Source organism: Prionailurus viverrinus, chromosome F2, assembly GCF_022837055.1.
Source record: "Prionailurus viverrinus isolate Anna chromosome F2, UM_Priviv_1.0, whole genome shotgun sequence".
Lineage (NCBI taxonomy): Eukaryota > Metazoa > Chordata > Mammalia > Carnivora > Felidae > Prionailurus > Prionailurus viverrinus.
Window position 1 is genome coordinate 44,166,318 of NC_062578.1, and position 121,896 is coordinate 44,288,213.

General features: G+C 39.7%; 1 protein-coding gene across 5 annotated transcripts; it reads left to right on the top strand.

Moving 5' to 3' along the window:
- The first annotated feature begins 63,938 nt into the window (after window positions 1-63,938).
- MTDH (metadherin) lies at window positions 63,939-121,094 on the top strand. Of its 5 annotated transcripts, none has more exons than XM_047842233.1 (13): window positions 63,939-64,610; window positions 77,405-77,506; window positions 88,930-89,014; window positions 89,707-89,883; window positions 91,277-91,342; window positions 93,014-93,100; window positions 95,780-95,869; window positions 98,097-98,195; window positions 104,355-104,479; window positions 111,295-111,402; window positions 114,238-114,378; window positions 117,163-117,319; window positions 117,995-121,094. In XM_047842233.1, exons 1-13 carry the CDS (start codon window positions 64,230-64,232, stop codon window positions 118,063-118,065), a joined length of 1,689 nt encoding a protein of 562 aa, XP_047698189.1. In that variant the 5' UTR covers window positions 63,939-64,229; the 3' UTR covers window positions 118,066-121,094. The 5 variants fall into 5 exon arrangements, with proteins under 5 accessions (XP_047698189.1, XP_047698187.1, XP_047698191.1 ...); XM_047842231.1 differs by having other exon boundaries at window positions 63,940-64,610; window positions 93,014-93,250; XM_047842235.1 differs by lacking the exon at window positions 95,780-95,869 and having other exon boundaries at window positions 63,941-64,610.
- Window positions 121,095-121,896: the final 802 nt, after the last annotated feature.

Sequence of the window (121,896 nt, forward strand, 5' to 3'; positions counted from 1 at the left end):
CACAGTGCATGCTATGGTTTCTCGGAATATAAAGGGTGCTTAACAGATATTTAACGAGTCAAAAACTTGCTCTGCAGTGCAGAGAAATCACTTCTGCAAAAAATAAAATGAAGTTGAGCCAATTCCATTGGAGACATCTTTCAGAACTATGAAAGTTATTTTCTTTATTTAGGGAAAGATTATGACACACATACTTAATGCCGAGTCACTGCTAATAACTTGCTAATGGTGCTAATGGAGTTCTTAATTATATGGGAAAGAACCATGAATGACCTATTTTTCAAGTGTTTGAAAATGGAAACATACATTAGGAACCCATTGCATCTTTCTGTGTTTCTTTTCTGCGGTCGTTATGGGTATTTATGGTTTCTATTTGCGGAAGGATTTCACCAGCACACCATTGGACAAGGGAGACTGGAAGCAATATTAAGGGATGACGTTAGAAAACATCAATAGGAAAAGAAAAAAGAAAAAAAAGAAAACATCAATAGGCTTCGTGAAATGAGCCCCTAGTTAGACAACATGCTTACTAATTGATTCAAGGCACTCTTCTAAGCAGTACGAATACAGCCATAAACAAAATGCACAACGTGTCTTACCATCTTGGAGTTTAGGTTTAGTAGGGAAAAACAGACGTGAAAAAATGAACAAGAAATGCGCATAGTAAGATAAAGGGTGATGCATGCTATGGAGAAAAGTAGCACAGGAACAGGGAAGAGGGAGTTCCGGTTGGGGACTGGAGGAGGAGCTTGTGATTTAAAATAGGACGGTTAAGGGTGGCCTCACGGAGTACAGACATGAAGGACGTGAGAGAGCAAATGATAAGGATATCTGGGGAAAGAGCATTCCCGGAAGAGAAAATAGATCTGGTAGGGTTTGGGATGGAGGACTGATGTGACCCACTGAGGTCTGAACAGAATCGCCTGGCCACTGGATTGAGAACAGATTGGAGAGGGGTCAGGGCAAAACAGCCGTGTTGAGAGCTGCTGCCCTCCTGGATGCGAGCCCCTCTTCCCAACAGCCTTCACTTGAAAATGTGTCCAGCCTGCTCTTGCAATGTCACCTTACAGTGATCAGATTTAACCCCTGCTCCGTGAGAAAATCAAAGAGAAGCGGGAAGATGGAGCTGGACATGAGGGTTACAGTTTCCCAGGAAATCAGAAAAAAATACAACTGCAACCTGCGTTTTTGACAGTTAAGGAAATCGAGTGGACTCGTCTCCTTAGGAAGACAAAAGCTAATGTTAGTAAGTTAAAAATAACAATGCGATACAGAGTGTGCTGGAATAATTAGCCTTGGAAAGGGGTCACCCCGGTGATCTTGTTACATTTCCTCAGACGACTTGCCCCAGCAGTGGCAGGTGAGTAATAGGAAACTGCTGGATGGCCAGGCATAATGGTCTAGTTTTAAAAACCTATAATTTAATGTTGAAATAAATGGCAGAGCCCAAAAACATTGAGATCAATTAGATGAGAGTTAAAGAAAATAACAGGCACTAGTGTCCTATAGATAGCTCTCTTAGGATGTACTATCACGCTGTCCTTCGCTGTAAGTCAAGACCCTGAGCTGCCAGTATCCTTGGACACCTGCCAAATGTATACGGGTGGAGTTTCCTGTACATCGAAGTTGTACAACACCGTTCAGTTTACAGGCAGAAGGTTTGTAGAGTTTTTTTTTCTAAACTGCACTTATTGAAACCAAGGCCCGCTGCTTGGAAGGCTAATGCTTTGTTGCAGGTCAGTGCTTTTCTCACCCTGCCTGCTGACTTGCATGAACTGAAACAAAAACCAATTATTCACCAAGATTGAAATCTACAGATGCCTCAAGAGCAGTTTTAATTTAGTTTTAGAATGATGGGCTGGCTTTTCTCCCTCCCCTGTTAGTGTCAGATACAGCCAAATTTAAAACATTGCCAAGTAATGAAAAGTTACTTAAATCTTTCTCTTATGACTATTGCCTATTTACAACCATTATGATCACTTTCTGGCTGGCCACAAACACATTTCTTTTTAAATGGAATGTCCCAGGGCTCATTTTGAGCTATTTTCTCACCCCCTTTATTGACCTCGATCCCTTTCTCACATTCCCTTGGAAGTCCGAACCTTGATTCTATAAATACATTAAAAATAAAAACTGATCCCATTTGGAATGAGGTCACATTGTTGAATTTATTCTCAGATCATATCATGACTTAAACAATTCTTGTTTGCTCTATAATATGCTTAGAGTTCAGGTGTGGCCAGGCTTCAACTTCTTGGCATCCAGAGTGGTCAAAGAGGAGCATTCAGGTTATAGTATGGACTAGAAGGTCTCATCCAGATGATTGGAGCTTCTGCCCTGCCTGTGCCTCAGGATAAACTACCCTGCCATCTCTCAGCAAGTAGGCTAAACACCATGCATTTAGCGGCTATAAGCAGTCACCAGATAGGATACTGTTCCCTGCCCGTAACACCATCTAACTCAATATCTTAACCTCAACGGACACTTCAGTATCACCCAAAAGTCTTTCTAACGTGTCTATTCCTTGATCCAATTTATCTTATTGAACACCTACTATGTGCAAAGCACTGGGCCAGACACAAGAGTCGATGTCTACAGACGGCTCCATCTTCTGTTCCTCCTACAGCTATTTCTAACCTACACTGTTCTTCTGGAGCTTCCACCAAGAACACAGCCCCGCCCACACCATGACTTTAGGACTTCTGACCTCCAAACCCGTAGGAAAATAGATGTGTATGGTTTGGGCCGCGAAAGCTTGTGGTTATTTGTTACGGCAGCAATAGAACACTAATATAGGCCACGTGAACAAGAAGGAATGAAGAGGTGTGGCCCAAGAGCATGTTAAGGGCCCAATTTTGTGGGCCCTTGCAGGTCATAACAGAGCACAGGTTTTGTTCTGGTTGTGATGGGAAGTAGATGAGTGATATTTTCTAACTTATGTTCTGGCTGCTATGTAGACAAAGAGTGAAGGCCAGAAAACGAGTGGAGAGGCTGTTCCAATAGTCTAGGGGTCTTGGACCAAGGTTGCAACATTGGAGAGCATGAAAGGTGGTCAGATTTAGAATCTATTTTAGAGGAAAAGGTGAGAACGCTACTGGATTGACTGTGAATTGTGAGGGAAAAAGCAAATCAAGCTGGCCTGTCTCCCTGCAGGTGCATCCACCTGAACTTGTTTGGGCTCTGACCCCCCCGCCTTGGGTCACTGACATCTCCCCCCTCCCAACAAGATCACTGAGCTGCTCAACCCCACATAATGGCTTTTGAGCTACAGGGAAAAGAATGGGAAACAGATGAGGAAAAATAATAGGACAACATTCTGCTTCTTAAATGCGAAACATTGTTTCAAAGTTGTTTAGAAACGTATTCTGGGAAAAGGTATGTGTCCCTTTTAAGAAGTGCTACTTATAAAAGTTGTAGATTAGGGGGGACAACTCAAACAATGAGTGAAATGCTCTCATACTAAAATTTAGCAATATGTAAGAAGCTCGAGATGCAGTAGTGGCTGAGAACAGAAATGTTTCCCTCTTTTAAAGTAAAGTGGAAATTGAATTCTTGTTGTTCAGGAGAACAAAATGTTGTTGTCATAGTGAACATGAGGTTCATTGTCTACTGTGTCTTTTTCTGCTTTGAAGAGATGTAGGGGAATCAGGAGGCACAGCGAATTTCCAAGGCAATAAGGAAGCTAGAAGGATAAACTGAGGCTTACCTTTAATTACCAGGGTAATGCCACATACAGAGGAGAACACAGGTGATGGAGAAGTAGAGAATCCCCAAACTGGCCTGAGTCCCAGAAGCGTGAACCTTCCTCAGGAGGGATCTGACTCCAAGATAAGCCTTCAGAGTAAATAATAAACATTAAGGGTGGCTATGTTGGGGCGCCTGGGCGGCTCAGTCAAACATCTGACTCTTGATTTCGGCTCAGGTCATGATCTCACAGTTCATGAGATTGAGACTCAAACCAGCTTGGGATTCTTTTTCCTTCTCTCTCTCTCTCTCTCTCTCTCTGCCCCTCCCTCATGTGCATTCTCTCTCTCTCTCTCTCTCTCTCTCTCTCTCTCTCTCTCTCAAAATAAATAAATAAACTTAAAACAAAGTGTCTATGTTACCAGGGTTACTTTAAATCAGAATTCATAGATATCAAAGACTGAACTCTACTATTAGGAAAGTTACCAAAATGCCCAAAGGGCATTTTCTTTTTTATGACAGATATATGATGTGTAAATAGAATATCATTAAGTGTTTCTGTTTTCAGCCATGATGGACTAGATTATACTCAACCAACTCTGTCACCAAGAACAACTAGAAAAGTTGGATAGAATTCACCACATATCTTTTTGAAGGCTTTCAGAAGCTACCAAAACAGTCAGGAATTGAGAGCCCACAATCCTTAGTTTATGTTCCTCTCAGAAGCAGATTCCAAGAGAATGATTTGAGTGTAAGGGATGATTAGAGGAAACATTGGTAGGGTAGTGGGGAAGTGAGACAAGGAAGGGAAGGCAGACAAAAAAGAGCTGGTTTTTGGTTGTGTGTGTGTGTTTTTTGTTTGTTTGTTTGTTTGTTTTTGCCACTGGGATTATCCAAAGCCTGAGTCCACAGGGGAAATCTGCAATACCTCCTGTCTATCACCCAAATTGCAAGAGAGCTGGAGTATTTATACTCCAATTGTACTTTATCAGACCCTCATGACCATAACACCAAAAATAGACAATGATAGTAGCAGAAGGAAAAGGTGCAGACCAATCTCTCTTGTGAACATAAATACCAAAATCCAAAACAAAATATTATCAACCAAGTTTAGCTATAAGAGGATGATCCATCATGTCCAAGCTGGGTTTATTCCAAGAATATAATACTGATTTATACTTGAAAATCAGTGTAATTCATCCCATGAACAGGATAAAGAAGAAAATTATATGACCACTTACATAAAATGTTATTTAATATTCAGTTTGGATATTTATTAGACATTTTTACTTTTTTTAAACAAACAGTGAACAATACATATTAATTTCCACTCAGCTAATCACCTGGCTTATTTTAAATCTTATAGTTAGGCAAAATGACCAGGGTACAAGAGAGGCTTACAGTAATTATAGGATCAAGTTTTAAAGGGCCTGGAGGAACCTCTTGGAAGGGCATATATAGAGAGAGTAATGATGATCATAAAAGAAAATGTGTATGTCTCATAAACCAGTGAAGCAAACCCAATTCTTCAGAAGTGGCAGGCTGGAAATGATTGAGAGAGGGCAAGCCTCAGGCCAAATGTAGGTACACTTTTGATATAGGTTAAAATATGGCTATATGTACATAAAGTCAAGGGATATAACTGTAAGGGCCAGCATATAAAAGCATGAATCAGAAGAAAAGGAAACCAACATATCAGTCCAGAGATGGAAAGATGGCTACCTTAAGTCATGGTCCAGGTAAAGCCTTAGATGTTAATCTAGGTAGAGTACAGAAGTGAAAAGTGAGTTGCTCTTCCAGGAAAGCCAATTACGGGGGTGGAAATTCAAGTGGAATGAAGTAAGTCTAGAAGAACGTCAAGTCTAGTTGGTGGCCTGCAGATAAAGGTCCATTCAGGCAGCCGAGCCTACAGGGAAAAGTCTAAGAGGCAGATACCAGTGTCGGAAAAATCCAGCAGTATTCACACGTTCAACGACATTGAGGGTCTGCTGCGTTGTAAGCACATTCCTTTCCCTCAATGAGGGCGACATCTGGTGAGGAGAGACAAGCAAAGAAAAACAACAAATGTGACATAATAAGGTAAATGCAAAGTGAGAGCAACACAAAATGTATTTTATGAACATGAAAAGAGGCACCCACGTCAGTATAGAGCTGTGCTACCCAATATGGTAGCCATTAAACCACATGTGGCTACTCAAATTTAAATTCATTAAAATTAACTGAAATTTAAAATTCAGTTCCTTAGTGGCAAAAGCCATATGTGGCAAATGGCTACCATGTGAGACAGTGCAAATCCAGAATACTTCCACTGTTGTACAACATTCTACTAGACAGCACTGAATTCTAAAGAATTCAGAGAAGGCTTTTTGACGTCTGAGTTAAGTCTTTAAAAATACATAGAAGTTAGGCAGGCAAAAAAAAAAAAAAAAAGAAGCACATATAGCAAAAAATAAGAAACGAGTCTGGAAACAGGCAGGAGCAGATCAGTTAGCCCCAAATGTCACATACGTGAGCTTAGATTTTATGCCATATGTTGGATGGCCCCAAACCTACTATTAGTTTAACTCAGATATGCAGAGAAATGTAGGCCTTCTATGGAGAATGTTACTTCAGAGACAGGGAAAGAGGGTGTGAAAACAGCATCCGGATCCTTTTTCTTGGTTCTGGATTCTCCCTAGCCTTTGTGGTGATCAGGGTCATGGTCCCTGGTCCCTCTTGTCACTGCTTCCACTAATGATAACAGTGTTCTAGAGCCAGCTCATAGTGGCTATCGAGAACCGAGCATATATAGTTTTCTTTTTTTCTTTTTTTAGTGTTTTTTAAAAAAAATTTTAATGTTTATTCATTTTTGAGAGGGAGACAGAGCATGAGCTGGGGTGGGGGGTGGGGTGCAGAGAGAGAGGGAGACACAGAATCCAAAGCAGGCTCCAGGCTCTAAGCTGTCAGCACAGAGCCCGACGCTGTAGTTCAGAGCCATGAACTACAAGATCATGACCTGAGCCAAAGTTGGGCACCCAACCGACTGAGCCACCCCAGGCACCCCATATATGTCTTTTCTCAGCTCTATGTTCAGTAACATCACATTGATAGCTTGCAATCAACCAGAGTAGGAGTATTTACAGCACAGAAATCAGCAAACACTATGAATTGGGCTTTTTCTTTCCCTCCTGAGAACTAGTTTACCAGCACATCGCTAATTCCTACTTCTGCAAATAGACTCACCCCTAGGCTGGCTCTCTGCTCTGTCAGAGCTGGCTGAGACTCCCTGACTGCTTCAGACTCACCTCTGCCTTCAATGGCACCTGTTGTTGGGGGAGGTCTTCAAGAGGATGTGACCACCAGTTTACCCAGGATCTGGACCCTGGCGATCAGAGCTCCCCACCCCTCCCCCTGTCCTTGGAATGTGCATTCCACTTGCCCTTCCACTCCCAGAAGCTGCCCTAAAGACATAGCCTTGAGATAATGACTTGTTGTTCAGACCGTCTGTACAGTATATGTGACTGAACCCAGTTAAGTCGTCTATATAAATCTTTAAGATTCTGGCAGGCAGATACACAGATGTACTCACCGTATGGCATCTGAGACAAGCCTTGTATATAAGTTCTTTTGCTTATTGAATCTGCCACCTACCAATCTGGTGTGGCCTGCCTCTTTCTTCAGTCTCTCCCTGAACTCCACATACAGGGGTTGGTTCCAGATTGCCCCTGAGAAGCTCCTGAGATTGCAAACCAACACCTGTAGATCTCCTGAGTTTCTGCCCCATCTTCCAAACGCTTCTCAAGCCAAGACTCAGAGTCCCCTGGCCTCTTGCTGTGGCGGGTCCTAGGGCAACTCTCCTAGCTATCTGGTTAGCAGACAATGTGAAGGTGGGGCTACCCTGGTGGGAAACAGTAGGACTTACACCAGACCCTCAGCTCAGGGGACATGGGTCTCAATCAGTAGTTATTTCAAAGTTGGCCTGGTTTTTCCTTTGGATGGTAGCTTTGTGGTGTAATTCACTACTTAATGATGTCTAACTTTCCCTTTTAGCCCAAAATGTGTTCTCGTCTCCTTTTGAAAAAAATTTTAATGTTTATTTTATTTTTGAGAGAGAGAGACAGAGCATGAGTGGGTCAGGAGCAGAGAGACAGGGAGACACAGAATCCAAAGCAGGCTCCAGGCTCCAAGCTGTCAGCACAGAGCCCAACATAGGGCTCAAACCCATGAACAACCATAAGATTGTGACTTGAGCTGAAGTCAGACGCTTAATTGACTGAACTACCCAGGAGCCCCTCTAGTCTCCTTTTTAATTGGTGTATACACAGGTATACTCCCAGCTGAGAGGTTTAAGATTTATGAAATTTTTGGTTTCTTGGACTTAAGATTTATGAGGTTCAAAGTGATGTTTTGGTCTCAAGATCCATCTGAGGAATTTTCTAGATGCTAGTTACCACAGAATATAGAGAACCCAGAGGAAAAGAAAGTCACCACTGGAACCACTGAGGATGAGGCTTGCAAATGGTGGCAAAGGTACAATGTACCAACCCTCTGAGTCTACTTGAATACGCCCCCCTTGCAACAGGGGGCCATTATTATACTATGGGGAGGGGGTCCCAGCAGAGGAGCAAGCTGATGCTGGATCAAGAGGCGGTACCATTTTGTGTCTTTCTCCAACAATTTCCAACAAGAAGTCTTTAGGAAGACAGGAGACAGATCAGGTTAGGGTTTGAATTATATGGCCGAGAGATGGAGGGGTCTGTGGGCAGAGGAGTTGATAGAGCAGTTCAGGTGAAGACGCACAAAATAGCCAGTAGGGGATGAAGAGCCTAAAGGGTTGAAAGGCTGGAAGAAGGTGAGCAGGATCAGAGAAGCGGAGAGGAGGTGGAGGAGTCCAAGAAAGAGTAAGTCCATGGGAAAGAGAAAATGACCAATGTTTGGGGTGAACCGGTCGCAAATTAAGGCTACATCTGCTAGTTGTTTCCAGTGACAAACAATTGAAGATGTGGCCCATGAAGCAGGTAACTATAAAGGACTAGAAGTGAAAGTCAAGGGGAAGTTCAAGAGCAAGGCCAAGGTTGGGACAAGAAAGCTACAAGACAACAGAATATCCTAGATTGTGGTAGGATTCTTCTTTAGTGGGGAGAGTCAGCTCCACTTCAGTCTTTAGTGAGGGAGGTGGGCAGGCTCCAGATTACCAGCGGGAGACTCCAAGAAGGAGAGGGAGGTCCCCGTGGATACCTGAGTGAGCCTCGACGGCAAATGTCCTCTTATGTGAGACCAGGGAATCGGCAACCAAGGGATGGCAGAGGGGAGCCGGAAGGAAGCCAGCAGTCCTCCTGCCCCTCCTCCAGCAGTGCTCCTGGGGTGGGAGGCTGTGAGGATTGCAGACGTGGCGTCTCAGGGCATTGAGTCAGATTCTCATGAGGACCAGGACTGAAAAAAGCGAGTCTGAAGACATGTGAGATGTTGAGGAATTTGCAAACGATGAGATAAATGCTGTGGTGTGTGTACCAGGAAGGAGGACGAATGTGGGGACCCAGAGGTGAGCAGGTGCAGAGCAAGGCAGAGAAAACAAGACAGCAGAGGTGCGAGGGGAGGGGAGGAGGTGCATTTGGCTTTTATGGTGATAAAGGACCACAGAGAAGAGAGGACCGGCTGCAAGTGATGGACAGGGCTGGGGGGAGGATGAAGAAACTGAGGCACCTGCCTAAAACACAAAGTTTAGAGGGGTGCCAAAAAACCCTCATTAACCGACATAAATAAAACTTTAATGCAAAATTTTAAAAATCAAAATTAATGTCAAAAATCCATGGCGGGCAAAATAGCAAATTTTTTAATGAAGACAGACTGTTTTATGTCTCCATGTTGTACAATAATGATCGTCATTTCCAATCAGCCCACTGTTCCCAGGCCCTGCCTGTCAAGTCTCCCACGGGACAAGTTTATGAGAGTTGACGATGGCAGGCCATCGAATGACACAGAACTTCATATACAGCCATGTTAGGGGACTATTCAAAATATGGGAGGTCATTGGCTAAGTGTACATGGGGGCCCACATTTCTCCTTATGTGGCTCAGCAGGGAGCTGGAGACTGACCTCGGCTGCACTTACTTGAGCCCAGGTTGCTCTGTGCTAGGAGTGATCAGAGGGCCAGACAGAATGGGCCTGCTCCAAGACAGGCAGGGAGGATTTCCCAAGACCATGGGAACTCTGTGCTAAGAAGGGGGCTGAGACACAAAGTCCAGCGCGGTGGCAGAGTGATGGTTAGTACCAAGGGCATTTTACCTTTGTGGAGCAGGTGTGAGGCATGCATAGACCCTGGAGAAGGGATTCTGAGCAGCTGCAGTGAAGGCAAGGACCTGAGAAACAGAAAACCCCTAAATCCAGACAGATCCATCTACCGGGAACACAGATCAGCCACAAAGAAGGTGAGTAACTAACAAGAGATGAACCCAGTTGCTAAAACGCAATGTCCCAAGACTGGGTTACCTAGGACAGAAACCTGCCCTCAAACATGGGGCCACCAGGGTGAGGGCAGTGCCGACAGCACGGCAACTTGATGATGAGGCCGGGAACTCAGACCCTGAGAGCCCTCATCCCTACTTCCCAGAGTGGCATCTGGTCTTAGGCGAGGCAGAGAGGCTGAGACCTGCGCATGGAGTGAGAAGGACCAGAGGCTTCTAGTGGGAAGAGATTTGGGCCACACCTGATCTCATATGGGAGGCCATCTTGTGTTTTGTGAGCCCATCTCACTTGAGTTGGAACCTCAGAATCTGAGTGTCGGTGTGTCGATTTCATAAAGCAGCTCATGCTGGCGGCAGCACATCCCACGAGGATTCGGGGACTCACCACCTTCTCAGAGTTTGACCTTGGGCAGGTGATTGGGTTTCAGCTGTGTCTTCTGTAAAATGCAGTTGAGGACACCCATCTGGCCACTCACTACATAGGGGTCAGGATGGCAGGGTGTAATGTCAATGATAGAACTTGGGGAAAAAAGCATCCTGCGCTGAACGATAAGTGCCATTATTTTTCTGTAGAGCGTATTTCTATCTGCCCCTGCCTGACTCGGCCCTCAGACTCACTCAGTCACTCATGTAAGTAAGTGCAGACTATGTGCAAACAAAACGTGCCAGGGGCTGTATTTGTTGGCTGATATGTTGGTTTATAGAAGTAAGAAATGAGGAGCTTTGCAGCTCTGGGCCTCTGGTAAAAAAAAAAATCTTCCTCTTTCCCCTCCCTTATTTCCTCGTTAGCCCTGTGAAGAGTAGCCAGGCTGTGGGGAGATCCTATCTGGCTGTACACAACTATGTCTTTCAAAGATGGTAATAGAACAATCGAATGTCCATCGTAAGCTATATTTATCTAAACTAATATTTATAAACTCCCACACCTCTTTGCCAAAGAGATCAACAGATAATTCCCTAAGCTATCAAATCCAGAAATTTGAACCCTTCGAAACAATACCAGCAGAAAGCTCAAAGCACAACAGATGAAAGGAATACTGTGTGGCATGCATTCATTTTCAACTGATAATATGAATTGCATGTTTTTTCCACTGCCCTTCCATACCCCACATTTACTTGAATCCCAATGAAAACATAAATCAGTTCTCATTTCAGAAGCTGCTCTTATTTTACCATATAGACATCCATCAACGGGCAAGAAGTTTAACTGTTCAACCGATAAAATTCCAACCAAAAAATTATAATTAGGAAATATAGTTGTCCTTTAGGCACCAAATAAAATCTATGCCAGAGATTGCTAATGTGTGATGGTGCTGAATATTGGCTAGCATTTATTATGTCCCAGGTGCTGTGCTAAGTGCTTTGCATGCTTTATTTTATTTATTCAGTATAGAAACCCATTATAAAGACTATTAGTATCTACTTAGACAGATGAGGACAAGAGTCGTAAGGACACCCTGGAAGCCGTTGAGATGGTACAAGGCTTATGAAGGTGTATGATGGCTGCCTGTTTTTCTGCCTTCCTCACCCCACCCTCTGGACTATCAGCTGCTTGAAGGCAGGGACTGGGCTCCACTCACTGTTGTCTCCCGGAGGTTTAACTCTGGCCGGCCATAAAGTAGACACCCACAAAATAACTGCCCCCATCTTTCACGTTGCTCAAGTCAAAAACCTTGAAATCATCCTCGGTTCCTGTCTTCCTAGCACACCTCACATCCCATCTATTAGCAAATCCCGTCAGCTTGACCTTCAAACATATGCAGAATCTGACCATTTCTTGCCCCTGCCACCATCACCATCCCGGTCTGAGCTACCATCACCTCTCCTGAATGAGTGCAACAGCCTTCTACTGGTCTCTGCACTTTCAGACCTTGTCCTCCTGCTGATCCTGCAAAAACTGAAAGCAGATATTTTCCTTAGCTACTCGAAACCCTCCAACAGCTTCTGATCTCTCCTAAGATAAAAACCCAGTGCTCTGAAGGACCCTCTAGGAGCTGACTCCTATAACCAGTCTGTCGTCTCTACCTGTCTCAGCTCCAGCCACACTGGCCTCCTTGGTGTTTCTTAAACATGTCATGTGTGCTCCTGCCTCAGGACCTTTGCACTTCTCCCTTTGCCTGGTATATCTGGCCTCAAATGTCTGCGCTCTCACTCTCCCAACCGCATTCAAGCCTTTAATCAAATGTCACCTTCTCAGTAACACCCTCCCTGGACACCGTAGCAACTATTACAACCCAGCCCACCTCCCAGAGCACTGTATCATTTCCCAAAATGTATCATTACTATATGCTATTTTATTTCTTTATGTTTATTTATTTTGGGGAGAGTACAAGCAGGGGAGGGGCAGGGAGAGGGGGGCAGAGGATCCAAAGCGGGCTCCATGCTGTGCTGACAGGCTGACAGCAGCGAGCCCAAAGGGGGCTCAAACTCCTGAACCGCGAGGTCTTGATGTGAGCCGAAGTCGGACATTCAACTGACTGGGCCACCCAGTTGCCCCTGATGCACTTTTAAATTTTGGTTATTGCCTGTGCCTTCCCTCCTCTAGAATGTGAGCTCCACGAGGGCAAAACTTTTGTCCTTTTTCTTCATTGAAGTAATCCTGACACATAAGTAGGCACTCAGTAAAAATGTATTACATGGCTAAACAAATGAATAAAGCGAATGAATGGATACTTCCCCAACTATACCAAATGTCTGATACCACTTGGTGGATAAGTCCTACCGGCCAGCTAACAGGGTCCATCCTGAGCGTGCCCCCAAGGGGGAGCAGACCTCCTCCTGGTCTCTGGGTCCCTGGCCTGATTCTGAGCCCCAGGAGTGAAGCACTGTCCCCTTCCTGACCGTGGCATTCACAGGCGGCTCTCAGAGAGAGGGCCTGTGCTGCGTGATCCCAGGTCCTGGGTCTCCAGGGAGCCTTCAACATGCCAAAGTCTTGCCAAGAACGTCAATGCCGCGCTGAAGGACACTCAGCGCCTGCCTTCCGTATTCCACAACACTTAACGCAAAGCTTGTCAAGTGGCCATCTCAAAGGCTAGGTCTCGAGCAGAGAAATATTATAATCCCCATTTGTTAAAAGAAAGTTTGATTGGTTTAGAATCATGTAATCACAGAATGTTAAAAGTGGAAAGACTTTATAAATAAGGACTTCTTAATCTTTATGGGTCCCAGAGCCCTTTAGAAGTCTGATGAAGCATGTAACCTGTTCTGAGACTAATGCTTTTAATATAATATAAACAAGGGGAAACCCATTACATTAAAATATAGCTATCAAAATATCGTTCAAACCCGGGGATGGTTGTACAACCATCAATGTAATTAATGCCACTGAATTGTACACTTCAAAATGGTTCAAATGGCAACTTCTGTGCTATATATCTTTACCACAAGAATAAAATGCTCAGAAGTTTGTGATGTAGTACTATGCAGTCAGTAACAAGATCTAGCCATGGGTCTCATAACTACTATACTTTCAAAGCAGTGAAGGGAGTAAGTGATATTCAGAAATCTCTACAACTCCCGTAATGTAAAATGAAAATATACGTGATTTCTGCTGACGAGAAAGTCACAGATCCTGGGGTGCCTGGGTGGCTCAGTCGGTTAAGCATCCAACTGCCGTTCAGGTCATGATCTTGTGGTCTGTGAGTTCGAGCCCCACGTTGGGCTCTGTGCTGACAGCTCAGACCCTGGAGCCTGCTTCAGATTCTGTATCTCCCTCTCTTTCTCCCCCTCTTCTGCTCATTCTCTCTCTTTCTGTTTCTTTCTTTCTTTCTTTTTTCTTTCTCTCTCTCTCTCTCAAAAATAAATAATAACATTAAAAAAAAAAAAAAAAGAAGGAAGTCTCAGATCCTGCAAACAAGGATCCTGCAAACTGTGGTTCACTGCCTATGTTCATAATTGAAGGAAATACTACATTTCAGTTAGAGGTTAGTGACAACAAAGGTGTAATAAACAACTCTGCTGTTATAGACCATGTCTCTCTGACTGGTCCTTTAGAGATGAGAAGTCTAAGATGGGGGCAAGGGGAGAATCTAAGAAATCTAAGATAAGAAGACTGAGAAGTCTAAGCCCCAAGCCCCCAACTCCAGACATTTAGTGTTGGAGGAAACTCAGTGGACAGAGGAGGACCTTGAAGACTCAAATAAGTCATTTTTTTTTTCCAACGTTTATTTATTTTTGGGACAGAGAGAGACAGAACATGAACGGGGGAGGGGCAGAGAGAGAGGGAGACACAGAATCGGAAACAGGCTCCAGGCTCCGAGCCATCAGCCCAGAGCCCGACGCGGGGCTCGAACTCCCGGACCGCGAGATCGTGACCTGGCTGAAGTCGGACACTCAACCGACTGCGCCACCCAGGCTCCCCACAAATAAGTCATTTTGTTTACATCTAGGAATGACTACATGGGACATCAGTCATCCCCATATTCCCTTAAAGACCGCCTTCACCACCCTCACAAACCTCTCTGCATATTGATTCCACTACAGAGACCTAAGATGTATTTTTATTCTCTGTATTTGAGTTTCCTCATCTGCAAACTGAGACCAATAACTGGGCTTAACCACCCTGGGATGTTGTGAACATTAGATGAAATAATATATTTAAAGCGCCTATCACAGTGCCTGGCATGTTGTTTAAGATGGATAAATATGTATTAAATTCCCTCCTGGTAACTTAGCCCTCAATTCTGTCTAATGGCAACAGGTAATCTGTCAACTCAGCTGTGTGAGTTCATCGTCCAGGATTCTGTTATAGACAACTGCTTACACTTAGTGATTATGTTGGATTTCTTTCTAGGCCAACTTTCACTTCTAGACTCCTGTTGCCTGACCTCTGCGGCCTCTGCAAAGGATGATCTGCCACAAACTCTTCAAAGAATGTCTTTAGATTCTCGTGGCTGTTTTGTGCCTGGGAAGACAAAGGAATGCCTGAGCAGGGTGAGGGTGGCCACTCACGGCCCTCACCCACGGTGCACACACTGGACAGATGTTCTCTAACCCTGTTATTCTGCAGGCCTCTGCAAACACAAGCCAGCGCCTAAAAATACTGTGTATTAAGGTGAAAGTTCTGCCAAATTCACAGGGAAAAAAAAAAAACTAGTCTAAAAGAGGGCTCCTAGGGCACCTGGGTGGCTCAGTCGGGTGGGCATCTGACTTTGGCTCAGGTCATGATCTCACGACTCATGGATTCGAGCCCCGTGTCGGACTGTGTGCTGACAGCTCAGAGCCTGGAGCCTGCTTCAGATTCTGTGTCTCCCTCTCTCTCTGCCCCTCCCCTGCTCGCACTCTCTCTCTCTCTCTCAAAAATAAATAAACATTAAAAAAAAAATTAAAAGAGGGTTCCTGACACAATACTTGTCTGTGAACAGTAAACACCAGAAAGTTTGTCTTCTTGGGGGCTGTGGGCTATGCAAAGGAAGCTGACGGGGACCCCAGGATTCAGGCAATGGGGGGAGCATTTGGTGTGGGCTTGGGGGCCCAACAGCACGGGTCAGGAGAGGGACCGGGCCCCCTTCTCTGCATACCCTGCACTTTCTTCCATCCGTGCCACATCTCTGCTGTCCTCCCACCTCCATTCTGTTCCCTACCCAGGACTACCTAATAATTTGTGGGACCCAGTGCAAAGTGAAAATGTGAGGACCCTTGTTCAAAGCTTATTGAAAATGTTCAGGATGGTGAAAACAGAACACTAACCAAAGCTCTGGCCATTCTGCGTGCATTGGGGCCACCTATCACTTCACAGGTCCCCTTCAGCCAGCCCGCCTCTCCCTTTCTCTGCTGGTGTCTCCTTTCTCACACATCTGCCTCTCCGTGGTTCGTGGTTCGAGATGACACTTACCCCGGCCCTGCCCCATAGAGATATCAGGATTCCAAACTCCCAGATGATTGGAGCTGCAAAAGCCCCTAGAGGCATTCCTGGTATTTTCTACACGAGGAAACCAAAGGGTTGGCTAGGAGATGACCACAGGGATATATTGATTGAACCTTGTTTTTCTGTCCAGGAGCCCCTGGCTCGCCCCACTGAATCACCTGCCTGATTATTTCTCTCCTCTCTTACAGTAAGTTTTCTTTTTTTTTTTTAATGCTTATTTATTTATTTTGAGAGAGACAGAGCACAAGCCAGAGAGAAGCAGAGGGAGAGAGAGAAAATCTGAACCAGGCTCCAAGCTCAGTTCAATGGCTCAACACAGAGCCCAACTCGGAGCTCAGTCCCATGACTGTGAGATCATGACCCGAGCTGAAATCAAGAGTCAGACGCTTAACTGACTGAGCCACCCAGGCACCCCCCCATGACTTATTTTAAAACTGGAAGTTCATATTTCTTGATACCCTTCACCCATTTTGCACCCCCCCAAACTCCCCTACTCTCTGGCAATCACTATTCCCTGTATCTGTAAGTCTGGGTTTTTGCTTTGTTCTGTTTGGGTTTTTTTGTTTGTTTGTTTGTTTGATTCAAGATATAAGTGAAATTCTATGATAGACAAAAAAAAAAAATATGTTTATACCTTGTGATGATGTAAAGAACTGTTAATGACTCTATTCACTAAAACAGTGATCTCAAATATGAGTAACTTGGATAATTACAGTATTATTTACAATAGTGAAAACTGAACAACATTTTGCTCAAAATCCTTCCTGGAGTGTTCATTCTTGAATGATCTCAAAATGCTGCTACTACAATTTAGAGATAGTATCACTAGGTGGCACTAGGGAACCTCTGGCTTGGAAGTCCAACTCCAAGATTAGCTGTCAAGCCTTCAAAGCCCGCTGCTGGTAGAATGCTCATTGAGAATCTTTCTCACAGTGAGTTCACAATGAGTTCACAATGCCTTCCCCTGCAAAAAAAATCCCGTTTTTAGAAGTATATTATTTCAAAAAGTAAATGAACAAAGATGTATGTACACAGTAGCAAAAAAACGTGAAACAACCCATATGCCCATCAGAAGAGGATTGAGTACATACATGTGATATTAATGGTGAAGATCTATACTGACATGAAAAGATGTCCCTTATACATTATTTTTAAGTGAAAAGAAAGCAGACTGCAGAGCACTAACATGAAAGATGGTTATAAGGGTTAGAAACACATCCAGAATCAAATGGTCTGGAATCACACCCCAACTATTAGCTATGTGATCTTGAGCAAGTTTCTTAACCTCTCTGGGCTTCATTTCTAAAGTGGGAATGAAAGTACTACCTTACTGGGGTTTTGTGAGGATTCAATGCAGTATTACAGGGAAAGCCCTGAGAACAGGGCCCAGCATATCCTAAGCTCCTGGCAAGTGCTTGCTACCATGATTACATACAGTGTGATCCCACTGCCTGATTACATATCCATTCTATCTGTAGGTGGACACATGCATTTTCCAGAAGGGTAAGTATCAAAATGTTTCTTATATCTGGGTGGTGAACTTACAGGCGATATTTTAATTAAAGCTCTTTATCGCTTGGGGGAAAATTTTTGATGGTAGCCCTATACGCTCAAATAGAAGAGACCTCAAATGACAGCCTTCCATAACAGATTTCTAAAAAACCTAAAAGATTTTTAAATTTTTAAATTTAGTAACAAAAAAATAATTGTCTTAAAATAGATTCTACAACGCAAGCTGGTGCGGCCACTCTGGAAAACAGTATGGAGGTTCCTCAAAAAACTAAAAATAGAACTACCCTACGACCCAGCCATTGCACCACGAGGCATTTATCCACGGGATACAGGTGTGCTGTTTCAAAGGGACACATGCACCCCCCCCCCATGTTTAAAGCAGCACTATCAACCAACAATAGCCAAAAGATGGAAAGAGCCCAAATGTCCATCGATGGATGATTGGATAAAGAAAATGTGGTATATATGTATAATGGAGTATTACACGGCAATCAAAACGAGTGAAATCTTGCCATTTGCAACTATGTGGATGGAACTGGAGGGTATTATGCTAAGTGAAATTAGTCAGAGAAAGACAAAAATCATGACTTCACTCATATGAGGACTTTAAGAGACAAAACACATGAACATAAGGGAAGGGAAACAAAAATAATATAAAAACAGGGAGGGGGACAAAACAGAAGAGACTCATAAATATGGAAAACAAACAGAGGGTTGCTGGAGGGGTTGTGGGCGGGGGGATGGGCTAAATGGGTAAGGGGCACTAAGGAATCTACTCCTGAAATCATTGTTTCACTATATGCTAACTAATTTGGATGTAAATTTTAAAAAATAAAACATAAAAAATAAAATTAAGTATATATATACATATATAATGCCAAAATAGGCTGAAGAAAATACAAATTAACAACCATTTAAGAATTTGAAATGGTGAAAAAAGAACAGATTCACGGGGCAAGATGGCGGCTTAGGAGGACGCCGGGCTCACCGCACGTCCTGCTGATCACTTAGATTCCATCTACACCTGCCTAAATAACCCAGAAAACCGCCAGAGGATTAGCAGAACGGAGTCGCCGGAGCCAAACGCAGACGAGAGGCCCACGGAAGAGGGTAGGAAGGGCGGCGAGGCGGTGCGCGCTCCACGGACTGGCGGGAGGGAGCCGGGGCGGAGGGGCGGCTCGCCGGCCAAGCAGAGCCCCCGAGTCTGGCTTGCAAAAGCGGAGGGGCCGGGCGGACTATGTTCCGACAGCAAGCGCGACTTAGCGTCTGGGAGGTCATAAGTTAACAGCTCTGCTCGGAAAGCGGGAAGGCTGGAGGACAAAGGGAGGGAGAGCTGCTGAGCCCCCTGACAACAGAGCTCAGTTTGGTGGGGAACAAAGGCGCTCGCCAGCGCCATCTCCCCCGCCCATCCCCCAGCCGAAATCCCAAAGGGAATCGGTTCCTGCCAGGGAACTTGCTCGCTCCGCGCAAACACCCAACTCTGCGCTTCGGCGGAGCCAAACCTCCGGCAGCGGATCTGACTCCCTCCCGCTGCCACAGGGCCCCTCCTGAAGTGGATCACCTAAGGAGAAGCGATCTAAGCCTGCCCCTCCTGCCCCCGAGCACCTTGCCGACCCACCCCAGCTAATACGCCAGATCCCCAGCATCACAAGCCTGGCAGGGTGCAAGTAGCCCAGACGAGCCACGCCACCCCACAGTGAATCCCGCCCCTAGGAGAGGGGAAGAGAAGGCACACACCAGTCTGACTGTGGCCCCAGCGGTGGGCTGGGGGCAGACATCAGGTCTGACTGCGGCCCCGCCCACCAACTCCAGTTATACACCACAGCACAGGGGAAGTGCCCTGCAGGTCCTCACCACGCCAGGGACTATCCAAAATGACCAAGCGGAAGAACTCCCCTCAGAAGACTCTCCAGGAAATAACAACAGCTAATGAGCTGATCAAAAAGGATTTAAATAATATAACAGAAAGTGAATTTAGAATAATAGTCATAAAATTAATCGCTGGGCTTGAAAACAGTATACAGGACAGCAGAGAATCTCTTGCTACAGAGATCAAGGGACTAAGGAACAGTCACGAGGAGCTGAAAAACGCTTTAAACGAAATGCATAACAAAATGGAAACCACCACAGCTCGGCTTGAAGAGGCAGAGGAGAGAATAGGTGAACTAGAAGATAAAGTTATGGAAAAAGAGGAAGCTGAGAAAAAGAGAGATAAAAAAAATCCAGGAGTATGAGGGGAAAATTAGAGAACTAAGTGATACACTAAAAAGAAATAATATACGCATAATTGGTATCCCAGAGGAGGAAGAGAGAGGGAAAGGTGCTGAAGGGGTACTTGAAGAAATAATAGCTGAGAACTTCCCTGAACTGGGGAAGGAAAAAGGCATTGAAATCCAAGAGGCACAGAGAACTCCCTTCAGACGTAACTTGAATCGATCTTCTGCACGACATACCATAGTGAAACTGGCAAAATACAAGGATAAAGAGAAAATTCTGAAAGCAGCAAGGGGTAAATGTGCCCTCACATATAAAGGGAGACCTATAAGACTCGTGACTGATCTCTCTTTTGAAACTTGGCAGGCCAGAAAGAATTGGCACGAGATTTTCAGGGTGCTAGACAGAAAAAATATGCAGCCAAGAATCCTTTATCCAGCAAGTCTGTCATTTAGAATAGAAGGAGAGATAAAGGTCTTCCCAAACAAACAAAAACTGAAGGAATTTGTCACCACTAAACCAGCCCTACAAGAGATCCTAAGGGGGACCCTGTGAGACAAAGTCCCAGAGACATCACTACAAGCATAAAACATACAGACATCACAATGACTCTAAACCCGTATCTTTCTATAATAACACTGAATGTAAATGGATTAAATGCGCCAACCAAAAGACATAGGGTATCAGAATGGATAAAAAAACAAGACCCATCTATTTGCTGTCTACAAGAGACTCATTTTAGACCTGAGGACACCTTTAGATTGAGAGTGAGGGGATGGAGAACTATTTATCATGCGACTGGAAGCCAAAAGAAAGCTGGAGTAGCCATACTTATATCAGACAAACTAGACTTTAAATTAAAGGCTGTAACAAGAGATGAAGAAGGACATTATATAATAGTTACAGGGTCTATCCATCAGGAAGAGCTAACAATTATAAATGTCTATGCACCGAATACCGGAGCCCCCAAATATATAAAACAATTACTCATAAACATAAGCAACCTTATTGATAAGAATGTGGTAATTGCAGGGGACTTTAATACACCACGTACAGAAATGGATAGATCATCTAGACACACGGTCAATAAAGAAACAAGGGCCCTGAATGAGACATTGGATCAGATGGACTTGACAGATATATTTAGAACTCTGCATCCCAAAGCAACAGAATATACTTTCTTCTCGAGTGCACATGGAACATTCTCCAAGATAGATCATATACTGGGTCACAAAACAGCCCTTCATAAGTTTACAAGAATTGAAATTATACCATGCTTACTTTCAGACCACAATGCTATGAAGCTTGAAATCAACCACAGAAAAAAGTCTGGAAAACCTCCAAAAGCATGGAGGTTAAAGAACACCCTACTAACGAATGAGTGGGTCAACCAGGCAATTAGAGAAGAAATTAAAAAATATATGGAAACAAACGAAAATGAAAATACAACAATCCAAACGCTTTGGGACGCAGCAAAGGCAGTCCTGAGAGGAAAATACATTGCAATCCAGGCCTATCTCAAGAAATAAGAAAAATCCCAAATACAAAATCTAACAGCACACCTAAAGGAACTAGAAGCAGAACAGCAAAGGCAGCCTAAGCCCAGCAGAAGAAGAGAAATAATAAAGATCAGAGCAGAAATAAACAATATAGAAACTAAAAAAACTGTAGAGCAGATCAACGAAACCAAGAGTTGGTTTTTTGAAAAAATAAACAAAATTGACAAACCTCTAGCCAGGCTTCTCAAAAAGAAAAGGGAGATGACCCAAATAGATAAAATCATGAATGAAAATGGAATTATTACAACCAATCCCTCAGAGATACAAACAATTATCAGGGAATACTATGAAAACTTATATGCCAACAAATTGGACAACCTGGAAGAAATGGACAAATTCCTGAACACCCACACTCTTCCAAAACTCAATCAGGAGGAAATAGAAAGCTTGAACAGACCCATAACCAGCGAAGAAATTGAATCGGTTATCAAAAATCTCCCAACAAATAAGAGTCCAGGACCAGATGGCTTCCCAGGGGAGTTCTACCAGACGTTTAAAGCAGAGATAATACCTATCCTTCTCAAGCTATTCCAAGAAATAGAAAGGGAAGAAAAACTTCCAGACTCATTCTATGAAGCCAGTATTACTCTGATTCCTAAACCAGACAGAGACCCAGTAAAAAAAGAGAACTACAGGCCAATATCCCTGATGAATATGGATGCAAAAATTCTCAATAAGATACTAGCAAATCGAATTCAACAGCATATAAACAGAATTATTCACCATGATCAAGTGGGATTCATTCCTGGGATGCAGGGCTGGTTCAACATTCGCAAATCAATCAACGTGATACATCACATTAACAAAAAAAGAGAGAAGAACCATATGATCCTGTCAATCGATGCAGAAAAGGCCTTCGACAAAATCCAGCACCCTTTCTTAATAAAAACCCTTGAGAAAGTCGGGATAGAAGGAACATACTTAAAGATCATAAAAGCCATTTATGAAAAGCCCACAGCTAACATCATCCTCAACGGGGAAAAACTGAGAGCTTTTTCCCTGAGATCAGGAACACGACAAGGATGCCCACTCTCACCACTGCTGTTTAACATAGTGCTGGAAGTTCTAGCATCAGCAATCAGACAACAAAAGGAAATCAAAGGCATCAAAATTGGCAAAGATGAAGTCAAGCTTTCGCTTTTTGCAGATGACATGATATTATACATGGAAAATCCGATAGACTCCACCAAAAGTCTGCTAGAACTGATACAGGAATTCAGCAAAGTTGCAGGATACAAAATCAATGTACAGAAATCAGTTGCATTCTTATACACTAACAATGAAGCAACAGAAAGACAAATAAAGAAACTGATCCCATTCACAATTGCACCAAGAAGCATAAAATACCTAGGAATAAATCTAACCAAAGATGTAAAGGATCTGTATGCTGAAAACTATAGAAATCTTATGAAGGAAATTGAAGAAGATTTAAAGAAATGGAAAGACATTCCCTGCTCATGGATTGGAAAAATAAATATTGTCAAAATGTCAATACTACCCAAAGCTATCTACACATTCAATGCAATCCCAATCAAAATTGCACCAGCATTCTTCTTGAAACTAGAACAAGCAATCCTAAAATTCATATGGAACCACAAAAGGCCCCGAATAGCCAAAGGAATTTTGAAGAAGAAGACCAAAGCAGGAGGCATCACAATCCCAGACTTTAGCCTCTACTACAAAGCTGTCATCATCAAGACAGCATGGTATTGGCACAAAAACAGACACATAGACCAATGGAATAGAATAGAAACCCCAGAACTAGACCCACAAACGTATGGCCAACTCATCTTTGACAAAGCAGGAAAGAACATCCAATGGAAAAAAGACAGCCTCTTTAACAAATGGTGCTGGGAGAACTGGACAGCAACATGCAGAAGGTTGAAACTAGACCACTTTCTCACACCATTCACAAAAATAAACTCAAAATGGATAAAGGACCTAAATGTGAGACAGGAAACCATCAAAACCTTAGAGGAGAAAGCAGGAGAAGACCTCTCTGACCTCAGCCGTAGCAATCTCTTACTCGACACATCCCCAAAGGCAAGGGAATTAAAAGCAAAAGTGAATTACTGGGACCTTATGAAGATAAAAAGCTTCTGCACAGCAAAGGAAACAACCAACAAAACTAAAAGACAACCAACGGAATGGGAAAAGATATTCGCAAATGACATATCGGACAAAGGGCTAGTATCCAAAATCTATAAAGAGCTCACCAAACTCCACACCCAAAAAACAAATAACCCAGTGAAGTAATGGGCAGAAAACATGAATAGACACTTCTCTAAAGAAGACATCCGGATGGCCAACAGGCACATGAAAAGATGTTCAGCGTCGCTCCTTATCAGGGAAATACAAATCAAAACCACACTCAGGTATCACCTCACGCCAGTCAGAGTGGCCAAAATGAACAAATCAGGAGACTATAGATGCTGGAGAGGATGTGGAGAAACGGGAACCCTCTTGCACTGTTGGTGGGAATGCAAATTGGTGCAGCCGCTCTGGAAAGCAGTGTGGAGGTTCCTCAGAAAATTAAAAATAGACCTACCCTATGACCCAGCAATAGCATTGCTAGGAATTTATCCAAGGGATACAGGAGCACTGATGCATAGGGCCACTTGTACCCCAATGTTCATAGCAGCACTCTCAACAATAGCCAAATTATGGAAAGAGCCTAAATGTCCATCAACTGATGAATGGATAAAGAAATTGTGGTTTATATACACAATGGAATATTACGTGGCAATGAGATAAAATGAAATATGGCCTTTTGTAGCAACGTGGATGGAACTGGAGAGTGTGATGCTAAGTGAAATAAGCCATACAGAGAAAGACAGATACCATATGGTTTCACTCTTATGTGGATCCTGAGAAACTTAACAGGAACCCATGGGGGAGGGGAAGGAAAAAAAAAAAAAAAGAGGTTAGAATGGGAGAGAGCCAAAGCATAAGAGACTGTTAAAAACTGAGAACAAACTGAGGGTTGATGGGGGGTGGGAGGGAGGAGAGGGTGGGTGATGGGTATTGAGGAGGGCACCTTTTGGGATGAGCACTGGGTGTTGTATGGAAACCAATTTGTCAATAAATTTCAGAAAAAAAAAATAAAAAAATAAAGAAAAGAACAAAACACAAAGAAAAAAAAAAGAATTTGAAATGGTAATTAAAAATGTTCCTCCCTGAAATAAATTAAATTAAATTAAATTAAATTAAAATAAAATAGATTCTACAATGTAACTCTCTAATAATTTCCCTTTTGGGGCACCTGGGTGGCTCAGTTGGTTAAGCATCCCACTTCCACCAGGTCATGATCTCACAGTTTGTGAGTTCAAGCCCCACATGAGGCTCTGTGCTGACAGCTCAGAGCCTGGAGCCTGCTTCAGATTCAGTGTCTCCCTCTCTCTCGGACCCTCCCCCACTCATGCTCACTAGCTCTCTCTCTCACTCTCTCTCTCTCAAAAAATGAATAAACATTAAAAAAATTTTTTAAATAAAATAATTTCCCTTTTTTCTCTTTTTTCAAACTGAGTCCATCTCTCCTCTTACCAGAGCTTTTTTCGACAGTTTTCTTTATACCTACCCTTAATTCCAGCTTGTCCTGGTCAGGACCCTCCTTTCTAGCTCACAATGACTTCAGAAGCAGCAGCTACCGCTGCTTTCTCTTCCAGTGCCCCTTCCAGCCTTCCAAGTGGGCTAAAAAGGGTTCCTCTTACTGTGTTCCTACTTCCTTTCTTCCTACCACAGGCCCCAAACTACTCTTTGCTTGAGAATTCCTCTGATTAGGTTCACCAGACACACCATTTCTCCCCATTTTTACCACTACTTCCCTTTTTGTTCCTTTTAGATAAAAAGAACAGCTCCTCCTCCTCCTTCTCCTCCCCCTCCTCCTCCTGTGCCCACCCCACCCTTCAAACCACCTTCCTTTTTTTTTTTTTTTTTGGTCTGTTTGCCTCTCGCGACTGTCCCAGGGACGAAACACTCCTCAGCCATTGCCCCTTCCTTCTGTTTTTTCTTTGCAATCTTGTCAGTTCTTTCAAAAACCAAGATTAAAATGTCAAAACCCTGACGTACACCAGAACATTTTGTGCAGAGAATTAGCAGCAAATTAAACTGCTTTCATAACCGCAATCCGTGGTACTAGCTTTAATCGCGCCCCACTCCATTGTTAACGTAAAACCTGATACTGGTTATTGAATTCGTTAGCGTCTTACCTCTAGGCCCACATTGTCAATCCTAAGAACAAATAAATGGCCTTCAAATAGTCGCCTCTACATTTGAACTTTTAGAAGTCAGCTAATTCTTAAACCGCAGAGAGAAGTCAAAACTGAAGTTGGCTCCCTCTGCTGATTCAAAAGGGCCAGAGTTTTACCAACACAGATTATGACGTGGCAGATAGTGAATCTGGTATAAGGCAGTCGTTTGCGGTGGCTTAGTGATTAAAGCCATGGAAAGCAACTGCTGCTACAATTTTTTTTTTAAGTGAAGCAAGAAGCAGCTACAAAATGTAATAAAAATGTGTATCACAGATGAGATAATGGGGTAATTTTGTGAGAAGAAAATACGGTAATAACTTCTGACTGTACTCTAATCAGCCTTAGAAATTTAGATTGGTTCTAAAAATAATTTTTACTCAGCTTTACAGTATTTTATGTTTCAGTCAAAGATTTCTCTCAAGGATGCAGGTTGTTTTCTCTTTAACCCAAAACAAAGCTCCCTGGATGTATTCATTCATCATCAAACATGAGCTCAAAACTGATGATCAGCATTGTGTGGGGAGCACGGTGGGGAGGAGGAGGCTACAAAAACAAAAGACAGTTTCCACTTTCAAGGAGTTTATAATCTACTTAGAAAGCAAAATATACACATAAAATAACTCATGGAAAAATGTGAAAGCAACATAATAAAGTGTAACAAGGTTGGGAGGTTACTTTTTTTCCAAGATCTTTAAACTTGAGTCACCAGATAAAATACAAGACCCCCAGTAATATCTGAATTTCATAAACAACAAATAATTTTTAGTATAAGCATGTCTCATGCTAAAAAGAAGAGAACCGGGTATTTGTTATTTATCTGAAATTCAAATTAACTGGGCATCCTGTATTATTGCTTGCTAAATCTGGCAACACTGAACTGGAGGCAAGTAGAATAGAGAAAGGATCCTAAGAGAGTGGAGTTGGTCAGATAAGCTTCCTACAGAATCTGAGTTTTTAGCCAACTGCTGACAGAAGCAGTGGATAGAAACAGAAGACATTCCAAATGTAGGAAGTGCGTGTTCATGGCACTGAAATAGAGATGAGCAAGTAATTCCTGCTTAGGATGGAAACCAGATGAGCTTGGCAGAAAAAAGATTTTCAAGATGGACAAGAGAACTGAAAACCACCGATGTGAGTGGATCCATTCTTAACTGGGTTTCTTTCTACAGAATTCATTTAAAGAACAATATTCCTACTTCCCAACCAACAATCTTCTTTTACATGGATATTCCAAATTGTGTTTTGCAGTTACACATCCCAAAGATCAAAAATGTCTTAACATTTTTAAGAATTTGTTAACATTTCCAGTTAAGAATGGATCCACTCACACCAATAGTTTTCAGTTCTCTTGTCCATCTTGAAAACTTTTTCTGCTAAGCTAATATATATAATACATATATATATATATACACATATATACACATATATATACATATATATGTATTATATATAGTCTGTTAAAACTAAATTCAACTGAGTAAATTTTAAAGATCAGTGATTGATGAATCAGGCAGCATGAAATCTAGCAGATAGAAAGGACCTCTGAAATGCTATACAAAAGACTTATACGGCTAGAAAGAAGAAAAATAAGGAAGTTATACCAGGTGAGAAGTTAGTTCTTGCAAGATGACTTTCCTTTAGGGGATGGCAGAGATTTATCCATCGGACAGATTACCTGACTAGTGCTGATGAAGCCATTCCTGATTGACTGGTTGAAGATTCCATTTCTGGGAGAGCCGAAACTATAGTTAAGTCTGTGTTTGCTAACATGGAGCTTAGCATATATGACTCCATTGTGGGCCTGTTGTGGGGTTTTTTTTGTTTTTTTTGTTTTTTGTTTTTTTCAAAATGATCCCAGTGGCTTCCAACAGTAGGATCCTGGTACCTGGAGTTTTTGCTGGGTGTGGGTTGGCAGGGGAGGAAACAGGAGGGGGTGAGTCCTAAAGAGATCTGCATAATAAAAAGAGCAAGCTAGAAAGTCGGGAGCCTGGAGGCTACAGTGTACTTGTTGGTGTAGGGAAAAAGGCCGGGGAAAAGAGAAACACTGGGAAAAAAATCTCTTGTCCGCCTGCCTTTAAGTCTACATTTCCTGCATCTATCAACTCATTAATAAAAATCTATTAAAAGCTGCAGAATATATGGTTAAGTGAAGAAAGCAAGATTTAGGTAATTTGTATACTATGCTACAGCTCATATGAGAACATAGCATACAAATATATTTGCTTATATTTAATAAATATATATGATTATATTTTTTAAACAACAAAAGACAACCATAAAGTAAAAACAACAATACCTATCTGGGAAAGTAGAGAGGAAATAAGGTAGAGAAGAAACAAACAGAAATTAGACTTCTTAAGATGGGTCTTGTTTGGGAGATTTAACTTGGGGATCATGTAGATGTTTAAATAATTCCTAAGGAAAAGCAATCCTTAAAATCAAAAAATGAAAGGAAACAAATGTGTATCTAGTTGGTGATATAACCATCAGAAAGAAGCCATTCTAAGTGACTTTAAAACAAAGTGATTTGAGTGGCATCCTCTGTGAGATATAGCCCAAGGATGAGAGGAGCTATTTAAAACAAACAAACAAAAACATTAATAAGGAGGTGTTGAAGTTTATACTGTTTGTATCTGCGACTGTCATGTATATAACCTGGGATAAAGCAAATGAGTTATTATGTGATGTTCCAACTCTCTTATTTCCAACATTATTGAGAAATGAGATTCTTGGTATGAAAAGAAGGAAATAAATTTAATAAAAGAGGTTGAGTAAAAATCCTATAGTCATGAATTTGAAAATGATGCATTTTCTCTTTGTCTGATGAAAAGTTCTGGAAAGAATGGCCAAAAATGTAGCAATGAGCACCCTCGTACCCAAATTGTGACCTTGAAATATTCTTTCCACTAAAAGGAATAAGGGCTTCTTATAAAGAACTAATTCTAGGGGCAGAGGAATGCAAGGTGAGCTTGGAACATCTAGTCATTCCAGACAACGCAGAATGTCAGAGACTACAGAGTCCTGAGTAAAGGGCTCTGGAGACAATTTAAAGGGGCTCCCACTGACCAAAGGTGAGACCACTGAGCATCAGTATGAATTCTAACACCAAAGGATTTAAATACATCAAAGACATTTATTTCATTAGTTTATAAAGAGAATAAAGCAAATTAAAACCTATTGGTCACTGTTGGCGATACTAGTGAGACAGCTTATTTTTTCGAAAACTGATAAAAGGAAATAGCCAAGCATTTATCCTGCCTTTCCTATATAAACTGTACACTGTGTAACCAAATAGTATTCCAGCTAAGAAATGAAGAATAAATAACAGAATTAGAACATCACCATTCTGCAATCCCAAATGAATGAAAGGATCTGGGCACGAACCATCAATGGCCGGCCGCTGGCATTACAAGGAGACACGGCCAGATGGAAGGATCACATGACCCATGAAAACCGGTCCCGCTGAAAACTCAAAGCTGAATCTGACAAAGCCTGGAGATCTAACTACCAGTTCACAAGAACCATAGGAGACAAAGGAAAAAAGCTACACACTATGGGTAAGCAATTAGCAAAATTCAGATGACCAGTTTTTTCCATAATTGCAATAGGGAAAAAACAAAGGTAGGGTAAGAAAAACTATGGATTAAAAAGGATTCAAGACATATTGAGAATCGCAGTGTATGGACCTTAATTGGATCCAGATTCAAACAAGTAAACGGATTTTTTTTAAATTATTATCTTTATGAGAAAGTTAGGAAATTAAACAGTGGTTTGATAGTTGATATTAAAGAATTTTTCTTAGGTTTAATGCGTGATAATGGTATTATGGTTATTTTTTAAAAAGGATGCTTTTCTTAATCTTTTAGAAATCTATACTTAAATATTTACAGGTAAGGGGCGCCTGGGTGGCGCAGTTGGTTAAGCGTCCGACTTCAGCCAGGTCACGATCTCGCGGTCCGTGAGTTCGAGCCCTGCGTCAGGCTCTGGGCTGATGGCTCGGAGCCTGGAGCCTGTTTCCGATTCTGTGTCTCCCTCTCTCTCTGCCCCTCCCCCGTTCATGCTCTGTCTCTGTCTGTCCCAAAAATAAAATAAAAAACGTTGAAAAAAAAATTTTTTTTTAAATATTTACAAGTAAAAAGACACAAAATCTGAGATTTGTTTCAAATGAATCCTGGGGAGAAGAGTAAGAAATAAGATGAATCAGACTGGCCATAAAGCTATCATCACTGAAGCTAGGAAATGAGTACAGGGGGTTTCATTGTACTTTCCTCTCTACTTTTACACGTGTTTGAAATATTCCTTAATAAAAAGTTTTTTAAGGGGCTCCTGGGTGGTTCAGTCGGTTAAGCGTCTGACTTCAGCTCAGGTCATGATCTCAAGTCTGTGAGTTTGAGCCCCGCATCAGGCTCTGAGCTGTCAGCTCAGAGCCTGGAGCCTGCTTCAGATTCTGTGTCTCTCTCTCTCTCTGCCCCTCCCCTGCTCATGCTCTGTCTCTCTCTGTCTCAAAAATAAATAAAAACATTTAAAAAAAACTTAAAAATAAAAAGTTTTTAAATCTATATGGCCCACTAATAACAGTTGCAATTTATTGAACACTTAATATGAATTTTTCTCTTTGACCCAGACAACTCTGTGAGGTAGGTATTATTTTATCATGTCCATTTTAGAGATAAGGAAATTGAGGCAGAGAGGTTAATGAAGATAGTAAAGATTCCACATCCAGAACAAAGATTCAAATTCATTATATTAACCACCATCCTTCAAGTGGGTTTTGTGAAGACTTCATAATGGTGCTGAATCCCGTGTATAGGTTTACATGAAGTGAAAACAGAAGCTGTCCTGGGGGACAGTTGACATCTGGGGTTCAGTCATTTAAAAAATGTTAAATCTCCAAAATATATAACAAAAATTATTAGGGATAACAACAGCTTGTCCAAGCCATGCCAGGGAAAAATGCATCTCTACTTCTATTCATAATAAAAGCCTATTTAAGCCAACTCATTATTCCCCACCCCCCACCCCTCCAAAAAATTATTTACTGAGCTTTTCAAGGAATGAAAAGGCCAGCATAATACTTATAAACAGGCAAAAAGACAAATGGTCCTTAAGGGAATATGAATTTGAATGTAAAAATTTAAACAATGGAAATCAGTCTGCTTCTTAGATCCCCTGATGGATGAAGTTTGGTCCATTTCCAGTAGCCATCAGAAGATGCCAGAAGTGGCCAGCTGGCCCACCTGTAAGACCATCTGGAAGGCGGGGAAGTGCTGGCCACACGCTGGTCAGGCTGACCCCAGCGCTGGCTTGTTTGTTCATTTCTGCAGTACCTGTGGAACCACGAGGGGTAATTATACAAGAGTGATAGCAACTCCAAAATCATCCACAGCTTCAAAGAAATTAAAGTGTCTCATCGAGATAGTAAAGGGGACTTTCCAGCAACGGAATGAGTCAAACTTAGAATGACCTATTACCAAGTTTTTAAAAATTCGCCTGGAGAGCATCCCTGGTCTAATTTAAGGCCAGTATCCTCTTTTCCTCTGAATGTAACTCAGGGAAGCTATCTTTATCATTCTGCTTGTATCTAACAACCCAGACATTAAGTCCCTGACATGAATATATAGCTTTGAGGTTGAAAACCGTTATCTCCCCTAAACATTCTGTTCTGGGAGGAAATCGCTTTTTATACAGCAAGAGACCAGCCTAATTCTTCACTCTTTTCTGAGAAACAAAGATACAATATTCACAAGGATCCTTCAGACACTAGAGATAAAATACTTGATCATAAAAAAGGTGGGTTTTAAATCTTACCAGATTCACGGGGGAAGTGAGTGTGGAATAGATTTTCAATAACCCTTTCCCTATCTTTTTTTTTTTTTAATTTTTTTTCAATGTTTATTTATTTTTGGGACAGAGAGAGACAGAGCATGAACGGGGGAGGGGCAGACAGAGAGGGAGACACAGAATCAGAAACAGGCTCCAGGCTCTGAGCCATCAGCCCAGAGCCTGACGCGGGGCTCGAACTCCCGGACCTCGAGATCGTGACCTGGCTGAAGTCGGACGCTTAACCGACTGTGCCACCCAGGCGCCCCACCCTTTCCCTATCTTGATAGATAAACAACCAGAGTTGTTTTATCACAGTGTTACTGAATTCCAAGCCCGTCACATGGTAATAAGAGGTTAAAAAAAGAGAGAGAGAGAGAGTACAGAAAATTCAGAATCTATCACTGTTTAATGCAAATGCTCTCATAAACAATAAAAAAACCTTAGGGGGAAAAACCCACATGGATGCTCAAGGGAATTATAAAAAGAAAGAATAATGAAATTGTTGAGAAATTGAAAAAATATGTAGTAATATAAATATAAGTAAATTAGTAAATCAAAAAATATTGCAGTAGATTTTCTATTTTAATCATTTTTTTCCATTAAAGAAAATGTGTCAATATTTTGTACACAATCAGAGGAATAATAGATGTTGAAGTGCTCAAGGAAAAAAACCAAACTCATAGATACAGAGAACAGATTGGTGGTTGTCAGAGGTGGGCAGTGTTGTTGAGCAAAATGGGCGAAGAGGGTCAAAAGGTACAAACCCACTTATAAAGGAATAAGTCATTGGGGTGCCTGAGTCACTCAGTCGGTTAAGCATCTGACTCCAGCTCAGGTCATGATCTCAGGTCATGAGTTCGTGGGTTTGAGCCCTGCGTCAAGCTCTGTGCTGACAGCTCAGAGCCTAGAGCCTGCTTTGGGTTCTGTGTCTCCCTCTCTCTGCCCCTCCCCTGCTTGCTCCCTCTCTCTCTCCCTCTCTCTCTCTCTCAAAAATAAATAAAACATTTTTAGGAATGAGTCATGGTATATAATACACAGAATGGAGACTATAATTAACAATACTGTATTGCACATTTTAAAGTTTCTTTTTTTGTTGTTTATTATTTATTTTTGAGAGAGGGAGAGAGACAGAGCATGAGCGTGGGAGGGGCAGAGAGAGAGGGAGACACAGAATCTGAAGGAGGCTCCAGGCTCCGAGCTATCAGCACAGAACCCGATGCGGGGCTCAGACCCACAAACTGTGAGATCATGACCTGAGCCAGAGCCAAAGTCGGATGCTTAACCAACTGAGCCACCCAGATGCCCCTGAAAGTTTCTAATAGAATAAATCTTAATAGTTCTTATCACAAGAAAAAAAATCACAACTCTGTATGGTGACAGATGTTAAGGAGACTTACTATGGTGATCATTTCACAATACATACAAACATGGAATCATTATGTGGTCACCTGAAACTAATATAATGTTATGTCAATTATACCTCGTAAAAGACTGAAAATGTGTTCAGGTAACACAGTGATGGAAACAGTCCACAGTAGGGATAAACACGCAGCATGGTGATAAACATTAAGTGACATACCAGATCCTTTCTCCTTTGATGGCCTGCAGAGAACACTTAGGAACATGAAGGCTACTGAAGAGGGACAGAAAGTCAACTTCAAAGAGCTAACGCTGGCCTTCTTTACCAACCTACCCGGACAAAGAGATGTTGTTAGGGTGCTCTTGGTCTCCATAGCTGTGCACATTTACACCACGGCTTGAGACAGCACAATGACAATGTTGTGCAACGTGAGCCTTGATTTATGAACATAATCCATCCTAATAAAAGAGTTTTCCCCTCAGAAGATCTGTGAAGCACCAAACGGGTTATTCACAGTAGTTATGACAAATCACCACTTCACCAAAAAAACGTATGTGCACAGATTGTTATTACTTTTTCTCACATTACATTGTAATTATTTGTATATATGTGTGTGTCACCAAGAGATTCTATTTTGTTTCTTTATGTGACACGTAGAAGTACCCACACAGAGAAGGCATTTGAAAGAACAACCTTGGGATAATAGGGAAATGTACATTGTATCTTTTTTGTGAGGTTCTCAGACCCTCACTCAGGCTTGACGCCCCTTTCTGTAGCCCCAAGGATCCTTCTATTCTCTTGTTCGTAGGAATCCATCTCGCCTGGCAAACGACTCAAGAGAAATGTTCAAGAAGCTTTCCTGTCCTCATTTACTCAATACTTTAATATCTGCTATCCACCAGATTCACTGTTTCCTGATCCATAGCCTTTCAAAAGCGGCTATATTCCATCCAGTGGTGTGCTGGTAAATGTTTAACAACCAGTTCTCAGAGCAGGAAATGGAGGGACAGATGTGACGTGTAGCAATTGCCAACTTCTGTGGTGTAAATACTCTTACTGGGGCTGATTTCAAGCTACCTATGTGACTTCACTGAGCTCAGAGTTGAGAAGAGATGCATGTAATAGGCTCTCACAATCAGCTTACCATTAGTTTACATCTTACCAATAGGCAGGCTATTGTCATCAACACGACCTTGGAGTTGGACAGAGTTGGAATCTAGCCCCAACTCTAGCACTGGGTGACTTTGGACAACTTATTTAATTTCTTTAAGCTCCCATTTCTTTATCCATAAACTGGAGATAATAGTAGCTACTTTACAGTTCTTGAGTGTTGGAAATGAAGCAATGCCTTCACCGTAGCAACTAGCACATAGTAGGTACTTAAGAAATATTAGGTTCTAGGGGCTCCTGGGTGGCTCAGTCAGTTAAGTGTCCAACTTCAGCTCAGCTCATGATCTCACAGTCCATGAGTTCGAGCCCCGTGTCAGGCTCTGTGCTGACAGCTCAGAGCCTGGAGCCTGCTTCAGATTCTGTGTCTCCCTCTCTCTATGCCCTTCCCCTGCTCATGCTCTGTCTCAAAAATAAATTAAAAACATTTAAAAAAAATTTTTTTAATAAAAGGGAATTATTAAGTTCTGGGGTGCCTGGGTGGCATGGTAGTTTGTGTCCAAATTCGGCTCAGGTCATGAACTCATTGTTCATGGGTTCGAGCCCTGCATCAGGCTGTGTGCTGGCAGCTGGGAGCCTGGAGTCTGCTTCGGATTCTGAGTCTCCCCCTCTCTCTGCCCCTCCCCTGCTCATGCTCTGTCTCTCTCTTTCAAAAATGAATAAACGTTTAAAAATGTTAAAAAAAAAAAAAAGAAATACTACCTTCTATCATCATCATCATCTTTATTACTATCCTACCCTTCAAAGTGGTCACCATTCGGTGCTTCAGTAGGTGATCAGTATCCCACCTTTCCCATCTGTGCAGACTGCCAGTTGTCATCGGCAACCCTACCCTACCTGGCTTATTGTACAAATATCTGCCTAGGCATTAGCTTACCAAAATCCTGTTACATTTTTGTTTTCAGCTTCAAACTAGTGAGAGATACGTCTCGAATATTTGCCATTGAGAACAAATAGAACTAATTTTCTTTTGTAACAGGAAAAGAGAAATGGAGCCTGCATTTGTTGAATACATATTTTGACCCACATGACATTGTGCTAGGGGGTTTGTCTGTTACCTCTTCCTTTTTTTTCTTTTTTCTTTCTTTCTTTCTTTTTTTTTTTTTTTTTTTTTGAGAGAGAGAGAGAGAGAGAGAGAGAGAGATAGAGAGAGAGAGAGAATCTTAAGCAGGCTCCATGCCCAGCATGGAGCCCTATGCAAGGTTCTGTCTCACGACCCTGAGATCATGACCTGAGCCAAAATCAAGAATTGGACACTTAACTGACTGAGCCACCCACATGTCCCTGTCTGTTACCTCTTTTAATCCTCACAATAACCGGGAGATATTAAATCATAGTCTCGATTCAATGGATGAGAAAACTAAGGCTCAAAGAGATTAAGGAACATGCCCGAGGTCACATAGCTAGTGATACAAAGCCAGGGGTTTGTTTTGTTGTTGTTTTTTTTTTACACTGTACCATGGTATTAACCTTGTCAAGAATGCTCAAGTGGTCAGATGACAGACTAAGGCACTAGCTGCCACAACTAGTGAATGTATTGGACAACTGAGATTAAATGTAGCCTGCCTGTAACAGGAACTCGATTACAGTGCCTTATAAAAGGATTCTTTTACTCCTGTATCAAGAAGTCAAGAAGGAGGCAGACCAGGCTTCACACATTTTCTTGAGAAAGTTCTCAAGGCCTCAGCTTCCTTTGGCTTCCTGCTCATCAGTCGTCAGCATGTGGTTTTCTTCTTTATGGGCATAAGAGAGCCCCTGCCCCAACACTACCTTCAGGTATTACATCTATGTTCCAGACAGGCAGAAGTAAAAAGACACTTATTTCCTAAGTGTGCTTCTTTTTTATAAGGGGAATAATCACTCTCTCAGAACCACCATCATGTGGCCTTTTGCTTAAATCTCATTTTGTATATTCCATTCTGGAGTCTTTGGATCATTTGCAACTAGGAGTGGCCTGAACTAGGTCACAAGACCATCCCTGGTTGCAAAGAATCCAGAGAATTATGTCTTTTTAACTGGACACAGTAATGCTCTAACACAACTGAGTCTCTTCAACGAAGGACAAAGAAGAGACTGAACGTGAAAAAAGCAAGCAGAGGTCATGACCTCCAGTGTTCCTCAGAGCAGCCCGCATTTTTCAGGGTTGCAAGGAGAAAGCAAAAGTAGCATAGAATCTTCAAATGGAAAGAACTTTGAGATCATTGATCTAGCCCAATTTCCCGCCTAGTGAAGGAGCCTCTTCGACAATTTCTCTAACAAGGGGTCATCCAGCTTCTGTGAAAACAAACAACGTTAAGTGGTGTCCAGATGCTTGACTATTACATGCAAGAAAACTGGGCTCAGGGCCCTAGTAACAAATTGCCTAAAGAATTGCGGTCAACTGGCAGAAAAGAAAAATATAAAAAATAATGTACAGTCTAACTAGAAAACAAAGGGGATTATTAAGATCTAGGTGAAATAGTGCAGAGTTCAGTAAGTCCCAATCATTCAGTAAAAAGCTTTCCATCTTCCTAGATCAGGTGATTAAAAGTTGAAAAAAATTAAGTAAGGATGAAATCTAAAAGTTGCCTAGGGGACATGTGATGAAAGGCATAGACTTGCCCCTCACCCCTCACTGACACAGCGGGCAAGTCAACTGTGAGAGAAACCTCGGCAAGTTAACCCGTGGCTTTGGGCGAATTATCCTGGTGTATAACACTCAGGTCCTGGCTTGGTCATCTAACTCATTATTATCTAACATAACGGTTCTCAAAGTGTGGTTCAGAGACTCCTGAGAGTGACCCTTTCAAGCAGCTCTAGTAGGTCAACTTATTTTCATAATAATACTAACAAATTATTGGCCTTTTTCTCTCTCATTCTCTCACTAGTATCCAGTGGAATTTGCCAGGAAAAGATTTGCAACATTGTAAAGTAATGCCACTTTAATTTTCTTTTGCTTTGGAAAAAAACAGGGTCTTTTCCCATAAAAATGTATTGAGTTTAATACATTTAAAATGTATTAAATGTAACGCGTTTAATATTGGTTATTTATTTATTTATTTTAATTTTTTTTTTTTAATGTTTATTATTGAGAGATAGAGAGACACAGAGTGTGAGCAGGGGAGGGATAGAGAGAGGGGGAGACACAGAATCTGAAGTAGGCTCCAGGCTCTGAGCTGTCAGCACAGAGCCCGACACGGGCTCAAACTCACAAACTGCGATATCATGATTGAGCCGAAGTCGGTCGCTTAACCAACTGAGCCACCCAGGCGCCCCTAATATTGGTTTTTTAAATGAATCAATAAAAATATTGTTTAAATTTCTTAGGTTTAACTTCTGTTATAGTAAATATTAACAGTTATAACCACATAAGCAAAAGCTTTCTGTGGTTCTCAATAATTTTTAGAAGTATAAAAGGATCCTGACACCAAAAAGTTTGAGAACCACTGATCTAATTCATAACCCAATTGCAGGGTGGGGGTTAAGAACCGGTAACCCCAACCCAACTGAGTTGGTAAATCTGTTCATTGGACAAATGACTCTATAACACTAAGAAGACAGTGAAATAAGAACAAGGATGGTAAGGTAACCAAATCCATTATTCATTCTTTTGTGTTGTTTGGGAATAAGCTTTACAAATATCAAGAAAATCTTTGTGTGTTTTAATTTGTTTGAAAATGTTGAAGACAATCTGGCATATTATAGAAATTAGCATATTAACCCTATTATTTATTGAAATTTTCATTGTTTCCCCTTATTTTAGAATGTGTAACTGAATTTAATTACATTTATAAAGAGTATTTAAAGACTTAAGATATACTACACTTAGAAATCTGTATTGTCTGGGATACCTGGGTGGCTCAGTCAGTTAAGCATCTGATTTCAGCTCAGGTCATGATCTCCCAGTTAGTGAGTTCGAGCCCTGTATCAGGTTCTGTGCTGACAGTTTGGAGCCTGTTTCAGATTTTGTGTCTCCTCTCTCTACCCCTCCTCCACTCATGTTCCGTCTCTCTCTGTCTCTCAAAAATGAGTAAGTGTTAAAAAAAAAAAAATGTTGGGGCGCCTGGGTGGCGCAGTCGGTTAAGCATCCGACTTCAGCCAGGTCACGATCTCGCGGTCCGTGAGTTCGAGCCCCGCATCAGGCTCAGGGCTGATGGCTCAGAGCCTGGAGCCTGTTTCCGATTCTGTGTCGCCCTCTCTCTCTGCCCCTCCCCCGTTCATGCTCTGTCTCTCTCTGTCCCAAAAATAAATAAATGTTAAAAAAAAAAAATGTTTAAAAAAAAAAGAAATCTGTATTGTCTTAGTGCATTCAGCCTGCTGACACAAAAAATATCATATATTGGATAGCTTATAAACAGCAGAAACCTATTTTTTTAATGTTTATTTATTTATTTATTTATTTATTTATTTATTTATTTTGAGAGACAGAGAGAGAGTGGGGGAGGGGCAGAGAGAGAGAGGAAGAGAGAGAACCCCAAGCACAGAGACCAACTTGGGACTCCGTCCCACAAACCACGAGATCATGACCTGAGCTGAAATCAAGAGTCAGACGCTGAACTGACTGAGCCACCCAGACACCCCCAGAAATGTATTTCTCACAGTTCTGGAGACTGGAAAGTCCAAGATCAAGTCACCAACAAATTCACTGTCTGGTGACAGCCCACTTCCTGGCTCATAGATAGCTGTCTTTTTGCTGTGTCCTCACATGGCGGAAAGGGTGACAGCTCTATATACCTGAATATTTTAGTAGCAAGCAATTTACCTTTCTCAGTGCTGAGCTTTGAAGTCAACCAATAGGTTAATGGTGATCAGCTTTACACACATTCATGAACCTTTTTCCGTGAGAAAAATGCGATGTACAAGGGGTCTGTCTGTACTTGGTAATCTGTCCGGGGCTTACAGAGGTTATCCTAAGAGAGTTGTCGTTGTAAGCACTGCTAAGACAGAGAAATGTCTTCTTACTAAAGGAGATGCTCTGCCCAAAACGGTATTCCCTACCAAAGCAGTACATGTGCAAGTGAGAACGCTTTGTGTTAAGTGTAAAAACCCTCAACCTGTCCATGGTTCATGTTACCTGTTGTTCAAGTTACGGAGCTTGATTCCTTCTCTGTTCCCACATCCAGTCAGGAAACAAACTCTGAGTCTTCCTTTCCTGTGGCCTGTGTGATGGCAGCCATGAGAATAGGGTGGGGGAGCAGGTCAGTATGAAACCCCCCCCCCTCCCATTCTCACTGCTACCATTAAACGGTCCAGCCTTTATTCTCTCCTATGGAACACCTTCCAAATATGGAAATATTTATAAATTAGAAACCTGAGAGTGAGAGGCATCTCTCTCTTGATTAGTGCAGGATTTAATTTAAATAAAAGGCTAGTTTCGCCTTTCTAAGGTAGTGTCTTTTGCCATCGCAAATGGCTGAAGATCTGATGAAGTACCTGGAAGTGGAAATACTACCTTATGGGGCGCCTGGGTGGCTCAGTCCGTGGAGTGTCTGACTTCGGCTCAGGTCATGATCACTCAGTTCGTGAGTTTGAACCCCGCGTCAGGCTCTGTGCTGACAGTTTCTGGCCTGGAGCCTGCTTTGGATTCTGTGTGTCTCCCTCTCTCTCTGCCCCTCCCCTGCTTGCACTCTATCTCTTTCTCAAAAATAAATAAACATAAAAAAAAAGAAAAGAAAAGAAATACTAACTTAAGAATTGTGCAGTTCTTTTTGCAGTGCCGGCTCTCTAGTCTCCTGCTGGAGGACTAGTCCTTCCAGTGCCCATCAGATGCCAGTTCTAAAGCCATCAGAGTAGCCCCTGGGGCCACCCACGTAGTTTTTCTTAGAATGACCAGCTCAGCCTCTAAGGCGGGTGTCAGATCCTCCCCACGGGGCCTTCACAGCCAATCAGCTGTTCCTTCTGGCTCCTTTTCAGTCCCAATCCGTACTCTATTTAAAGGGCTGAAAGTTAAAACTGACCCAAAGAAATAGCTGGCGGGTGACAACAGCTAAGCCCTAAGGCTTTAAATAGCATAAGAAAGACACCACCTAAGGAGAAGCTTCCCAGGAGTGTTCCTATGTGGTAAAAGGGATCTTTCAGGAAAGTTACTCTGTATCACTTCTGATTGCCACTGGAGTCAAGGCCTGGTGGCAGCCAGGTTAAGGAAACAGTGATTTGCCAAGAGACAGATTTATGTCATTCTAACATATGGGAAAATGTCATTTGTTGTGCCAGAGAAAAATACCTTGTTTTACAAAACAAATGAGAGGAATATATCTATTGATCAATTACTATTTCATCTTACACTAGGAATGATTGAAGTTCAGACACATAATTCTTCACAAGAGATTTTAGTTCCTAAAGAGTCCCCCACAGGCAAAGCCAGGCAGATCCCTAAAAGGGTGAAGTACGATGGAAATTGGGGTTAACTGGCAAGTTCACCCCCCACCTAAAAACATTCATATTTTAAAATAGTTAAAAATGCTGAACTGACCTTACAAAACCAAAACATAGCTGCAGGTGAACCTGGCACACATAGGCTGCCTTGCCTTGCTGGCTCTTAGGTTAAGCACAGAGATTATAAAAATCAAAGTTTTGGAAATGCTGCTGCTGTTTCGTTGTTTGTTTGTTTGTTTCTAAACTATGTGGTTTAATTTGAGACAGCATGAATTGACTGTGCTCTGAAAGATGAAGTGATACACTTTGGTTAGTCCTCCCACCTACACTTTTCCCTGTTCTATTGTTCATTGCTTATATTTTTACTTGGCCAGGTTATAAACCATCACATTGTGTGCTGTAACTGCAATACTCCTCATTATTTCGTCTTTGTTCTTTTTAAAAATGGGCCGTGTCCATATCTGATTCTTTTACCAGTCCTAAATTCTTGATCTTCATTCATTTCTTTGGCAGAATTTCAATGTCAAATGTATTGTGTTTTGTTTTGTTTTGTTTTCCCAAGAAAGTCTCTCAAATTCTGTATCTTTCATACCAGATTCTAAACACCACTTTCTGTGTATTTTTCCATGTTTGAGACAGCCTGCTTGCTGACTTTATAACCAAACAGTTTTTGAGTGGGTCCCACTTTCTTGTCCTCAGAAGTTTGTAAATATTATTCCATCATGTTCTGGCTTTGAATATTGCTGAGAAGTCTAAGGCAATCCTCATTTTCCTCCTTATAGGTGACTTACTTTTTCTTTCTGAATAGCTAAAGATTTCTTTTCTTTTCCTTTAATTTCAGTAACTTAACCAAAGGTGTCTGCATGTTTATTGTGCTGTATCAATTTTTTCTAGCATACAGAGTGACCTTCTAGCTTAAGATTTCATTTGTTAATTCCAGGGAAAGTTTCTTTTATTACCTATCTAACTACCTTTCCTATTCCATTTTGTTGTCTCTGTTGGCTGGTCTCTGTCCTCCATACTGACTGCCTTCTACATATTTTAATTTCTTTGTCCCTTTTCTCTGCATTCACTGATTATGTCATGCATTTCTCCCATTCCACTAATTTTATTTTCAACCACTGTCTCTCTTGTTCCTTGCTCTTCCTAAATAATTTTTTAGATCTATCATGGTGCTCTTTGGAGTTGCAACTAGTTTTCTTAGCTCTGAAATGTCCCTGTTGAGTTCATTCTGCTATTTTATTATCTTATTTTAAGGCCTTAGTTTTATAGAATAATAGGGTCATAAAGCAATTCTGTACCTTAAAGCTCTCTCGGGGAATCTTATTTGAAAAAGCTGTACTTTTATTATGTTAAAAGCCATTCTCCCCCTTAAAGCATGTCTTTTTGTACCATGTTCTTCCTTTTTTTTCTTTTTTCTTTTCCTTCTCTTTCATCTTCTTATTCTAAGGTGTTTACTCATTGCCATGCCATTTTTGGTTTTTCATTTTCATTAGCTAGCTCTGTTGTGACTTTTATTTGGTCTGATATAATGCTTCCACTTTATTTAGGACCAGTCTGTCTGCCCCATAGGAAGCTAATTCATTGTATTGGAATTGCTTTCAATACACTTATCTTTAGCCCAGGGCATGTTGGGAGGCATGTGAGTGAGGTCAAACCCATACTAGGTAGGGGGGAGCCTCTAATTTCTCCTTTGGAGGCCAGTTAAACATCTTGCACCAGTGCCCACTCCACCCAGCTGTGGAGATAAGCCTCTCATTCATCCTACCCATCCTCGGGGGCCTGAAGGATCAGAAGCTATGGAGGCCCTTCTTGGCCCCCTCCACCTCACCCACCCCACCCACCTCAAGGCCCCATCGAGAGAAGTTGGGTCAACTACACTTGAGACATTTCCCTTTACTTATCCAGGGCTACCTACTTACTCCCTCAGGCTGCTTCCGTCCACAGTGGATGACATTAATAAAAACGCTCAGAGTTCTCAGTACTGCTCCTGGTGAGTGGGTATGAAGAAAGGAGCCACAGCACAACTCGTCACTTGCCTTAGCCGTCACTCTGAAGTTTACACTGAAGTTCACACTGCAAAGGTGTTCTCCTTTGTTCGTTCATGAATTGTTGCCTTGTTTTCTTCACCACTTCTGTTCATTTCATTAGATTTGAAGGAAGATGATTTAATCCAACGTTATTTTGCTATTTGTATCAGAGGTCACTTTGCCCTTTCAGTTTTCAAATCGTATAAACTTATAATAATAGACATATAGAAAATATGTAGAGAAATATTGCTGCTACATCATTTGTTATAGAGTAAAAACTTGTTGATCAGACTGTTTATTGCTCTTGGGTAGTTAAACATTCCTCAAAACTGCTACTAAATAACAGTTAAGAAGCGTAGTCCCTGGATAGCTCAGTATCTTAGGCATCCGACTTTGGCTCAGGTCATGATCTCACAGCTTGTGAGTTTGAGTCCCGCGTCAGGCTCTGTGCTGACAGCTCAGAGCCTGGAGCCTGGTTCAGATTCAGTGTCTCCCCCTCTCTCTCTGCTCCTCTTCCTGCTCGTGCTTTGTCTCTCTCTCATTCAAAAATAAATAAACATTAAAACAAATTAAAATAAAATAAAATAAAGCACAGTCTTCATCCCCAAAACTCTGGAGTCCCACATACATACGTTCGAAATCTCAACTCTACCTCTCACTAGCTGTAGGATATTGAGCAAGTTCCTTAACAGCTTTAATTCTCAGTTTCTTCACCTATAAAAATGGGATAACAATACCTACCTCATGAATTGTGAAGATTAAACAAATAATGCACAGTGAGAGTTTACCGCAGTGCCTGGCACTGAACCCATCTACATTCCAAGTTCTGTGTGGGGCTTCCCTTTCCCATGATGCAGACCATGCAATACGAATTTTTAGAATTGAAAGGAACTTTAAAGGCTATCTTATCCAAACCTCTAATATTATAAAATATGAATTAAGATCATGAGAAATTACATCAGAAGTAATACTATACCTATTTCCCAATACCCTAATACTGGGATTAGACCCGTAGTCAATAGATATGACTGTTCTGATCATGGGGAAGGTGTATTTCTCATTGTAAGTTTTTAACTAGGTATCCAGTTGATTAAAAATACAACAAAATCATTTCAGCAGGACCCATGACAACAACCTAGGTCCTCTGAATCTAGGTGCAGTGCATTTTCCATTGATCGATAGTTTCTCATCCATTATTAAAGGAACTAACTCTCTTTAATCCCATAAAGACTTATAAAAATATTTATACATAAAGAAATGTGGTTATTTTTTCAAACTTGTTTGAGTTAGATAAAGAGACATATCATTAAAGATCTGTACTATTCATAAGATACAGGCCTCTCACAGAGACATGCTAATCTCATCAAAGGCTATAGCAAAAAAGCTCTAACCCAAATTCATAATTCATCATAATATAACTATTTAAAGATCAAAGTATTGAAAATGCAGTGGTATGAGTAGCAAAAAAATTATGAATATATTATGAAAAAAATTAAGATGAAAAAATATTCCATTTACCGAACCACAGTGAATTGGACAATCACAATAACGTTGCTTCCAACCCAGACGTTCTAAGCCTAGAAGAAGTCAGAGCAGGAGCAGCCTTGGAGAATATGTTTCACTGGATGACGCTTATGTGCCACTCCTACTTTTCTGCTCCACACTCACAACCTGCCTCTGTACAACGTAATTCCCAGGCCCTGCCCTCCTTAGCTTATCCCCTGCAAAACAGCCCCTACTCAGTCAGACTGTATAGTTGCTGGCATACTTATTCACACTTCTCTGACTCCCAATGTGGCAAACAGTTGATCAAATAAATATGTCAGTTATAAATGATTATGAGCTAAAGAAAGAACTAGAGATACAACATCCCACTCCCTTGCCCTCCCAAAGCCAGACTGTGGCTTTCAGAGACAATGTCTTCACTTTTATTGCTTAACCTGAAAGATTGCCTTCAGTGGTAGAAAATTCATGCCACTAGAGCCAAAGGAAGCTATAGCATCTCATATTTGTCAGAGTCCCTAAGGGCTGTAGTAGGCTAATAGATGAAATACAAAATGGCTGGGGGTGGGGGGGGGGGAGACTTGGGGGACTCCTCAAAGAACCCCAAGCATGTGGCTATTTAGTTCTGGTCTGGTATTAAACACTTCAAGCCATAGTGGCTCTGGTGTTGAACAAGATGGCCACCCCAGTCATTCACTCACCAGCTGCTGAGGTTCTGAGGCGCTCAAATGGACCAGAGCAGAAGAGTACCATGTGACTCTTCCCCCTTCTAAAGTGAGATCCCAGACTTTTCCACTCATCTTGTTCTCCGGTCTACCGGAACCCAGGCTGGGCTTTGGCACTCCATGCTTCCTAACACTTCACTTGCTCTCAGGCTGTGCTCTTGTTCCCTTCTCCAGGCAGACTGACAGTGCCACACAAGAGCAGGATATTAGAAAATGCTGCTTCCCTCAAGAGCAGCTCTGGTTAAAGTGGACACTGATGATGCCTGATGACCAAGTCTTCCTTGTACACAAACTCAAAAGCATGTTCTAAGGTTCAGTAGAGAAGCTTTGTCTAGAAAGTACTAACACCCACCACATTATATTCTTCACTGAAAACTTGGCTACTCAAAGCATCTAGCTTTCTCTGTAACACTGATTCTGCCATAAAATTTCAAAACAAAAGACAGCCAGAAATTTTCATGCAGATATGTTTTTCATTGTTTTCACACAAAGCGTGTTACTCTAAATAAATTCAAAGGCCAGATCTTTGAAAATCAAACCATAAACTTGCAAGTTATAAGGAGAACTTCAGTTACCGGGACCCATAAGTTTTGTATATCTTTTAGACTTGGTTTTTGACAACATACTTTCAACATTTTGCTAATGGTGCGTGCTCTTGCCTCTGTTTTTTTCCTTCACGGTTGAATCCACAGCCAACCGGCTTAATCCAATGAGCATTCATCAGAGACTGAAGAGTCACAACTTTTGGCATATCATATCCATCTTTCTATATTCCCTTAAGGGATAGAATCCTAAGTTCCAGCTGGGCATATGTCCCACCCTCCATTGTGTCTATGTGTGGCTATATGACTAATTTCTGACCAACAGAATGTGAGCAGAAGTGACAATGTCTGAGTTGTGCTCCTTGAATGGAAAATGTATCTCTTCTTTTGCCATCCTGGTGCCTAGAACTTGGACATGGTGGCAAGCCACCTAAGAACAAGCAGACAGGGCTAATATTTAAGGGACACTGGTGTGGTACTGCAGGATGGAAGGAGCCAACGTCTCAACATTATGTGAGAAATAAATCAGACTGTTAAGTAAGAAATAAAATTATATATTGTTTAAACCTCTGTCTTTGTTAAAGCAGATTAATCTTGATCCTAATTGAAACACCTTACAATTTCAATTTTATTGTTTATTTTTTTAAGTTTTTTTAATGTTTATTTATTACTTTGAGAGAGAGACAGAGAGAGTGAGCACCAATCAGGGAGGGGCAGAAAGAGGGAGACACAGAATCCGAAGCAGGCTCCAGGCTCCAAGCTGTCAACACAGAGCCCATTGCGGGGCTCAAATCCACAGACAGTAGACTGCGAGATCATGACCTGAGCCGAAGTTGGACGCTCAACCAACTGAGCCACCCAGGTACTCCTCAATTTTATTACATTTAGCATGTTTGCTTTTGGTGACTCATTGCTATTTCATGTTCACTAGATGTTGCAGAGTACTTAAGTCAAGGAGCAATAAAACGTTCAACGAATTGTAAAAATGTCTATACAAAGAGGATGATAAGGTCACTAAAATTGATGGGCATTGCATCATCTAGTAGTTCAAAGTGGTCATTTTAGTGCTCACTTCAGCAGCACATATACAAAGTGGTCATTTTATTGGCTAATTATAAAAGTCCACATCCAGTGAACAAACTCTATTCTAAAAGTTATGCACAATGCTGTTGACTCATAAAGAAAATGAACATAAACTTTTAAGGGAGTACACGGAAACATTTTACTTTTGGTGCAATTAGAGGAAAAGCTATAAGAATGAGTTTCAATTATTCGAGATAAACAATTAACTTCCTGTTGCTAAATCCTCTTAGCAGATGTAAACAAATTACTTTAATTCTATATTTAACAACCTGTTGAGTTTCAGTTAAAGTTGGCTAAGAATAGTTTGTTCGGAAGAGGTAATGGAGATGTTAAAAAAGCTTCTGGTACAAGCTGAGGCTGTTGTAACTACCAGCAATTTCAGAAAGTAGATTACTATTCAATGCAAATTTCCACTCACAAATTACTCAGCTAGAGAACAAAGTGAGAAAGAAAGTTATGAGTCATTGCTCTTAGAATTATGAAGACAAGGAAGCAGTCAGGAAAAGAGGAACCATCTTAAAATAAAGAATACTCATGATTAGAAATTTTATTTCACTGTGATGCCCAGTATGACTATAATTTCTATTTCTATGGTGGTTACCATAAATAAAAGGCAGTAAAGCTAGAAGTAGTATTATTAAAAGAGGAGGAGAAATGTGTGTCTCCAGTCTTCCTGATTCTCTTTGGGCTACACCAAAATTGGGTGAGAGTGCTAAGTCAGAAAAGAGAAGCTGTAAATGTTGCTTGAAGAGAAAGGAATCACACGGCCTTCAGGGAAACCTTAGGGGACATCTGGGAGAAGCTATGAGAACTTTCAGTTTCACAAACTGTGGAGCAAGTCCTAAGAGGCATCTCATTTCAACATGAGGATTCACCGTAATAAAATCTCTCAATGTCTCTATCTGATAGGATAGTGATCATCATGTCACTTAATCACATCTATGATTCTTCCCTCCACTCCCTTTTATCCCATCTTCTTATTTTTACTCATTGTCACCCTTTCACTTTATTTCCACCACCACTAAGTTCAGGCACTTGGTACTTCACTTATCAGATCACTGAAACATCCTTCCTTCCACCCTACTCTCCAGTCACCACATTCATTAATTCATCAGTGGAACAAATACTTGTACTAACAGGCACTGCAGTAAGTGCTAGGGGTACCATAGTACACAGGTCAGACACTCTTCCTGTCCCCAAGGGACTTACGGTCTAGCAAGGGATGATAGCAAGTCAATTTTATGGTATCTTGTCCTCAAAGACTCTATAGAACAATCCCAGATCTCTTGTGTTATGAACTGAATGTTTGTGTCCCCACCCTGCCAACTCCAAATTCATATCGAAACCCTAACCCCCAGTGTGACTGCCTTTGGAGACAGGGCCTTTATGGAGGTAACCAAGGTTAAATGCTATCATAAGGGTGACCACAATCCTGTAGAACTGGTGTCCTTTTAATAAAAGGAAGAGGGGTGCCTGGCTGTCTCAGTTGGTAGAGCATGCAACCCTTGATCTCAAGCCCTACATTGGGCATACAGCTTACAGGAAAGAAAGAAAGAAAGAAAGAAAGAAAGAAAGAAAGAAAGAAAGAAAGAAAAAGAGGAAGAGACACCAGAGCTCTCTCTCCCTCCACTCGCACACAAACAAAAGGTCATGTGGAGACACAAGAAGGCAGCCATCTATAAGCCAAGGAGAAAGGCCTCAAGACAAACCAACTCTGCTGACACCTTAATCATAGACCTCCAGTCACCAGAACTGTAAGGAAATTAATGTCTTTTGTTTAATCTACCCAGTCTGTGGATTAGTCTGTGATATTCCTTTATGGCAGCCTGAGCTGACTAAGACATCCTGCTATTCTTGTTCCCACCACACAGGCACTATTCTCAGATGCCAATCCTCAGCTCCAGTTAAGTGAGATTCTCCAAAGACACACCAGCTCTCTATTCCAAACCTTTGTCCATGTAACTCCTCGTCATCACTCTACCCAACTGTTGTAATAAGAAACGTCATTATTTCTTAAGGCATAATTTGGGCAAAGTTTGTTAATCTCTCTCTTTGTTCTTCCTGCCAGTGATGGAAGTCTATTTGGAAGAGGAGACTATAACTAAAGCACTAATGGGGTTTTTCTTACTCTAATTGCAGACAAAGTGCATGTAGGGAACTAAAGAACCTCTTAAGGGCAAGAATCACAAAGTAATTGCCTGCTTGGGTATACATCCCTTTCACAAACAGATTTCATGTGACACTCACAGAAGAGTAAGAAGACGCTCGCAGGCCAAGATAATTGTCTCAGCCAAACCAGATGCAACTATCAAATAGTATCTTAAAGTAATAAGGTATGCCACACTGCAACTTTTTGTTTCCGTTTTTCCAAGAAAATAATGTCATAACATACCTATCTGAAAAAGATGTTATTTATCAAAAATATTCCTTTTTAGAAGGTGAAGACAACAAATTTGTACTGACGTGGTTAAAGCTGTCACATAGCTTCACAATATGGTTCATCAAGATTAAGGGTCACAGCATGGATAAAGGAATTTCTCCAAATAGCAACCATAGTTCATATTTGCAATTCACTTGTACCATACTCTAAGCTTTAACAACACACACACACACACACACACACACACACACACACACACACACACACAAATTGACTTCAAGTAATTCATCAAATTTAGAACTTATTAGATGTAGTAAGGCCACATTGGAGTAATAAACTCGCTAACTGCCTAGTTTATTTTTTTAGATTACAATATTGGTTCCCTTTCAGTATCTGAGGTTACTAATTTTCATAAACTTTCGTCTTTCCCAGCAAGTGCACCTGTGTCTTTCCTTTCTACTCAGCCACCAGAAGAGCTACTCATCTTTATGGACATGAGGTCTCAATAAGGCTTGAGGTATTATTTTTTCCCCTCTCTTTCAGCAGAGGCTACTTATCACCTTCTAAAGAAGTTTTCCTTGAGGAAATAAATGTTTCACAGGCAAAGAAATAAATCTTAAAATTTAACTGGAACTTTAGAAGCCACTGGTTATATTAATAAATGACATGGGTTGGCATATCTCAAAATTTAGTACTGGCATGATTCAGCAAAGTGAGCCTCAATGAAACACAATACTTAACTAAATATTATAACTCTTAGGAAGCATTTCCCAAGAAGGCATTTTAAATCTAAATTATACTAACTAATACATATTACCCAGAAAATGATTATCCTCTTGGTCCTCTTGGGAGAAATTTTTCTATGGGTCAATAATAAGCTTCTTTCCAATTTTTAAAAGGTAAATGAAAAATTCTTTTAGGAAGAAGGAAGAAAAGAATGATTCAGAAGACAGAGGTTAGCCTCTCTGAACAGATTCCTTCCATGGCCTGGCTCACGTGTGAGGCCGAAACACGTACCATACAAAACAGTGCCCACTGCTTTAGTTGTACCTGGTAGACAATGAATGATTTCTGTATGATTCAGAGTTTGTTTTCATTCTTAGTCACTGTTCAAATTTTAAATGTCACCAAAACTCAATGGCTTCTCTGAGCATATAGACATAGCTGTGCCATTCTCCTTCTATGATTTTTAAGGTTGTTTATATGATGTGGTGCACAATTATTCTGTAGGTTAAGCTTCAGCAAGGCAAAAAGAACCCTTATTTTATTCTGATTAAAAGGATAATACAGGGGTGCCTGGGTGGCTCAGTTGGTTGAGCGTCCGACTTCAGCTCAGGTCACGATCTCATAGTCTGTGAGTTCGAGCCCCGCGGTCGGGCTCTGTGCTGACAGCTCAGAGCCTGGAGCCTGCTTCAGATTCTGTGTCTCCCTCTCTCTCTGCCCCTTCCCCACTCATGCTCTGTCTCTTTCTGTCTCAAAAATTTAAAAAAAAACATTAAAAAAATAATAAAATAAAAGGATAATACATGTTCATATAAAATATTCAAACAGTTCTAAAGTTGTATAGAAACAATAAAAACCATCGAAAAACTCTAGTTCCTACATATGGCTGCTATACATTATTATAAAGATTTGAGGGGGGCTCCTGGGTGGCCCAGTTAGTTAGGCATCTGACTCTTGATTTCGGCTCAGGTCATGATCTCATGGTTCATGAGTTCAAGCCTCTTGTTGGACTCTGTGCTGACAGCACAGAGCCTGCTTGGGATTCTCTCTCTCCTTCTCTCTTGCCCCTGCCCTGTTCATGCTCTCAAAATAAATAAATGAAAACTTTAAAAAAAAAATTGGGGGGAATATCTTTCCAGATGTCTATTCATGGATATATAAAAATACATTCTAAAATATTAATGAGTTACTACTAAACATGTTATTTTGTAACTAAGTTTTTTCACTTAGCAGTGTGGCTTTCCAGGTCAGTGAATAACTGACATACCTAAATACACATCATATTCTTTAATGGCTGCATAATATCCTATCCCTGCATGTGTCACAATGTATTCAAAGAATCACCACTTTGGATTGCATATAATTTTTTGAGAGAATAAACTACAGTGTAATGACTATATGATTTTACTTTTGTACATTTGTCCAATTATTTCTTTCGGACAATTTCCTAGCAGTGAACTTTGCTGGATCAAAAATATCCACCTTTGAGCTTTTGAATTTTCTTTTGTTTTTCCAAAGTTCTTATTTTTATTTTGAGAGAGACAGATACAGCGCAAGTGGGGGGAGTGGCAGAGAGACAGGGAGAGAGAGAGAATCCCAAGCAGATTCCACAATGTCAGAACAGAGTCCTACACGGGGCTTGAACTCACAAACCCTGAGATCATAACCTGAGCCGAAATCAAGAGTTGGACGGTCAACTGGCTGAGCTACCCAGGTGCTCCTGAATTTTCTTAAATTTATATTGCCAAATTGCCTTCAGAAATTTTGTACTCTCACCAAAACTACATGAGAATGTCTGTTCCCCTGCAGCCTTGCAAACACTGAGGTTTGTCCATCTTTTCCAACTTTGGCAATATAATAGGTGTATCAGTTCTATTTCTGTGTAACAAATTACCACAAACTTAGCAACTGAAACCATATTTAATTACCTCACGGGGTCTGAGAATCAGGCATTCAGGCACAGTTGAACTGGGTCCCTCTAAATTCTCTCAAAATTTTCACTGCAATCAAACCATAAGCCGGGGCCGGGGACTTATCTGAAGGTTTAATTAAGGGAGGATTTGCTTCTAAGCTGACTTACATGGCTGTTGGCAGGATTCAGTTTCTTTTGGGTTGTTGGATTGAGGGCTTCAGTTTGCAGCTGGCTACTGGCCAGAGGCTGTCCCTCAGTTCCCTGCCACGTGTGCCTCTCCAACACGGCAACTTGCTTCATCAAAACCATCAAGGAAGTAAGTCTGCTGGCCAGATGGAACTCAGAATCTTTTGCAATCTGATCATAGAAATGACATTCCCTCAATGTTGAAGTAGTCTATTGTTTCTTAGAAGCAAGTTATTTAAGGAGATGGGATGATACAAAGCCATAAACACCAGAAGAAGAGATCATTAGGGTCGATGTTGGAAAATGCCTCCCAAAATCCCCTCTCTGGTCCTCAATGATTCACATCACTTCCACATGCAAAACACATCATCCTCTCCTAAGGCCCTCAGGGGTTTCATCCCATTATAGCATCTGCTCAAAGTTCAGAATCTCATCATCTAAATCAGGTCCTGCTACAAAGGAAGCTACTTAGGTGTAGTTTTGGTAGGTATATCTCCTGGAGCACAGTTCTTTTCAATTTAGGGGGACTGTGAAACTAAAGAGATAGATTTTCTTCCTCCTAGACACCTAATAGACAGTGGTGTGACAGGCAAAGGAAAACAGCTAAGTCATTGCCAATCACATTGGGGGAAATGGTAGATACAAAAGCATCAGTGATCCACAGCAACTCAGAAATACTCCTCAGCAAATGTTGGACATTCTTTGGTTAGGCTTCAAGGTCTAGGTATAGTTCTCTGTGGTCCTTGACTCCACCCCCTAGAATCTTGGTCCCATATCCTGAATCTCTGTTCCTTTTCGCGAAAGTAGCAGAAGTTGGCAGTGTACGTGGTTTTCTCAGCCTGACTCTTGCCAGTAGAATTTGGAAAGCCCAACACCTTCTTTTCATTTTTGTACTGTCTCTGTCCCATTCAGTCCAAAGTGGCAGTGTTTTGGTGATGCAATTTTCTCATAAACTTTGTGGGTCAACTATGAATTTCACTGGGGTTCACTCCACTGCACAAAAGCCAATCCAAAATCTCTTCTGGGTAAGACCTTCTCTACTTTGGGCCCCTCTTGATTTTGCTAAGAAAAAAAAATGCTCTTAAACTTCCTAGAAGATCTATGGGTTAATTGAGAGGTTCCTTGAAGCATACCCTTAAACTCTCTCAAGATCCTTCATGTGACTGTATAGTATGATCCTTCGATCTTTCTGAGGTTTTAACAAAAGGTTCTTAAGTCACACTCTCAGCTTTTTCTCCATGCTACTTTCTCAGTCAGTGCTTAGAAGCCAGTCCCCCAGGGGGGCCTGGCTTGCTCAGGCAGTTAAGCTTCTGACTTTGGCTTGGGCCATGATCTCACTGTTCATGGGTTCATGCCCTACATTGGGCTCTGTGCTGACAACTTGGAGCCTGCTTCCGATTCTGTCTCTCCCTCTCTCTCTGCCCCTCCCCCACTTGCAGTCTGCCTCTCTCTCAAAAATAAATAAACATTAAAAAAAAAAAAAAAAGCCAGTCCTCCATTTTAGCATCTTTTCCCATCTGAAGAGGCTAAAAAATTCCAGAATTATGAAGTCCTGGCTTCTTTTGTTTAATAGTTATTCTCTTATTTCTCTCCTCTTGCATTTTACTATAAATATCAAGAAGAAACCCAGTGGCACCTTCAACACTTTTGCTTGAAAATTTTCATGATTGCATGTCTACGTTCATCACTTAGAGGTCTTGCTTTCCACATAATTGCAGAAAACACCTGGCTAAATTTTCTGCTATTACAAAAAAAAAAAAAAATGTTCCTGGGGCACCTGGGTGACTCGGTTAAGCATCCGACTTCAGCTCAGGTCATGATCTCACAGTTCGTGAGTTCGAGCCCCGCGTGTGGCTCTCTGCTAACAGCTCGGAGCCTGGAGCCTGCTTCTGATTCTGTGCCTCCCTCTCTCTCTCTGTCCCTCGGCCACTTGTGCTCTGTCTCTCTCTGTCTCAAATACAAATAAACATTAAAAATATTCAAAAACATGTTCCTCATGTCCTTTTAAGCCTCCTGGGCACTGTCTTTAAAGTCCATTATTTCTTCTCACAAACCGTTCAAGACAATTTGGCTTTCCTTTTCGTGCTCCTCAAAATTTTTCCAGCCTTCGACCACTGCTTGGTTTCAAACCCACTCCCACATTTTCAGGTATTTGTTACAGCACCCCCTATTAGGCACCAAAATCCCACAATTAGTTAGCTGTTGCTACAAAACAATATTCCCACAAATTTACCAACTGAAAAACAGCACCTATTTATTATCTCACAGTTTCTGTGAATCATGAATATGGATACAGCTTAACTGGCTGCTCTGCTTTGGTGCCCCTCAGAAGGACGTTAGCCAGCACTGGAGTCTTATCAGGGAAGATTCCGTTTCCAAATTCATGTGGTTGTTGGCAGGATTTAGTTCTTTCTGGATCATCCGACTGAGCATCTTGCTTTCTTGCTGGCTGCTGGTAGGAGGCCACCCTCAAATTTCTTGCCCCATGTGCCTCTCCTCAGGGAAGCTCACTTTACCAAACAAGCAAGAGACGAGAAAGTAGGATTTTCCAGCAAGACGGCAGCTACAGTCTTATGTAATGTAATCACCCTTTGCCATATCCTATGGTTAGAAATAAGTCATGGGCTTCTCCCATGCTCCAGGGGAGGAAATTACACAAGGATGTGAATACCAGGAGTCAGGATAACTGGGCGGCATCTTAAGAGTCTTTCATCCACAAAATACTGGTGCCTTCAGTTAGGGACCTATCTTCGTGTGTAAATGGCCATTGGGTTTTTATTCCATTAATATCAACATCAACCATTCTTTTAAATATGTCCTGAACATTTACATGTGCTAGGCATTATGTTAGGTACAGGGTATAATGATGAACAAAGCCATACACAGGTCTTGTTCTCATGGAAATTATAGTCAGAGAGAGAGAGAAAATAATTCTGTGAATAAATGTGAAATTACAATTTTGACAAATACTATGAAAATTTGTGGTGCTATGAAAATATGTAATATGAGGAAGTGACTGGATCTGGTGGTTGAGCACAGCCTGTGGGAGGATGTTTCATTTGAGATATGAAGAATGAGTAGGAATTAACCTGGGAAAGCCCAAGGAAGAGAAATACAAGGGGCTTATAAGAGCAGAAATCATTGAGTGATTGAGGAATGAAAAATGTGATTAGAGCAAAGAAACCAAGAGTCACCTCCAGATTCTCATCTGTGCTTTGGAGTCTACACCTATGTATTCACCTGCCTATCTTCATCTGGATATTTTGTACTCCTCATAATCAATGCATATAAAACCATACCACTAATCTTGGCTTGCCAAACTTAGTTCTTTCCCAATATTCCCTATCTCAGTGAATGGCACCACCATCTGTGCAACTGGAAGTGAGAAGCATAGGAATCATTCTTGAAAATTCCATCTTCCTCAATCCCTTGCCAAAATCTTAAGGACTTTATCACCAGTTACAGAAATGCTCACCACAATCCAGATACACCAAATTTTCTCATGTCCCAAGCCTTTACTTTTGCTGGTCTCCATGCTTAGAATTAATCTCCACCCCCTTCCTTCTCTTCTTGGCAACATCCTACTCATCCTTCAAGACTTAACCTAAACAGAAGGAAAATAATCAACAAAATTAAAGGCAGACTAGAGAATGGGAGAAGATATTTGCAAATGACATATCTGATAAAGGGTTAGTATCCAACATTTATAAAGAACTTATCAAACTCAACACTAAAAAACAAATAACCCAATTAAGAAATGGGCAGTAGGCACGAATAGACACTTTTCCGAAGAAGATGTCCAGATGGCCAACAGACACATGAAAATATTCTCAATATCACTCACCATCAGGGAACTACAAATCAAAACCACAGTGAGATACCACCTCACATCTGTCAGAATGACTAAAATTAACAACATAAGAAACAACAGGTGTTGGCGAGGATGAGGAGAAACGGGAACTCTCTTGCACTGTTGATGGGAATACAAACTGGTGCAGCCACTCTGAAGAACAGTATGGAGGTTCCTCAATAAAATGCAAATAGAACTACCCTACAATCCAAGAATTGCACTATTAGGTATTTACCCAAAGGATACAGGGGCGCCTGGGTGGCGCAGTTGGTTAAGCGTCCGACTTCAGCCAGGTCACGATCTTGCGGCCCGTGAGTTCGAGCCCCGCGTCGGGCTCTGGGCTGATGGCTCAGAGCCTGGAGCCTGTTTCCGATTCTGTGTCTCCCTCTCTCTCTGCCCCTCCCCCATTCATGCTCTGTCTCTCTCTGTCCCAAAAATAAATAAACGTTGAAAAAAAAAAATTAAAAAAAAAAAAAGATACAAAAATACAGATTTGAAGGGGTACATGCACCCCAATGTTTATAGCAGCATTATCAACAATGGCCAAACTATGGAGAGAGCCCAAATGTCCATCAACTGATAAATGGTTAAAGAAAATGTGGCATATATATTATATAAAATATATATATATATATACATATATATATATATATGTATATACACAATGGAATATTACTCAGCCATCAAAAAGCATGAAGTATTCATAATGACATGGATGGAGCTAGAATATATTATACTCAGCAAAATAAGTCAATCAGAGAAAGAAAAAACCATATGATTTCACTCATATGTATAATTTAAGAAACAAGACAAATGTACATATGGGAAGTGGGGGGGGGGAGAGAAGAGAGGGAAACAAACCACAAGAGACTCTTAATGATAGAGAACAAACTATGGGCTGATGGAGGGAGATGGGTGGGAGATGGGATAGATAGGTGATGGGTAACTAAGGAGGGCACTTATTGTGATAAGCACTGGAAGTTGTATATAAGTGATGAATCACTGAATTCTGGAAATAATCTCTCCCACCTTAGTGATGCCAAATATTTTGTATATTTCTTATCATCCCTGTTACAGGTTGTGTTCTCTGGGAAGCAGACTTCAAGATAGATCAGCATATTAGGAAGTGCTCTCAGAAACGGTGCCTGTAGAAGGAAGGGAAGGAAGTAGGACTGGGCAGAGGGAAAACTGAGCTATGATACAGTGCTAACAATCCTCAGCCAAGCCCATGGAGTGCTCTGGGGCTGGGATGGTCTTTTAAAATTGTCCCAAGTTAGGGGGGTGCCTGGGTGGCTCAGGCAGTTGAGCCTCAGACTTTTGATTTTGTCTCAGGTAATGATCTGAGGGTCATGGGATCGAACCCCGTGTTGTGTTCTGGGCTGAGCGTGGAGTTTGCTTGGGATTCTCTCTCTCTCTCCCTCTGTTCCTTTCCCCTGCTTGTACTCTCTCTCTCTTTCTTTCTCAAATAAAATAAGATAAGGTCGCCTAGGTGGCTCAGTCAGTTAAGTGTCCAACTCTTCATTTGGGCTCAGGTCAAGATCTCATAGTTTGTGAGATCGAGCCCTGTGTCAGGCTCCATGCCATCATCACAGAGCCTGCTTGGGATTCTCTCTCCCCCTCTCTCTCTGGTCCTCCCCTGAGCACATGCTCTTTCTCTCAAAATAAAAATTAAAACTTAAAAAAAAAAACTTTAAGTAGAAAATTAAAAATAGACCTACCCTATGACCCAGCAATAGCACTGTTAGGAATTTATCCAAGGGATACAGGAGTATTGATGCATAGGGGCACTTGTACCCCAATGTTTATAGCAGCACTCTCAACAATAGCCAAATTATGGAAAGAGCCTAAATGTCCATCAACTGATGAATGGATAAAGAAATTGTGGTTTATATACACAATGGAATACTACGTGGCAATGAGAAAGAATGAAATATGGCCTTTTGTAGCAACGTGGATGAAACTGGAGAGTGTGATGCTAAGTGAAATAAGCCATACAGAGAAAGACAGATACCATATGGTTTCACTCTTATGTGGATCCTAAGAAACTTAAAAAAAAGAGGTTAGAGTGGGAGAGAGCCAAAGCATAAGAGACTGTTAAAAACTGAGAACAAACTGAGGGTTGATGGGGGGTGGGAGGGAGGGGTGGGTGGGTGATGGGTATTGAGGAGGGCACCTTTTGGGATGAGCACTGGGTGTTGTATGGAAACCAATTTGACAATAAATTTCATATATTAAAAAAAAAACTTTAAGAAGTAAAATAAAATAAGTCCCAAGTTAGGACAAGGTGGCCAAGATTTTATACTCCCAGGCTATTGGGTGACTCGATGTGGGCTATTCCTGGAAGGAGACATGACTTTGGCTGAGGAGGTTTTCCTCAGTAATCTTCCCAAAAGTCTGACACCTACCTCAGGGATGCCTTCTAGTAATACTCCCAGAGTTGGGGATAAGTTCCTCATTATTGAAGGGGCATCTGGGAAGCACATCACAGCATCCACTATAATCCCCATGTTCAAATCAACTTACTATAGCAATACTATCTTGCATTAAGGCTATTTTTAGAAGGGTCCATTATACTCACTAGGTTCTGAGATTTCTGAGGACAATATGCATTTAAATCAGAGTTGCAATTTAATAACAGTACAGTGAAGAAATGACTAAATGACCCAAGGAGACTAATTAACCAAAAACATGGGAGCCTAACTGATGAAACCAAATGTCAATTTCTTCCTTTACACCAGTATTTTTCAACCATATTTTCATTATCACCCCGCTAAGTGCCTTTTTAGTTATTTTTTCCCTAATTACCCCCTGTGAACTAGTAATGCCACAGATATATTGCATATCTTTGCATCTAGTATATTTTATTTGTGTGTTATACGTTTCTTAAAGTATTTTTTGCCCCAAGAACCAGTTATTTGTACCCCCATGGGAGCAACATTGGTTCATCAAGAATGCATGATTTATGCCAATAAATGTAACTGCTAAGAGAATCAGAGTACTTAAGCCAACTCTTCAACCCATTCTCTGTTATGTGATAGAGTCTATATGAGATGCCACATGGGTGTGGTGTGCTGAGCATGAAATCAGTGCAAAGGGGGTTAAATGACCTTAGCAGTCACCTGTTGAGCCAAAATGGTCTGATACCCTTTTCCCCACCGCAAGATAATAGTGACACAATAGTTGAGTAGTCAAGGAGGGCCTCCATTATTTTGTTTAGCCTCTGTACAAACTATTTCTTTTGTCATTTACTTTTTGTTGCTTATTTTTAATTATAAAGTATGTCTGGCATATAAAAAGTAGAGATAATATAAGGAGGCGCTTGTACCCACAACCTAGTTTGAGATAAAACATGACAGATACATTTGCAGTCCCCTGTGTACTCACTCCAGTCTCATTTCTGTCTCACTCTGCCTAGAAATAACCACTATCCTCAATTTGGTGTTCATTATTCCCATGCATGGTTTTGCATTTTTATTTATAAATCTGTCTTTTAAACTTTATACGCATGATATCAGAATGTACATCTCCTTTGCTAAGTTTATTGTGGCATGGCATTCCACCAAATGAATTTGCTGTAACTTTTGCTTTTATTATCACATTCAGTCTTCTCTTCTTCCCTTGGCCCCTACCTTCATGCCCCAACCAGTTTTTACTTCCATGCAGGTTCTTAGCATATCTTCTGATCTTTTAAAGAGACTGGGAAATATCCTGGCCCTTTCAGCAACATATTTATAAATTGTCTTTCAGCTTAGGATATTTCTGCAGATAATTTCATTATTTATTAATTCTTACTAATTTATTCTGAGGATAACCCTTTCCTGACCATAGTTCCAAAGTCTTGGCACACTCAAACTGTAGTTTCCTGCTTTACTGTAAAATCACTCTCTTGGTGTATAATCCTGTGGCCCAGGAGTTTACAATGGCAGCAGACTACATTTTGAAGACCCAAGTCAACATTTTCCTTCCATGAGCCCTCAGAGATAAGCTACTTGAGTGGAAGCTTCCTACACAGTTATGGACTGAAGGTTTGTGTTCCCCTGCCCCCCAAATTCATCTGTTCAAGCCCTAACCCCCAGTGTGACTGTATTTGGAGATAGGGCCTTTAAGGAAATAATTAAGGTTAAATGAAGTCATAGGGTAGGGCTTTGATCTGAAAGGACCAGTATCTTTAATACAGGAGTGCTGGTGCATAGGGGTACATGTACCCCTATGTTTATAGCAGCACTTTCAATAAGAGCCAAATTATGGAAACAGCCTAAATGTCCATCAACTGGTGAATGGATAAAGAAGATGTGGTCTATATATACAATGGCATACTACTTCGCAATGAGAAAGAATGAAATCATGCCATTTGCAGCAACGTGGATGGAACTGGAGGGTATTGTGCTAAGTGAAATAAGTCAGTCAGAGAAAGACAGATATCATATGGTTTCACTCACCTGTGTGGATCTTAAGAAACTTAACAGAAGACCATGTAGGAAGGAAAAGGGGAGAAAAAGATAGTAACAGAGAGGGAGAGAGGCAAACCATAAGAGACTCTTAAATACAGGGAACAAACTAAGGGTTGATGGGGGAATGAGGGAGAGGGGAAAGTGGGTGATGGGCACTGAGGAGGGCACTTGTTGGGATGAGCACTGGGTGTTGTACATAAACCAATTCAACAATAAATTATATTAAAAAATAGTAATTAAAATTTAAAAATTTAAAAAACGATACTTATATATATATAAAAAAGGATTAGTATCCTTATGTGACACCAGAGTTCACTGGCCTTCTATCTACCTTGTGAGAACACAGCAGGAAAACGTCCATCTACAAGCCAGGAAGAGAGTCCTTACCAGAAACTGACCATACTGACACCTTGATCCTGGATTTCCAGCTTCCAGAACCACGAGAAAATAAATCTTTTGTTTTAGCTACCCTGTCTAGGGAATTTTATTATGGCAGCCTGAACATACAGATACACACTCTATTCCCAAGAACTGATCACACAGGATACTGAAAAAGAGGAGCAGCCAAGGGGTCAAAGGCAAGGAGAAGGCTGGCTTCTACTCTGACTCTAGGGTATGACAACACTTTGAAGCTCTCTTTTTTCTTCAGTGAAATGAGAGGCTTTAAGTAGAACTTCTTCAGGTCCCTTAAAACTTCCTAATTAAAAGGGTTAGATTACATTTGTGGGCTATGACTCAGGCAATTACACTGCTAGGATTCTATCTTTAAGAAGTAATTATGGATAGTCACAAAGATTTAGTTCATGCCAGAACTGCATTCAATGGCAAGACAAAAACAAAAACCCCTGTAATCTAACTATCCAACAATAAAGTACGTTAAATTACAGTAGAGCCAGACAGTAGAATAAGTGAATATTTATTGTGTAAATACTATAAAAACTATATAAACTATAAAAACTGCTTTTGTTAAGAAACATCAAGGATACAGCATTGAGAAACCTTGTTTTTTAAAGTCGTAGATTGGCAAAAATGTTGTTAGAAATCTCCTCAGTGAGACTGGAACAACATCGCACTGTTGTAAGGATCTGAGCCATGCAGTTCACTTTCTAAAAATTTCCTTGAACTGTTTTTTCGGGTTTTTTTTGAGGTGTAGCAACATAAACTCTAATATTTAAAGTATACAACTTGATAAGTTTTGACCTGTATGTATGTAAACATCATAGAACCATCACAACAATAAAGATAATGAACATATCCATGACTCCCTGGTTTTCTGGTACCCCTTTGTAATCGCTCCCTCCTACTTCTTGCTCCCACCCCTCCCTGCAAGTAACTATTTTATCTGCTTTCTGTCTCTATACTTTGCATTTCCTAGTTTTATATAAATGGAATCATATTCTATGTACTCTTTTTGCCTGGCTTCTTTCACTCAGCATAATTATGTGGAGATTCATCCATGTTGTTGCATGTATTTATAATTCATTCCTTTTTACTCCCAAGTGGTATTCCACTGTATGAGTCACTTTGACACTTAGAAAATGCAGGGGTTTTTTGAGGGGGGGGGGGGCGGTGCCTGGGTGGCTCAGTCAGTTAAGCGACCGACTAGATTTTGTTTCAGGTCGTGATCTCAGGGCCCCACATCAGGTTCCACACTGGTGACATTGGGCCTGGTTGGGATTCTCTTTCTCTCTCCCTCTTTCTCCCCCTCCCAGCTCTCTCTCTCTCTCTTTCAAAAATAAACTTTAAAAAAAAAAAAAAAAAAAAGGATAAAGCAGTGTTTTAATTCCAACCCACATTTCAGGCTTCAGAAACATTTTACATTTATCTTAATTTTGCCATTTCCAAGGAATTAGGATTCTGAGTCTACTTGGGTCAGGCCTGATAACTCCTTTATACACAACCAGTTTTGCTTTGAGTCTTTCAAAGCATTGCTTCATTTAAACTTTACCTAAACTTCATTCTGCTACAAGTTAACAAGCCCAACTTTGTGGAACTACAGGTGTGTTTCTGGTTTTAGATAGGCTTTATCCACTGACATGAATGTTCATGACCACATTAAGTGCAAAACAGTAAATAGTGTACAACCTTATTTATGTTTTTAAAATATAGATACTTGAGGGGTACCTGAGCGTCTCAGGTGGTTAAGCAGCCGACTTCAGCTCAGGTCCTGATCTCGCTGTTCTTGGGTCCGAGCCCCACATCTTGTGCTGACAGCTCAGAGCCTGGAGCCTGCTTCAGATTCTGTCTCCCTCTCTTTCTTTGCCCCTTCCTTTCTTTCTCAAAAATAAATAAATAAATTTTAAAATAAATGTGTAAAACATATATACATAGATAATATATACATACATTACAAAACCTGGAAAAATGACTATAAAGTTATATATGAAAATGATGTTGTCTGTATTACTAAACAAAGTAAAATTTTAAATTTATTTTAAAGTTTTTTTTAAAGGTATTTTTAGGGACAGTCACAGAAAAAAGAAAGGTGAAATGATTTTACATAATCAATACTTGCTAGGCTGCCCAAGGAACAGGGAAATCCTGCTACTCTTATTCTATAATCTGCCCAATTCCTAAATCCACAGGTGTTAACCTAGAATGGGCAGTGGAACCTCTTAGGAAAATCATCACATTTCCCGTCTCTGGAAACAAAATGTTAAGAATGGGATTATAAATCTAACTTCAAAAACATAAATGGAATTTGGAACCTTGTAGAGTTAAAGCAGATCCCAATGATATCTTCAAAGTTTTAGGCCTTATAATTTACACTGTCTTTAATTATAAGTCTATAAAAGCTTAGCAAGAGTGGTTTATTTTTATTATTATTTACAAAACTCCCTTCCACCCATTAATCACAACATGCATTTACAATACTGTTGCAAAGTAGGTCAAAATACTCCTTAATACAGTTTTGGCATTAGGTGCTTATTAATCTTATCCCATTTATATTCTTTGAGAAAGTCTGCACAGTTGACCCTTGAAAAACACAAAGTTGAACTGCCTGGGTCCACTTATACAAGCATTTCTTTCAAGAAATAAACAGCACAGTACTGTAAACGTATTTTCCTTATGATTTTCTTAACATTTTTTTTTCTCTAGCTTACTTTAAGACTTACTTAAGACGATAGTATGTAATACATATAACATACAAAATATGCGTTAGGTGACTGTTCCTGTTCCTGGTAAGGCTTCCAGTCAACAGGAGGCTATTACAAGTTTTGGGGGAGGCAAAAGTTATACTCCACTGCCCAGGAGTCAGTGCCCTTAACCCCTGAGTTGTTCAAGGGTCAACTGTAATTAGTCCAGTCAAGACACCTGCTTACATGTTTGCTATCATTTAATGATTAAAGTTTCCATATAGCAAAAAGGAAAAAACTGAAGGCATCCAGGAAACATTATCTTTGTAATTAAAATCTGAAAAGGCAATTCATTTCTTCCTAACTCTACCCAGAGATGGTCAACACAGATTATAAACACAGAATTTTTTCAAACTCCTTTTGTGGTCTTGTATAAAAGCTTAAAATAAAACACAAGGGGGGAGCTACCTCTACGTGTAAACACAGTTCAATGTGCTTCTCTTGTTATTTCTTATTAAAGCTACAAATTACTAGGAAAATAGTGCCGCCCACGGGCTTTCCAAGTTTTGATTTCTGGGGAACACCCAGATCAACAGTGAATGAGCCAGGCTAGCGAATGATAGGCACGCAGTATGTTAGTTGGCCCTGAAGAGAAATAGCCAGTTTGTGAATGAAACCTAGGCCTTGCAAGAAGAGTGCCGGCTTCATACTCAGTTAAGCCTACTCTGGAAGCATCTAGCTGTGTGACCCAGGGAGAAAATGCTCGTTCCACCTCAACACCACTCCCAGGAAAAGAATGTAGAAAACCTACACCCTACTTGAGCGACTTTGACCTAGACCCCCTTACCCGCTTCCACACTCTTCACCCACTCCTCCCTACCCCACCCCATCCCCGACTTCCTCGAGAGCCCCTCCCCCGGACCCATTCAAAGCGCCACGTCTCCTAGCCCCGGGGCACCAGCCACCCGGCGGAGGCTTCCTGCAGTTAACCCCTCCCAGACTCCCGTCCAAGGTCAGCGATCCCCAGGCTCGGAGCCTCCACTAGGCCAGGACTGGTCACCACCAACCGCGAGAGCCGCGCCCTCGACCCAACGGCTCCCGCCCCGCCCCGCCCTGCCCACGTGACACCCACGTCCCGCCCAGGTTGCCCACGTGACCCGCGGCCATCTCCCCCGCCCCCCCCCCCCCCCGCCGCGCGCGCGGCGTGGATCGCGGCCGGAGCCGCCATTGTTCCGCCAAGGGACGACAGCGGGGCCTGGCCCTGGCGCCGAGACGCCGCTTAGCGGCCGCCACTGGAGACACTCCCTCCCGCCGCCCCCCTCCTCCTGGCGGCGGCGGAGTGAGGCTGACTAGGGGGAACTGGGAGCCCCCTCTCCTGGCGGCGGCAGCTGCCGATCCCCGGCTCCGGCGCGAGGGGCGGCCGCGATGCGCTCGGCTTGAGGCAGTCCGGCCCGTCCCTTCCTCGCCTCCCTTGACTCTTCTACGGCGTCTGTGCGCCCCAGCGTCACCCTGAGAGTCTCTTTGACGGAGGGAAGATGGCTGCACAGAGCTGGCAGGACGACCTGGCCCAGCAGGCCGAGGAGGGCTCGGCTCGGCTGCGGGAAATGCTGTCGGTTGGCCTAGGCTTTCTGCGCACCGAGCTGGGCCTCGACCTGGGGCTGGAGCCGAAGCGGTACCCGGGCTGGGTGATCCTGGTGGGCACCGGCGCGCTGGGACTGCTGCTGCTCCTCCTGCTCTGCTACGGCTGGGCCGCGGCTTGTGCCGGCGCCCGAAAAAAGCGGAGGAGCCCGCCCCGCAAGCGGGAGGAGGCGGCGGCCCTGCCGGCCCCGGCCACCGACGATGTAGCCCTGTTGAAGAATCTCAGGAGCGAGGAGCAGAAGAAGAAGAACCGGAAGAAATTGCCCGAGAAGCCCAAAGTGAGTAGGGGTGGAGCGGCGGTAGAATAGGGGCCAGGGCCCGGCGTGGAAACCCTCGAGCGAGCGGAAGGCCGAGTCCCAGTCCCCCCAGCGGGGAATGGAAGGGGAAAAGAGTGAGGTTAGTCAAGAGCTGGGACTGAGCTCTCCCCAGGTGGAGGAGGTGATCGGTGGACACGTTACTTGGGGAATCGTGGAAACTCGGGAAGTGTAGGACGAGTGGGGAAGACTAGTTTCGAGGAAGGAAGTTAGACGGCGGCGTGGGGTACGTTTAAATAAAAGCGCCGGGAGGTCAGGCCATTTTCGGGAACCTTGACCGCCGGAATAACATGCCAACCCTTCTTGAGGCCTACCGGGTAGGCTGTGTGTGGAGAGTGATGGGACCTTACGGTGGTGCTGGGAAGTTGTGGAAAGACTGCGCCTGGAAGGCAGATGTCTACTTCAAGTTACATTGAGACGGTAGCCGGGGGAGGAAATACGATGACCTAAAAAATCTGGGGTTTACGGAGGATTAAAGGTACCCAGGTCTAGACGCGCTTCCATTTTAGTTAAACTGTTTAAGGGAAATGGTTGCCCACTCTTACTCTTGTGAATGCAGCCAATGGAGGCCTGAACAGGAGCAAGGCAAGAGGGAGTCGCTGCTTAATATACTTCGGGGTACATAGCCCCATGAGGGAGAGCTAAGTCAAGTTAAGCGGTGTGCGAGGTTTTGAAATAGTAAAAGGGAATGACAGAGCAGAATGGTGCTGTCTGAAAGAGATTTAGGCACCGTTTTACCGGGCCACGTGTGGAAATGCAGAGAGCATCACATCCATTTTATCATGCTTTCCCGTTTTATTTGTACATTCTTTATTACCCGTGGATCTCCCATTATATCTTTTAAAGTTTTGTTTTTTACGATACTTTACAAGTGGAGGGTGTGTAGAATTAGAAACAGCTAGGCTATTTTTATATACATTGAATTAAGCTCCTTACCTTTCACTGCAACAAAGTAAATGTAACCCAGTCGTAGCATGTGAAATGCACTCTGGTGTGTGTTGCCGGGTGGGAGGTATACACATAGGAATGAGAATCAGGCATGGAGACTAATGTAGGAGACGGATTCATCAGTTATGCTAATAGAGCACAGACAGGTGAGGTTTGGAGGGTGGGAGACTAATTCCATTGAAGGGATTTAGGAAAGTTACTGGAGGAAGTGGGGTTTGAGTTCAAACTAAAGCAATGAGAGTATTGTTGGAATAAGTCAGTATTAGAGAAGTGACAGGTCACAGTTGGTGCATTATTAGGCCTAGATAAGTGTTCACATTTAGTCTGCTGATTAAGATAACATACAAAACTTAGAAAAGCATATGACTTTGTCAGTATGAATTCTACCTTAAGTTGGAAGAGGAAATAGAACTGATTTCGAATATATATAATTACATTTTTTGAGCAGAGGTTACTGGAAAGTCATGTTACGGTGGATATAGAGAACCTGGCTCCAAAATTAGCGAAGAAGGTGATCTTGAAAAAACCACGCACATTAATAACCCTAAACCCTGTGTGGATGAAGCAGATTGTGAACATTTCAAAGCCCTGTCTGGGACATCTAGAATTTCAGATAGACTTGAGTCGAGAGACAGGTGCTCTAGGAGTCCATCCGAAGTGCATCGTAACACTCAGACGACCTATCTGAAGAAGGAACAGGTTCCTGTGAAAAATACTCATCAGACTTAGGACTTACTCCTCTTTTTCATCTTAGTTGAGGAATGGGGCAGTGAATGAGTAAATAAATCTTAGTATTAAGCTTTGGGGAGTGAAGAATGGGATGACTAATCAAATTGTTCAGTGTTGATTGGGTGAGAAAATATCTTTGCCTACCTCATGGTATACAGGTGTTGGAGAAGTTTATCAACATTAACAAAATTGTGGCATTCTAGCTTTTTGACTGCAACTTACAATAAAAAACACATTTTCCATTACAGTACCTCCCAACTTCCACCCCCTTATCGAGAACACACACATATCAAACCATACGGTTTGTTTTTCTTTAATGATAGTTGTGACCCATCAAATTGGTTTCACATTTCACTGTGAGGCATGACCCACAGAAAAACACTGCTTTATGAGACTGAGAAATAGAAGCACCCATTTATGTAGTACTCCTGTGCTTTGCACTGTGCTAAGTATTTACTTGGAGAAAGGCAGCATACAGCTTGCAATTTGAAGGCAGTGAAAAGGAATACAATATTCATATGTCTCATTGTGAAGGGGATACAAAAGTAGAAGCTCAGTTGCTCCCCAGGGAGATTTTTATTCCAGTTGTGGAAAAGGATACGCTAAAAAAAATTAACAGTGCAAACCCATTGTGGGCCCAGGAGGCCGTGAAAGACCTTATCACGGAATCTGGCTTTGAAAGTGGGTAGGAGCAAGATAGTGGAAAAGGCTGAAGAAACAGGAAAGGCCCAGGAGAGGAAGACTTAACTCTGTCAGCCTGGCAGGAACTAAACTTGAATAAGGCATTTAACCTTGCTCTGTTTAGCTTATCTTGTTTATAAATTGAAGATTTTAGTTGAGTTAAAATATTGGAGGATTCCTCTAAATGTTATCTCTGACTATTTGCAGTGGAGTTGCTTTGAATGCTTATTAAAATTTATAGATTCCTGAACACCAGCACAGATCTTATAAATTCAGAATAAAAAATCTCTGGAACTGAGTCCAGGAAATCTGCATTTTTAACAAGCTCCCTTGGTAAATCCTTGCTATTAGTTTAAAAATCACTCACTGGCATAGAGCCATAAGATCCATAGTAAAGGAGAGATTTCTAAGGGGTGTCATGTTTAATCTTACAATCTGTCTCTTCATTACTATATCATTCTGATACACATTTTAGTATATACTTACTCTGATCCAACTAACTAGTTTTGTGAAGGGATATTACATATTAAATGTTTTGTTTTCATCTTTTTATCCCATTATTTTTAGTTCTCTCTTAAATCATTGCAAGTTTTGCAACTCAGATTTTTAAAATTTGTTTCTAGTAGTTTATTTCTATCTATAGAGTAGGTGGTATTTAGCTTTTTTAAACCAACGCATAAGCACTTTTTAAAATCTTTATATCATTTTGATTTTTATCCCCTAATATCTTGGCAAAGGTCTTTCAGGGTATGAATTGCAGTTTGTTTTCCTACTAAAAGTGAAGGGGGTGGCACTTTTCACTGGGCTTATTTCTTGGCATTTTTGGAAATCATTATGTATTTTCCCATGACAGCTAGTACAATGTAAGTATTAAATAGGAACTCAGTAAATATTTTTTTAACTTGACTTAATCTGAGCCATAATTTAGATGGATGTGAGATATCATATAACTAACTGGTGTTTAACAGTTGTTGCCTTGAATTTCAACTAGAAGCCTACCTATAACCAGGGTCAACTTCAGTGAAAATTTGTATTAGTGAAAAGGTTATTTTTATATTAGTGTAGGACTTCTCATAAAGATTTGCCATAATGCAATTGTTGATATCTATAAGCTCACTGAATAAGTAGTGTTTTTGTCTTGTTTGCTCTTGTATAACCTTGCATAGTGCTTAGTACTCAGTAAAAAATTACTGAATGCATAAAGTAGTAAGATGCCCTACCAAAGTATTTATACCACTCATTCCCATTCTTCATGCCTGGTAAACAGCCATGTGAGCCACCTTTTTATTTTTACAGTGGAAGATGGCTGTGTTTGCCTCTTCTGGCTAAAATTTTATAAGGTCCGTCATTCTATAGCCAATAAATCATTCTAATAGTATGCAGCATCTTTTGTAGTCATTATTTCTGTTCCAGTTTCATTGCCACTGCCCTACTTTTGGACTTTATTACCTTTTGCTTAGACTGTACTAATACCATCCTAACTGGTTTTCCTGCTTCCAGTCTCTTTGTTGCCAATCCTTTCTACCCACTCATGCCAGTTAAATCTTTTAAAGCCCAGCTCTGACCATGACTTTCATGTTTTCGTCTTGTCAGTAGTTTTCTCATCACATGTTGAATAAAACCCAGTCTACAACATGGCACTCAAACCTCTTTATAATGTAACCCCCATCTTAGATTTATCTCTTAACTATTATCTCAAACACGTTACCATTGGCTAGACTTTAGTGTCTCTTATTCAAACTATTTTGTTCTATTAAAAGCCCTTTATTTCTTTCTCTCTATGATTTCTACTTATCCTTGAAGGCCCAGCTATGGTGCTGTCTCTACTCTGAAGCCTTCCCTAGTTCTGCAGCTAGGGTTAGTCTCTCTCTTTTATATTTTTATTTTATATTTTTTATGATATCTGAAACAAAACTGAACATTGCCTGGGAAGGTACCTGAAGGGCAATTCGGATTTTTTCCCCAGCCCTGTGCATGTCTGTGAGTGATGAGGAGAGCACCTCAGGTATTAATTTCGGGATTAGAAATTAATTTTAGTGAGCAGGTGAACTTGCCAATATGGAATCCCTGAATAATGGGATCAACTTCATATTAGTCTGTAACTGTAACTGGACCATTCCTCTCATCTCCAGAACCTCATGTCTAGGTATATACTTGATTTCTTCTATTGGAAATCTGACATTTGTCTCAAATTTTAACATCTCCAAAACAATTCATGATTCCCTTTTCTCTCCTGGTCTTCCCCATTTCTGTAAATGGTAAATGACTGCCACCCATTCAGTTATTCAGTCCAAAAATCTAAGAGTCGTTCTTGATTCTTCCCTTTTTCTCATTCCCTTATATCTTCCGTACCTCATATCTAATCCGTCAGCAGGTACCATCAATTTTATCTCCAAGATGTGTATTCAGTCTGACTACTCTCATTCTAATGTCTGTCTGGCCCCTTAGCTCACTTACAGAGTAGTAACCTCTGCACGTTGCCCCCCAGTCCTAAAGCCAACACTTGTCTAAAACCAACACTTCAGTAGCTTTTGCATTTAAAATCTGTTTAGATTTTCCTGTGTGGCCCAGTACCTGCTTTTCTTTCTAGGCTGCTTTTGAGTTCAGTTCCTCTCTTTATTACCTCCAACTATAGTGATCTCTTTTCAGTTCTTCACTCTTTTACAACCCAGTTCCTTTGCATGAACTATTATTAGCACTTCTGGGATAAACTTTTGCCTACTGTTCAAATCAGCCTGTAGGTCTCACCTTAAAACTCACCTTCCTAGGGATGCCTGGGTGGCTCAATCAATTAAGCATCCCACTTTGGCTCAGGTCATGATCTTAGTGTTCATGAATTTGAGCCCCACACCAGGCTATGTGCTGACAGTCAGAGCCTAGAGCCTGCTTTAGATTCTTTGTCTCCCTCGCTCTCTGCCCCTTCCCCACTCGTGCTCTGTCTCTCTCTCTCTGTCAAAAATAAATAAACATTAAAAAAAAACAAAAACCTCACCTTCCTAGAAAACTATTTACTGATCACCCTAGTTGAAATAGGCATCCCCTTCTGTCTTCTGCGTCAACTCTTTGTATGTATTTATTATAATTATCACAGTTTGTAAATTACTTACCCATTTACTTTTCAGAGGCCTTTTCCCTCCACTAGGTTGTAAGTCTTTTTTTTTTTTTTATGTTTATTTTTGAGAGAGCAAGAGAGTGTGAGCGCATGTGCACTAGTGAGCAGGGGAGGGGCAGAGAGAGAGGGAGACACGGAATCCGAAGCAGGCTCCAGGCTCTGAGCTCTCAGCACAAAGCCCAACATAGGGCTGGAACTCATGAATCATCAGATCATGACCTGAGCAGAAGTCAGACACTTGACCAACTGAGCCATCCAGGCGCCCCTAGGTTGTATGTCTTGATATATATACAATGGCAGACAGTGCCTGGTATGTAAAGTGCCTTTGATGATTATTTGTCGAACTCAGTTCTGAACAAAGTATAATGATACCTCATAGTTTAATTGGATAATTTATTTGGCTAAGTAAATTTAGCTGTTAAGATATTCCAATAGAAGTATGTCTTTTAGGGGTGCCTGGGTGGCTCAGGTGGTTAAGCGTCCGACTTCAGCTCAGGTCATGATCTCACGTTCCGTGAGTTCGAGCCCCGTGTCGGGCTCTGTGCTGACAGTGCAGAGCCTGGAGCCTGTTTCAGATTCTGTGTCTCCCTCTTCTCTGACCCTCCCCCATTCATGCTCTGACTCTCTCTGTCTCAAAAATAAATAAACGTTAAAAAAATTAAAAAAAAAAAAAAGAAGTATAGTCTTTTATTCTAGGTAGTAATTTTGCTGTATTATCCCAGGTATTAGTAAAGGTAAATTATATCACTTGCTACCTACAAACAGGATTTTCTTTTTACCTTTAAATCACTATTCCCCATGTTATAAGTATAAAAAGAAAAATCATTTGATTAAAAACTCCTGAGTTCTAGATAAACATTGCTGATTTTACAGAAATGGAATCTTGAGATTTATAGATTATAATAACTTATTTGAGGTCATAGAGCAAAGGAGTTTCAAAGGCTAAATGGTATGATAATTTGTAGTCTACAAATTCTGCTGTGATGTCCGTGTACCTCTCTGGTTTTCATAGCATGTTCAAGGATATTACATTGCATTCAGAGAACAATTCCAATTTTCCCAGTAAGTTACAGCTGTCTTTCTTCTTTTTTTTTTTTTTAATTTGCTTTAAGGTTTATTCATTTTTGAGAGAGGGAAAGAGAACACGAGCAGGAGAGGGACAGAGCGAGAGGGAGACACAGTCCAACGCAGGCTCCAGGTTCTGAGCTGTCAGCACAGGGCCCCACGTGGGGCTCGAACTCACAAACCAGGAGATCGTGAACTAGCTGATGGGCACTTAACCCACTGAGCCACCCAGGCGCCCCTCTCTTTATTTCTTTCAAAATTTACTTTTAGAATCAAAAGTTTGGGGGCACCCAAGTGGCTCATTCGGTTGAGCGTCCATCTCTTGATTTCGGCTCAGGTCATGATCTCACGGTTCGTGAGCTCAAGCCCCACATTGGGCTCTGCGCTGAGCATGGAGCCTGCTTGGAATTCTCTCTCTCTCCCTACCCCCCCCCACCCCCCCGCTCACTTGCTCACTGTCTCCCTCTCTCTCTCAAAAATAAGTAAATAATCATTAAAAAAATAGAATCAAAAGTTTGTGCTGAAAATTGTAATGACTCTTACCAAAGCTCCAGAAATTTGGCTCTGTTTGGTTAAATGACAGGACTTTTTCATCTTGTCATTGTATTCTGCCAAAGTCCTAACAGAGAAGACCTTTAATAATTATGCTTATCTTAGATATTAAGAGCAGCAATAAACCCTCTTAACACTTGAGGTTTCTTTTGCACTTTGACATTATTGGTTAATGTACTACTTCTCAAGGTTATGAAAGCTTTGAGAGTATTTTTTTAATTTTTTAATTTTTTTTAATGTTTATTTCTGAGAGTGAGCACGTGAGTGGGGGAGGGGCACAGAGCATCCGAAGTGGGCTCCATGCTGACAGCATGAGGATTCCTGGTGCAGTTAACAAGTTGATAGTTCGGAATCCCTGAAGAGAGTTGAGTCTTTGGCTAGCTGCTTGGAAGGCACAGGATCTTTACACTAAAGGAAATAGCTCAGGATATATATAGCATGATTTTGCAAATTTGAATCATAGGCCATATTTGTAAGATTGTACTCTCAGTTATTAAGAGTTTAAAATTGGGGTTGGATTTAAAAATAAGTTAGTAAATTACTATAATTAAAGCTGTAGTATATTTATATTTGACATATTCACATTTGGCAGAAAAAAAGACACTTTCAAATAAATGGCAAGAAATTGTTCTATCTTGAATTTATATCAGAACTCTTCAAACTAAAAATACACTGACCAAGGCAAGGTCTTGTTCACTAAATGAGATGATGCATGTAAAGCATCTAGCAAGGTGCTTGGCCCACGGCAGATACTTGGGAATTACGTGTCAGGCCGTCTTCACTCTGTCAGCTAAAGATGATGCACCTTGAATTTCCATAACATTTTGCCCTTGATCTTTTTTTATGATGGGTGTAATATGTCTACTTATGCCTCCTGTATGTTCAGATTAACTTTAAGCTAAGAAAATTGAAACTCTAGTGAAATAGTAACTTCTCCGGGATTACACACATTGGGGAATTCAACCCTGGTTTCAGCTTGCCTTTAAAACCCATACTCTTTTCCTTTACGAGTAGGGTTGGAGGGGTTATGTTCACTTACTGGATAGTAAGTGAATGAACATAAGTGAGTATGATGTAATTTTCTTTTATTAGAAAATGGTGAAACTATAAGCAGTTTTTTAAAAAAGAAAGATACTACATTGCTGTCTTTGACAGCAAGCCTGGACTATTTCTAGCCTCTGAGAGGCTGTGTTTACTTACCATTTGTATTCTGTTAACTCCCCAAAAGAATGTGTGTCTGGAGCACTGGGCCTGATGGATGCATGTAGTGTCTGTTGACCCTCTTGACCACCAGGACTTAACGCTGGTTGTAGGCTTGCTAGTTGTGACCTGAAAGCTGGACAAGGAGATGAGGATTTGAGCCATTATAGCCATGTTCTCTCATTTATTGTTGTTTTAACAAGAAACTTGTATGAGTACATATTTTCTTTATATTTACAAATGATGAAATAAAGGGTTAAGTCAAGGAAAATGCTTATAATCACAGTGATTAAATATAGAAGTCGAGTCTTAATCCCAGGTTTGTTCAGTTCCAGTGTCCATGGTCTCTTCATCTTCCATTTTTTTGGTAGTTGGTAGGCTGCCCTTCTAGTTTCTTAAGGTGTTTCCAAGTAACTTGAAGTCATGGTTTTTATATTTTCTATCTAGAAATAAAATTCACATAACTAAGTGAAAATGGGATTCTAAATGGTTTCGTTTTAGAAGTCAAATGTTAAACTTTACATATGGTTATCTTAGATGTAGATTCCTTTGGAGTAGATGTCCGTTATTAAGCATATCTGCTTATTCTGAACCTCAAAACTCCTCAAGGGCAAATTCCTTTCATTTGTCCTTGTTCCTGAGGTCCCTAGCCCAGTGCCTGAAGTACCTAATAAACATTTATGAAATTAATAATTTAAGGGTTGACTAACATGAAAATTATATTTCCTTTTGGGGTGCCTGGGTGGCGCAGTCGGTTAAGCGTCCGACTTCAGCCAGGTCACGATCTCACGGTCCGTGAGTTTGAGCCCCGCGTCAGGCTCTGGGCTGATGGCTCGGAGCCTGGAGCCTGTTTCCGATTCTGTGTCTCCCTCTCTGTCTGCCCCTCCCCCGTTCATGCTCTGTCTCTCTCTGTCCCAAAAATAAATAAACGTTGAAAAAAAATTAAAAAAAAAAAAAAAGAAAATTATATTTCCTTTAAATCAGGCATTTTTTAAAGTTTGTTCATTTTGAGAGAGAGAGGTGAGTCAGAGAGGGAGAGAATCCTAAACAGGCTCCACACTGGCAGTGTGGAGCTCAATGCGGGTCTCGAACCCAGGGACAGTGTGATCACGCCCTGAACTGAAACCAAGAGTCAGAAGCTCAACTGACTGAGCCACCCAGATGCTCCAAAATCAGGTATTATTCAATAAGAGACCCTGCTCCCCTGCTGTGTGTCTCCTTTTTGCATTTTATTTTCTTGATTGTCAGCTAGGTATCTTCATTTTGGTTTATCACCACCCCTCCCAACACACACACACACACACACACACACACACACACACACACGCATGTGCGCACACACACTCAATGTTCATTCATGAATATGTTTTTCAAAGGATGTGGCGTAGGAGTTGGGCAATGTATAACAATAAAGCAGACATAGCATTGCCTATAAGGAGTTTATCCATCTAAGAAATGATTGTCATTTTTCTGTTTCTGGTTGATTTTCACCAAATTCGGAGGATGTTCTTGTCTAATTTAAAATATAGCTTATATTCTATATGTGAAATTAACTTTGGTTGTTCCTGGAAGGAAACACCTCAAAGTTTTCCAGAAAATTTTATACTAGGTTACGATGAGAGGCCCGCATAATTGCTAATCTATGGAAACGTGTATATTAAGGCTTCATGATGAGAAAAGATAATACCTTTTGTATAAGATACAAAAGATAAAACCCTGTTGGCAGTCAGGTTGGATTTGAAGTGTTGGTTTGCAGTTAGTTGCTTTTTCTTTTTCTCTTCCTCTTTTTCTCCTTTTCCTTTTTTTTTTAGAGAGTGGAAGCACAAGTTGGGGGGAGGTGGAGCGGGGAGAGAGAGAAGGAGAGAGACAGTCCCAAGCAGGCTCCATGCTCAGCATGGAGCCCAACTTGGGGCTCAGTCTCATAACCCTGGGATCATGACCTGAGCTGAAATCAAGAGTCAGAGGCTCAAGTGACTGAGCCACTCAGGCGCCCCTTTATTTAATTAATTAACTTACTTACATTTAGTTACTTTCATGTGAGCAGATCTACATAATATGCCTCCATTTCTGGATTTGCTGATTTAAATGTGGTTAATGATTTTCCAGGACAAGACCTTCTTGACCAGCTAGTGGCAGGACAGATGAGTGTTGCTGGTGGGTAGGAAAGGCACAGCTGCCATTGTGTATCCTTTATTCATAGGGCCCAATAGTTCTGTTGGGATAGGAGGCATATTGTTTCATGTTATCTGGCATTTTGAGGAAGGGTTGTTGCTGACTCCCAAATGTTAGTGGAACATTGAGAAATCTGCATAGACCGAAGGAACAGCTACAGTTACAGTAATGGCATAAATTCATCTTGCGAAGAAGGAAGTAAAAATGGCACAGGTTGGAGTGTGGGACCACCTGTGGCTTGCCGGTCATTTCAGAGTCTGTGAAATGGAAACTGAGTGTTCCTGCTGTAGCTCACGGGATTGAGGACTTCAGAGTTTATATTTGTTCAAAAGGAGATTGTTTCATCTTTCATTTGGGAGGCTGTATCACCAGTGTCTGCGTTTGGCCTCAAAGGAATTGCATTGAATTTTTTGTAGTTTTTGACCAATTAATTCCTCACCTTTTAGCAGTTAATAAATTAAGATGACTCCATGTAGTCATTTACATGAATAAAATGGAAGTGCTATAGTAGTGACTGTGATGGAAAGTTTCCTGAAGGGATTAGTTAAGTGAAGTTTCAGAAATGTAAGCCTGTGAGCTTCCAGTTAGAGACTGGAAACTGAAAATTGAAGCTGCAAGATCGTTCAGGGGGCATAAGGCTTGTATAGAGAGGGTGAAGCTGAAGCAGACCACAGGAAATCAGAAAAGGTTTGGCTGAAGAGGATAATAAGAACTAACATATGAGAACTGACAATTGAGATGCTGATCTTGGAAGTAGAATTAAACGGTTTTATATTCCTGATGTGGTTATTGCTCTAAGTCCAGATTCCTTTCAGGGTTTTCTTACCCTTCTTTGTGTACCACCCCCCCACCCCCCCCACCCCCCCGCAACATGTACATACACAGGGAAGCTGGTGAGAGGAAGCAGCATGAAAGTGACACAACGGCACAGGAGAAAGAAAACCAAATCAAGAGGAAGGAGACCTGGTTTTGGCATCTGAGTTTAACAAATTGCTTAAGACCCAGCAGATTAAATTGGGGTTAATTAGGATTTTTGTCAGCTAAAAGACAGCTTTTGTTTTGGCTTTTCTGCCATAAATCTTTGAAAAGCCTACAAATCGGGTTTTAGAATATTAATGGTCTGTTTCTCTAACTGTATATCCCTGATAATTTCGAACAAACTCTGGCAAAGTCACATTATAGAAACTTGAGCATTGCTATTGTTTTCTGGAGTATGGTTCTGCTATAATGAGTAATCTGGTGGAAGTCTCTTCTGCAAGAACTGGAAATAAGGCAACTGAAACTAGTAGATTGATTTACTAACTCATTGAATTATTGGAGTATGAGAATAAGCAAGTGAAAAGAAATAGTAGGACCCAGAGAGAAGAGGTTAGAATACCAGATACCTGGACTCCATTCTTCAAACTCTTGAATCTAAATATATTTCTGGTGATAGAACATAGAAATGTGGTTTTTTTTTTGGGTGGGGGGAGGATTAACCCCCAAAACTAGTGATTCTAATTAAAACCCAGACTTGGAATTCACAAACTTAATTTTACTCATATCTTTTTATTTTCGGAGTGTTGAAGCTGAGGTAACCTTTTTAAGCTGTAGCACTGGCTTGGTAAATTTCTTAATCCCAGAACAATAGAACCATTAGATGATAGAATTATGAGAGGCATTAGAGATAATCTAATATAGAGGCCAACAGATTATGGACCAGGGACCAAATCTGGCCCTCTACTAGTGTTTTGCAAATCAAGATTCATTGGAATACAGCCACTCTCAATTTATTCATCTGTGGCTGCTTTTGTACAAAATTGCACTGTTTCGTAGTTGCAGCAGAGATGATATGGCCCACAAAGCCTAAAATATTTCCTGTCCCTTTATCGAAAAAGTTTACTGACTTTTGAATAGACCAGATCTATAATTTTATATATGTGGAAATAAGACTTAAAAGATAATGAGTGAAACGTTTTGAGATTACACTACTAATTGGTGGTGAGAGTGCACATACAGTTTAGTTCCCCATATTCCTGCTTTCATTCCATGAGTTTTTGTTGGAGGAACTGATACCCTGGGTGAGATCAGAAAATTTATTTGTGGTACAGGCTTTTGTTTATAGGTTCATTATCATATTACAAAACACAGTTATTAGAGATAGTAGCACATCAAGTCTTACAACATGGCTGTACAGAAACCTATTAAAGTTGGGTCGGGGGTAGCATTTGATTGTAGTATATGCTGTTTCTTGAGTATAAATCTTTGATTTGACCCTCCAAGCAGTTTGATAACAAGATTCTTTTTGTTACCCGTGCAGCCTAATGGACGGACGGTTGAAGTGGCTGACGAGGAAGTTGTCCGAACTCCTCGAAGTATAACAGCAAAGCAGCCCTTAGAGACAGATAAAAAAAATGAAAAGGTAAGTTTGGGAACATATGAAATTATATGCAAGTCTCTTAATAAAGAGAGTGACATATATAAAAATGATGTTTTTCTGTTTCACAAAATTGTATGTATACTTCCCCATTTAAGGACAACTGAAAATATGAATTTATCATAGCAGATGGGTGGTAAAGGCGTAAGTAAGTTGTTTTGTTTTTTTGCTTTTAAAAGGAAGGATGTATCACCAAATATTTTTAAACATGCTGTGGCAGTATTAAATATTCACTTTACCAAAACAGTTTTATTTATGACTTGAACGTCTTTTATAGGAGTAAGGTTGCAGGTATGTAACACCCTCTTATTTGAAAACAGGATTGTATTATCTTTGTTAATAGTACACTTCTGACATAAAAAGCTTACCAACTTGTTCGATGGTATTAAGTGTTGAAATAGATTTCTCTTCTGATGGAGACATAATTGTCTACTTATTAGACATTTTGAGTTTGTTGAACAAAAGAGAATGTTCTGTGCACTCTTAAGTTTTCAAATAAGACAATCTGTCATACCCCATAAATGGTACATTCCTGGGGTTTTATTCAGTTTTCAGTGTTAGAACTGACCCATTTTTTATTTGATTTAGGCAGAATGTAAAAAGGAACTGTTAACAGTGGGTTGTCCTGCTGTGGGAGAGAAACTTCTCATTTAAGTCCTTTCGATACATTTAATACTTGTGCTCTTCCACTCCCTTTTTAAAACCCTGTGCATGCATAACTCCTTTTTAACAAAGAAAGACAAACCAAAAAATAACCAAAGGTAGATAAGTGGTTTCTAGAAACCAGAATGCGACAATTCCAGTCCTACAGAATAATAGTATGAAATGGTTGCTACACTTTCTTAACGCTTACAATTTTTAAAGTGTCTTTAAAGAATTGGTAAGATCAGTTCTCCTCCGTAACCCAGTAAAATTGGTCTAGGTTCAAGATAGCTGCAGGTAGGATGGCGTAAAATGAAGGATAGTTGTGGGCAAAAGTTAAATGTATGCCTGATTTTGCCTTTGGCAGAAAAATAAATAGGAAATAACTTGTATTAACAAGTAAGCATACAATTTCAGGATTGTAAATTTAAAGTGTGAATAGTTTATATGTCTAATACGTATTTGTACTCCTTCCCTATAATATTTCCTTGTTTCTGGATTTTCTTCCTACTAGTGATTATTTTATGCTTGTTCCTTTTTCCACTCCCTGAATTATCCTGAAATATTTGTAGTTGGAATAATTGATGAACTGCCATTCATCTCTGATTGGTTAATCATATATAGATCGGGTGTAGGAAGATGAAAAAACCACAGTTTAGAGTTTATAATTATTCTGAAATTTCTTATGTTAGGAAATAATTACAATAATTGACATTTTAAATATCTGTAAAATGGCAGGCACTATGCAAAGTGGGGTGTGTGTATAATGTATGAATGTATGTACATATATTTTGTAGGGACAAAGTACATATCGGGTGTGCTTTTAAGACTTTATAGAATATTTATCCATGTTATTTTATTTATCCTCATAAGAGCACACAGGAGGTGATATTATACCTATCTTACAAATAAGAAACCTGAGGCATAAGTTATCTAAGCTATTAGATATAGTCAGTTCTAACCCAGACCCATCTGACTTCAAAGTCTGTGCTTTTTACTGCTGTGTATTATTTCTGATCCTTTCATAAACTCTAGCAGGCAGGTAGTAACCGCCCCATTGTACAAATAAGGACTCTCAGCATGGAGGGATTTTGCAGTTTTACTCAGCGCACAGTTTCTGAGCTAGGATTTGAATCCAGCTCATTCCGGTGCCAAAGCCCATGCGTTTTTCAGTCACTTGACAGTACTGCCTCCTTTCAGTTGCTGTTGCTTTTTCAGAACAAAACTTCTGCCTTTGGTTTGCTGTCTACTTGGTTAGGCTTTTTGCATAATAGTAAATGCTACAGCTCATGGCTAGTGTTTCTTTTTGCTGTCTGCATCTTGAATTTATGCTTTTTAACTTGGTTTAGCCCAAAAGACTTTATTTCAGTTCATTTTTTATGCTATTGCACTGTTTTTGCATGTTGTAAATATGTGTTTTAAGGCTTTTTATTACTTTCTTTCTAAAGAGGCTTCTCTTAGATCTACTTATGTACCTTAATATGCATCATTGTATGTTTTTCTCTCAGAGCCACATCTAAGCACTCTAAGCTGTGATATTGAATACCTTGCCCTGTCACTTGAGTAATAAGCCTTAGAAGTAAAACATTGTCTAAAAACCACGTATGACAAGAGTTATAGATCTTGTGTCTATAAAGCAAGTTAAACTACCATAGTTTTCTAGGTCTTTATTTGGCTGTGAAGGTCAATACTTCATTGGTACTGGTCTCTAGTAGAGTAGACCTAGGACCATTAGCTGGCTGAATGCATTGTGCTATTGGATGCTGAAGAGAATAAGAATAGAAGAAGTACTTACTCTCAGAAAGACTGCAGTCTAGTTAAGGAAAGGCAAGCACAGGAGAAGATACCAGGTAACAAGACTTTGGGTGCCAGATATTCACAGGAATAAGATTATCCAATTTGGGTGGCCAGAAAGAATTGACAATTGGACTCTTAAGGCTAGGGGTGGTATTTTAGTGAGGAGTGCCAGCTTTGGCAAGTGAGAGAGAAACAAACGGACACAATCAGACATTATTCAGCTGAAACAAAAGAAGATATTCTTAATGGAAAGCTCTCGATAAGTTTGACTGGTCAAGGTGGGGGTGGGGTATGATAAAAATAGATATGTTTAGCTGGCAGCAACGTTTATGATTAACAGGTCAGGCTTGTGAGTGATTATGAGGATTTGAATTAAGATAGAAGTGTAAAGATTGTTAGAGAAACAACAGAAACCAAAATGTATAAAATTTGGTCACAATCAAATTTGTTTATGTTCAGAATGAAGTCAATGGTGTCCTACTGAAATATCATTCATTTTAAGTATTAATAAGCTCTTACATTTTTATGTTGCTACATAGTACAAAATATTTTCACCTCTTTTGACCCTGTTGACTAAGTCTTGGTTGAGGAAGGAGAGGGGTACTATCATTTTTTTTTTTTTAATACAGCTCATTAAAAAGAGTTTAGTGGATTGCCCAGCATCACATACCTAGTAAATAATGCTCCCTCAATTTCACGGAGGCAGCTGTTCTCCAAGTGTGGTTTGTGGACCCCTGGGATGGGGTCCCAGGGACCCTTTTGTTGGGCCCTGGGGGATGAAACTGTTTTCATAATAATTAGGACATTTGCCTTCTTCACCATGTTGATAGTTGCACTAATGGTGCAGAAGCAATAGCAAGTAAAACTGCTGGCTTCCGAGCACAAATCGTGACGGTGACACCAAACTACTAGTAACTGTATTCTTTATGCAATCCACTCATAGTTAAAAAAAAAAAAAAAAAAAAAAAAAATGCTAGTTTCACTTAAGAGTATTCTTAATGAAGCTATAAAAATGATCATTATTAATTTCATTAAATCTTGACCTCTGAACACATGCTTTTTAATTATTTTTCATGATGAAATAGGAAGTATACCTACAGTATGCTGTGTACTGAAGAACAGTGGTTGTCTTGAGGAAGAACATTTGTACAATTGAGTTGCAACCTAGACTAGTTACTGTTTTTACGTGAAAGAACAGCTGATAGATACCAATGGTTATTTAGACCTGGGTACTTGCAGACATTTTCTCAAAAATAATTAAAATGATCCTGTCACTTCAAGGAAAAGAATACTTAGTATTTGTTGCAAATGATACAATGATTTGTTTCTGAGTGAAAATTAGAAATCTGGAAAATTTATATCTGCCACCATTAGCTTGACAGCATCCCTGTGCTTAAAGAATATCTGATGAGATCAGTTGTGATATTAACAAATGTGATTTTTAAAACTGTATACAATGGAATGTTTTAACATTTTAGAAGATGCGTGTAACTCACTGAACCAGTATTTTCCAGGTGACCAGTACTTGCATGTTACAAAATCAGACAACTGTGAAAGTTTCATTAAATGCACAAGGTAGACCCAATAGAGTGTGGAAAGTTCATTGATGCACTTTCAGATTCCATGTTGCAACAATTTTTAAGAAACTACCACTTGACAAGTTTCAGCATAATACTTTCCCCTACCTCTACCTTAAGTTCCTTGTGACTTCCCATTGCTCTTACTCTACAACCTTGAACATAACCTAAAGGTCCTGCCTGTGATACAGGTCTCTGTTCCTACCCCTCACCCTGTTTAAGTCTACGCTCATTGGTTTTCTTTCTTTTTTGTTAAGCAGCTTTATTTTGAGATATACCACAAAATTTATTTCATATAAGTGTATGATTTTAGTTTTATTGCAGAGTTGTACGGCTCTCACCATAGTCTAGTTTTTGAACATTTTCCTCTGCCCACTACCAGTAACGCCCCATTTTCTCCTTTTCTTCTTAGTCCCAGCCCCTGTCAACCACTAACCTTTGGTGTAATGTCAAAGGATATCACAATTATCTGAAAAAGCAAAAAACAACAACAACAAAACTATTAAAACAATCCTTTTAAGGGCGCCTAGGTGGCTCAGTCGGTTAAGTGTCCGACTTTGGCTCAGGTCATGATCTCGCAGTTTGTGAGTTTGAGCCCTGCATTGGTCTCTGTGCTGGAAGCTCAGAGCCTGGAGCCTGTTTCAGATTCTGTGTCTCCCTGTCTCTCTGACCCTCCTCAGAGCTCTCTCAGAGCTCTCTCTCTCGCTCTGTCTCTCTCTCTCTCAAAAATAAATAAACATTAAAAAAAATAAAAACCAATCCTTTTACCTGGGGCACCTCGGTGGCTGAGTCAGTTGATTATCCAACTCTTGATTTTGGCTCAGGTTATGATCCCAGGGTCGTGGTATCCATGCTGGGTGTGGAGCCTGCTTGAGATTCATTCTCTCTCTCTCTTCCTCTTCCTCCCTCTCTCTCCCTCTCTCCCTCCCATCCCCCCCACCCCCCACCTACCCCTCTGCCACTCTCCCTGCTCTCATGCACACTCTGTCTCTCAAAAAAAAAAAAAAAAAAATCCAGGGCACCTGGGTGGCTCAGTTGGTTCGAGTGTCCAACTTCAGCTCAGGTCATGGTCTCATGGTTCGTGAGTTCGAACCCCCACATCAGGCTCACTGCTGTCACCCTGTCAGCGAGGAGCTGGCTTCAGATCCTCTGTCCCCTCTCTCTGCCCCTCCCCCATTTGCACTCTCCCACAATTAGTAAATATTCTTAAAAAGTCTTAAAGATCCTTTTTCCAATTATATATCTGTGTGTATATAGTCAGATTTTCATCACATGCTTTAAATAACATATCACAGTAAAATTAAATGCAAAAGGAGGTATGTGAATCTTGCTATCTTTTATGAAGCCAGACATTAAAGATATTTGCAAACTGTAGAACATACCAACCGTGCTGCTCACTAAAATGTTTATTTGTTTGTTTTGGAAAATGCAGTTATTTATATAGGTGTAATTAAACAGTATGTAATTAGTCTATTATTATTTTGAAATAAATTAATATATTAAATAATATCTTAGTTTAAATTTATAGTATGTTAGATACCAGTAGAAACAACCCATGTAAACAAAGGCTCTTTGATATCTTTGGTCTGTTTTAAGAGTATCCTATAACCAAGAAGTTTGAGAACCACTATTCTAGGAGTGATCAGTGTTTAGAAGACCATAGACAAACTTATTCCAAGGCATCATAGATTTTAAACAACTGTAAGGTATAGTAGCTCTTAGCAAAACAGAGAACACTGCATGCCCAGTGAATTTACATGCATTTGTGTTTTACCTTCCATAATACGTCTTAGAAACAATAGTCTAAAATTGGGGATTGGCAAACCATGACCATTGGCCATATGTAGCTCTCTGCCTATTTTTTGAAAGTTTATTGGAATGCAGCCACACTTATTTATTGTCTGTGGCTGCATTTATATTACAACAGCAAAGTTGAGTGGTTGCAATAGAGACCTTATAGTCTGCAAAGCATAAAATATTTATTGTCTGGCTTTTTTTTGCTGAACACCTCTTTTAAACTTCTAATACAATCTTTTGGATTCATTAAAATATTTCATTATCTGGAATGCTTTGAATCTGATTATGTAGGTCTTGGACTCTTGACCTTTTGGGCTCCTTGTGCCATAGAATCTATAGCTTCATGATTCTTGGGTTCCATCCAAGAATTAGTAGTTTCAGTGCCCCCTTTGAAGGTAAACACAGTAGTTTCCATCAAAGAGGGAGTATCTTACGAGAGAAACCTCATTTTTGCCCCCTAGACTTTTCTGTCTAAACTCCTGACAAATAGCAGAAAGGAGACCAGAACCAGGACTTCTCCTCTAGCCCATCATTTTCCCATGATGCTGTAGTTGAATGAGGCAAGTGGGAGTGGCAAGAGGAGATTGAAATAGAGTGAGAAAATGAATTTGGTTTTAAACATGCTAAGATTGAGGTAATAAATGGAGTCTCCAAGTGGAATTAATTTATTAAACTGTTGGAAATTTGAGAACCATGTCTGGGAAAGAGTTTGGGGCTAGATAAAGTTCTTAAGAAAGGTTTCTTGTAAATTTTTTCTAAGATTCTGGGTTGGTAGTCATGCCGCTTGTGTGGTGTACCATAATTCGTGAGCTCACACCAAATGTATTTAAATAATTTAATGGCTTGCATAAGTGTTCAAGTATACAAATAGAGTAGCTCAGAGGTTTTATTTTGGGGGCAATGAGAGTTGGGCAGACAGGACCATATATAACGCAATTTATTTTTAGGCTCTTTTACTGATTAACCAAATAACTGCTGTCTGCAAGGTGTATTATTCTAGGAACTAGGAATATAACGATTGATAAAACAGGATAAAATGGGGAAAGGGATGACTAAAATAAAGCAAATATATTCTCTAATGGTAGGTGGTGGTAAGTGCAGTGAAAGAAAATCTAACTAACGAGGGTAAGGAGGAAGGTAAAGTACAGGTTGTGGGTACTTCCCTTCATCTACAATCCTACTCCTTCCTTGCATTCAGGGAAATGTATCAGACTAGTAGTGGGTGGAAAAATCTTGGCTGTAGTTTAAATTATACCACCACCACCACCACCCCGAAAAGCAGGAAAATCTGCTGGAACTCTCTCTACTTTTAAAAAGGTTTGTGACACTTTTTGTAATTAATCTCATCCTTACATCATGTCACCAAGTTACCAAGATTAAGAACTGTTGGTATAGATAGTTCAGAGAAATGTAAATAATATGTTCTTTGGACCATCCATCCTTTGCCATTTATGCCTTGTTCATCTATATGTTTGAGACAAGTGAGAAAAATAAATAGTGCTGAATGTGGAGCAGTATAAAATAGGGACTTACCATATTTGTTTAGGCAAAAGGTGGATGAAATTGATCCTAAAGCAGTAGTTTTCAGACTTTTCAAGAGGCAGTTGCTTAGTTTTCAAAATGATGAACTTCACTGACCGCTTTTAATTTTGTCAGGTATGTACATTTTTAAAATCACTGTCACCATTACAAAAAAGAAAAATTTTGACCCAATGGAAATAGAACAAAAGTCTCAGAAAACAGAATAGTTACTGCCATGAGTTAGGGGGAAATCTTACACACTAGCCACTTACCTGCAGACTAAAGTATCATAGCATCCATTTCTAACCTTTAGGTTAGATCCCAGGGTTGTGGGATGAAGCCCCACGTTGAGCTCCACACTGAGCCTGGAGCCTGCTTGAGACTCTCCCTCTCTCTGTGCCCCTCTCCCTCACTCATGCTCTCCCTGTTTCTAAAATAAAATAAATTATTTGTCTGTTACTTGTGAAAATTCTCATATCTGCACAATTTAACAGCTTGGGAGCAGTTTCCTAACAGAAGCATAGCAGCCCAGATTTTGGAGCATGCTTATCAAATCCCAGTTCTGACACTTAATAATTAGGTGATCTTGGGGTTGGTTAGTTAATCATTCTGTGCCTTCTTTTCTCATCTGTAAAGTGGAAGTAATAACATCTGCCTCATAGAATTCTTTTGAAACCTGACTGGGTTAATTAGGAAGATCTATATAAGTGATAGTGATATAACCAGTTAAAACAAAAACAAACTTTTTAAAAGTCTTTTTAGTGGATCCATTTGTTAAAAATACCAAAGTAAAAAACCATCAGATTTGATTGCAGGAACCGCTGGTGTTGAGGAAGATTAACTTTTACTAGTTAGATGTCCACAAAAACCTTTGCATACTTAGAGGATGAGGTTGAAAAATTAGTGTCATGTTTTGACAAGCATGGCCTTCGTTTAAGTGAATCTCTATACTTTTGTCAAGTATGATAGTTATTAAAAGTATTGAAGTATTAAAATACATGAATTGAGAAGCTTATTCAAAAATAATGAAGCATGTTCGGTCATATTGCTGTCACTAAAAAATAGTTGTTTTACAAATGTATATACACTGTCAGGAGGGTGTGTATAAAATTTACAAAGAAACAATCTTGGGAGTGTATGTCTAGCACATCGTAGGGATTTAATAAATCTTGATTGCATGACAGCCATTAGGAGAGGTTAACTAGCTCCATGGTAGAGGCTGACAAAGAATAGGAGGGAAGAACGTGGTAACAAAGGAGCTGGCACTTTGTATTTGCATTTTCCTTCAAAAGCGTTCACTGTAGTGGAGCTGCCCACAAGTAAGATGTTTACGTCAGTAGGACGGCTAAGGCAAATAGTAGCATGAATGCATATTTGTGTTAAAGCTTTTTATAAATACGTTATTAAGTCTTGTCTGGGTAAGCATTATTCTTTGGTTAGTTACTTAACTAAAATCAAACAAGACCTAAGCCTAAATCAAGGTAGTCTGTCTTATTTTTCTGCAGATTTCATTTTAGTGACGAATCACAGTATATTTCAGTGTGAATATAACTTCTCCCCTTTTTTCATACTTTCTCTCCTTTAAAGTCTTATATATGCTTATGTATACTATTTTGTAGTTAGTCTGCTTTCACATCTTCTTTAATCTTTAAAAGAACCTTATGTGGGGGTGCCTGGGTGGCTCTCGTTTGGGCGGCTGACTTTGGCTCAGGTCACGATCTTACTGCTCGTGGGTGGGTTTGAGCCCCGCATCGGGCTCTGTGCTTACATCTCAGAGCCTGGAGCCTGCTTCAGATTCTGTGTCTCCTTCTCTCTCTGCCCCTCACATGCTCATGCTCTGTCTCTCTCTCCTTCAAAAATAAATAAACATTAAAAAAAAAAAAAAAGGAACCTCATATGAAGTTAGGAATTTTTGTCCCAAATGGCAGTTGGGGAAAGGGGTTTAGAGGCACTTAGCCCAAAATCGCATAAGTAATACATGATTAAATTTGTAGAGTTCAATGTAGAGTGACAGGATAGCAGAGTATTTGTGAGGGCAGGATCTAGAGTCAGAACTGAATTTTAGTTCTGGATTTACCACTTAATAACCCTCTTGTCTTAAGCTATTTATATAATCTCTTATGGCCTCAGTTTTCTTATCTGTAAAATGGAGGTACTTAACTTTAGTTAGTTCCTGTAGGTCTGTACGGTCCAATGTGATAGCTACTTAATGGCTATTTAGCGTTCCTTCTCATACTATTAATAACTTTTTATATTCATTACCTTTTGAAATGTATTTGGGTTATGTTGAGTTAACGTATATTAAAATTAATGTGACCTCTTTCATCTTTTTGACATCTGTATGCTAGAAAACTTTAAATTACAAACATGGCTTGTATTATATTCTATTGTACAGTGCTGTTCTAGACCAGGGATGGGCAAACTCTGGTCCCCCAGATCAGCCAGAGGCCTATTTTGGTAAATAAAATTGTGTGGAAACACAGTCACAGCCATTCAGTTACATATTGTATATGGCTACTTTCATGCTACAGCAGCAGGGTTGTAAGATCACTATGTATAGAACTATATGTGCCTTGGAAAGCCTAAAATATTTATTATTTGATACCTTATAGAAAAAGTTTGCTGACCTCTATTTCAGGCTATAACTGAAAAATGCTCAATGTGTAATCTTGAGTGGGTGTGAGAGACAGTCGATAGAAAGTAGATTGGTCGTAGATGCTAGTGGGAAAAAGGTGGTGGGGACACCGACTGGTCATTGGTACCACGTTTCTTCTTCGGGATGATGAGAGTGTTCTGGAATTAGAAAATGGTGACAGTTGTACGACCTTGAATCTACTAAAATCCACCGAACTGTACAGTTTAAAGAGGATAAATATTATGGTATGTAGATGATACGTCAATTTTTGTGAAGTAGATATGAGCCTGGTTTGGTAGATGTCATAAAGCAGTACATGAAACATGATACATGTTAATGAGAACATGGAAAAAAACAAGTACAGATCAACTACAGGGAACATAAAAAGTTTGTTATGAATAGTTGCTTATATACTCCTGTTGTCAAAGAATTTTTAATCACTCTTAAGAGCTGTCATTTATTGCTTACTCAAACTATCATTTACTGCTTTACCCATAAAGAAAAAAAAACTTAGTATCAAGATATGATCTTTTTCCTGGTGGTAAACTTAACTTGAAGATAATAAGATATACATAGCCAGTCTCAGTTAAAAGAGTGAATATAGATTATAAGTAAAATCAATATTTGATGAATATTAGTACTTTCCTGGAAGCACTAATCTAAATATAGAAATCGTGGCTTTTCCAAGTTTTAATGAGCAGCTTCTGAGAGGAGAAAATAATATTAACAGAATGGAATTGGAAGGCTGTTTCAAAATAACCCACATCTTGTATGTGTGTAGGTATTTTTTTTTAATGAATTACTAAATACCTACCATATGCAAATCCTAGGTATTTTCGCATTGCTTTGAAACTGACAAAATATTAACTGCTTTGTCTGGTTGACTCTCTGATTTGTTATACAGCAGGGTATTCCAGCAATCTGCTTTATAAAATCCAAAAGCCACTAATCAGTGCATCATTTTCTTTCTCAACGCTAGCAATATTTTTTTAATTTTATTGCTCTGAAAACACCATATTATACTGCCTTGTTTGTGATGGAAGTTAGGATAGCGTGTTTTTAAGGGCACAGACTTTGAAGCCAGATAGACCCATTTCCTAATTTGACTCTACCACTTACTAACTTAATGTGACCCTAGATAGCCAATTTCATATTTAACATCTCTAAGTCTGCGTTTCCTCATCTCTAAAATGGGAATAATACCTTCCCTAGTGAGTTTTTTTACGGAATAAAGAAGAAAATCAGTGCAAAGTACTTAGCATGTAGTAACCACTCAATAAATTGTACCCTCCTATTATTATTGCCATTTAATGTTAAGTTCTTTTATCAGACATTAAATTTTTTTGGTTGTCAGCATCATACATTTCATTATGTATTTTACTGACTCCTACCTTTTCAAAAACAATGAAATATTAAGTAACATTCTATTTTGCTTTCAGTCAAAGAAAAATAAGAAGAAATCAAAGTCAGATGCTAAAGCAGTGCAAAACAGTTCACGCCATGATGGAAAGGAAGTTGATGAAGGTACTTGAGCAAGTGAAAGGACTATAGAAACATTCTTAATCCTTTTTTACCAAGGTGGATTATATAAAAGCTGCATTTGTGTTGCTTAATCTTGTATCTAGCTTTTCTTTTTAGTAACTACAGATTTTAATGTACAGATTTGTGACATTGTTAGAAAACACTTTTTTTTTATTTAAGTGCGTTTCCTGAAGGGAACCATCTTCAAATTGAGGGTCTAGCTCAATATGTTGAGCAATTGTTTTGTCTTTTTTCTTAGAACTATGGTTTTAATTTTTTCCCTATTCTTAAATACACTATCCCTAAAAGGTTATGTACAAAATTCTTGAGTAAGCCCTTTATTGTCATCACCAAATAAATCCATTTATTAGTACTTATTTATAATACTCTCCTATCCCTTCTGTCTGGCAGGATAAAAAATATATATAAGATAACATATATTTATCATTTTTTTATAAATCATAGAGGACAGAGTTGATAAAAATTAGCAGAATAAATAATAATGGCAGTTAGCTGCCTGAAACAACATACTGAGATTAAATTCTTAGGATAAGTTAATATCATCCGTACACTTGGTTTTTAGTTTACTATCATGATATTTTGTGTGCCCCACCCCCCCACCCCCCCCAAAAAAAAACTGCAACTTTTTTCTTCCCCTTTACTGAATAACACTTTTTTCTCTGGGGCTATGTCAGGAGCCTGGGAAACTAAAATTAGTCACAGAGAGAAACGACAGCAGCGTAAACGTGATAAGGTGCAGACTGATTCTGGTTCATTGGATTCAACTATCCCTGGGATAGAAAATACCATCACAGTTACCACCGAGCAACTTACAACCGCATCATTTCCTGTTGGTTCCAAGAAGAATAAAGGTATATTAGTGGAACATAAGAGTCATACATCAAATCCAGCTCCTTTTAATCAGATGTACAAAGTATCATTACGTCAAAAATTTGACTATTTTGAACAGCTTACATCATTGTGCTGATATACCCTTCTTCGTGAGAGCATTGTGGACCATGTATCGGTTTACCTGATAACCAGCAGTGTTACTCATTACATACCACCGAATGAATGGCTTTTTAAATTAAAATTGCCTTTCTGCCTTGAGTCACATGAGAAAATGATGTTGCCTTTTTCCTTGTGTGCAATGCTTTGCCCCAGCTCTCTTACATCTCCATTTTTATAGTGGACAAGACATTTAAGTGGAATTATTTGTCACCATTCTGCATGTTGGATGCTTGCATTCCAAGATGAAACTAGCATGTTCTGGATAGTGCAGGCTCTGTCTTGGACTTCTTATCACCCCAACTTTTTGAGAATGCTTTGGTGTTTGATAAAGCTGGACTGGAACTTCAGAGGTTGTGGAGCTAATGGTCTTCCCAAGTATTTCACATGCTCAGACTGTCCAATATTGATGGCTTCTTAGTAGCTCTTTACATTGCCATCATTTTACCCTGGAAACATCAGTCTGCAGAGTGATACTGTTCAACTTGGGCACTGACTTTTCTTCCTTCACCTTTTTATTAATTGCCTCCCTACCCCACATTGTCTCTAGACCACTTTCTCAGCCTTTTACTTTTTTGCTTGATGACCTGCTGGAATTTATCGCTTTGGTGTAGCAACAACGTCTATTTATGCATTTTCACTATCCCATATTAGTCATGCTTTAGCACTTCTGTTGGTGACCCCTTTTCACTGTCTTGGGCATGCTTTCCTTGCTGCACAATCCTGTGTCATGCTAGTTTTTTAATACATTGTGATCATTCTGCTTTTTAGTGTCGGAGAAATAGTATCTTTGTTGTAACATGTATTCGCACCTCTTGCCATATTTCCTAAGTCCTGGTCCCAAATACTGGCAGTGTTTTTAAGTTGGATGTGTTTGCTTCCAGGATTATTGAAAAGGCAGCTGGTATTGTTGAGAGGTGGCAAAGTTGAATCCAATTACAGAGCCCAGTTTTCCAGTTCTACTGAAAAGAATCTTGATAACCATTATTGAACAGCAGACTCTCCATATATTTGAGCAATTTTCCAGGTCCTATATTGCCATTTTAGTTGACTAAGAATATGGTAACTAAAGAACTCAGTTCCCTAAGGACATGTCATGTATGTTGTGGGTAAAACTGACTCTTTTCCAGTGTAAGAATTTAGTACTTGAAGCAATTTATTAAAAATAAGTGAAAATTAAATTGTGTGTTAACTCCTAATTTAATGTGCATAGTGGCCTGTTTAGTATTAAATAAATTTTATTTCTATTTCAACCAGGTGATTCTCATCTAAATGTTCAAGTTAGCAACTTTAAGTCTGGAAAAGGAGATTCTACACTTCAGGGTGAGAGAAATTACATGTAACTTAAATTGAAGGCCCATCAAAATAGAAACTTATATACATGTCTCTTTCCTCACATGAATGATACAGAAGGAAAAAAAAAGGCTTAGAAATGATTTTTAATTACTAAAGTAATATAATCACAATCCAGACATTTTGGAAAATGGATAAAAAGAAAAATCATTCCCACTTTTAACAGGCTTTGGTATGTTCTAGTTGTTTCTCCCTCTCCCCCATATGTAAAAGCAATCTTTTAGTAATAGCTTATATGCAGTTTTTATTCTTGTTTGCATTGTGTAAGTCAATAGAGAAAAGAAGGATTTTGAGTGGGGGGGGGAGGACTTGGTTTTAATATATGGGATAAAAGACTTTACCCCTGTTTATTAAGGAAAAAACCTTAATACCTATCATCGTTTAAACTGCTTCTTTAACAATATTAAATATTTTACAATAAATGGACTACAGTCTAAAGTTACCCAGTGCTCCACAATTAGAAAATATATTTTATGTACTCGTTTATGATAAAGATTGAATTAAGTAGAGTAGTATATCTTACCTAAAAACTAAAAGTGTTGTAGTATACTATAAATTCAGAAATGAAAAAGCACCTTATTTCAGGCTTGTTTTAACTCTGTCAGCTTCCTTCATTCCCATGATTCTCAATCCTGGCTACACGTTACAGTCATTTAGGAAGCTTAGAAAAACACAACACAACACGTGCGTGCGTACATATATACACACATACATACTGATTCCTGGGCTCAACCCATAGAGCTTCTGGTTTGATTTGATTTTTTTTTCTTTTAAAAAAAAATTTTTTTTTAACGTTTACTATATTATTGAGAGAGAGAGAGTGAGACAGAGCATGAGTGAGGGAGGGGCAGAGAGAGAGGGAGACACAGAACCCGAAGCAGGCTCCAGGCTCTGAGCTGTGACACAGAGCCTGACGCAGGGCTCGAACCCACAAACCAGGAGATCATGATCTGAGCCGAAGTTGGATGCCCAACCGACTGAGTCACCCAGGTGCCCCTGATTTTTTTTATTTTCTTAAGTAATCTCTATGCCAAACGTGGGGCTCAAACTTACAACCTCAAGATTAAGAGTCACATTTTTCACTGACCTGAGCCAACCAGGCACGCACCCCTCAAGATTCTGATTTTAATTAGTCTGGGTTGAGGCTCCATTGTCTACTTTTAAGAAAATTTTCAATTGATTTTAATGTGCAGCCAGGTTTTAGAATCACTGCCTTATACATTGTGTGTGTGTGTGTGTGTGTGTGTGTGTGTGTGTGTGTAAACATTTAAAGAAAGAACATAATAACTAAGGAGAAATCTTCATATTTTTAGTGGGTGAGTATACCGAGTATACCAGAATATGTGTTGTTTCCCTGTTTGCTCTTTTATACTTTCTTTGAGCAAGTCATTCTGCTGTTGAAAACATTATTAATATATAAAGTTGAAGCCTCCTCTTAGTTTTTAAACTAAAAGTCATCCGTGGTGGTCATGTCCCCTTTAAAAGTCTTCATTTTTATCTTTGAAGCTCAAGCTATTTAGAAGACAGTAGGGGAGAAAATGAGTGATAAATATAAACCAAGCAATCACAGAAATTTAATAATATCCCAGTTTTAATAAGGAGTCACATATCAGTTTTTAATCTTCTTTCCTTTTCTTTAAGTTTCTTCAGGAATGAACGAAAACCTCACTGTAAATGGAGGAGGCTGGAATGAGAAGTCTGTAAAACTCTCCTCACAGATCAGTGCAGGTGAGGAGAAGTGGAACTCTGTTTCACCTGCTTCTGCAGGCAAGAGGAAAAATGAGCCATCTGCTTGGGGTCAAGACACTGGAGATGCTAATGCAAATGGAAAAGACTGGGGAAGGAGTTGGAGTGACCGTTCAATATTTTCTGGCATTGGTAAGAAGTGTGAGAACATTTTAAGTTTATTTAAAATTGCTTATTTCTGGTACATTTTGAATTTTCCAGGAATGGAAAAAAAAATTCCATGAGTAGAAAAATTCGTAAAGCCATACAGAAATAATAGTAATAATTAACACATCTCATATCCTTTTTACATGGAGCAAAGTGGGAACTAAAAAGTAACTAATAGCAAATGTATTTTTTGCTCTCTCCCTCATGTTCTCATGTGCTTTCATCACATTTGATTGCCAGCGTAGCTAAGGACTGTAATTATATGTGTTTAGTGATAAGTGTGATGTGTGAGCAGACTTTTTGATTAATTTCAACAGTCTGCTGTTGAGTGTAAATGAAAATGGTAAATAGAAGTAGTTTACAGTATTCATTTTTATACTATTTTATAGTCTGCAAAATGCCTATTTATAATTTTTCCCCTTGATTTTAAAGATAAAGACCAGTAGTTGAGAAGCTTATTCTTGTTGAAAGTCATCAAATATAAAGCAGCATAATTCCAATGTGTATATGTGTGTGTGTGTGTGTGTGTGTGTGTGTTATGGAAAAGAAATCCATGTTTTATATGGAAAACTGTAAAAAGAAAAGGAAAAACCCACTGTTACCACACCGCACAATGGCAACCACTGTTTTTTTATATTTCTTTAATTTAATGGTCTTTTTTTTTTTTCCTGTGTACAGTATTTTACGTAATCCAAATTGGATATTCATTTTTATGTCCCCACAAACACACTTAATATTGTAATATAAACATTTTCCTTTTTGTAAGCATTTTTATTTAAAGTCCCTATAATACATTATGTAAGCATAGCATATAAATCATTTTTCTATTCCCATATTATCAAGAGAATTTTTTCCCTTTTTTAACCATGTAAATGACATTGCATTGAATATATTTGTTTTTGGGTTATTTCTTTAGGATAGATTCTTGGGAGTGATGTTATTGGGTTAAAGGGAGTATGTGTACAGTGCTCTATGACATATTATCAAAGTATTTTCTAAGAGGATAGCTTTGGTTTATACTGTCAGCGTTGGTAAGAGTGCCATTTATTATGTGCTGACCAAGATTGGGTATTCTTATTTTTAAAAATATTTTCTAACTTGATAAACAAAAAATACATAAATTGTTCGGTTAACTTTTTAAGATCACTAATGAGGTTGCATATTTTTTTACAACTTTCTTGATCATTTCTATTTCTTTTATGAATTGTCTGTGTTCTTTGCCCATTTGTCTAATGGCCTCTTATTGTTTTTTTTTTTTTTTTTTTATCAAGTTGTATTCCTTGTGCATTAAACATACACTCTTTTCTGTTGTGCTTGTTGCAGATACTTTTGTTAGTTTTATTTCTTATATTTGGGAGAGCAGTAGACACTAGAGTTTTTAGTGTTTAAATAGGAAAAAAGACCTGTTTCTTCCTACATTACTTTTCCATCAGTTTCCATCAGTCTAGAAAGACTCCGGTTGACTAATGTCCCCAAGAAACAAACTTTAGATCGTTTACTGATAATTTTTCTCAAGCTCATTCTTCCTTTCTCCTGTACGATGTCCAGGAATTGTGTAGAAATATCAAAATTTGTTTGGAAGAAGTCATTCCCTAAATTCCCAGCCTCATTTCAACAATGAAGAAAGCATAAATGTCGATGCTGTAAAGCATCCTTTCATATTTAGCAAAAGATGGTAGTTTTATTGAGTAATGTTAAAAACCATGGCCTTACCAGATATTTGCAATTTACTTATAAAAGCTATGTAGCATTTTCATAATTAGGACATAAATTCGATGGTACTTAATGTTGCTACAGATAAAATTAAGCAGCAGATTAGAGTTCCCACCTAGATGGCTTGGGACCTTTGTTGAAATTGAGAGGGAACTATATTAAATTGGGTTTGTAGTGAGTTACTAAGAAGAGACTGTTGTGACTGGCCTCAAGGAAGTGTATGTGCCTTAAAATACTCATTTATAGGTAAGAAATATCTTGAAAATGTTAAGGAAATACTACAGTATAGTGGAATGAGTGTGGACTAGTTCAGACAGACCTATTTGGTGTGAATCCCATTCTCCCACATACTGATTTTTATGGAAATTAGGTTAGTTCTTTAACTTGTATGAACCTCATATTTAAGTAGTTGTGAGGATTGGCTATAATGAATGTCAAGTACCAAGAACAGTGCCTGACCCAAAGTTAAATAATAAGGTAGCTGGCTAAAGTGGAGAAAGGCATACATAGGCTTTGGAAATCAGCTTAAGTTTCAGTTATGGCTCAGCTGTTTTCTGGCTATCAGCAAGTCACTTAACTACTCTGAAATTTTGCCTAGCAGGGTTACCCTAAGGATTAGAAGTGGTTGATACGAAGTTTGGCAAATATAATAGACATTTAGTAAATGGTAGCTATTGCTATATTGTGGTCCTAATTACTAAGGTTATCTTTAAGATTGTTATCGTAGTTTAAATCTGTACATATCTTTCAACTTTTCTTTTGCAAATTGAAGGTTCCAAGTGACGTTCTTTATTTTAACAGCTGCTTGGTCTAGTGTGGATAGGGGAATGAATACCTCTGAACAGAATTCTGCTTCTTTTGCATCTCTCACACTTAACTCTGCTGTTTCTGGTATGTGAAAACAGTCTTTCATTTAGTTAACAAAAAAATTTCTGTTTAAATTCATTTTAGCTCTTGCTATTTGGAAAATAACCCAAAGTCAAGTGCTGCTATCAACATAAGTAATAGATATATAAAATAGCAGAGGCCTTAACAAAAGGGGGAGAAAGAAAGACCTAAATTTTTTTCTGCAAGTGGTTCCTTTCTGTAGTGGAGATAGGAAGATTCTGTGACCTAACATAACTGAAAGTGCCTTGGCACACGGACAGGAACACAAATAGAAGGCCTTCCTTCCCTTTAGGGTCACGATACTTTTCTGTTACTAGCGTATTTCTGCCATGCTTCTACTTGCAGTTTGCCTTTTATTTCTGTTTGCCCTTTTATCTATTTTATTCATCGTGAATTTTATAGCTAAGCCTTTCAGCTTATGTAGAACCTCACATAAGAACTCTACTTAGAGTATCTGTTGATGTAGAAAATACAGTATTACTAATAAACTATTATCAATTCAGCAGTACTTAAGTGAATATGCCTGTTATTAATCATGTAGAAGTCATATGTACTTAACAAATACTACATAAATATGGGAGGTGTTTAGTTTGTAGCATTTGGTTCACGTCAGACTTCATGGACCCAGTGTACTAATTATGTAGCTCCACAGTGTCTGGAGTCACTAGAATAGCCGTTCGTAGGTTTTTTTCCATAAAGGGCACAATAATATTTTAGGCTTTGTGGGCCATACTGTCTCTGTGGAACTACTTAATTCGACATTGTAGCAGGAAGGCAGCCGGAGAGGATGCATAAACAGATGACTGTCTGATTTTGAAATATTATTTTGATTTTTTTTCCCAGCCATTTGTAAATATAAAAACTGGTTTTGGCTCATGGGCCACACAAAAAAGTGAGTTTACCTTTGGCCCATGGGTCATAGTTTACCAACCTCTGGTCTCATAGAATGCATTTCAGTTCCAGAGATACAAATTAATTGCCTCTTTCATTTGATGACTTGGTGCAATGCAGATGCTATTCTCTTCATATATTCAGAGAAAGCAGCATTGGCGGCTAAAAAAATAGCAATGGTGTTACTTTAGTGCTTACTTTAGTAAGCAGTTAATATGCTAATTATATATGGATTTATAGGGCTATTCTACTTGTCAAAATTTATATTAAAAAGTATGTAACTTTGACTATATATCAAGCCATTATATTAAGAGTTATGGGCTGGTAAGTTAGAGGAAGGCTGCTAAGATAATCTATAACCAAGTGAAATGTGTAAGTTAGGAAGGACTTTCACAAGAGGACATGATTGTATGCAAGTCTTTTACACTAACAGGTTTTCTTAAGCATTTCTTTCTGTCAGTGGCTCTGAGTCCTAAGGGAGTATCAGAGTCTCCCAAGCTTTCCAGTACATATGGAAATTCTGATTGAGAAAGTCTGGGGTATAGATATCCCTGATAGATAACGAATTTATGGCTATAGAACAAGGGCTTTTCACCTGGCATCCATGAGTTTCTGAGCCCCCAAAATTATATGCAAAATTTTGTGTTATGTTCCGGGCAGTAGTCCATCAGAGCTTTCATCAGATTGTAAGGACTCTGTGACCCCATTTTCTCCTTCCTCCCAAAAAAATGAAACCAGAAGAAATTCAGACGAAGGTAGATGCTTCTCTTTAAACACACCTGAACTTACCATGGTCTCTCGACCATCAGCACAACTCTCCTGTCTCTGACTTCTCTCTGCCTCACCTCTCTAGGTAATCATCTAGGTCTTTAACTTTTCCTTAGGCATAAGGTTCTAGCAAACCCAGACATTTTCTAGTTCTCTCCCTCGGGGCTCTCAGGATATAGGTGTGTACCCTTGAAACATTCAGGATTTCTTTTGTGCTTTATTATTTTTCATTGAGAACAAAAATAAAAGAACTTTTTTTGGATTTTTTTGAAATTTGTAGATACTCAGTTTGAAATACGTATTATAAAAGACAAAATACGTATTATAAAGACAAAAACTAGGGACAAAATGTAGTTCTAATCCGTGAATTAGATCAAGTGATTATCATGCTTAATCTGAAATTACCCTCAATTCTACTTTTACTTATCTTAACTCTTTCTAATGTCTGAATTTTTCCTTTTAGGGGAAGTAAAAAATAATTTAGTTTCCGTATGCAAAGTATAGAACTATTGTTATGAAACATCACTAGAAAATTCCATTTTTAATTTTATTGCATTCGTTTTCATTTAAGGGTCTACTGCTGAGCCAGTTTCTCATTCTACCACTTCTGATTATCAGTGGGATGCTAGCCGTAATCAACCCTATATCGATGATGAATGGTCTGGGTTAAGTATGTCCTTTTAAAAATTATGCTTTTGCTTTTGTTTTTGTTTTTTAGAATTTTCTTCCTAGCACCCTAAATTCATGCTTTTAGGTTTTAATTTTAATCCTAATTTTCACCCCTTAGGTCATAGTAATATAATACCAAATGTGTACTACTTATAAGCTAATTACTCAATAACTGTAGAATTTAAATTCACTTTCTGTAATTGAGGCAGTATTTAAACATGACTTTCTTATAGTTGCTTTATAGTTTTTCTGTTTTTTTTCTATTTTTTGTTTTAAATGAATGTTCTGTTTCTTAGTTTTAGCATAATAGAGTGAATATAACATGCAGGAATGGCTTTTAGTTTGTGAGGTATGCAAGTTTTGTATTAGAAAACTGTTTTCTTAGCCTGATTCCCAGTGGAAGGTTAAAGGCAAGAGTTCTAAATAAAAAAGAGGAAGGGGAAAAAAATACAGTTTTTACGTTCAGAAAACTTATACCACCTTCATTTTTAAAAAAATCCGAGATTTTTTTCCCCCCAGCACCTCAAACCTCAGAATATACTCCTTCCTCAAAAATTTTACAGCACATCCTTTTCTACTGTTTATTTAGCACTTTTATGTTACTTTGTGGACTTTTCCACCATGTGGCCAGTGTGAGAAAAAAAAAATTTTTTGAGATTATGGTTTCTTTGAGTTGAACGAATGAAATGAAACAAACCCACTAGAAATGGGAACTCTCAATTACTCTTCCATCCTCAGTAGTTAGTGCAGTGCTTTACATGCGGGTGTTCAGTAGTAGGGATGATAAGAAATGCAAACCCTTGACTATGTGCCAGGCCCTCACGGAAGTTTTGTATGTTTTGTTGAATGCTTATAACAGTTCTACCAAGTAGGTGTTTTTTTCCCCCACATTTTCCAGATGAAGAAACTGAGGCAAAGAAAAGTTATCTAACCTAGGTCACACAGTTAAGTGCAGGAGGTGGTAGTCTGGCTCCAGAGTTCAAGCTCTTACCCACCATATGGTACAGCCTTAGGGATGGTTGTAATCTCTAAGGTAAAATTTGCAACACAGTGGGACGCTTGGGTGGCTTTGTCAGTTAAGCATCCAACTTCAGCTCAGGTCATGATCTCCCGGTTCAGGAGTTCGAGCCCCACGTGAGACTCTGTGCTGACAGCTCCAGAGCCCGGAGCCTGCTTCCGATTCTGTTTCTCTCTGCCTCTCTCCCACTCACACTGTGTCTCTCTTTCAAGAATAAATAAATATTAAAAAAAAAATTTATTTTAATTAAAAAACTTGCAACACAATACAAAAATTAGCCCATAGATTACTTAGTCTTTGTAGATGAGCTGAAGCACAGTTCTTACAGATCAAGGGAAGTGAGTTTGGAAAGGTAGGTTAGGCAGTGAAAAGTCTTGAGCTCCTGGCTAAAGACTAGGGATGTGGGGTTGGCATACTAGTTTAGAAGGTATTTCCTAGTTCTGGTCCTCACTTTAAAATGTAATACTTGTGGCTCAGACTTACCTTGGAATCTAGATTAATTGAACTGTAAAATGGAACAAATAATCTTGCATACTACTTCTGTAGATTGTTGTGAGGTTTTAATGTGGTAATAAATGCACGTGAAAGCTTTTTGTAAATTATGGAGAAGAATGCTCAGCTAGGTACAGAATAGGAGTGAAGAGTGTTTATAGGAATGATTGTAGGAGAATAGTAGTGAAGAATCTGGGCAGCTCTGGGCTGAAGCTGAGGAAAACTGAGCCTTCCGGGTTCTGGGCTTCCCTACTGGGACAGAATGACTCCACTTTTATCTGTTTTAGAATTCTTGTAACATGAAAAACACCATAGACTGCTAAAATAAAAGACTGAAGAAAAAGTGTGTATCCACGGAACTCTGTTGAAAGTAAAGAGTATCAAACACCGTCCATCTTTCCACACTGTCTCATTTGTTAGGCTGTTGGCAGTCTTTTTTTTTTTTTTTTTTTAATTTCTTTTTTTTTTTCTAACATTTATTTTTGAGACAGAGACAGAGCATGAACAGGGGAGGGTCAGAGAGAGAGAGGGAGAATCTGAAACAGGCTCCAGGCTCTGAGCTGTCAGCACAGAGCCTGACGTGGGGCTTGAACTCACGGACCGCGAAATCATGACCTGAGCCGAAGTCGGGCCCTGAACCGACTGAGCCACCCAGGCGCCCCATCAGTCTTTTAAGTCCCGAGTTACTCTTTAACCAACCTCATTTTCTCTGAATTTTATTTTTTGTTATCTTTAATGTGGCTGATTTTGGTATTCAGGGAACTGAAGTATTCCTTCTAAATTTATAAAATGCATGATTTAATATTTGAGATTACTAATCCACAAAGTATGTATATATGTGTGTATATGTGTATGTATACACACACACACTAGCTCTCCATTTAACAATGTGATGTGATTAATACGTTGACCTTCTTGTTTGAGGCATTGACCTCATCTGACAAGAAGGCAACACTTGAGTATAAAGTTAAGATGCTATAGTACAGAAGATAACATTTTTTTAAAGACTGATAATCTTGTAATTGATCGTAAAGGAACAGCCATCATCATAACCCCTGTAAAAAGTCAGATTATGAATTCACATCAGAGTATGAATGAATTTGCTGCAGCATATAAAGAGGTTAAGAGCATGAGCTTCAAGGACAGACTTCCTGGGTTTGCTCTTACACAGGTGCATAGTCATTCTGTGCTTCGGTTTCCTCATCTGTAAAAAGAGTAGCTCTTCTCCCACAGTTGAGAGAATTAAATGATAAAGTACATATATAGCATTTAGAACACTGCCTGAATATTCAGTAAATAATAAGTGCTATGGTGCTGCTGATACTCTTCTTGGGGCAAAATTAGTCTATGCAGTGGGGCTAGTTAGTATTGTCTGAACACTAGAAAACGTCTTTCTAACATAGTTGTTTTATTAAAGTCAGTACTAAAGTAAGTTCTGGTCAGAAACAGCTGACAGCTGTTTTTTTACTGAGGTAAAATAGAGATTAGTTATGAGATGCTTAAACTTAAAACATTTTTCACACAAATTAAATAGATAAATTCTTTACCATTTTGAAAGGACACTAATAGGGCCCTTTGAAAAGATACTGGCAAACTGTGGGAGACTTTTGAGAAATGAGAAGTTACTCTATTATAAATGGAAAAAACTATACAATGAATGAAACCATACTACATCGTTTCCTTAAGGGAAAGAAATTTTATTAGCATATTAGGGCTCATGACTCTTAAGAATTATGTGTTGAGAGAGCGCCTGGGTGGCTCAGTCAGTTGAGCGTCCAGTGTCAGCTCAGGTCATGATCTCACAGCTTGTGAGTTCGAGCCCCATGTCATGCTCTGTGCTGATAGCTCAGAGCCTGGGGCATGCTTAAGATTCTGTGTCTCCCACTCTCTCTCTCTGCCCCTCCCCTGCTCATGCTCTCTCTCTCTCAAATATAAATAAACATTAAAAAATAAAAAAGAATTATGTGTTGAGAAGTCTTCTGGTGACAGCTTTTATGTTTAGGTTATCTGTTGTTTTATATAGTAGTTTTATTTATTCCAGTTAATATTAAAAAAAAAAAAACCTAATCTAAAATCAGTAAACTTGGAACAATCAACAGAAAGCTTTATAAAGCCAGTAGAGATTTGTGCTGCTGTTAATGTTCTTTAAGAAGTTAAATCATAGGCTACATTCATTCCCCAGACTTTCTGGTTATGTAAGCCTTTAAAAAAATAATGTTACTAAATACTTTACGAGATTTTTACCCCTTATCTCCTCCCACCACCATATTTATTAAGAAAATAGTTTGTTTATATGTTACTATGTTGCCCACTCATGTGTCTAGACTTTTTTTCTTTTAAAAGAAAATAAAGTTTCCTTTCTGACAAGAGGCCTTAGAGACTAGCTTAAGAGAAATTTTCCAGATCTGCATTTCTTATTTGTGAGATTTAAGCAAAATCTGTGACATTCAAATCTCTTAACAGTGTTGCTAATGAATGCTTAATGTAAGATGAGCAATTGGTTCGACATCTATGTTTATAAAAATGATTTCCACATTAAGACATACCAGTGTATCTTATTGAGAGATTTATCAGGATCGTAAGAAATACATTTTTAGTTGTCTATGCCCGATAGCTTAGAAACTGACTTTCTATTGTTATGTCATCAGTGATACATAAACACTACACCTACCATTTATTGAGCATTTACTGCATTGCTGTGTACTACTTTAAATGTATCTACTATAATCTTCTCAGCACTCCTATGAAGTTAGTATATAGCCCATTAAGATTATGAAATCTGACCCAAATCACATAGTTGTTAAGTGGTAGGGGCAGACCAATATTCAGATGTGAATCTGTTTGACTCTAAGGTCCATGCTCTTAACCCCTATGTTACTACTATGTAATACTGCCTCCGGATACCTGCTCCTGGTAGTAAATTTAAGAAGGATCTTCCTTTATTGTAATATACTTCATACTTGTAATCAATTGTTCCATGTTTTTCTTCTGCTAGACTATAAATTCTTATGTTTTCAGTCTCCATCCTCTACTGCTTGAGCCCTTTTCTCCCTCTCCACACCCCCATGATAGAATCTTTCTTTCTGTACTTAATTGTCTCTTGTGCTTACCTATTTTCACCTCTAAATAGATAAGACCAGGAACTCCATGTGGGGAGGAAGTATATTGTTCTCATTTTTCTATCTCTAGTACCTGCCCAGCTCAAGTTCTAGTACATAGTAAGTGCTTAATAAGGTGAAATTCCTGTAATTCCAGTGACAAGATATATCTGTTGTTAATGTATTATTTTCTTTATTCTCTTCTTCATATAAATTTGGTATCCTGTTTTACAGTTTTGTCTTTTTTTGTTTTTACTTTGAGCATTTTCCCAGATTATTATATTCTTCTAAAACATTGGTTTTAAAGCCTTCATGTGGTATCATAATACCTCCCCTTTAAACAAAAATAATGGAGTTCACATGAAAAAATAAGAATAGCAGAGAAAATAAGAATGCAGGCAGATTTGTCATTCTAGTTACTAACAGGTATTACAGAATTATATATGGCACCATTCCAGGAATATATCAGTGAAATAGGGTAGAAATTCTAGAAACAGACTGAAGTGTATATGAAAAAACTTACTAGTTAATAAAAGTAGCATTTGACATTAATGGGAAAAGATTGGATTTTTCATTGGAGCAATTATAGAATGACTAGTTAACCATTTAGAAATAAAGCTTAATATCTATCATCTTAAACCACTGGGAATGAAACCTGGCTATAAGTAGTCATTGCAGAAGTAGATGTGGAAGCATTTATGAAATCCAGGGAGAGGGGCAAGAATTGACTTTGAGAGCTACTTAACCAGGATAAAGCCAAAGATTGTTTTTCCCTTTTTAGAATAAGCAAGGAAGTAAAATTCTCTGGAGTGAAAGAAAGGAATCTAGGAGTCTAGAATAAAAATTTATTCTTAAGAATAGACGATAGAAACCCTGAAAGTGACTTGGCCTATTTTGAAATAATAAAAGTAGTATTGAATAATCTGGAAAATGTAAGAAGGTACAAGTTATTAAGTATTAAAGGAGGAAGAGGTTGTAGCCATTAAAAGTCATAAAGTAATTATTTTTTTTAAAAAAAGAGGAAAGAAGACATTAAATATTCTGTCATGACTTGGTGAATTTCAAGAGGAATGTAGTCTTGAAAAGCTGCTAAAGGGCAGGAGACATGATGTAAAAGGACAGGTGGGAGTATAATTTTGGCACTGCTGTTAAAGATTGGTTACTTCCGTACCCTAGAAAATAAATCAATTACAAAACTGTAATGACCAAGTCCCAAACCAAGTTAGACCTAAACAGTGAAAAGAGAGCAAAATTAGGAGATAGGTAACAAAGGAATTAGGGGGAGTGGAATTAAACGAGTAATTCTGAAGTTTTCTGGGATTTTTTAGAAATTCCATTTAATTAGCCATATGATGTGCCTAGCAGAAGTTTGACAAAGGTTTTTACCATCATGTTACTGGGTTCTCTTCTAGCTCTTAAAATATGCTTGGGAGAAAGAAGGAAGAACAATAGTTTATAGTTACAACTTAGTTCAACATAAGGAACTTTAGTTTTTGCATTTTAGTTTTTTGGCAGAAATGATAGATACCTAATTCGCACTGTTAAATTTTAGATGGTCTGTCTTCTGCTGATCCCAGCTCTGATTGGAATGCTCCAGCAGAAGAGTGGGGAAATTGGGTAGATGAAGAAAGAGCTTCACTTCTAAAGTCCCAGGAACCAATTCCTGATGATCAAAAAGTGAGTAAAGGCATTGGCGGGTATGTCTATTTCTCTGTGCACCCAACTATGTTAGAATTACTGGAGGGTACATTCTGTATCATAAACACATCCAGTGGTAGAATTGCTTCTGAGCCATTCTGATCATACTTGCTTTAATCATTGTGCCTGCATGCCTTCTCTATATCACTGTTTTTTCTTTCCACAAATTATTGAGGATTCTAATATGTGGAAAGCACTATTAGGCACTGATAAGAAAACACAGTTCTTTTATCAGAATTACTATAATAGTTGATATATTATAACAGCAACTAAGTGTGTTTAGAGAAGAACAGAACGGTTTGCAATGAAAGAGTAAGGAAGGCTCATGACGAGAACACCACGAAAAAGGTGTCAAGGTGGGAAGATAGGTGAACAGTTTAGTGGAGAGGTAAACATTACATGTGTGTGGAATCCATTAATGACAGGATCTTCCCCTTGTAGGCCATATTCCTTAAAGAAAGGAACCATGAAGTTTTTATTTTTGTAGCTCTAGCAACATGCTTGGCACTCAGTAAATAAATGAATGATACATACCTTGCCACATTTTTATGAAATTCTATAAGTGATTAGAACCTACTGACAGCTTTTAAACTAGGGATAACCTAACCATCACTAGGGTTAGGAAAGTTAGGCTGGATACAGGAGAAAGAGAAGCAGCTTGGGAAGCTATTTTGTACTATTTTGGGGTAAGTGTTAAAGAGGCAATTACATGAATTGGGTAGGAGATAATTAACTAAACTGAGAGCTTTGAAAAATAAATGGAAGTAATTTACAAGTCCTAAAGCTACTGATCAAACTTTGCAACTGGTTGGTTGTAGGAATAAGGTTGGAAAGTCCAGAGGCTCTGAAGGTAATAGGATCATTCAACAAATTACTAATTAAACATCTGCCACGAGTCAGGTATTGTGCTAGTGGAGGAACAAGATAAACACAGTTACTGCCTTCAAAGAGCCTACAGTCTAGTTAGGGAGGAGAGGAAGAAGACAGGCATATCAGCGGGTGAACGTAATGTTACAGTTTGTGCCAGGTATTACAGAAGCACTTGGAAGTTTTAGCAAAAGCATCCTGGAGGTGAAAGCAGAATGTGAAACAAAGAGTGGTCAGAAATTAAACTGGAGAAGAGAGGCATGGACCAGATGCTAAAATTTCTTGAACGTCATTTAAAAACCTAGATTTTATGCTATAAATACTGGAGGGATTTTAAGATGGAAGGATTCTACTGGCAGCCTGTGTAGAAAAAAAGGAGTAGAGGCATATGTGAATAAAGGTAGGAAGGCCAGGTTAGAGGTTGGTTAGTTAGTCCGGGACAGTAATGGTAAGAATGGTACACAGAGGGGTCCCATTGGCTCAGTCATTGGAGCTCGCGGCTCTTGATCTCAGGGTTGTAGGTTCAGACCCCATGTTGGGTGTAGAGATTACTTAAAAAAATAAAATCTTTAAAAAAAGAATGGCATACAGAATACAGGGCAGACTTAAAATAATAAATTGAAATAGGGGTGCCTGGGTGGTTCAGTCAGTGAAAGCATCTAACTCTTGATCTCAGCTCAAGTCATGATCTCAGAGTTGTGAGTTCAAGCCCTACATTGGGCTCCACACTGAGCATGGAGCCTACTTAATAAAGAAATAGACTGATTGATTGAAATAAAATCCACAGGACATGTGATTATAATTGAATGGAGAAAGAGTCATCGAAAGACTTCCAGGATTTTAGGTTGGGTAACTGGGAAGGAAGGTGGAAGTAGTGTTCCCAACAGAGAAGATACGGGAGCAAAAGCTAGTTGACTGGGGGAAAAGATGGTTGGTTCCATTTGGACTATGTTAAATACAAAGTGTTTTGTAGAAATGCCTAAGAGAAGTTGGTTTTATACCAGGTTAAAGTTTAGGGAGAAGGTCTGTGTTTGGAAGTTATAAGCATATGGTTGTTAAACATTTTGAGGGTGCATGAAATATCTAGGAAAAGTCTGTAGATCTGAAAAGCGCAGTGGGATGAATAGGAATCTGGGAAAGGGAAACTCCTCCAACTTTTAAGAAGAAACAAAAGTGCATGAAAGAGACTGAGAGAAGAGAGTTCTGGGTCACAAGAGGCTGAAGCATTTGCTGTCTGGTAATTAAGAGCAGTTTCATTAGAGGAGCGCCTGGGTGGCCTCAGTTGGTTGAGCATCCAACTTCAGCTCAGGTCACGATCACAGAGTTCGTGGGTTCAAGCCCCGCGCCAGTCTCTGTGCTAACAGCTCAGATCCTGGAGCCTGCTTCAGATTCTGTCTCTCCCCCTCCCCAGCTCACACTCTGTGTGTGTCTCTCTCTGTCAAAAATAAACATTAAAAATAAAAGACCAGGGGCGCCTGGGTGGCGCAGTCGGTTAAGCGTCCGACTTCAGCCAGGTCACGATCTCGCGGTCCGTGAGTTCGAGCCCCGCGTCAGGCTCAGGGCTGATGGCTCGGAGCCTGGAGCCTGTTTCCGATTCTGTGTCTCCCTCTCTCTCTGCCCCTCCCCCGTTCATGCTCTGTCTCTCTCTGTCCCAAAAATAAATAAACATTGAAAAAAAAATTTAAAAAAAAAAAAAAATAAAAGACCAGTCTCATTAGAAATCTTAGAATAGTAACCATATTGCAGTAAGTTGAGTAAATGAGGGTTAGAAAACAGTATGCTTTTTTAATGTGTTTTTTTAAAAAGTAAGTAAGGATAGGAATGGAGGAGAGGTAGTGGATGACAGTGAAACTCTAGTACCAGGAAGGGTTTTGTTGGAGGTTGTTTGTGCTTTCATGATAAGAGAGATTTTAGTGCAGGGGTTGGTAAACTTTTTATTAAAGGTTCATACAGCAGTGTAAAAGCAACCACAGACAATTTGGAAATGAACTTTATTTACAAAAACTGGCATTGGGCTAGATTTGTGGTTTGTCAGCCCTTGCTTTACTGTAGATGCAAAGAGAAAGGGTCTAGAACAAAGTAAAAGTTACACATAAATAAGAGATTTGGCTAATAGAGTAAGATCCTGGCAGTAGACGTGGGGGAACCTTAGGCATGAGTGGATTGTGGGTTGGCCTTTGATAGGATGGTAGTACCTCTGATCTTTAGAGACCAGAGAAAGGAAGAGGTAGTAATGGGATTTATTACTAAGTGTGTAAATAAATGTAGAGGGCGACAGTTAACAGGTAATATGAAAGTTGAGGGGGTTAGAGGGAGAAAGGGATGAATGGGCAGAGCACGGAAGGTTTTTAGGGCAGTAAAACTACTCTGTATGACACTGTAATGGTGAATTCATGTCATAATACATTTTTTCCAAACCAGTAGAATGTGTAACACCAAGAGTGAACCCGAAGGTAACCTGTAGGGGCTTTGAGTAATGATAAGGCAGTGTAGGCTCCTCTATTGTAACAGATGTACCACTCTGGGGGGGGGGGGGGGGGGAGTATTGATAGTGGGGGGCTGTGCATGTGAGGTGGGGGAGTATATGGAAATCTCTATCTTCAGTTTTGCTGTGAACCTAAAATTGCTGTAAAAAATAAAGTCTATTAGGGAAAAAAGCTTCCTGGTAATAGTACCTTAACACATAGTAACCATTCTGATATTTGTTGAATGTTTAGTGAATGTACAATCAAAAATATATTTCTCGGGGGGCACCTGGGTGGCTCAGTCGGTTGAGCGTCCAACTTCAGCTCAGGTCACGATCTCACGGTCCCTGAGTTCGAGCCCCACGTCAGGCTCTGGGTTGATGGCTCAGAGCCTGGAGCCTGCTTCCGATTCTGTGTCTCCCTCTCTCTCTCTGCCCCTCCCCCGTTCATGCTCTGTCTCTCTCTGTCTCAAAAATAAATAAATATTTAAAATATATATATATATATTTATTTCTCGGGGCGCCTGGGTGGCTCAGTCGATAAGTGTCTGACTTCAGCTCAGGTCATGATCTCACGGTTCGTGAGTTCGAGCCCTGCATCGGGCTCTGTGCTGACAGCTCAGAGCCTGGAGCCTGCTTCAGATTCTGTGTTTCCCTCTCTCTGCTCCTCCCCCACTCACACTCTGTCTCACTCTCAAAAATAAATAAACATTAAAAAAAATTTTTTTTAATATATATATATATATATTTCTCTAACTGAAACTTCCTTGTGCCTTATCATCAGAATTACAGAGTAGAACCACTGAATGGAATGAAGACTATCATATATCATAGCAGTTCTTTTTTTGAGTGTATTCAGAGATCATCTTTCATATTTCTTAGTAAAAATGGGACACCATCTACATGCCCATCAGTTGAGGAATGGAGAACTAAAATGTGATAGGTCTGTACAGTTGCATATTAGATGTTAAAAATCAGTGAAATAAGGTACATTAATGTCAACATGAATAAAATCTCAAAAAACATGCTGAATGATGGAGGACAGGTTTACAGAAAGATACAATATGATACCGTTTGTGTAAATTTTGTGTGTGTGTAAACACACCTGAATTTATAAAAAACTTGATGGAATGGACATGAAAGAAGTTCATGGTAAATGGTTTACCCCTAGGGGAGGTAGTGTGGGAATGGGATCGGGAAGGGGGGTGTAAAGGAATTTTAAGTTTATCAGTAATGTCTTTTACTTTCAATTAGTCTAAAATAAATTTGTCAAAAGTTCTTTCATAGGAGTTAAAAATGGTATGGAGTTGGTTTCAGCCTTTCCCCCATAAACAAAAATAGTGTTTAGGCATGAGGAACTATATTTCCTTTATGGTTGGATTTTAATTGGCTAAGAAGCAGACTGCCCAGAGTCCTTGGGACCTGAATATCCTTCAGAGGATGCATTTTTTTGCACGTGGTGTTTTAATCACTGTGAGCTTGTGGTGAAAACTTCTGTGGAGGTTTCTCCGCAGCTGGCAACCAACTTGGACTGAAAATCTCTTAGCTAAGTTTGTATAGGGTTTTGTTTTTCCATTTGCTAGTAATTTCTGTGAACTGTTTGGTGGTTCATGAGACCTCCATAATCATCCTAATGACTGTGCTGCTGAGCAGACAAATAGTAGTCACCCCATCAGCTCGTCCTGTAAGGGTAGGCTAGGAATCTTGGCTTTCATCTGTGCAGAAGACACAAAAAGCACTTTTTCATAGAAAAGTCAACTTCATGGTATGTTTGAAAGGATCTTATGGATACCAATTTAACAGTTCTAATTCACTATTTTAATCATGCAGAATGTTGTTTTCAGTGACATTCCAGCTCAGATTCAATTTTTTTAAATGTTCATTTTTGAGCGAGAACGCTAGTAGGGGAAGGGCAGAGAGAGATGACGGCAGAGAATCCAAAGTAGGCTTCACGCTATCAGTGCAAAGCCCAACGTAGGGCTCGAACTCACAAATCTGGAGATCATGACCTGAGCCAAAGTCTGACACGTAACTGACTGAGCCACCCAGGCACCACTCAAAATCGATTTTTTAAATTAAATCTTTAATTTTGAGGTAACTGTAGAGTGACAAGCACTTGTGAGAAATGATACAGAGAAATCCTCTGTACTCTTTACCCAGTGTCCCCCAGTGATAACATCTTGGAAAACTATAATACAGTATCACAACTAGGATATTGGCATTAATGCAATTAAGATACAGAACATTTCCATTCTGTAAGGATCCCTCATGTTTCCCTTTTTTTATAGCCACCCTTTCTTCCTTCCTGTCACCACCCCCTTGTAACCCCTGGCAACCAGTAATCTGTTTCCATCTCTATAATTTTGTCATTTCAAGAATGTTCTAGGAATAGAATAATATAGCATGCAGCCTTTTTGTACTGTTGGGGTTTTTTTCACCGAGCATAATTCTCTAGAGACTCATCCAGATTGTTACGTATCATTACTTGGTTCTTTTACTTCTTAGTAGTCATAGTCTGGATATGCCCCAGGTTGTTTAACTGTTTTCCTATTGAAGGACATTAGGATTGTTCTTCGCTTGGCACTGTTGTGAATAAAGCTGCTATTATGCATTCGTGTACAGGCTTTTGTGTGAACATAAGTGTTCCTTTTTCTAGGATAAATGTCCAGGAGTATAATCCTGGGTTGTATGGTAGTTGCATATTTAATATATTAAGAGATTGCCGAACTATTTTCCAGAGTGGCTGTATCACTTTACGTTCCCGCCTACAATGAATGCGTGATCGTATTTCTCTCCATCCTTGCCAGCGGTTGCTGCCATCACTGTTTTTTATTTTAGCTATTCTGATAGGAATGTAGTGAACTCATTTGGGCTTTAATTTGCATTTCCCTGATAGCTGATGATGTTGAACATCTTTCCATGTGCTTCTTTGCCATCTGTATGTCCTCTTTCATGAAATGTCTGTTCATATTTTTTGCACATTTTCTAATTGGAGTATTTACTATTGAATTTTCTTTATATAGTCTTAGATACAAATCCTTTGTTGGATATGTGGTTTGCAAATATTTTCTCCTACTCTGGAGCTTGTCTTTCTCTTAGCAGAGTCAAATTCATTTTTATTGCACATAGTGCTGCATTTAAACTCTGAAACAAAACAGAATTACCTATCCAGTGAGTTTTAAAAACCAAGGTTGGCACAGCCCTCTAATTTGTCTTGCAGTGAGTGATGAAAGATGTAAAAAAAACAAAAAGTGGTCTATCGTAGACAATAGGAGAATGAAGTTCTCTTTACTTTGTTCTTTTCTAATACATAATTTTAGATCCATTTTATTACTCCTTACTAATTCTTGCTTAGAATTTACGAGATAAAGACTGAATCTAATGAATGAGATTATGCCATAATTTCTGAATAATGAAAACTTAACCAGTTGGTTCACTTTAATACTTTTGCTTTTAACACCAGGTTTCAGATGATGACAAGGAAAAGGGAGAGGGAGCTCTTCCAACTGGGAAATCTAAAAAGAAAAAAAAGAAAAAGAAGAAGCAAGGTGACGAGAACTCTCCTGCACAGGTAGGGCATCAAAACAACAGATGTGACTCATAAAGCACCTACTGCCGAAATGTGAAAAGAACATGCAGATCCAAAGTATATGTAGAGATAAAAGACACAATATGAGCTCTCGGGTTTACTTGCAAAGTATTCGAAAAGTCACAGAATCTTTTAAAGATCTTATATATCCTACCGTAGTAAAACTGTATTGCTCTGAAAAAATCGTACCAAAGGGGGGAAAAATCATACCAAAGGTGTAAACCCAAGGTAAATAAATTAAATTAGATGCATTTTGGTTTATAGTAGGGTGGAATGGAAAAGGAGATGCAGTGTTGCTCACAGACAGAAACTTCTTTTGAGTAACTGGGATTCAGCAAATTAGAATTTTAACACAGTTATGGGGCGCCTGGGTGGCTTGGTTGGTTGAGCATCCAGCTTTTGGTTTCGCCCAGGTCATGATCTCAAAGTCTGTGAGTTCGAGCCCCGTGTCGGGCTCTGCACTGACAGCACGGAGCCTGCTTGGATTCTCTCTCCCGTTCTCTCTGCCTCTCCCCTGCTTCTGCTCTCTCTCTCTCTTAAAATAAATAAACTTTTTTAAAAAAGCATATACAATTTTAAAAAAGGAATTTTAGCACAGTTAGAACAATTGGGCAGAACCTTACCCTGCGTTTGCACCCAGTTTCACTTAGTCCCTTTTCGTTTGGCTTCTAACAGAAACTTTCTATTTATGTCACCCCTACATTTTCCTTCTTCATTGGTCTTTCCTATTTGGGTAAAATGTTTAGGTTATAATATAGATGAAAACAAAGTTCTTAGGTTACTAGAAGTCTGCATGGGTTTCTCTTTGAAAGTTCCATCACCATTACCTTACAACTTAGAAAATCTTGTTCCTTACTTAAAACCTTGTGACTAATTGTTTTTATTCCTTTAAATGTAGGAGATAGCCAGAGTTTCTGGAAGATAGCCTACAAAGAATTTTCCTGTTTATTGTTCTCTTTGGGGAAAGTTGCTGCATGGGTTTTTAAGGAATTACGGGTTTGGTAATTTTTGTTGAGGGAAACGTGACCTGTTATAAATGACCCCAATCTGTTTTCAGTATTCGTTTTTTCTCACTAGTAAAGTTAACGTGACTGAGATCAGTGGATATGAAAACCTAATAGGAGTGCTTCTCTTAGCTGAGCTAGTTGATGAGAAATGTTATTGACAGTTACCTTTTGTTAGTGATACTGTCTGAAATCTATTTAGCCAAACTTTTCTTAGATTTCTGTGATTTCTAGGATAGCCTTTACTTAGCCTGTTTTTTTCTATTTTGTGGATTAGGTGAGTTCCTTTTAAAAGAAGTTTTGTGGGATAGATGTAATCTGTAAATTTCAGTTTACTGGTTAAAGGTCATGAATTTGTGAACATTATTTGGGTATTCTGATACTCCTTTTTCAAATGTTTGATCTGTTTTCAAATACAGTGAGAAGTAAGTATACGGGCTTTTGAGTCAGATCTGTACTCACATTTCAGTTTTGCCTTACTGCTTGCTTTTGTTTGTTTGACTTTGCACACGTGACTTAACTGCATAGCTGCTTTGAGAATTAAATGAGCTATCCATAAAATTCTGTGTCAGGTACATAGTGTATAGCATCCTATCCGTAATACATTTTGGAATTTGTTCTTTTTAATTGTGGGTATGTGGTTGGCGGGCTTCTTTACCGTTAGTTATAGTGCAGCTTAGGATGGAAGTAACTGATGTCTTCACGTTAATTTTGCACAGATGGCAAATCGTACACACATACCCAAAGCTACTCATTCAATTTAAATTCACAATAAAATTTTGAATTATTGTCTAAACTCAACTACCATCCTGAACAAGTTTTATAAAATAATCAGTATTGGAAGAAGACTTTCAAGATCATCCTAGCCAGGTGTTCATATGTATGTGTTGGCTAAAGAACAATACAATTAACAACGATGGTCCTATTTAACATATTCAAGTTATATTTATTTCACATATCTAAGCATGTAATGTGCTGTAGAAGTGTTTTTTGAAACTTTTTTAAAGTCCAAAGGCCTAAGAATAGAAATGTTAAAGCTTAGGTAGGACCTTAGAAATTATCTAGGCACATTTCATTTTATAGTTGAGGAAGCTAAAGGGAAACTAAATGATTTGTCCTTGACGTTGCGCAGGCAGACTGCAGCAGGCCAGAACTGAACTGTCCTTTCTACTAGGTAAGCCTAACTTACCTACAGAATGCACTGAGGTACAAATATTTTGTTCCTTGAAGAAGTCATTAAGGGAAATGTTATTTCTAAAGTATACTTAGTTCAAGTATCACCTGATTAACTGTGCTTTTTTAAAAGAAAAAATTTCTAGTTTATTTTGTTTGAATTGGTTTAGTAAATTAGAATGGTTTGCATTTGAAGATGGGAGTGTATTGTTTTTTAATTCACAGTTGATTTAAGTCCCTGGAGAAAGCAGGGATGATGACTGTTCCAAATGTACCTGTGTATTTTAAATCTTTGAATGATTGTTTTAAAAATTGTTTTAATGTTTATTTATTTTTGAGAGAGGGAGACACAGAATCCAAAGCAGGCTCCAGGCTCCAAGCTGTTGGCACAGAGCCCAACTCAGGGCTCGAACCTGTGAACCGTGATGTCACGACCTGAGCTGGAGTGGGATGCTTAACTGACTGAGCCACCCAAGTGCCCGAATGATTGTTTTTATATGCTGTATTAAGCCATTTGGACAGTTACTGACATGAAATTATTTTCTTGGAATATCTTTTGGACATTAATAGCACCAACCAAGTAGATTTTTAATTAGTAAAAAAGTGATTCATATCATCTAATGACTACTCTTCTCTGTAGGACACGGAAGAATTAGAAAAAGAGATTAGAGAAGAGCTTCCAGTGAATACCTCTAAAGTCCGTCCAAAACAGGAAAAAGCTTTTTCTTTGAAGACCATAAGCACTAGTGATCCAGCTGAAGCACTCATCAAAAATAGCCAGGTAAGTTTTTTAATATTTAAGGAGTAAAATTTTGATGACTTGAAAATTGTGCCATAACTCATATTTTATCGAAGTACTGAGTGCTAAGCATTACTAACCACTATTTTAAAGTGCTAAGCATTTTAAAGACACTAATTTAGCCCTTAAAACAACCTTCCAGAAAGCTGAGATCTATTATATAAATGAGGTTGGAGAAGTTAAATAACTTGTCCCAAGTCTCAAAACTATCAGTGGTGAGACCAGAACCACTGGACTGTATTTTCTCCTGTTAAGTATCTAGACATACAAGGGATAGATTGCTAGAGAAAATGCAGCTGGTTGCATTTCCATAAAAGCCAGTGCATAATATATAATAGGACTGTGATCCAACCTCTCAAAATGGAACATTTATATACATTTTGGGGACAGATTCTTGAAATATGTGCTATTGGTAGAAAATTTTGAGGTGTCAGAAAGGACCATTTTATAAAAGGTATAAGCCAGTGACATAAAGATTATAGCTTTTTAAAATCTTGTTTCTCTGGGTGCCTGGGTGGCTTAGTCGGTTGAGTGTCCGACTTCGGTTCAGGTCATGATCTTGCAGTTCATGGCTTCGAGCCCCACATCGGGCTTTGGGCTGACAGCTCGGAGCCTTGAGCCTGCTTCGGATTCTGTGTCTCCCTCTTCCCCTCCCCTGCTCACGCTCTGTCTTTCTCTCAAAACTAAACAAACATTTAAGAAAAATTTTAATCTGATTTCTCATAAGGTAAGTCATATACAAATATATGAAATCGTATACTGGAGTTTCATGGTTCATTTATATAGACATTCAAAAAACTTGTTGAGAACCTACTATGGGCCACACGCTATTTCAAAGGATATATATCAAAGAACAAAATATAAAAATCTCTGCCTTTGTGGCACCTGGGTGACTCAGTCAGTAGAACATCCAACCCTTGTTCTCAGGGTCGTGAGTTCAAGCCCCACATTGGGCATGGAGCCTACTTTAAAAAAAAAACAAAAAAACAATCTCAGCCTTTGTGGAACATACATATTTAATGAAACAGCTTTAGACAACCTGAGTTACAGGAATGCCTGGCTGGCTCAGTTGGTAGAGCATGTGACTCTTGATGTCAAGGTTGTAGGTATAGAGATTACTTAAACATAAAATCCTTGGGGCGCTTGGGTGGCGCAGTTGGTTGAGCGTCCGACTTCAGCCAGGTCACGATCTCGCGGTCCGCGTCAGGCTCTGGGCTGATGGCTCGGAGCCTGGAGCCTGTTTCCGATTCTGTGTCTCCCTCTCTCTCTCTGCCCCTCCCCCGTTCATGCTCTGTCTCTCTCTGTCCCAAAAATAAATAAAAAACGTTGAAAAAAAAAAAAAGATAAAAAAAAAAACATAAAATCCTTTAAAAAAAAAAAAAAAGAACCTGTGTTACCACTAAAAGAAATAATTTGTAACAATCTTGTACTAAAATAAAATCTTAACCATACTTCCTGTTTGGATTTTAATTCCCTAAGAGGAAAATTCCCTTTTGAGATGAAAGGCTGCAATCTCAGTACATGCGTAGGTTTAATAATAGGGTTGCAGAAGGTCATTTGACATTTTGATGTTGTAGTTGTTAGAAAGTCATTTTCAGAAGCCATCTTGTAAAGACTATTTGAGTCCCTCTGTGACTTAACATAGATTAAGTGAGAGAATAAAGGGGAGAATACTGGAAATAAGTACTAAAACTTTTGGGTATGAAGTAAATAGAACATTAAGAAAGCTGAACCAACCAAGACAAATGCAGCTTCAGATACTTAAAATAGAAGAAAGGGATCCTAGTAATTTCTGGGGTACACACAGCTTCCTCTTGTTTCCTTTTCCATTGAGCTTTCTTATACCCAGAGAGCCTGGAAGAATGAGAGGCAAGAGAAACATAGTGATGTTTCTTACCCTTGTTCCGATATTCAGAGTCAGGATTTGTAAGCAAAGCTAAAGGGTGACTTGACCTCCTGCTCGTCTGTTCCAGCCTCCAGGCGCTCCAAATACTGCCTCTCCTGATCGTCCATTAACAGTTAGGCCTCACTGAGGCAAATCAGTTAATTTGCCTCCTTTCTGCTTCCAGGCTGGAGAGGAGAAGCAAGGCAGTAAGAGTCTAGGCCCTCAACATTATGATTTCACTGCCAGAATGGATAAAACTCTGAAGATTTGAACATGAGTTTTACTACTTACTTTCATGGAGAAGGACTAGTAGTCCTAGTCTGCTAGTGTTTTAGGCTAGCATAGACCGCATAGGCTGTCTTTGCCCTTGCATGGGAAACAAGCTGTTGCTGCTCTGTTTGAGTAACCCTTACATCTCCAGAAGCAGAGAAGGGGGTGGTATCACCTACTGGGAGTTCAGAAAGGAGCTATTTTCTTTGTCTTTCACATGAAAAAGTTTCAAGGAGTTGAGAGTTGGTGAGAAGTGGACAAACCATTGAATCACTGAAACATCAAATCGTCCTATTTCTAATGAACAGGAAAATATAAAAGTTCATGAAAATGGAATTATTCGCTCCTACTTGAGATTCAGTAAACATCTTGTAATTCTGTGCTTTTCATCCCTTTTTATCTCTACCTCTATTCATGGATGTTGTAGGTAAACGTTTATTTGGTTATGCCACTAGAGGGCACGCACGAGTTGTAGCCCTTCTGCTAGTAAATTCTTTGGAAATCATTTTAGTATTTACTTGCTCCTCAGCAGCCTCTTGGTATTACTTTGATATTTAATTTTATATGAAACTTTTTACAGAGGAATTTAAGGTAATTTTATTCCAAAATAGCCTGTCAAGACTCTTCCACCTGCTGTTTCTACCGAGCCATCTGTTATTTTATCAAAAAGTGATTCTGACAAAAGCTCTTCCCAAGTGCCACCGATGCTACAAGAAACAGATAAATCCAAGTCAAATACTAAGCAAAATAGTGTGCCTCCTTCACAGAGTAAGTAATTCTCCTTTTTAGTTCTTTTGTATGTTTTCTGTACTGTTTATATAAAAGTTAATTTCTTAGAAGTCTGAAATATTTAGACTTCTAATCTTGGAAGTCTGATAGAGATTAATAGAGCAGCCCTTCCTTCCTTTGCACAGGCTAGATTCCTTGGCATCTTGTGGACCTCAGTCAGTTATGAGGGTCAAGAGGCTGAAATCACCCCAGGAGAGACTGGGTGTCCAGGGACACAGACAGCGGAGGGCTTGAGACATGCCCTTGTCCATCTGGTCCCTCCCTTTTTCTATGCACATGTTCTTGGGACTGCTGTGAATTGTCCTGTGCCTTCTGTCCCCTTTTCCTCCCTTTAGCTACCTTCAGTATCCATTTTGCCTATTTTCACTTTCATTACTTAGATGGGTAATGCCATGTTAAATGATGGGTTTTCTAGATCAAAACCGGTGCAGTATTTTTCATGTGATTAAACAAAATAATACATTGGCATTCAAAGGAAAAGGGGAAGGTAGCCATTGAATAACCTAAAAACATGTGACTGGGACTTGAGAAGTTACACATAAAGGTTGAAGAGTCATTAGTGGATTTCAAAGCATGTTTTCATTGATGGTACTTTGATATTTTTGAGACATAACAGTATTTTCTCCTGTTTTTTCTTTCTTTTTTTCCTCTTAGCCAAGTCTGAAACTAGCTGGGAATCTCCCAAACAAATAAAAAAGAAGAAAAAAGCCAGACGGGAAACGTGAATATATTTTTCCTGCATTGGACATGTGTTTGTAAACACTGTCTGGAAGATTATGCTGTTTATGCAATAATTTGTGAACATGTACAGAGTTTTATATAAATTTAAACCAATTTTTAAAACAAAACTGTGAAAACAACCACCATAAAAATGGAATCAAAGGAAAGTTAATTTATGAAATTAAGAGGTCAGCAGAATATACTACAGTGCTGGAAGACACTTGGGGAAAGTCTTTTCAATTGAACAAGAACGATCTTAATTTAAGAATATTACCCTGGTTTTACAGCAGTGCCCTGTTTACAACAGATTGTGCCCTGTCTCATCTGCAGCTGAGGAATAAAGGATTCTGATTAGGAAGAGGGTTGCCTACAAATTGGTAGGCGGCCTCTTGGATCTTATGCACGGAACTTAAAACCATTTGAATCTGTTTTATGCTTAAATCAAAGTGCTTTGATCAAATGCATAATCTGCCATATCTTTACATATATGTTGGTAGCAATTTGTATTAAAGGAATCACAAGTGCAAATAAAAGGTCATTTATCATTTGTTAACTAAACTCATGGTTTAGTTTACAATTTTTAAAAAGTTCATAATTAAAACATTGAACATGCAGTTGATGCTTGTATGGCTTATGAAGTTATTTTTGATAGTCTTACATTATTACTTGAATTGTTCAAAGTTCAGTATATTTTAAATTAAGAAAGGTAAACTATATGTATTTGTTTTATACTTTTAAGGCTCAGACTCACAAATAATGCTCTTGTTTAGGATTTGAAAACTTCTAGGCAAAGTCCGACTTAACGTTTTCCCCTTTCCTTAGCAGTTACTTTTTCCCAACGTCAGCTCTTCTTCATTGCTAATCCATTTCCGACGTTAGAAGTGAAATCTTTCACGAATTAGTTATGCAGACAGAACTTTGAGTATATGATGGAGAATGAAAAACTAGAGTCAGACAGCTTTAATTGACATTGTCAAGACCTCCAGTTATCAGGAATACATTTTTTTACTGCCTTAACCTATAGTGCGTAGAATATGCATCAATTTCTTGAGGGAGATTCGTGTTTTTATAAGAATTTTCATGTAATTATTGCAATTGTGGTCAAACAAGGAACGTTTTCTGCTTGAAACTATTGATTTAAATGACGTGTGAGATGCTTCACCATTTTCAGGCACTGTGTAATTCTCTTGTAATAAACTGGCAGGCATCTTTGTACCTATAAATAGTGCATGCTCAGCCATGTACACTGTAAATAGCCTTTACCAAACGTGTTTGACAAGGACCATACTTAACATCACTTAGTGAGTTGTGATAAAGAAAAAAAAGCCATGATTTATTTGATGTGATTGGCTCGTTTTTATGTGGCGCCAAGAACGAAACTGTTTAACAGCATAACCAATGGTACCGATCTGTCCATCCAATCTTGTCTTTATTATATCTGATTGTGCTTTGGTAGTATTGCATTGTCATACTGGGAAAGCTAAAGAAACAAAATGGTTTTAGTTTTGCTGAAGACTGGCCTTATTAATGGACAGCTTTCCTAACAAGCGGTTATTAACTTTTATCAGGTGTTAACATCTGTTTCAGGAACATGGCAGTATGTTTACATGTCAGAAGTTTTGTTTAATTCTATGATATTTCTAAATTGATTTGTTTAAATAAATTCAGCAAATGGATAGCATTGTTTTTATTTGCTTCAACACTGGGGTAAGTAAGCTAAACTGCCAGGAGTTCGTTTCTTCAAATGACTTTATTCTGTTAGCTTTACATAGAAGTTTCCTCAATAGATCCAAGGACTCCTAAGTTGCCAGCACTTTGTAAAGGTGTCACGGGAGAGAATTTGAGAAGCGGTCTGTATCATTTTAGAATGTGCCAAAAGATCTGTGCTCAGAAAACTCAGTTGAACTCTCTCAACTCTACCTCACCATTTCTTTGTCTTAGAATTTTGTCAGCCATGTCCAATGTTGGACTTTATTTCTCCAGCTTAGTATCTTCTGTATGACCCCCACGGTGGGAGACTCTGACTTTTGAGGAGAGTTGTAGTACATTGCTAAGCAGGTGGGGCCAGCGTGGAGATGCCTCTGTCTCTTCTCTCTAGCTCAAGAGCCAGTACATGGATTTTATGTTTTAAGAGATGGCAGCTATGAGTGATAAATTAATACGTTTCTTTTCTTCCATATGCATGAGATGAAAATTCTTGCACAATTACAGTATCATTCAGTGCTTTTTACCTGTTCCAGAAGATCTTTATATGGCATCCAGTTAGTTTCTGGAATCTGAACATAGGAACTGTTCTCCATCATCAACCTCAGAAGGCACTAAAATGAAGGTAGTGATTCAGGGAGAAGAGGAGAGAGAGGAGCCTATTGTCCTTTGGAGGCTTGGGTTAGATGCTCCCCAAACTGTTAATAGGGAAATAACTGATCTCTTTAGGCTTTGTCAGGCCTGAAGTGGAACCTTGTTCTGATTAGCAAAAGAACCTACTCAAAAAATCTCTCTAATCCTGGCTGGAGTCCGCATACTTACTGCAAATCCTTTCCTGTTCTGGAGCAGGGTTTAGGATTTTCCCCAGACTGGAATTCTACCTATCCGACCCCACCTTGAGCAAAACAATAGTTGAGAGAGTCCAAAAAAAGTGTTGAAATAAAATGTTGTTAATGTAATTTACCATGTTTACTTTGTGCATGCATTTGGGGAGGGGAGGGGAACAGTGAAAATAATTTACCCAAATCTGATGGTATTATTTCATAGGCTAGTCCAGTTTGTATTTGGGTTAAAAATAATTGAAGGGCAATATTTAACTACAGAGTTTAGTTTTTCTTAATTAAAAACAGTCCTCTATTAACGTAGTGTGAAATATCTCTCAAAATTGAGAATTTAGGTTTAAGATGTCTAAGAGATGTCTTAAGACTTTACTGTAAACTCATTGCACAAACTGGAATTACTTTCCAAAAGACTTAGGGAATGCAAATATGTTCTTTGTAAAATGCATTGAGTATTGTAAATAAAACATACCATTTTTGTTTTGTTTAAATTGCTCGTTATAGTTCGCTTATGGGAAGGGACTTCAGTCATTTTGCATCCTAAGCTGGTCTAAAGGCAGTTACTTTTTGATGTTCTTGATGCTTCTTTCCAAAGCCATAGGTGCACTTGCAGGCTTTACCGTTAGGAAGTCAAATATTTATGGAGTTAAGCACCTCGTAAAATATCCGCTTGTGACACAGGATGTTCTCTGTGAGGAAACAGCTTCCACCCTCCGTCATCTTAACAGTAGATGTCACTGCCACTGCGTCCACTTCTTAGGTTAAGGACGTTAGACTCAGATTTGGCATTATTTATTAGTGTGTGTCCCGAAACGGTAGTGACTTAAAAAGAGAGAAGTTTATTTTCTTGTGCATGTAAAAGTCCGGAAGGCCGTGCAGGGCTGCTGTGACACTACAGGGTCGGGAATCCAAGTCCCTTCTACGTTGGTCCTCCCCGTTCTCAACATGTGGCTTCCACGTCCTGGTCGCAGACAGCTGCACGCTAGAAACCTTCTGTCAGCATTTCTGCCCGCTTCCTTTAGCAATGCTTCTCACAAAGTTACATCACGTAGGCTTATCAATGCAAACTTAAGACACTTGATCCTACTAGCCACGAAGAGAATAGGAAACAATAGGCTTTCTTCTGGCTGCCACAGGCCAATTCAGGACTCACTGCTGAGGAAGCCGTGGGGGACGACCACAAGCACAGCCTTCAGTCCCTGTCACGGGGTTGACACCTCAAGGAGATCCTGCACCCAAACGTCATTTTTAAGGTCGGGTTTTAAGTTTTCCAACTAAGCGGAAATTTTGAAG

What these genes read in the sequence shown, in the direction of transcription:
- MTDH (XM_047842231.1), top strand. Translation starts at nt 64,230, where the DNA reads ATGGCTGCACAGAGCTGGCAGGACGACCTGGCCCAGCAGGCCGAGGAG. An exon ending in TGGAAAGGAAGTTGATGAAG is followed by an intron (nt 89,015 to 89,706) that starts GTACTTGAGCAA and finishes GGGCTATGTCAG; the next exon opens with GAGCCTGGGAAACTAAAATT. An exon ending in ACTTAACTCTGCTGTTTCTG is followed by an intron (nt 95,870 to 98,096) that starts GTATGTGAAAAC and finishes TTTTCATTTAAG; the next exon opens with GGTCTACTGCTGAGCCAGTT.